This window comes from Limanda limanda, chromosome 12, assembly GCF_963576545.1.
Source record: "Limanda limanda chromosome 12, fLimLim1.1, whole genome shotgun sequence".
Taxonomy (NCBI): domain Eukaryota; kingdom Metazoa; phylum Chordata; class Actinopteri; order Pleuronectiformes; family Pleuronectidae; genus Limanda; species Limanda limanda.
The window spans coordinates 10,528,292-10,672,470 of NC_083647.1; the positions used below are offsets into that span (position 1 = coordinate 10,528,292).

Sequence of the window (144,179 nt, forward strand, 5' to 3'; positions counted from 1 at the left end):
CCAGCCTAAGCAAAGCAGCTTATGTAAGATTTCAGGGTCCTTGGTGAGATCAAGCAAACAGCCTCCGAGGCCCTTCAAAGCTTATGTTGATAGATGTTTTGCTGAATAGTGGCCCACACTGTAAAACTTAAGTATCAGCACTGTACAAAATTCAATCTCTGCGGAGCTAGTTTCACTGAGGGCTGTCATCGAAACATCAGAGCCGTTTTTCACTCATATGCAAATCGATCATGGCTGTGGAAAAAAAACGAACTGTATCCACCGCCTTGGTTCGAGGTTAAAGCATTTCTCTCGCTTCTCCAAGACGCTTTCTCTGCTCATAGATGCAATGAGACCATTTTTCTAGTTAGACCGTGGCTGAACCATTTTAAATAGCAAAATGAGATCAGTGCCAGAAGTCAGGGGGGTGAGGAAACTGTTGAAAAGGATTTGTGCAATAGAGACACAGGCTTTACTAAATTTGCAGCGATAGAGTCAGAAGTAAGGCAGATATCATATATTAAGTTTCAGATCAATTTCCTTTCAAGGAAAAAAAGCTATCTTGGTACCTTGAAACACTCTCAGAGCCGTTTCCTTAGCTGTGAACAACATCTTTCTGGTGTAATGATTATAAGTCAGAAGAAGTGTTTTTTACCCTTTTACTCACTTTCGTCCAAACAGGTAGCACTTAGTTGGACAGCTATGATGGCCTCCGGTTGACAAAGTGATTTTGTATTTTCTTGCAGTGTATTTTCCAATGCTTGAAATACCTGTATTTTTGCTTATCTTTATTCCAGAGTGTTGTTTTTGCTTTGAGAGCAGGACTTATTGATTTCACTTTCAGATTTTGTAATGCTCTCACTCAAAGCCCTGCCCTAACACTCAAATATACGTTGCTTGTGCTTAGATTTATTTGTGCAACAAGTCTGTTCAATCCCCGTCCAGTAGATTGCCAGGTGTCACTTTTGCTGTTGGTACTGTTCCTATAAAATACAGCGGGGAAAGAAACAGGGCACCATATATTTTTTGTTTTATAGCTGCTAGCTACAGAGTTCCCATAATGGAAATATCTTGAGATACTTGATTTTGCTGCTCCATGTTGACCAGAGATCTACTGGACTCCTGCTCCGTGAAGGTGTCATAGTTTCTTCTTCAAACCCACAGACAGAATGCCAGCGTAAGCCGTGGAGGGCGCGAGTGCATAAACCCGGTAAAAGTATCCACCCTTACAGGATTCTCAAAGACAATAAGCTAACACACCCTCATTTATGATGGGACAATTTGGCTTGTCATCTCTACATCTGGCATTCTATTGGCTAGGGATTTTAGACAGATTTGTTGCACAAAAAATGTAGTCATAAAAACCAAGCTCCGAGAGCCGACGTGCATGGAAGCAGTGTGAGCACGAGAAGTAGAGTTGAAGCTGGAGTGCAGGAAATGTAAGCGCAAGCAGGGTATATTTGAGTGAAAGCACTACCAAAAATGAGCGTGAAGTCCTGCTTTCAAACTAAAAAAACCACCTCTTGTGAATATAGGAAGAAGAAAAAAAGCATTTGGCTGTTTATACATTTGGTCGGTGTACACTTGTGTGGTGCGTATGGTGCTGTGAGCACTGGAGGATTCCTCACTTGACAGAAAGAAGCTGTAGTAATTTTTTAGATTAAAGATCATGGTACTCAAACATGTCACCTCCCGAAAACCCAGAGGGCAGAATATGCCATAAATGTCATTTTTAATATAATGAGGGCAGCAAATAACTACAAGTGCCATCTCTATCCTCCAGCATACTGTAAAACCATGACTCCACACACGCCGCATATCCATCAGTTTTGTGTAAGAGGACCATTCCAACCATCTCCCTCTGTATTTCTATAATTTCAATCCATATCTTGACATTCTGTGGCCTCTCTTCCAGTATGTGACTGTCTGTCCACTTCTGACTCTTGAATCCATGATGTGAAACGTTTCAAGGGGACTATTTTTTCATGCCTTGGAAAAAGCGTTAGACTCACTTGGAGATATTAGCCTGATATACAACACTTCCTTGAACCTGGAATGTGAGACAACTCTATAATTACGAGATTAAAAAGGAATAAAATGTAGTTGTTTAGCTAAAACTATTTTCATCTCTTGTATATCATATCTATAGTGAGGATGAATATAATTCCAAATATTCATTATTTGTAAAGAAATATATATATAGATATATAAATATATAATATATGCTTCATTGAAAACATGACTATTTTCTGCTCTTGTTCATGTTTTGTTTTAATTTTTACTTTGTTATGGTTATTTTATAAGCTGATATGATGGCATGCGAAATACTGATTCTGAATGTAGGCTTTTGTTTTTGTCAGAGACGACCACACTGCCCCACTGATGTACTTTTGTTATGTATTTATTTCAGTCGACCACATATGCATTTCTCAGTGTGTGTTTTTTCAGTGCGAGTTACTGTATCACAGGGTTACGTTTGTATTATTTGAGTCGTTTGCAACAACATACGCATCTCCCTCCATTCTTTCCTAGCTGAGCTATTGAAAGACTTTTGAGTAGTTTGATCATTGCTGAGGTCATCACATGTAAATAATTCAGCGATTAAATTTTTGGAGAAAAAGTTTGGAAACGTTTGTCTGTGTCATTTCTTTGAAAAAACCTCAGTCAGTTGCTCTCACGACAAAATACGCTGGTCAGATGTAATGAGTGGATTCATAATAAACCCCTTAAAGATTTAATTTCACATTGTCAGACTCAACAGCTATTTATTGCCTCAGCTAATAACAGTATTCCCAGTGGTAATCAAATTGTTCTTGACATTCCATGTATTTTCTATCTGCTCAACAAATTAGCAGTGAGATTAGGATGAAGGGGAGCTTTGCAGCTTTAGAGAAATTAAAATGACTTCTGACTTTCCTTGGTTAGGTGAGGCAGGAAGGTCGCCAGCGACTTGGCCTTTACATCTATCAGTCATAACATGAACGCAGGTAATTGGTATTTCCTGACTTAGTCGAGCCATGAAGCCTCATCAGAAGACAGGGTTTAATGCTGATTGGGATAGAATATACTTTAATTTCATATGTGCTGCTATTTTGTAGATTTTGGCAAGTGTGAGTCAACTCACCTATATGTGTGTAATTCATTAAAAAAATATTTTGGGAACCCTCCAGGGTCCTTGAGCGGTTTCCAGGGAGGTCCCTGGCAAAAAGGGAAATCATATACTTACTTACAACTTGTCTTCTTGCAATAGACTGGTTGCTTGGCCTGTGGTAATGCTGTTTGCAGCCGTCTTTCTGAAACTGCAAAAGTGACCTGCAGTACCTGCAGTCCACAGGAACCTGAAGCTGTGCTTCCTCTGCTACACAAAGAGCTGGTCACCTGTTTATTCTGTGGAGTTCGGCAGCTCGGCTCAGTATGAAGAACTCCAAGTTTATTAATACTGAATGTTTCACGTGTCCAGGATATTTCACACTGTACCCTCAATACACATAACAAGTGGGAAGCTGAAAAAGTTCTCGAGAAAGGTGAGCCAGACAGAATGTACGACTATTTTGGTCCTGAATTTTAATGCACTTCTTGCAGTAAAACATCTAAAAGCATCACAATCGGGTAAAATTGGGGACGTGGTCTAATTTGTGTCACTTTTGGGGTCCCTGACATGCAAACCTTTGAGAGCCTATGTCATATCCAACATGATCTGTTCAACTTGCAACACTGCTGGAGACAGTGAAATGGTGTTTTGTGAAAAGTATGCTTGGCGGTTTTGTTACATAGTTTTCACACATCCCGGTGTGAGGGTAATCTGATTCAGGCCCATGACAAGACTAGACGCCCTGCTCTCGTCTAGTCTATGTGCCATACCCATGATTCCACTGTCAGCTTTGTCATATTTGGTTTACTTGTCAAATAAAATTGTCATATGTTGGATTTAAATTCAGATTCTTTTTCTAAAATGTGGATAATTGATGCTTTCAACATTTCTGAAGGAAGTCGGGGATCTGACCATACATCAGGACTTGAACTTTTAAAAATCCAAACTTTCCATGAAATTCATCTCACAGGCGCTGCAGACGTGTCTTCAGTTTGTCTGATTTTGTTTTGTGAAGAACTCTGCCTCCGTGTGCTAATGAGAATGATAAAGGTGTAGGTTTCGCAGCAAAGGTTGTCTTACTCTGAACACTGCAATTTTGAAACCAACAAAAGTGTGTCGTGGCTAACCCCTCCCACTCTGGAGGGGACTGTTACAGGACAGGTTGAGATCCTTTAATCACATCAAAACAACAATGCCTAGTCTAGCAATCAGAGCAATGCATTCAGTAGTAAGGGGCTGTGTCAAGAGGAAATCAGGTTACAGTGTCTATGTTAATCAGGCCAATAAACATTCAGTTTCTACACGAAGGACGGCATGATCAAAGAGAGGAAGGAGACAAATTAATTTAGTTACTACAGGAAAGGCAGGATCAAAGATACATTGTCTAGAGGAAATTAAGGTTACAGTGGCTCAAGTCAATACACATTCAATAGTAAAGGAGACAGCATGATAAAGGTTACATTAACATAGAGAAAACCAGGTAACTGTGTCTAGTTATTCAATCATGATCAAACAGACGGGAAATACATGCCATTACAAGTGTTAATATATGCAATAATTTGGCCTGGGAGGTGTTTGTCAGGAAAACAAAAATGTGTCGTTTGTCCCACTCAATGAAGCGAACAAGTGAGTTAGGAAGGTGTCAATCCTTTAAATACAAGTTGGAAAAATGGGTTTATTTATGCATTTACCTAAACCAAACTTCTGATTGTTTTTCATTTATTTTTGAATGAAATTTTTTTGGAGAGGTCACAAACAAGCAGATGTTCAGCATCCATCTCTTAGAAAATACTACTTTCATAGTACCCAACTAAACTAGTTTGCCCTGTCTCACACATATGAGGTGATGTTGTCATCTGCTGGACAAAGAGAGAATTGCATGCTGTGTTCAAATAAATTATATTTGGATCTGCACCAAATTACACACACTCATAAATATCAGCCCCTAACTAATGTATTTTTTTTTTTTGCTTGATTTATTAGGTGCAATAAATCCCTTATAGATCATAACTGAGATCAAATCATATTTTCTGTCTCATCATATACAGAGTATTCATAAGAGCCACAGAGTGTGTGCAATTCCTGGTGTGTTTATTTGAGCTTTTATTGTTGGTAATGTCAATTTCTTTTATATTCCGGTATTAAATTACTTGCTCATTGGAACCATGCAGCTCTAAAAGGCTGCAGCGCACATCCCACACCACAGCATAAGCATGAATCTGTAGAGGAATTCAATATATGCTGGTAAATATTAGATAGATATATTAGATAGATATATTAGATAGATAGATAGATAGATAGATAGATAGATGGATAGATAGATAGATAGATAGATAGATAGATAGATAGATAGATAGATAGATAGATAGATAGATAGATAGATAGATAGATAGATAGATAGATAGATAGATAGATAGATAGATAGATAGATAGATAGATAGATAGATAGATAGATAGATAGATAGATAGATAGATAGATAGATAGATAGATAGATAGATAGATACTTTATTGATCCTGAGGGAAATCTAAGGATATTAATCAGCATCAAAGGTTTTGATAAAATAATATTGTATGTAATAGAGCTTTATTTTTACTTTTAATAATCATGTTATTCCAAATGCAATAACTGACTTCGCCCTCATTCCTGCACTTCTATAAACAGTCTATGTTCCTGCAGAACTGGAGTGAAATGATATTTAAAGGGACAGTCGAGAACCAATAGCATTATGATTCCTTCCAGTGTGGACCAATGGGAGTTCCGGGAAGTTGAACAGAGGAGTGACTTCCTGTTCGGAGGTCACATGACCAAATTGAAGTCGTATGATGTGATTTGTGTTTGTGTCTTCCTCTCTCTGCTCGGACAAGTTCAGGGGAATCGTCTCTGTTCAGAATGAAGCCCACAGAAGCTCGCTAGTGTTCGGTGAGTGGAGATCTCGCTTCTTCTGACTTCCGGGTATTTTCTGGAGCTGTCAGTCAGCTTCACGCTCGTGTGTGTTGTTTGTGCTAATGTGCTAACAACTCAGTGAACTTTACCTTGACCCATCGTGTTATTAAATGATACAAGTTGGTCTCTTTACTTGTAATTGTTGTAGATTGGCTGGTTTTATTAGTACAACTGATGTTACGGCAAAATATGTGTTCATGGATGCTGCACAGCTGTGAAAGGGGTTGTTCTTAAATCAAACAGAGTTAAACATGTAGCATAGCTAAGCTAGTTGTTTGCTCTCATAGTGTTGTGTTCTATTCATGTTCAGTGTATGATGTGTTGTGTCTTCTTCAGTTCGTGCACGTGACCCGCACGCCATGCACGTGCTACCATCTGCTCACAGACCCACCCGCAGCTGAGCCCCCCACCCCACCCCCCCACTCAATTCCCCTGAGAGCTCCAGTGCCCCCCCCTCCCCACCATCACCATCATGGATCCAGACCCGCAGCCCGGCCCTCTGCTCTCCCAGCCCAGTGCGGAGTACTTCCAGTGGGACCTTCGCCTCCAGCTCATCGGCCTGGGATTCAGCTTCTATGCAGCAGCCTTCCTCCTCTGTCACCTCCTGTCCCTGGCTCTGTCCCGCACCTACAATTCCCTCCTCGCCAAGGAGAAGGTCTTCTGGAACCTTGCAGCCACCCGGGCGGCGTTCGGCATCCAGAGCACCGTGGCCGGTGTCTGGGCGCTGACCGCGGACTCCAATTTGACCAGAGACAAAGTGAGAGGACAGGAGGACTGGTCGTGGTTTAACGTCCTCACAGCCACGGGGTTCTTCATGTTTGAGAATTTTGCACTACACGCCTCCAGTGTGGCGTTCAGGTCATTCGACCTCCCACTGGCGACACACCATTTCTTCGCCCTGTCAGGGTATGCAGGGGCGGTGGTGTGGGACTCCCTTGGCCACTACCTGCCGATGGTCACGCTGCTGCTGGAGATAAGCACGCCGTTCACCTGTATATCCTGGATGTTACTGAAGGTAGGGGCCTTAGATCACATTGTCTTCCTAATTTTGCTCCGTACATATCTTGCACATTTTTCGATTCTGAGCATTTGCCTGTACCTAATGTTTCTATTACAAGTGCAGGTACCATACCAGCATCTTAAGGCTGTAGTTGCATCTGATACTATTAATTTATCATCTTTGCCTTATTGATTTTGGTCAACTACCCTATAAATTACAAGATTTTATCAGGTTTCACTTCCTCTTCCTGTGCACCTCATGACTGGTCCTGTCAGAAATAGACTTTAGCCTCCCTCAATAGAGGAAGTTTAAATTAAAGAAGGACGGAATCAGTATTTGAACCTTTACACTTTCTCCTGAAACCTTTGACCGTAAACACATACGCCACACAGATCCAAGGTACATTAAAAAAAGTTGATGTATAAAAATGTACTTTTCTGGGTTTCTTTCACCTAAACAGGCCGGCTGGGCACGCTCCCAGATCTGGAGAGCAAACCAGTGGGTGATGATCCACATGTTCCACTGTCGCATGGTGCTCACCTACCACCTCTGGTGGGTAACCTTCACCCACTGGGGGGAGATGATCACCCACGTGGCCCTGCCCCAGCTCCTGCTTTTCTTCACTGGCCTTGCTTTGCTCACGCTCATCATCAACCCCATCTGGACGCACAAGAAGACCATGCAGCTGCTCAAGCCTGTGGACTGGAACTTTGACAACAAGCCAGCTACCTTAAACAGGGCTGCAGACGGCCAGTCTGGGGTTTCCATCAAACCTCATGCCAGCTGAGGGCAACTGAGGAGGTCCTTTCTTATCTGACCGAATCCATGTTGGATTTTACTTGTTACTCTTTTAGGATGGATGTTTGAAGTTACTTTTAACATGAGGATAGTAATATGGATATTTTCAAGACCCGTTATTTTTAAACCAACACAATATAGTTTATAAAACAGCTTTGAAATCATGTACAGTCTTAAAATTTGGAGCGTAGCGTCTCTCCCGCATCGCCTGGAATGTAACTCTGGTTTGTCATGCAGAAACAATTGCAGCAGGCTTTAGGACATAAGAGAAACTGACGGTGTAAGAAACCGAAACCAGACTCAAGATCGGCTGAAAGACAAAAGCATGCAGGACAGATGCTGACCCTGTTAATGATCTGGAGGTCTCTGGATAAATAACCTTTGAGGCTAACTGGCTCTTTTGGCCGTTGGTGAAGACAAACATCTGAAATCCTGCTTGCCTGCAGAGGACAGTTAAAAATGCTTTAAGCAGGGTTCGTACAGTCATGGAAAACCTGGAAAAGTCATGGAATTTTAAAATGTGTTTTTCCAGGCCTGGAAAAGTCATGGAAAAAAATAATCTTCCAAAAGTTTTGGAAAAGTCATGGAAATTGGTTATATTCATATTTTCATGTCGTTCATTTTAGGGATGGGCATAATTAATAGACGATCGATTAAGACAATTTAATCAAATGCCCATCCCTAGTTCATTTACGCTGAGTTTTAAATAATTCATATGCTTTTAAAGAAATACGCTCAAAATATAGGCAGGCATACTTGGGTTTGTGTAATTTAAGGTATACTGTATGCCTTGGAATTCTCATTGTTAGTTTGAATACTACATTTTGTCACTTTTTAGTGTATACACCGAGATTTCACAAAATGTTCGGTCATGGAAATTTGGTTTAAAGTTATTGAAAAGTCATGGAAAAGTCATGGAAATCCATTGGTCAAAATGTGTATGAACCCTGTTTAAGAAAAATTAAGTCAGTTTGTTTATGTGAGAAAGAGAATAAGCGACAGCGGTGGTAAAACTACGTTAAAATAATGGTTTTAATTGGTCTGCGCATTCTGTCAACTTGTGTTTACGACACTGATAGAAGCGTTTCTCATCTCTTTCACTGGAAGGGGATCTTGAGTGTAACCACTAGCAATTCTTACATTGTGTTGCTTTTAGTCCCTGATCTGAAACCCACCTAGATAAACATTGCCTCCCATCAGGTTTTACTTTCTGACAGTTTTCATGTAGGTTTTAGTTTTTTTATAATCTTAAGAAAAGACAATTTATTTCACATCTGGTTTGCTCTTCAAAGGTATGTGTGGTTGTGTAAGGCAGTGGAATGGGTCCCTGCTTGAATGTGTCACCTTCAAACACTGGATTGTGAAAGATCCATTCTACCAGTTTAAGAACGGTTGATTCACAGTAGGGCAAATGAAGGGCAAATATATAAGATAGCAAATCTAGCAAGAGCTATTCAAAAGTACAAACTTTGAAAAATGTTAATCCTGGTTACTCGAAAGAAAAATCCACCCACAGAGTTAACTGATTTGACTTATTGTGCAGGAGAAATGTTAGTGTTGTCTGACCGTTTGAAGCTACTGTACACTGACAGTTTTTTGAGATTTACATCCTGTCGTGTTTGAGGAGGTGTTCCACTGTTAATCTCTTTGCAGCCACAGCTGCTTCTGGTTAGCTGCTGTTTATAGTTGAGTCCTGTTAGGCTTTCAGTGAAAGACGACCAGTAGTAACACGTTGTCAGCTCGGGGGAGACATGACATGAGAGGAGAGGTTATGCTCCTTCTCAGTAGTCATCAAACGACTCTGCCTTAAAGTCACGTCAAGAATGTGGTCTTTGTCTTCCGGGCTTTTACAACAGATATTTAGCATTAGGTTCTGAAGGTTATTCATTAGCGCTAGTGAATACTAAGTGGATAATGACATGAGTCAAATCATTATTCTCATTCAGAGTGAACTATTTATTGTGGCCATGAGAGAAAAAGCCTTTAACGAATCTTCTTTACGGGTGGAAGAAAAATCAGGACCGGTTCCCTCCATAAAGGCTCTATTGTTCAGAATGGAGATGTAATGTGACAAAATAGAAGCAGTATTGATGCAGAATAACCATGAAAGTATGCTTGTTCCAGGTTTCACACTGACAATAATAGTTAGTTTGGATATAGTTTGTGCTTATTCCAACTCAACCGCATCAATGTTTCAAAACGTGTCTTTTATTTTTCTGCACAATGTAATCATTGTTCTTGGCCTTGAGTGTTTGATGTGTATGTCACAGAAAATTAGCATTTAAATGTCAAACTTTCAGATCTTTCTACCATCTGTCACATTTCTCAGCATGTTGCCTGTATCTGTATTATTACTTTACCTCATAACTAATTACTTTAATAAGCCCTCATGTATTTTACAGTGTTACAAAACGAGCTAAATTTGTAGCATTTTTTTGAAATATTGTCATCACATCCGTTATACACATGTGAAATAATCATTTGATATCTTACCATATGTGTGAGCCTAAAAATGACCAACAGACAATATTCTATTTACACTCTGCACTCTCTGTAATATAATGGGATGGGTTGGTGGTGGTATAAGCTCCATAACATTCAACATCCTGTTTGTTTTTTAGTTTGAGATGCATACAGTTTACTCTCAAACAGAATTGTTTCCGTAGGCTTTGTTCATACTTGAATGTTTCATGGTTGTTCATCTGCCTGTAGGTGGCAGAAAATATGCATTATGGGTTTTGGTTTAACTACACATGAGTTTGACACAATTTTTTTCCACTTCATGGTCTATCTACTCCAAAGCACAAACACAGTGGTTTTAACAGGCTTGTTGGTTTTATTAAGTAAACTGTTGAATATGAGTTATTTTCCTTTTTTGGGTAACATTCAATAAAACCAAGTAATATGAGAAAAAAATGAATTTAAGTGTATTTTTCCCCAAAGAAATCATTTTTTAAGAGGATTCCAGATTCATTCACTAGACTGGCACTCAGTAGAGCTCAACAGAGCCGTACAGGTTCATCTCTGATCCATGCAGCTTCCTTCTACCAAGTTTTGTGGTTATTGGTCCAGTAGTTTATTACATGTTGACTGACAAATCAGAGGTCAAAACATAACCTCCTTAGCAGAGGTAATAAAACCTCCACACATTTATCAAGGAAATGTCACCAACATTCTTAATAATTAGAAACACAACAGGAAATTAAAAGTAGAATGAAATGTTTCTAGAATATCTAAATAGTTGACGGCTAATTTTCTGTTGACATCAATTAATTTATTAAAAGCTAATTTTCCCCTGCTACTTAGTCTATAGGGTTTTTATATTGTGTTTTATTTACATTGTATATATTGGTTTGTCGTGCACTGGTTGCTGGTTGTACATCAAATTGCCCTTGAAAGATATTGATTTTCTTTTATGGACAGCTTTAGTTAATCACAAGCTGCACAAACCAAGCAAGAGCAGCAGAGGAACCCAGCAGCCAGCAGGGAGCAGCCTCAGGACATCACATGGAAACCAGCAGCAGCAGACTGTGATTCTTGTAAGGAGTCAGAAGACAAGTTTGGAAACTACTGGGTTATTCTCTAACAATAGGATTTTAAAGCATGTTAAATCCTCCAGTATCTAAAATCCAAAAATATAAAAATAACTTTTAAGTAAGGTAGTAAAGTAGAAAATATTTTTTCTGAAGTGTGTATAAAAAGCAGCATGGAATGACACGGACGCAAACACACACGATAATTTGTCCATCTTCAATTTGTCCAACTGGCGGTTTGGGCTAGTGGGTAGAGTGGTCGTTCTTCAATTCGAAAGTCCCGGGTTCATTCCCAATCTTTCTTATCTTCGTGCCGGCAATATACTGAACTCTTAAATTTGGCAGGATTTCAATCACCTATTAATTGCAAAATATATTACACTGTGTAAATTTAAATTAATTAAAAATAAAAAAAATAAAAATGTAATTAAAAAAAAAAAAAAACCTGCGCGCAATTTCTGCGCAATGGGCTTCTGCGCAGAATGTGCGCGCGCAATTTTTTTAAAAACTTAATTTAATTTAATTTTTTTATTTAATTTAATTTATTATTATTATTTTTTTTTTAATTTGAAATGGTTATGGTTCATTTTAGTTTTTAAATTTATATATTATTAGATATTGTGCAATGAATAGGTGGTTGAAGTCCTGCCAACATGACAGCCTGTCAAACTTACCCATGAGTTCGGACCATAGACTGTATATAAGGAGGTTCGGACCCAGACAAAGTAGAGATTTAACACACATATGGAGACGCAAACCCTGTCTACGTGACATATAGGCTACTATATATGTATATACACACTATTGTCCCGATGGAGCTTCAGAATACAGCAGTGAAAAGCCTGCACAGCTCCATTGGGAAATCAGTGCAAACCAGTCGACCCATTATTTTAAAGTAAAGGATTTACACCCCTGTCGCTTACTCGCTTTTTCTCACACACACACACACTAACACGAACACACACTCACTTCCACTACACGTGAACACAACATCAGTCTCCGGACAGCTGTTTTCGAGGGGGGTTTGGGGTAGGTGGGGGGGGGGACACCTCACACGTCACGTGAGCACCGAGGAACTCCTCCGGTCCCGGTCCCATCGGAGAAGGCGTCGGAGGCTTGACTGATGCCCGGCACCGCCAATCAGAGCTTCCCTCGGTGCAGCCTGCGGCCAATCAGCTGCCAGGAGGAGGTGTAGTTCGCATGGATGGAGTCAGCTCGGTTCGAAGGCAGAGAAGTTAGTAGAAGGACAGCGGAGGACAACTGGGTGTTTGGATGTGGTTGCTTTTCCCAGAGTCGTGTCACGGTCAGGAATGCGTCAGGTCTGACATTTACACGGTTTTACAGGAAGGAATAAGAGCATTCGTTTGGGGGGAGAAGTCATTAAATGGTGAGTTGAGGACTTTTCTTTTTAAGTTTCTGGGAAAGTTGGACACATCCTAACTTTTTCTGCTAGCTGTTTGCTCTCAATACAAACAGGCGCCATTCGCCGGCTAACTCATTGATAAAAACGAACTTGGACGTGTTGTGTGTTGTGTGTGAAACGTGTGACCTGCGTGTAGTTGTGGAGAGCAGTGTGTTGGGACATGGCTATAACGTGGCGCCTCAGCCTCACTGTCAGGTTGCCAACGAGCTGGAATACCTGCCACCACACAGACAGCCACTGCTTTTATTAAACCATGCTTTTATTTCTATGAACACAGAATTAAACTGTATGGAGTTAAAATGTCCCAGTTCAACCTCTCCTGTGTTGAAGACTGAACAGGATACTTACACGTTTCCTCAGGGGTTGACTCTGTCGTTAACATCATGATAGTCAGGGCTGGGGGATATTGGCAAACATTATTTCAAGATAAAAACTTTCACATCAGTCTATATCGATAGTTATCATGATAAATATCACATTATTATATCTAAGTTAAAGTGAATGTTGTGGTTTCAAACTCTTCTTCATGAGCAAAGTGACAAACACTTGATACACAGCAAAACATTGAACAAAACTGATAATGTTTGCACCATACATAAGATATATGATGATAAAAGTTTGGCTTTTGTTATTGCTATGGATGAAAATTATAAAAACCTCATACTTTTCTGAACCCACTGTCCCTCTTCAAGGATGTCTATGCAGGTGTAATATGGCCTTTTGCCTTTTATAACAGGGATTTAAAAGCATGTCAAGTTTGTCATCTTGACTATAACCACAACTTCATTCATATGGAAAACATATTCCTGAAAAAATTTAAGAATTTCAGCTGCTCTACACACTTGCATGAACTCACTTATGGGTGAGGAAGTGCTTCTGAGCTGCAGCAGTTATCCCATCTACAAATTCAAGTAGTCATGCATAGCATTCCTCAGTGAAAAGGCCGCACAGCTCCAGTCAACTGGAAGATCAGTGCAAACAGGTAGTAAACCCTTCATTTAACTTGGAAGGCTCTTAGTAGAGTTCTAGGCCGAGAAGTCCTCTTATAAATACACTTTTAAATTCACTTGATTTTTATTTGTAGTGTAAAAATGTTCATGGAGCCGCTCCTTGATCCAGACCTGCACCAAAGTTTTCTTCAGTTCTCCCCTGACCTGTACCACATCCTTCCACTAAATTTTGTGGTAATCTGTCATGTAGATTTTGTGTAATCTTGCTTACAAACATGCAAACCAACCAACAAACAAACAGACAGAGGTGAAAACATAACCTCCAGGCAGAGGTAAGTAATTAAACAATTTACCTTAGTAGTCGCCTCTTTGCAGAAAAACACCAAAGCACCTCCAAAGAGTTTAAAAGCTTAGCTATTTAGGTTTGAGTACAAAGAGTAGTTTGGTCTACATTTGCATTGTCTGCTGTCACACACACATGTATGTACACAAAGTCTCCACTGTTCATTTGTTTAGCAAATAACCACAGTGGCCTGGCTGCAAATACAGATGCTTAATACCCGGAGCTGCTGTAACAACACCTGAGGGAAGCTGTCAGTGGAGCACAGATCAGATTTTCCTTCCTAAAAAATCACACAGCTTCCCAATGAAAGCATGCAGGTGAGCCATGTAGACACTGGGCTCTTTATGTGCGACACGTTGTCCTCTTCAAACCACAGCTGCTTTGACTGAGAATGCTCTCGGGGAACCTCTGGGGGGGAAAAGTGTTTTGGTGAAAGGCATGTTCACTGTTAAAGGTATTTAACGTGTAACGCTTTAAGGGACAGTGTTTAACATCCTATCAACCCTTTTGTCATCAGCACAAAAACTTGGTATAGACTGAAACTGCAGAATATTTTGTCAATGTCATTGTTAACACAGATGTACAGTCATTTAGCGGAGAAACCTGCTGATTGCAAAAGTAATTGCGACAAATCAGTAACACTACGTTTTTCCAGTTGCGGCTCATGGAAATGCCCTTTGTTTACCGTGACTAAGCTGCCTGAGTACACAGTGGCTGAGCGGAGGAGCATACCATTCATTTTTAGAGACCCAGTTATGGAGTCACCGTCCATCCACCACCCCACCGGCCATCCGCTGAGATAAGCCGTGGATTAGCAACACAATTCTGCAACAGCTGGGAAAGAAGGCCACTGCTCTTCTGCAGGTGGATGTGAGAAATTGCTCGCATACCACAGACTTGTTTCGCAGCCGGGAACGTGTGTCAGATCAATTTCCAGCTGGAATTGAACTTATTCATCAATTATGCAAAGTAAAGTGTGGTAGGCATCAACAAATCCTTCTATTCAAATTCCTGTGTTGGTGTTACGCTTTGTGAATTGAGATACGGCAGGCAAGGATAAGTAAAGTCGTAGCATTGTCTCCACACTTGAAGTCTGTGCAATGACCAGTACGCTGACGATTAACAGCATCTTGGTTTCCAGTGATCTTGATTGTAATCTGAATGAGTTGCTCTGTTCATCTTAAAATTCCTTCAGAGCTTAAATCCAGCCAGTCAACAAAAGCTCTTTGGAGCAGGCCGCTTATCCATTCCTCACCAAACACTATGTAGTGTTCTTCTGCTGACACGTTGGGCTCTCAAAGCTTTGGTGTGGCTCGGTGGGTGGGTGGAGACCAATTAGGAGTGACAGCCAAGACTGCGGCGGCCTCTGTTTTTAAATGGACACCACATTTAAAATATTATGCAGCCCTAGTCTTTCATTTGGTCCTGTGAGTCCCAAACAGACACGTTTCACTAGTTTGTCTCTTTAACTGAAAACAGACGCTGCCTCACAAGCTAAGATCAGTGTAAAGATAATTGTAATGTAAAAAAGTCATACAGCTTTCATATGTTGTGTGATGCATCATAACCACCATACCACTTAAGCCCTTCTCAGACGTGGACTCTGGAAAATGTCCAGACCCAATTTTCCGAAAATTTTCTTGAGTTCATGTCTGTTTTACCTTTTACATGAAGAACGCAGCAGGATATTGTCTGGGTCAGACGCGTTCACAACTACAGGAAAATGGTAATTTTGATTGACATCATGACAAATCATGTGCTTTTGCTAACAGCACATCAACAATGGAGGAATATATCCAGACTTAAGAACATGTTTATTAACAGCTGTACTGTGATGGACGCCATCATTTATGTCGCTTAGCATTTACCACATTTGGCTTATAAACCTGACTTTTTTCTCAGAAAAACATCAGAAAAAACTCTGCAGACCTTCTGACAATATGTATTTTCTAAAATCCACACCCATCAGACCTATAATTATAACTGCTACCTGATAGCCAATACTAGACTCATCGTCTGCTTTTCTAGCTTGGTTGATTGTTCAGTGTGTTCGCTGAGGGCAGGTTATGTTACGCTGAGTAGGGGGATGTGGTGCATTACACAAGTTTTGCTGCTATAAGAACAAAAGTAGAGGTACCAATTAGGGAGATTGTTTGCTAATCTGTGATTGATTGTGATATCTGTGTCTGGGAATATGCTTCCAGTTTGACTTTTGCTGATCCTAAAAGTAATGTCTACTTGCCTGGAGTCAGGATTCTCATATTTAAAAGTCAACTATCTTGTGCCTGTTAGCGTCCCCACCCCTTTTGAGGTCAGGGAGCCTGGTGAAGTGTGGTATGTTGTCGAGGCGGTTTGGCCCAGATACTGTGATATTGTGAAGGTTGCTGTGTTGATCTTATATGAACTGCAGAGCTTTTTGAGTTGATATCCAGTAGGGGTGTAAAGGTACACAAAAAGCATGGTTCGGTACGTACCTCGTTGTTGAGGTCACGGTTTGGTACGTTTAGTAATAGTAAAATAATATGCATTAAGGTGCAGCATGAAGAAAATTAACTGTACTTAAACTGCTCAGTTATTGTATTAAGTGTATGATAATCATGTATTTCATCTTTTTTGACACCTATGTCGCTCATTATAGCTTTGACACAGTTTTAATTATTTGCAAGCAGCAGATTTAATGCCTCAGGGAGCTGGGTTTGCATGAATCTAATTTTTTCCTTGTCCCACCAATGTTAGTGGAACATCACTCTGATGAAGCCGTTTCAAACGAGTTGGCATGTTCGATGTGCTAACAGCTACATATCCGATGGCAGTTACGCAATGTTGGCTTTTGTACGATCCACTTGTTTTTGTCCGTCGTCATTACAGTGACTGTGAAACGGAAATGTTCCCACACAGCAGACTTAAATGATGAGCAAGGGTCTTCACACTCCTGTTTGTCTGCGGTCGCTATGACTACGAGCCTACAGTACATCCGGTCCTTCACTAAAGTTGTCCATCAGAATCTGAGACCCACACAAATAAGTTCAGCACGTAACTCATTCTATGGGCAAACCAAAAGGCCCATACCGAAAATTTTGGCTTCACATACATGTACCATTACACCCCTAATATCCAGAGTACAGGCTCTGCTACCTGGCAGAGTAGAACATCAGATAGATCTATGTCGAATTGACACAACAAAGAACCAAGAACAATACATTTTTAAAGGTATTTAGCTCAGATACTCAGAGTGTTTTACTGATGCTAAGGATAGGGGTTTGATTTCTGTATGTTACACAATACATTATGATGTGATAGTGGAACAATCAGCGTTAATGCTGTTATTTTTCAACTCGTTCCTGCTGAATATGAAGAGACTAGAACGAGGTACCTTTACTCCTTTTTAGTATGCAGCAGGGCACTGCCCTGTCCTTCCCTGAAATTCCTCACAAATACATTTCAGCACATTGTTAAGCCTGTCCGTTCACTCTTTGTAAGCCTGGGATATGCTGTTTTCAGTCGATGCCTGATTACTGTAAGCCTGGTGGAAGGAGAAGATTTGGACACAACGCTCACAACGAGAGTCAGCCAAAGAACTCAGAAGCCAAAGACAGAGGTTCACAGCAGACTACAAGTCTCTCTCTCTCTCTCTCTCTCTCTCCCTCTCTTTCACCACACTTTCCTCCAGGCTTTTGTTTATGGGTTTCAGCCGTGTGTGGAATTCCGCTTGTCATTAAGTGTGCTACAAAAAACTCTCCAGGGGAATCAGAAGCCCTTATCAAACCAGGGTGTTTGGCACAAAAATCTGTGAGCAACTCACACAATTAATTTCTTACAAATTGCTGCTTGCTGTAAAAAAGAAATGCTGATCAGTATTGTTCGATTTTTTTTTTCTTTTTTACTAGGATGAAAAACTGTGATTTAATGTATGGACAAATATTAACATTCTCTCTGGGTGTCATATGCTGTCCCACCCTCACTGCAAATTCAACCATTCCTTGATTTCTTTTTTGTATTAAGATCTGTTGTAAAGCACTTTGATGTCCATATTGAAAGTTTTGACAAATAATGTTATTATGATTATTAATTTTCTGTTTATTTAGATGATGTTATCATTTGTGAATTATTATATATTTAGAGAAAAATTATGTTGCTCTGGCATTGTTAAACAGGTTTAAAGGATACTAAAAATATAAAGAACCATAATAAACAAATACTCCTGTAGCTGTATGTGGGACATGCGTTTTTCAAATACGTGGAAGTCTCAAGAATCTTGCAGTTAATATTTAAGGTCCACGACTGAACCTAGGTAGCAGTTTATACTCCACACCATGGAGCACCATACATACTGTAAGTACTAAACATACTGCCAACATGGTTCTGATCTTGTCATTGTCTGTTCTGTCACATTGGTTATTAAGAATACACAGGTGAACAAATTGTCTGCATTACAGCGGCAGGCCCAGATGACTGTTTTCCTGTCTGCCGAGCACAGCTCAGCCTTCCCAGCATGTAATGACATGCTCAGCTGAGTCTGTCATAAACAGCAGGGCTGGTTTTACCTCTCTGGTGTCGTCTGCTTCGTCCTTTATCATTGCTCTCAGATTAGACTGTTATCCAGAACCTTTTTATTCAAACTCAGATTAGAAGAGATATCATAAGGGAAGTATGTAGAATGTTTTCTGTGAGGATTCACAAGCCTTTTTCAGAAGTGAACTCCGGAAAATATGCGTGAAATTGGGTCCGGAGAGGGACTTTTCACATAGAGATGGATACTTTATTGATCCCGAGGGAAATTTAGGATCATATGAAGAAAGCATATGAGGATTGTCCTGGTGAGATCTGTTAACAACAACAGGTAACGTAATCACCATTCAGACGTGAACTCTGGTGCCTGAGTTGAGCATGCAGTGGGAAAGACATACAAGTTTCTTACCGTCCCTGCAACTTGGCAAAACATCTCATGAATCTCTTTCTCCTCCAAGTTGAAATCTTTGTTGACATTTCCTGGCACCTCTTATTTTTATCCTCTCAGTTTTGCGGCTGTCGTGTGTTAGAGAAGTCAAAAACTTGCACACTCGCTTTACAATAATTTTCCTGCTGTATTCTCACATGAGCTCACTTGGACAGACATTTTAAGAGGGGGCTGACAAGAAAAGCAACTGACTTCGACATTTACATTCGCACATACAGCCACCTTAGGAAAATGTCCGGACTTCAGTGCATGTCTAAAATACGCAGTACTGACTCACATTTCTTTCCATAGTGATCACAATGAACAGCTCTGCAATACAGACAGGTTGCTACAAATGTAGGGAGTGCTTTTACTGAGCTGGTCACCACCATGGGGTGAGCCAGATGCTTAGAAGGTTGCACACCACACCTGAAATCACACCACACCTTGAAGGATGTAATTTGTGCAAAGGTGCATTTAGTTTAGTTTTCTCCAACTAGAAAGTAAAAAAGACGAAAATCAGACAAATTACATGTGCAGGGGGGATTGAAGGAATTTGCAGACTGGTTTCAGAGCAAAGCTGAAAAAGGGCCATTGTTGCCTCTCAATCAAACCCCTGAGACAGCTCCTCTAAGGAGACAATATATTGAATCATGTTGGCTGATCACACAATACAACTTTTACCTTTATTGGACGATGTGGTTTTTCTCCTTTGCACCTCAGTGTCAAGAGACACATACCTGAGTTTTTTTTCCTTTTATTTTCCCTCCCTCCCTTCCTTCCTTCCTGTCCCTGCTGTCATAGACCTTGAAGAGTGCATTAGAAGGAAGAGATGAGTCACTCCCCAAAGCTCCTGTCAGGACACGGCTCTTAATTGTTCTTACTCCAAAATGTTCTGGTCAGTTTACACTTACAGCCATGTTTGTCACATGATCCATTTTCCCCACACAATAGATAACTTTTCTCAGAGGATGCAGAAGACAACCTAATGAAGGCATCATTATCAGTTGTACTAAATAACAGTGTAGCTGCTTTTGTTTGTCTGCTCTCTGTTGTGTTGTTATTTCTCCTCAGGCTAAGCATACTCAACCTGCCTCTGTTAGCGCTAGCATTATCTGTCAGCTGCACTGTATTCAGCAGACACTGGCCCTGTGTGTTCACGTCCACTGTTCTGGCCTTGTGCCCTGTGAATAGGGTGGAGGACAAAGAAGCAAAGGATTTCACATTATTTGTAGACAAAACAAGCTTTGAGACCGAGTCATCCTCTGGTTCTTGTTGCTGCCACACTGTTGTGTACGTTTTTTCGTATTGAGAAGTACACTGTTGTAAACTTATGTTGTGCTTTGTGTTGAACTATTGAGATTGCATAGAACATGGGACACGCATGCCACAACAATGGCTGCTTTTTTGCTGCAGCATGATGTCACGACTCTGTCATCTGTTCGTGTGGATACCAGCAGGCTGAAGAAGTCTGGAAATAGCACCGTTTTTTTTTCTAAAGGAGGCCTGTGACAGAAACTGTCACCTCTGGATACAAATTGTACATCTTTGAACAAAGGCTGTGCTGCAGAGGAATGTTAAGTCTCTCATGCCCCTGCAGGTCCAAAGGAATCTCCTGCCACTACATGTTAATGACATTTCCCTGGGCCGAAGTGTATGGTTGCCATCAAGTCTGCTTCCTTAATTAATTTGAAAACTCTGTTACTGAGACGGGCAGTAACGGAAACAATAATGTAGACACTAACCACTGCTTGCTGATTAAGTCTTTTCTCTCCCTGTTGTCTTTGCTAACAGCTGTTGTACAGTTAAACCGAACATTATCGATTCATGTTTTCTGCTATGTTCATTGTTTTAGCAGTTTTCCAACACTGAATAATTATAACCAGGTCTGCTTTAGGATCAGGACAGACGCACATTAAAGGTCCGCTCATCCTGTGTCTTTGTCGGAGTCTGCTTCTTCCTCACTCCCCCTCTGACCTGCACTCACTTTACACTTTAACAACAAACACCATCCTCCTCAGAAGTTATTAGGACTGACATTTACTTTGTGTTTGTTTGATTTAGTAAGACACATGTTTAAACTTGCTCCACAACAAAAGACGTAACGTTACGTGCACAGTCAGGACATCAGAGTTACCGGAATGATCCTGAGTCATGATCAGACATCATCAAATAATAACTAAATACATGCGATTATCAGTTTGTGTGTGAAGAGGGACAGAAACGATCATACACACACACACACACACACTCCCGTTTATCCAGCAACATAAATATGAATTTAACAGGTTTTTATAAGATAATTTCTACGTGTGAGTGATTAGAAAACATCAGAGAAGCAGAAACACTCGTTGTGCTGCACAGAGTAATGTGCCTCAGTGCAGTGGCGCTGATTTAATTTATATCGTGATATATATCATTATCGATTATATTTACTTTCATAAACTAATAGAGAAATCTATGTTTACTGTTGACTTTCACAATGAACAAAAGTAAAAAACTGAGCATGAAGCTGGTCTGAATACCAACAGAATAGCTACAGAAACCCCTCCCCACTGCCTTTATTTCTCATAGTGATTACTCCACAGGGTATGGCCCATGCATTTTGAAGCTGGCCAAGCCCATTTATAACCATGACATAAGTCACGCCCACAATAAGCAACTGAGAATGTTGTGTACGCTTAAACCACGTGCTACTGTCAACAGTCCTCAGGAGCTCTTTAAGAGCGTCTTTTGTTTTCATTCATTGTCTGAATTAGCCATGGTACAGATTCTGGTGTTGACACAAAAGGCATCAGGCCGTGACCACCACACAGCCACGCTCCTCTGCTGTGATTAAGTAACATGGAACCACAAGCGCGGTTGTGCTTTCCAAGAAAGGCAAACACATGCCAACCCAGAAATGCCACACTCATGATGTAAGGAACTGTATTTATCAACCCACCTCTTTTGAGCGTTTACGATGTTTGTTCATTTTTTTTTTCTCCCTTTAGGAATGTTTGTCGGCGTAGTTGATCCCCTGCATGCAGCTGTCTGAAGAGCTTCGGCACTAGAGGAGCAGCAAGCATGGACGTGGAAGACTTTCCTCCCCCACCTCCTGAAAGTAAAGTCAACAAAGTCACTCACGCTTGTATGACCTTTGCCTCTAACCTCTTAGAAAAAAGTTACGTAGCTGCTTAGCCTTTGTGTGAAGTATGTAGTCCGGTTAGCTCAGCTGGTTAGAGCGTGGTGCTAATAACGCCAAGGTCGCGGGTTCGATCCCCGTACTGGACACAGCTTTTATCTACGTATCAGGGAACAGAATGAAGTAAATATAGAGGAAGAGATGACAGTAGATGTCTGCACTTCAAGGGTACTTGCACTTCACCAATGAATGGATATTACAGGGCAAGTAGTGGTGGAGGCAGCGAAAACACTAGGCCTTATTAGTTTGTGGAGAGAAACACAGTGAGACTTTACATTGCTGTGATTTGTTGTTAAATAGTTCTTTAATTCATTTATTTATATAAAAAAATAAATATGATGTGACACTGAACTTTAGAAACAGTGATGGACATTAGTTCCTTTCTTATTTGACAGAGGCAAACATTTATTGATTAAATGAGAAAATAATTTGCAGATCATGGGGAAATTAAATGAATCATAAATTGCAGCTCTAATAAGACATTTGGTGATGCTATAGGACCTAAATCGAGATGTTTGCAGTGTTTGACTGATAGTATCACCTGCTAGTTTCTGTTGGTCATCTCGTAGTCAGATCATTTCCTGGAGGGCTGCTGAAGCTGGACAGCAAGAGTAAACAACACAGATTCCTCTCCTCCGCTCCTGTGCTGCTTTGGTGCGTGTGGGCAGAGGAGCGAGGGAGTAAGGCGGGTAAAATGTGCTGTGCTGCTGTGAATACCAGACAATGTGCCTCAGTATTAGAGTGAACACTGCTGCAGCACACACACACACACACATCGACACACACACTGACACAGCCTCCGGGGATAGACACAGGCCAGAGAAATGCTTCGTCTCCTGCTGGCCAGTCTAGCTTTGTTGCCAGGGGTGATGCTGGAGCGGGTCGTAACCCAGTGACTCATTTGAGTGGACCATTATATAGCAGTGTGGAGATAAGCCCACAGAACAGAATCCATATTGTGGTTATGAATTGACAATGGGAACCTCAACTAGGCCATGGTTGTGTGGCGTTGTGCGTTCACATGCACTTGCATGTATACCCCTTCCTTGTGTTGTGGTCTGCATTCTCACAAGAATAGAAAGATAAGAGAAATTCTTCAAAATGACGACACTTTAATTGCAAGTTCAGGACTGGGGTCTGATTTAACATGACGATCCTTTAACTCAAGTAAAAGAACAAATAAAAAGAAAGAATGGTATCTGGCTGTAGGGTCTGTTGACAGTGAATGCACGAATAAGGGAGGTGATCAAACTCACGGATGGTGTTGTCGACTATATTAGCCCTATTTGATGGTGTGTAGTGGAGTGAAAGTGAAAAGTACCAAAAAATAAATCTACTTTAGTAAAGGACTGATACATTGAAAATGTATTTACAGTTGTGAAGTAAATGTTACCTCCCACCACTGACGATCATCACATTTGTGGTTGTATATACTTGTGTTTTCACATGTGTGTGTGGTTGCACTGTAAGTTCACCATCCCAGCTCAGTCTCTCTAATTAGCTTGCTGGCATTCATACCCGCACAGCAGCCAACTATCAGTGGCCTCATGTGCATGAAGTTGCAGATGCACTATTGAATGGATGGTTGTGATTCATCATCTGGCCAAATCCAATCAGATCAAGTCCTTCTCTGTTCTGGCACAGTCAAGCGTTTTACATCGACACCACAGAGAGAGAGAGGAGGGTGACCTGAGTGCATTTTAGGACATTTATTGACAAATGATATATATCCCACACTCCTCGTATACCACAGTACACTTTTACGCCGATATTAGTGGGAACACAGTTTTTTTTAAATGCAGGTAAACCCATACTTATTTCCCATTGCCAGTAGAGGAGTTTACTTAATTTTTCCCCATGACATCATGTTTGATGTTATGAATACACCGAACACTGAGGTGCTCTCTTAACTCTTGCCAAATTAGCGCGCTCACTAAGATGTCTTGTTTAGATCACTGCCAAGGAGCAGGAGCCGATTACAATATGTGCGTACTGCAGAGTTGTTTGACGATGTTGATGTATCCACTCCCATTGTAGACAAATGCCATATGTTAGCGGGTCTTTTTGATCACTGGAAAAGAAGCTTCAATTAGCTAACTGTGCCTTATCTCCGTGGCCCACAACATTCATCATTGCACAGATGGAAAAAAAGAGATAGCATCTCTGTTCCCAGTTTTGCCCTTTACGCTTGTCTTTTCCTTACACCTTTAGTCATGGGTGCAGATGGACGTGGGGTCAGGCTGCTGACCTGAAACGTTAGTCACAGGCTGTTTCCTCACGCACAGACTACTGGAACAGCTACCTGTCGGAGCCTGAGGGAATCGTTCCTGGTGATTTAGAGCTGTGTACATTGTTGTAAGGAACTTCAAAGTTAGTGAGTTTTTGCTACAGGGTACTTGTTCTAGATTTATTTACATTCTGGCCTGGAGGCAGAACAGAGCTTCTTGCAACAGTAAATGTGAATCATTTAGCGGTAATTTTGTGCAAAGACACACCATAAATGTCTGAAATGACTAAACTAGGCAGGAAGTTGAAAGCAAAAGTTACTTAATGATAAGGTACACTCTATGTGGACATTTATCTGTGAGGAAAAAGTGACTGACGGGGGAGGGAGAGGTCAAAATGCCGAAACCCGAATCGAACCAGGGACCTTTAGATCTTCAGTCTAACGCTCTCCCAACTGAGCTATTTCGGCCTGTGTTGTGAGGGAAACTTCATATCGTAATTGTCGATATGAGCTTAGAGTTTTCTGTTTTCTTTGCGAATACATTCAGGATATGAGGCTGTGAGCTAATAAAATCAAGCTGTGGCTACTGATGAAAGTGCTCGCAAAGAATCCATGGTATGCTTGTGTGAGCAAAGCTTAAGCAATGACAGAATATCCGTCCCCAGAAGTTAAAGGTACCCATCGCTAAACCTTTGACCCCCTATAGGGAAAATCAGCAGCACTCTGGAAGAACTTCAGGGTTTTGTTGGCGGTAATGAATTTCTTCCACTCAGGCTCTTGGGTTGTGGCTCAGTTTATTATTCTGTTAACCCTGTTGAAATGATTAGCCAATGTGTTCCACAGCGTTGAATCCTGGATCACGGTGCACTTTTTTTCATCTCACCGCCGCACTGAATGAAAACTGAAATACTATCTTACTCTTTACACATTCAGCTCGAGGGGCTAGAAACAAGAAACCAGCTGTTGAGAGTTGAATTGAGTGAATTCCTTATCTTTTGACCCGCTCTTGCACCTTATCAAGACTTAGAGTTCTCAGATCAGTAATAATGCATAAACTCAGACGGTGCGACTCACTGACGGGAGTAACAGCTCTCTTTCCTGCTGCCTCAATTGCAGTGAGGAAACTGGAAATTCATTTGTTGCTCCCTTCCTGCTTTCTGCCAAGTGAGCGCTGTGATGTGAAGGTGACGCCTTTCAGTTCTAACTATAATCTTGTAGCGTGGCTCTACCTTGTTTTTGCTTGAAAGTAGAGCTACTTTTGTGTAAAACCTTGATGTTAAAATGTCTGTAAGAAAACATGCTGCTGTAGTAGACCCCACCCTTAATTATAAGTCTGCATGTGGCTCAGTCCTTTAACTTAGAACAGCCCAAGGACTTGAACCACCACCCATATTGTATGTTTTAAGGGTTAGGGTTAGGGTTACTTTCTAACATCTCTAAAGTAGTATTGAGTAAAATTATATTAATGACTCACATCCTGTGCCATGTTTACGCTACTGTCATTCCAGAGTTATGCTCTAATTTGTATCTTCTTCTTTGTAACAAGGCTTTAGCTACTTCACTGTTGCAGGTCAAAAAACAAGCATAAACATTAGGCCCTTGTGTTTATTTTTCTTTGCTTTAAATACTGTATAAGATTCAATTGAAATCGTCTCATAATCACGACACATTGTCAAGAGTGACTCTTAAGAACTTACTTTATCAAGAATACAGTAGATCAATAGAGAGTATCCCTCAATTTAGTCAAGCTGCACCAAATTACACACACTCATAGATACCAGTCCCCGAAAACATGTCAGTTTTTTCATCAAGATCCATGAACTATTTCCTGGGCAATCTCTTTGCCCATTGTCTATTGTCTGATGATGAATTAACCTCTGGGGGCTAACATCGTCTACAGTCCGAGTCGAATGTATCTCAACACAAACAGCAATCCTTTTTGTAGGTGTTTTAGGCTCACACGACATTCTGATTAATCTCGACAGCTTTCTGCATATGAATGTAGATCATCATGTAGAATGTAGTTTTTGCGTAATCCTTGACAAACAAACAAATGGAGAGGCGTGAAAACAGAGGTTAATATGAAGTTAGACTGCTTTAAATACCCCCCCTTCACAATATTTTAGTTGAATATATATATATATATATATATATATATTTTCAAAATTCCTGGAAATTTGGTTGAGATAATGTTTATGGGTGAAATAGTGAAATAATGGCATTAATAAATCATTCTAATTGCAACATTGTCTGTGTCCTAACATACCCAGGAATGTTAAAGGGATAACTACCTTTGTGGAGATAAATCTCAACCTTTATTGTCGCCTGGTATATATTTATATGCATCCTTTCTCTGTTTCCAGTGTTGGCAGACAGCGTCCCAGACGAAGATGAGGGGAAAGCCTTTGACTTTGATGAGAGCGGTGATGACGTCCCTGAGGCTGCCCCCCCTCCCCCTTCACCTCCAGCTCCTTCAGCCACCAGCTGCCAGGATCAGAGCCAGGAGAATGTGGTGGCCAGTCCCCCTGAGGGCCAGCTCCCCGACCTGGACCCCCCAGCACCTTCCCTCACATCCGACACACTTCCTTTACCAGCAGACGCAACTGTCGCCACGGATGAAGCCTTCAAAGCAGGTAGAGGAACAGGAGAAGAAGAGGGGACTGTTGATACAGAGTCAGATTTACCTCCACCTCCACCCCCTCCTCTTCATGACGACACAGATCCTGGGACACCAGGTATGCACCTCAAATGGGTTGATTTTTTAATGTTGCCTGTAGCGGATTGAAAGTATTTGAGCCCATTTAGTCTTTCCTCAGACTCGTCCATACAGAAGTAGCTTTTGGACATAGGTTGCCTTTAAATAATGCCTTGAGTGTGTGTGATGTTTCTCGTCCGTGGACACACATTCTCCACATTCTCCTGCCATGTTTTTTGGTACTTTATCTGGCTCATATCCAGCTCCTGTAGCTATAGTATTCAGTCTTGCTCCCGTGACACCTTGTATCTCTGGCTGCCTGGCGCAGCAGGTTGTCTGCCTTTTATCACTGAAAGTTGTGACAGCAGCAGCTGCAAACAGTGTTCGGCTCTGCATATTCTCACTCGCTTACTAACATGATATCTCACGTCTGCATTTAGGGAATTTCTTCAAATTTTTGACAGTTGTCATGTGGACTCAAAGATACATTCCAGTGTTTAAAGGTCAAGTTCACAATGACCTCGTATTTTATGCAATAAAATATAACGCAATATGTCAGGTACACTTGGAGGGACCAATACTGCACTGAAACTATTGTTTTAGCATCAAATTGACAAATTGAAACCAAACCTATCAGAAAAATATCACTTGCACACACATCATCTACCTAAAACACAAAATCAGACATGTCCTAATTATGTCATTCAAAAGTTTGGGGGAGGAAATGCAAAACTAAAATTAACCAGATTGAATATAAGCAGGGTAATAAAGACATGCACATCCAGGTATGAAAACATCTTAAGTTTAAGAAAAGTACATTAATAATCTACTTAATTAAAAAGTAAGCTGGGCTCATTTTGTGAAATTTTTTAATTTGTAATTTTACTTTGATGCATCTTTGCTCAGTTCCTAAACTATTCATGTAACAAAATATGTTAACTGTATTTCTGTCTCCAGGCAGAGAGGGCCAGGATCCATCCCTCGACGACCCTCACCCTCCCCAATTCGTCGCTAGGACCTCCTCCCAGAGCAAAGTCAACCCTTACTCTGTCATTGACATCACCCCTCTGCAGCTACAGCAGCTTGAGCATCTGCATGCGCCCTCCTCTTCCACTTCCTCACCTACGGAGCCCAAAGGACGAGAGGAAGAGGCCCAAGATGTCCAGACAAGTCCTGTTGGCATCACCTCGGGATACTCAGTCCCAGTGCCTTGTGGCTACGCAACCCCCTCGGGTGTACCACTCCTCACACCAGCGTACACCACACCTGTCATCTTTCGACACATCTCCGTGGATGAAGATGGTAAAGTAGAGGCTAATTCTGCAAACACCTTCCCATACTATTCTGTAGCTATGTGTGTTGCCCTAGTGGCCTGGTTACCAGTCATGAACTCTAATGTCCTTGATTTGAAGACAGCCAGGGTCCCTTGTTGCTGTCACTCCACACATCTCCCCCCCTCATTTCCTGTTATCTCTTCACTTTCTTAACACCTAAACAACTTAAATAAACGTGTCTATTCTTTACTTTCAGGACTATTCTCCTAATAGCTCACAGGCTCATAAATGCAGTTTCAGCCACTTTTATTTTGTCCCTTTTTGTCTTTCTCTTGTTTTTCCTAAAGCCTTTCCACAAGGAAGTGGGGCCTAAATTTAGCTCTCCCCAAAGTTCTGTGTCGGCCGTAAGGATTTTCCGGTTTCCCTGAAACCTCATGGTAGCTTTTGTCCAAGCCTGTGGTCTGGCACTGTGAGGAGTCTGATTACACTGTAATTATCTCAACCAGGTCACAGTGAAAAGAGTTTTAAAACAGATAGGTTGGTGTGAAAACGTACATAATTATATACATTCCTGTTGGTTATAAGATGCTCATTAAGGACATTTTACTTTAGTGATCACTTTTCCTTTGTAAAATTTCTTAGAAATGAATTTTAAATTAGATGCATTTGACAAGTGAAATTCTATGAAAGCACATTTTCAGGAATATGTCATTATGTCGGTGTCTAAGCTTGATTCTTTTAACCACACTGTAGTTGCAGGAGGCAGACGCTTATCAGTGACACCTTGTGGTGGCATATGAAAATGTTTCTTATTTCAGGATTCACATGAATATTTTAAATGTCACAGCGAAAAAACAAAGCCAGGTGGAGTCTGTTTTAAACTTCGGTTGAAACTGTGCTAATTTTGTTTGGTGTTTATATGCCAAGGAATATATAGTGATATATATTATATATACAACAAATACTACAACAGTGAAATGTATGATTATTATTTAAAATAGGTTTAAAGTACTTTATTTTTGTTCAGTTTTACAATTACATCTTCACATAGTTGAAGTGAAATGAGTATGTTGGTGGTTATTATAGTGAAAATAAATCACATAATTTCCCGCATCGGGTTTTGTTTCCTGGGAGTTAATAACAATAAATCCAAACCGTTAAAATAAATTACGATAAATGTTTTAAATATTTTTTTTGTTTAGAGTAAGGTTTTCCTTTTGTAATGTTTTCTCTTTTTTCTCCTTCAGCGGTTGGGACTGGAAACACTTCTGGTGACAGGTAAATGGCAGCTATTATTATATTTAGTTCAATAACCTAAAATCATACCACCTTACTCCTCACTTATGGGTTTGTTTTTTTTTGTTAGTTAGTTTGATTGTTAGTTTCAAGGTACTTGTCTGACGTCAGCCAACACAAGGTCAACGGTATAATGAAAACGTTGGACTTGTTAAATGTTTTAAAGACATAATGTAAGAAAAACGAGAAAATATCTTATTATCAAGGATCAATCAAGTGCATTTGAATAGCAATTAAATAAAATACAGCTTATCATAAAACAAATCAGAATATTGCATAAAAAACTATATTCAAGTTTATTTTTTATGTATAGTTATTATAGCTGACTGCTACCGTCATGCCATGGAGTAAAATCACTTTTTATTCAGAAAAAATGCAGAATCTTTTCTTTATTATCTGATATTACACTGATATTGAACATTTATATTTGTTTGAGTAAATGTTTGTTTCCATGTTTTTTAAGTGCTTTAATTGAAGAGTATCCACCTATTAGAGAAGAGGATGCTTTGGCCAAATGGGCATCAGATCCTGCCAACACTGCATGGATGGAAAGTAAGGAATGACATGAAGGAAGATGCATGTGTTATCAAAATGGAGAGAATACTGGTTATACTTATACTTATTTCACTTCTTTTCTGTGCTTGCCTCTGCACAAACTGTGCGTTCCTTCAGTGTGCTATTATTTCTTTTCACTTTTGACACAGCTGCATTCCCAGAGACTTCCTTCCCTGTTCTTTTGAGGAAGTAGACATTTGTGTGTTGTTCTGTCTTTTAGATCCCCCCTAACTTTACATCCTGTGAGTAGTGTAACGCAGCCTCACAATGTGACATAAGAAACTGTGCATTACCTTTTCTGAATGTTTATGTTTGTGGTTCAGATCCAGATGAGGTGATTTATGATGACGTAGCCAGAGAGAACTCTGACTCCAACACGGGTATGACAAATTTCCTTTCATTCCTTCGTTTCATAAATTTAGTTTCATTTTTGCCGACTGTAGCCGGGAGCCTTTCAGTCGAAGCCTTTCACTTAAATGAAAGTTTCCCAATTTATTTTAAACTGACATATTTGATACTGGTGGAAACTCACTTTTCTGTTGTAACATTGATGATGATGATCATTAGGTATAGTGGTGATATGATAGATGTTGTTAAGCTTACATTTGTGTTGAAGGTGTTAACAACATAACAGTTTACACTTTATGGTATAATGCAATTTTGCAAAATGCCTAAATGCATTTTACGCACAAATTACTTCATAAAGTGCACATTTCTGCAGATATTGAGGATTGTCAGCTTAAAAAAAATCTATATTTTTATCATGGCTATTCAATTAGAGTGCAGTAAATTATTATTGTGTTTATTTCCATAGTTTGCCTATCATGTGACATAATAACTGTATACTGTTTGGTAGGCCATCATTTCCATTAAGATAACAAATTAAATATAGTATTTCTAAATGCATTTCCTTTGGCTACGCCTTTCTTGTACAGACCCGGATGAGATGATCTATGATGACGTGGAACTTGGAGAGGAGGGCGGCTGCAACAGCTCCCTGGACAATGGATGGAGCTCTAGCGAGTTCGAAAGCTACGACGAGGCCAGCGATGGCGAGGGCCTCCCTGAGAACGGACTGCCCCACGCCTTCATGAGAGGAAAGCCGCCCCAGAAGAAAACCCATGTGTGTAACAAACTCCATTCCATTTCTCTTTCTGGATCACAGCCAAAACCAACACTGTGTCTGTGTTTATTATCCTGTACAACTTATGGTGGGCGGATGACTGCAGTGGATAAAGAAGGAAATTAATTTTGTTTGTAACTAGAATTATATTTTCTCTTGTATCCTCCACATATCCACTTTAACATAAGCTGTCATACCGGAAGTCCCATTTGTTTCGCATAAAGTTGTAGTTTAAGTTTTTTAAGTTGAGCAAATCTTCTTATCCTCCTTGTTCTTCCCTTGTGCATAAATTACTCATAGAAACAACATCCATTTGTGTGTTTCATGTGCCATCAAATGTCTACTTGCTTCTGCAGATCTGACAGAGACCATTCTGACTCTTGGTCAGGTGGCTGCACTTTTTATGTATTGGCTTGTGGTTTTGAGAATTCAACTTATATTGTACCACAGACAGACATTAATAGCAAGAACTTTATCCAATGCCAAATGCCTCAGATATAAGGTGAACATCTCCCTCAACTGAAATGGTACTTAGCAGAGTTCATACCTCCGTCAAGCTCAAACATTCCCATTACAATCCCTTTAAATTCAAGTTGCACCAAATTTCACACACAAATTTCAGCAAGATCCATGAATGTTTGCCGAGTAAATTGGTGAAAAATGCCCTATATCACAATGCTAAAGAAAGAAAAGAAATCCTGCATCCACACCACAATTAAATAGGTTCCTTACCATATCTTTTTCTGATAGTATGCTCAGTTGTTTAGGTGTAATCTTGCTTACAGTCAAACAATGAATAAAGGTAGAAACAACCCCCTTGGCAGACTATGAACTATTTTAAATAGCATTTTTACATTTTATGTGTTGACGTGATGAATATATATTTATGCGTTGTCAAAATTCTCTGAATCAAGGGGATGGCACAGCCCTCTTTTAGTAAATCTTTATTCATTTGAATAGGTTCCGCATTAAGACATTTGTGGAGGCCAGAGTCAGCAAAAAAGGATTAAAGTCAGTTTGCTGTGGAATCTTAGTTGCTGGCTCATTCCAAAACCATAACCAGTGACACTTGCTTTGCTTTTGTTTAGCTCTCTCAAGATCTGACTCGCTTGAAAGAACACTATGAGAAAAAGATGAAAGATCTAATGGCAAATACAGTGGGAACGGTAGAGCTGCAGCAGTTAAAACAGAAACAAGAGCAGAAGGTAAACGACGTGAGGCTCACTTCAACCGCCTGTGCTCGACAAAGTAGTCCCAACCCTTTAATCTGAGTCCCGCTAACCCCTCTGGTACATTTCGACACTTAGCATGGTACCTTCATACTACTCTGATGTGAATGACTTGTGGTGGTGGTACTGGTGATGGGTTTGCATACATGTATCTCCTTGTGTCTGTTGTGTTGATATGTCCCATTATATGTTGATGCACTAGAAGTTGTAAAGCTTAGGATATATATTTGAGAAACAGTTGTTAGATTAATATCTATTGCAGTGGCTAAACCTGCCTGTTTGGAACTGGTTGTTTGTTTGGCCTGTGGTCATGTTTGTTACAGCTTTTCTTCCAAAAAACTGTAAAAGGGACCTGTGGCAAGTAAAGACTGGCTGGGCCACAGTCATACATACGCAAATGTGAATCCATAATGCTGGACCAAATTTGAACTCCATTTGAGCTACAGGAAGCGCCTCCTTGCTCCCACAGATGGAAGGTTTTCCTTTGTTACATTTGCGTATGTTTGACCGTGCCCTCAGTCCACAGAACCCTGAAGCTGGGCCACTGCTGCTGCACAAACAGCTGTTCAACTGTTAATCCAAAGTTCAGTAGGCAGAACCATGAACTGGAGAGTAAGTTGTCGCTGCAGTTGTCTTGAACGCATCTGTTGTCGGATCACTTACGGTTGATAAGGTGTCGCCGCTGCTGCTACAGAGCAAAACAGACCCGTTTCTTCAAAGTTTATTAAAATTGAACTTGTCACATATCCGAATTGCACCAATTTTGACACTGCAACTTCTTGAACCTTTAATAATCAATATCTTAACACTGAGATATCTGAAATTTGTAAATAGATTCAGGGAAAACAGAAACACTAGTAATTGAAATGATTTAAGTTGTTCTCAAAATAGCTTGAAAAATGTAACATAAAGAAAATATGTCTTCTACAGCATCTCTTACAATGTTAACCTGTCTTAATGTGTATAACCACTGTGTTTCTTACAGCTGATGTCTCAGTTACTGTCATTCTCTGATCAGCTCTGCTGTATGACACCATCTTTACATTCATCGCTGCTCTAACACTACTTCTGTCATGCTTAGTTCGGTCCAGTGGCTTTTTAACCATAGGTTTAGAGAAAGTAAAACTAAACTTCCCCTTGGATTAAAATTCTCACATTCAATTAACATTTCGTGTAATTTTTGCCATATAGATAATATGATGTATTTGATCTCATCCAAGATGCAAAAGCTGGTGAAGGCCGCCAAGGAGGGGACCAAAGATGGGCTTGAGAAAACGAGAGCTGCAGTGAAAAAGGGTCGCTCTTACATCAAAACCAAGTCGTTCTGTCATGGTATGTGCTTCTTAAAAAGACCATTGCCTCTTCTATTTATCTTAAAGCAACACTATGTCACATTTACTGAGCAATAGCGCAAGATCGTACCCTCCCACCACAGTGACATGGAGCAAGAACAGTTGTTCAGGGTGAGGAATGAAAGAGGCACCGTTCTCTCTATTTCAAGTCGATGTATAATCAAACCTATTTGAAGCTGCTATTTTAGGGTTAAGGAGTTGGATAGTGTTGCTTTAAGTCAGTGTTAATGTGAGAGTTTCAGTATTTACGAAAGGCGAGGAACTGTCCCTTCAACATGTTTACTTTATTGCAGCTTTTCTTGACTTGTCCTCTTTATCTTTTAGAGAGGAAGTCAGTTGGTTTTGAAGATGAGGAGTCTGAACTCTTCATCGAAGTGGACTGTTTCAATGTTGAGCCAGTGCTGTGTCCCGCACCAGAAGGTCTTTCTCAGCAACAGGTAATGAACATGCCCTTCTACGTATAGCTTTAATAAATCGAGCTCATTGCTGTGTGAATTAGCTGTTTTAGAAAACCATGTTATTTTCCTCCACAGCTGGTGAGAAGATGTATATTGGGATCTATTTTGGAGAGTGAGAAGAACTATCTTGAAGCATTGAAGAGGATACTGGAGGTATGGGACAATGGCTGCAGCAAATGCCTAAATCCAATTTGAAGTGTTTGTTATTACAGTGTACTCTGTTTGCTTTATCAGCAATATGAGAAGCCCATGTCCCAGCTCGAGCCCAAGCTGCTGAGCGACAGGAAACTGAAGATGACTTTCTATCGGGTGCGTGAGATCCTGCAGTGCCACTTCCTGTTCCAGATTGCCCTGGCGAGTCGTGTGGCTGAGTGGGACAGCCTGGAGATGATCGGGGACGTCTTTGTGGCATCAGTAAGCTGGGACTGTAATTAAACGGCCTTGTTACCTGAATTGCAACACTAAAATAAATGACAAAAATTTACTGAAATGCATTAATAGAGAAAAGCCAATAATCTATATGTTTCATTAAAATAAAATGCTATAGTTAATTTACAGTTACATTTTATAGTTCAATTACAGTTTACTTAGATAGACAGACGCTCAATGCACCCTCCTTAGCTACCTTACTGTTTTTTAAATTTAAAATCTATCTACTATATAAACAGGGAGTCAGTTTGACTGTTAAAATTTGGTAAATATGTATTTTTTCAACAATGTTATCCAGTTATTTTAACCATAGTCAACAGAAACAAAATCAATGAAAATGAAAAGGCTCAACCTCAGCGTTGACCTAAAGATCATAAAGCTACTGAATTTTGCATCAGCCCTCGACGTGCACCAAGGTGTAAGGGCTCTTCCATGCTATTCACAGTTTTAATTTACATGTATTCTACCAGAACAAATCATGGTATGAGTAGAACTCTGCTTGTGGTTAAAATGCTTTTTGAGTCACACAACAGCAATCATATCCATATAAATCTAAATCTAAACTTCCAGATCTTGACAATGAAATCCATCTTCAACAGGAACACCAGAAATATATTTGAGCTTCCTGGTGCCCCTCAGATCCAAGACATAAAATCTGTGTGTTTATCCAACAGTTCTCAAAGTCTATGGTGCTTGACGCCTACAGCGAGTATGTGAACAACTTCAGCAATGCAATGGCGGTGGTGAGGAAGACGTGCGCATCCAAACCTGGCTTCTTGGAGTTCCTCAAGGTTTGAGAGCAACACTGAAATGCAAAGTGTTTAACTCAGAATAGGATCTGTTTAAATTTACATTTGCAAAGGGATCTTTTAATTTTTTCAGAAAATCATGCCCATATTTATTCTCTGTTTATCTTGTTTTACTCTTGTAAATTTAGTGGAAAGCACAAACTTACTAAAACTATGTTAATGCATTGTAGTCCTTTTTAAAATCAGTTTGACTGGTTCTCAACTACACTCAGTAACCAGTATTCTCATCTGCAGCATCGTCAGGAGACCAGCAGTGACAGAATGACTTTGTATGGCCTGATGATGAAACCTATCCAGAGGTTCCCACAGTTCATTTTACTCCTTCAGGTACAATAGAGTCTTGTTTGTAGCTCCTTGTGTAATATGTACATACACCAGCAGGGGGAAGGCTATGCACATAAGTCAAGGCACAGGGATTTTCAAAGTGCTATAATTCAAGTTGCCCTGTCAAGGGAAATGGATTCATCAGATCTCTTTAAATCCCTTTATTTATTTGTTTATTTCACTGATATATTTAATTTGTCTGTGTCTCTTGAAAAAAACCATCATACAACACATGACACACTGAGATTCTTGCTTCTACAAAAAGTATATATATAGGTTTAACAGTGCATGCTATAACTGCCAATCAGAATAGCTTCTGTGTTCATGATAATAGGAATTGAAATATACATTAATTCTGTTATCAAATCCTGTGCCTTATAAGTGAAGAAAAACAGCCTTGTAGGAGAGAGCAGCAAATGTTGTTGGATGCAGATTTAGGGAGAGTTTTTATTAGATTAATGAGCAATTGACTACTGTGTAGCTTCTAACATGTGCCTCCTCATCAGGACATGCTGAAGAACACACCGGTGGGCCATGCGGACCGTCTGGCCCTACAGATGGCGCTGACTGAACTGGAGACGCTGGCGGAGAAGCTCAATGAGAAAAAGAGGGAAGCCGATCAGCGTTGTGAGATCCGCCACATTGCAAAGGCCATGAAAGAACGCTACCTCAACAAGGTCTGTGCGTTCCTCTTTTGTGCTGGCATGTGTTTTGTTGTTTGAATTGTATGAGACTGAGATTACATTTAGTTGGAACATCTGCCAAGGAGGTTATGTTTTCTCCCCTGTCAATGTGATTGGGGGTTGGTTGTTTGTTTGTAAGCAATATTACACAAATACAACATAATGGAATTATTGAAACTTGATGGAACAGTGGGGGAAGAATCCATAAAAGTTTGGTGCAGATCCAGATCAGTGGGCAGGTTTTTCCCCATTTCTTTAACATTTTGAGATTTTCAACATTTTCATTGATTTTTAAAAAAACTAGCATATTAAGGCAACTAATATCTATGAGTGTCGAAATTTGGTGCAGCTTGAATGAATTTCAAGGGGAATGTTGGTCCTTGGCGAAGCTATGCTCTCTTGTTAGTGCCATTCTAAGTTAATCTGTATTTTTTTTACTTGCCGGCAAAGAAGAATGTTCTCATTACTCATTGCAGTTTGCACATTTTTGGCCCACGTTTGATTGTTTCAGCATATGCTGTGGCATTTCTCTCTGTCCCAGTGTGGGCAGCCATCAGGCACTTTGAGCTCCACATTTATTCTCCTGACTGAATGCCATATTTTTAGCACGACATGTGCCCACACCACCAGCTTTCCCCAAGGTATAATTATTTGTCTAACTGCAACCACCCCCTCTATGTAGCATCTGTGTAGAAATCTGTGTTTACAGGGTACCCCACATGAGGCAGAGGAGTTTGGTTCTTCATAGCCTCTAATTGTTCAGAGTCACTGTTGAAAGTGTATGCTGTTATCCAGAATAGGTGGTTTCACAGCTGAGGGACAGGAAACAAGTGAGACGGAAGAGCAAGAGGAAATTTGACTAAAGCTCACTGAATTTTTCCTGGATACTCTGAGTTTGAAAACATATGGTAGTGTTCATTTTAAGATTTTATCTGAGACTCTATTTGCTGAAATGCTTTTGAATTATTTTCTGGTGTAACCCAATAAAACCTGTTGAAATGTATGAAAGACATTTAGGTCTCTGAATGGTTTATATTGCCTCTCTAGGTTACGTTAACTTAACAAAGACCTAATTCAGAAATCCAAACTCCCACTATATGTTGACACAGTATCAGTATCTGACTCATCTGCCCTGTCCTTTAGCTTCTGAGCAACGGCAGCCGCTACCTGATTCGCTCGGACGACATGGTGGAGACGGTCTACAACGAGCGTGGTGAAATCATTAAAACAAAGGAGCGCCGCCTCTTCCTGCTTAATGATGTTCTCATGTGTGCCACACCCAATATTCGGTAAGAGCGACAAACCAGACCTGCTCTTAATCTACCATTAAATTGCACCTTCTACTGTGATCTCGATACAATCTTAGAACGAAAATTTCTCTTTTTCTCTTTGTTTTGATCATGACATTTGCATATGTCACTTTTCCTACTTAGAAAGATGGTCAGCATTGAATGTAACTGTGAACTGACTTTTGACCGTACATTCCCACTGTGGCCTGCTATTTAACCAAGAGATATGCAGAGCCCTGTTCCCAGACCTTTCAGCTTCTGGCTTGTAATGTAATGTGCTTGTCACCACATGGTGCCTCTGGGAAATACACGCAGACAAATTTGAGATTCACCCCACCATTCAGCATTTCTTCCACACCTTTACCTTCTTCTCACACAGCGCAGCATATACCTACAGTATATTCTCCACAAACAAGATGCTAACACCCTGAAACCAAGTGCCACTTTACCCCTTCTTCTGTCCAGGTGTCAGGATGTCAGCGGGAATGGCAGTGGAAATGTTCCACCTGACCAGAAGTTCCTCCTGAAGTGGAGCGTGCCATTGAGCTTCGTCGAGGTACTGGAGTTTGGATCCAGCGAGGACATGGCGGACAGCAGCCGCTACCCGGCAGCTCATTCTGGGGAGAAGGTGGTCATCAACGCTAAGCCAAGTAAGAACCGTAGTGTCGCAGTGTGTTGTTTTGAATCATCGCATGGCCTATTTGTCTGTCCGTGCCTTTGTCCGCTTCTCTTCACACTGAGCTCTGGAAGTAAAGCTGATGTGATTACAGAGTTGAAGATTGATCCCTCTATAGTCCTTGTGGATTTGAGACTCTGGGATCGGAGCCAATAAATGCCTCTCAGGTAACTGCCTGTGCCTGGTGTGAGGTTCATGAAGTTCTCAATTGTGACTGAAATATCTCAAACTATCTGTCCTACCTGGAGTAATTTGATGAAACGAATTGACCTGTTGACTTGTCCCATTTTAATTAACAACAGAACTTGTCTCATACATAAATACATAGAAATAAAGGCTGGTTTATACTAATTTCTACTGGCACACGCCATTGTTTCGGCTTGTCGCATACCTAACAACTTTTTTAGCTTGGCGCCCGTCATGCACTGATAGACCATGCCCAAACTGGGATCAACTGAAAGCAAGAAACAGGTTTGTCGCTACTGACTGTAGTGATTATTATTCTCCCTCATAAGGGAGCAAAGAGATTCTCAGATGGCTCCTAAATGGCAGATTCCGTTTTGAGGCACTCTAAAGTAAACTATGGAAAAAAAACTCTGCGTACGGTTTGTCATGACAAGAGAGCAAAAGTCAGAAGCGGTGTTCCTAGAGGAAACAAGCCGATGCCAAAACGGTTCTATTTGTGTTAAGTCATCTTTGTATTTTTCCGGTGGTGTATGACACCAAGCTGCACCAAGCTGCACCAGTATAAGAGTGAAGGGTATCTCGTTGATGTCAAAGTTGGCACATGCAATGACCGTTACATGATAATGCAGCTTAATTGATTGTTGTTTCGTGCTGTACTTTTGCAGACAATTTTGAAATGGTGTTTCGTCCTGCGCTGCCCATACAGCCACCAGCTGTTATTTTTTCCTTCTGTAGTCCATTGGCCGGTTGGCTGGCGAGTCCAATGATTTCAGTCTTTCCACTGGGTTATCCCCCTGTCACACACAGCTGCTCCGCCACTTTAAAAGAACCCCAGATTAGACTAACAAGAAGCACAGCAACAGCGTATGATTTTGTGGTCACAGTGCTGCAGCTTTTATTCTGGGATCTAGATATTTCTGTGTGCGTGTGTTTGTCCATGTTGCTGGACTGGTGAATGCTTTTGATGCCATGTTATCCCTGGTTTGTCAAAGATTACATGTATTCAAGCTTAGGTCAGAGGTCCATGTTTTCAGTTGCCAGTGGTAATGGACTGGAATTACTACCACGGAGCTCATCCACTCTCTAATGCTCACACTCAGTGTCCTTCTCCCTCTGTTCTATCATCTGTAATTCACTTACATAAGGCTCAGTCCTGCTTTGTGTCACATTTATCTCATAATAAATCCTGTGATAACATTTTTTTATTAAGTGATGCTGCAGCATTTAGTACCCCATCTATGTTGGGGGGGGGGGGGGGGATTAACAACCAGGACGTATTTCAGTCCAAGTGCACAGGGTATAACAGTAACAATGTTGTGAATAAAGTTACGTGACAATGCCCATGTTAATGTATCAGTCCCTGTGCTCTGTGAAGTTGTTGTGCAGATGACAGTACGTCATGTAGATGTTCAAAATGGAACTCTTGTGCATTACATGTACATACACACTCCTCCAGCCCATCCTCAGCCTCCTCTGCTGAAAATATCAGAGTTTATACGGGTCACATGGAAAATTTCTTTCCAAATTATTTTTGCCTTGCCAGCAAATATGTTAATACATTACTCTGCAACAGTTTCCCAATCCCGTTATGCAACATCATTATTTAATTTGACATACACAAGTGTCAATCAATCATTAAAATGTTATGTGTATAGCCCATATTCACAAACGCAATTTGTCTCATAGGGTTTAACAAGGTGCAACACTCTCTGTTCTCTACCCTCACAACAATAAAAAAGAAATACCCAACAAAAACCTGATTAACAAAGGAAACAAGGAAACAGTGTCATCTTAAAGTGGTGATACTAATGTATAGTGTGTACTTGAGGATGGGTCTCAGTATTATGGGTTTGTTGTTTTAAAACTGTTTAATGAATACATTTTTGTGGAAGTTAATTTTGACAACACAGTACTGACTTACTGTATGAGTCAACAATAACAGGCCTTCACTGAGTCGCCTCACTTGAATTTAGTTATTTTCGAACCAACTTCACTTCTGTGTGTGTCTTTGGGAAAGTGTATTTGTTTGTGTTTATGTGTATGTGTGTACATGCATACAAATGTGTCCAGGAATGTATAACTAGTAGAAACAAAAGACAAAAAGTTTCTCAGTCCACTGCATTCAGCCAAAAGCAGCTCAGTGACCAGGCTGCTCGAAAGCCAATGAAAAGACTCAGATTCAGCACATGAAGTCACCCCTCGAGACTTTCTCTGGTTTGTTCATCCTTCCATTCTGCTGCAGAGAAATCAGATGCAAGACCACCACACAAACTGGTCGTTAAAAGTTACATTCCCCTGCTGCTCTTACAGACAGTTTATCATTTGTTGATATGTTTTCTTTGTTTGTGTGAAATGTGTAATTGCTGGGATGGCTGGCCTGCTGCTGGAGATGCTCCCAGGCCCGTTGTGTGAAAAAGGTCCTGGTATTTGGCGCTGTCACAAAACACCATTCAGGAAGTTGGATGGGACTTGAAAAGGGTTTCACAGTGCCAGTGTAGTCTATGGGAACGGTCGGTCCAGTGATGGTGCGATTATATTACTCCTTGTGTCCTACTAGGATCATTTATTTAATTATATTCCTCCTTGTGTCTTATTATTTATTATATATTTATAATATTTATATATTATATTATCAAATATAGGTAATAAATAGCAAAAGGTTTATTTTAATAATAATAATAATAATTTTTTATTTTTATTTAAGGAGGGAGAGGAAGGAAATACACTCCAAAGAGAGAGCCGACAGATCACAGTTACTAACATACATCATTCATCAATGCCAAAGTCTAAGTGATTTAAGGTAGAGTCCTAATATAGCGATAATATGACACATCAAGCATGGAGGGTATATTCAGCAGTTCTGCCCTGACCTGGTTTCAACTCACTGTCCCTCAGCCTTTTACTGAGACCAATGAGCCATGAAGATGGCAAATAACTCCTTTAGACAAGCAAATTAGTTGAATGAACAGAGACGTGGTCAGAAAAGGGCAGAAGACACTCCTCAATTCATTACCTCCACAGAGGAAGTTGGGTTTTCTCCCCGAACTCAAACGATTGGGGAAAGTCAGGGCATGTTCCAGGTGACGATCTGGATTCAGGATTCTTTTACATTGCTGGGGATTTTTCATTGATTCTCCAGTGAACAATTCATGGATCTTGAAGAAAATAATCAGGCACATTTAGGTAACTGATGTTTATGAGTGTGTCCAGCTGGAAATTAAGGGGACAGTTGGGTATATGCTCTGAGTGCTTCTCTAGTTTCTCATTTGTGCTCAGTAACATTTTAAGTTCCCAAACAAAGTGTGTGTTGTACGGTGGCTATGATTTGATCCAGTGATGTCAATTGAATAAAGTCATTGACCACATCAGTGAGATCCAAATCCATGCAACAATGCAGCTACAGTCGGCCGGCTGTGCAGTGCGTGTGCTCCAGTGAGCAGGGCTGCAAACCCATGTATGAGGCCAACTGAGTTTCTCAGCGTGTGAGCTGCCTCTGGTGCACAAACTCACACGGAGGCATTCTCTGGGAGACCACCTACTATTGCGTTTCTGGGGTAAAGTTTCCCCTGAATGCCTGGTCCGCGAGGCCTTCAGGAGAGGCCCGCCCGGGTTGCCATGGAGCTGGGGCAGCAGACAGACTTTACTGACTATTGAAGAAGACGAAGAATTGGAAGGAAAGGAAGAATAGAAAGTAGAAGGGCAGAAGCAAACAGAGCTGAAGGTGCCAAGAACTCGAAATGCAGCTTTAGTCTATTTTAGTTTTACCCTCGACACACACTCTGAAGAGTTAATATAGAAAAGAACACATATTCAAATATTTGTTGTCGATATAAAAGAGTCCTGTTCTCAAATTGCCGTTATAATTTGTCAATTTGGAGCTTTGGCCAACTGATAGGAGTAAACCCTGTTCTCCATGCGTGCTTTTCTTCATGACTAGATTCATAATTGTCCATATGTGTGTGTGTGCGTTTGAGTGTTTGAGAGATCTTAGATGAGCCTGACTCTCTGTTCTGTGCAGCAGTGGTTTGTGGCCACGCACAATGTTTGCCATTGTTTCGTTGTTGATGCAGAACAACACAGTAACGGTAAAGTTCACTGAACCGTTCATGCAGCTCAATGATCATTAGTTTTATTAATTTGAGCACAAGAGCAAAAATGGTGGGAGGCAGATAGCTTCCAGCAGCACACACAGCAGCTACACAAAGCTTTCGTCCCTAGTTATTCATTCATTTACTTATTTATTTTCCAGTGTAATGGTCTCCACTGTTTCTGTTGTTATTATAATTGATTGTCATTAAAGGTTATTCTTCAGCTCTGACTTTTCAAATCTAACAAAAACAGTTAAAGGTACACAATGGAGAACAAAGGATGAATTACTTGCCAAAGCAAACACAGAATTTGGTGTTCGGCCTCTGAAACCTGACTGATTATAAATCCTGACCTGATTATATAACAGTTTTCTTGTGAACAAGTCAGCACACTGTTCAGAGTCACTGCCAAGTTTGCAGAGCAGCCTCTGCTCCTGTGGGAAGCTGATTGATTGTCCCTTATTGATCTCAGTCTTCATCAGTACAATGTAATGGCTTCTCTCATGAGACTGGCCTCACTCATTACTGTGTGTGAGAACTGTTGGAGACATCAGCTTTTTTAGCTCTCACCTCAGTGTGTTTGCTATAGTTTCAGTTTTGTTTGCTTCTATTATTTCCAGCTCACACAAGGACGCTGCTTTTTATATTGGAAGTCATTACAATTCATGAGCTGAGATGATGACTGTTCCTTATAGCTGTACTTCCAAGAAAGCGTACTAATTTTCTAGTAACACAAAATCTTTTCTTTAAGTTACCAAACAGCCATATTAAAGGGGTTGTGGTTAGGCGGTGAGAACAAGCACCCGTGCAATCTCTTGGTCAAAAGTCATAGGTTTGTATGCCATTTGTAAGACAACTGCACAGGTAAAAGGTGGTAGAGAACAAAACTTTTCTCACAATATTTTTGCTCTTGTGTGTTTCTGTGCAGACAAACTCTACATGGGCCCAGGTCAGTTGTACCAAGATCTGCAGAATCTAATCCATGACCTAAGCCTAGTCAACCAGATCTCCAGCATGATCAGCAGCCTCAAAGGAAACTACCAGGTACCGTACAACTGCACTCATCGCAATCACAAGAACAAATCTAATCACATTAAATCCTGATAGGGTAATTGGTTAATCAAGTTGAAAGGGAATCAGTAACAGAAAATACACACACACACACACACACACACTGTTTGCCTGTCGGTGCTCCTGTGTTGGATGCTCAGTTTACAGAGCACAGCCTGAGTGTTTGAGGCTGTTTTTGTGCTGCGCTGGTCGGTCTGTCAGAAGCAGAGTGGGAGGCAGAGTCTCAGAGGGACACGTGTCCCAGAGATGGAGGGAGGGAAATACTGATGAAGGGGGGTCAGGTAAGGCTAAAATGTGAGCTGTATTCAGCCAAGCTCTTTCACAATATTGAATTAAATATTTGAAATGACAATAACAGTAATCTTGCACTAAAGAAGGTCATGGTAGTTTGATTCCTGGTTCCCCCTGAAGTTGGTTATGAAGTGTGCAAACCTATAACATATCAAATATGCAGTTGATGATCTGTAGTCATCATCTCTCATGGGAGCAACTGAACAAACAATAACTCAAATTTATGTGTACACTATAGGGTTTCTCATACAGCTTGAAGCAATGCATAGAAGGTCGAGACATTGTCCTAAAGTCCTAATGATGCTTTGAATGGGAATTCTGTTATTTTTCAGTCTGGGCCTTGTGTTTATATAAACACAATCACCTCAGAAATCAAAATCTTCCTTATACTGTGTCAACAAAAAAAATGAATGTGATTATTTTTCTGTGGAGAAGAAAATTTTCCACATTATTGAATTTATTTAACCTAGGATTCTCATAGGTACTGTTTGGAACTGACTCTTTCTACTTAATACTTAATGTTTCTGGGGTTTTTTTTATCTCAAATTATACTATTGTCTCTAAATAGTGTGCAAATTATGTCTCTTTTATTCTCCTTTTCCTCTCCATTGTTCTCTTTCTGTAATGACAATGAAAGTCTCTGATAAACAACTTATGGCTTGTTTCCTTCACCTCTTTTCCTGATTGTTTCTTTCTATCCCTCCCATTTCCTGTTCACAGAATGTGAACCCCACCGTGGCCCATGACTGGGTATCAGGTCTCCAGAGGTTGATACTGAAGAAGGAGGAGGAGATCAGGGCCGCTGACCGCTGCAGGATCCAACTCCAGCTGCCTGGCAAACAAGACAAGTCTGTTTATCTTTTTTACCCACACATGAACACACCTCTTAAGCAATAATTGCTTTTTTATACACACAGCACATACAGCACTGTCATAGCCTCCAGTGTCAGTCCTTGCCCCCCCTCCCGCCCCCCGTCTTGTTTATCCTAGGTTTGTCTTTATCCCCTTTTACCCTGCTTTCTCCTTCCATCCTCCCAGCCTCCCTGCATGCCTTTAGCTTTGGTATTACAGTATTAGAGCACATTTGGATATTTTGGATAAACAAGTTTCTCCAACAGCTCCAATCTGAGGCATGAATCTCAGGGAAGGAAAACGGCATCAGTGTTTGCCACTAAAGTCTGCCCAGTGCTGCAGCTGCTGCTGAACCCGGACGCTCATGTCACACATTTACACACTCTATTATAATCGGCACATGATTCCCCCAGGGGTGAACTTCATTTTTGACTTTGTTACATTCTCTCTCTCTTTTGCTTCCTCACTCCATCCCTCACCCCTGCTGTATTCAGCTGGTGAGATTACCCACGGGTATATTTAGAAACACAGCTGTGCCTCTGTTATTCCTTCCTTGATCCCTGTGTTGCAAAGCACACACACAACACAGCACCTCTCACCATCAGCCAGTGACAGGAGGGATGCATATACACACACACCCACACAGACACATAACAAACACACACAGCATGTGTACATGACCTGCTGATAGAAGCGGTAATTGACATTGACTCCTATTGCATTTCTGTCACTGTCTGTCTAGTCAGTCAGTGATAAATAGACGGAATCAATTGACCCCTTTGCCGAGATTCAACCAAACACAGCTAACTTAATTTCCTCTTATGACGTATTTTACTCAAAAAGACTTAAATCATCAGACTGGTTAGTCGATGACAATATCCAAACATCAACATAACGGCTTAGAAAAAAAGGAAAACCTAACTCAGGCCCTCTGGCTGCAAAAGATGTTCACATGTCTCGCAAAAACATAAATCATTGAGTACGTCTCTGATGTTTGGTTAATAAAAACTCTGGTATTTTAACTCCCGCTGCAATGTGAGACTTTTTTTAGAGCTCTGATGACATTAACGCAGTCAAATATTAACTTTTATCGTTTTCGTTATTTCAAATTGCCTGATCTAATTTGGTCTCTGAAGGCCGGTTTGTGTTTTCTGCTTTAAATTACAACCCCATGCACAATGATATTTGTTTTCTTTTAAGTAAAATGACCAGGATATAACAGAACAACCATTTCATTATTCTGCCTGCTTTCCTTGATCCACCACAGTCTGCAAGCACCAGACAGCACACAGTAGTTTACTGTCAGTTACCCTGAAACACACTGATCCTATCCTGTATTTTGTGATATATATCGTTCCTTTGTTTGTAATCACTTTTTGTGTTTTGTTGTCTCTGTTTGCAGATCGGGTAAACCCACTTACTTCAGTGCAGTGTTTAATACTTTGAGCCCAGCCATCAAACAGTCATGGATCAGTAACTTGCAGATGGCGAAACTGGCTCTAGGTACTGTACTCTGCCTACCTTTACAATGAACTTGCATTATACAGTGTATATGTACTGTTTTTATATATGTATCTATCCCTTCAGTGAGTTTCCTATGATTAACCAATTACTTCTATTAAACATCTTTCCCATCTAAGGTTAACTATATATTATGAATATAATCTATATATTATAACTTCTGTTGCAGAACATGTTTTAAATGAATTATAAATAAGAGAATAAGGTTTTACAATGTAACTTCTGGATTCTCTCTTCTCTTTCTTAAACGTGTAAAAACACAACGCAGTCTGTACATTATTGAATCAATAACATATTTGTGTGTGTGTGTTTTTTTTACATCAGAAGAGGACAACCTGCAGGGATGGTTCTTTGCAGAGGATGATGGGAACCAGATCAAAAAGCAGAAACACCCCCTCTTGCTACGACAAATGCCTGTGGTCATGTCGAAACTACAGGAGTTCAAGGTGGGACCCTCTGATGTTATCTCTAACCAAAATGTTAGTATTTCTGTGTACGTCTCACAAAAGCAACCCCTTCTATATCATACAACACTTACTGTAGCATCAACCTCCCCAAAAATTAGATAAGCTTTTTTGTTACATATACGGTTGGTTAATTCAGGTGGTTGAAGCGTGGTGCTATTAACGCCAAGGTTGCAGGTTTGATCCCCATACGGTCCACAATGTTTTGATTCGATAACCAGTTTAGCTCATAAAGTTACAATATAATGTAACTGAATGTCATGGTAATACTCTAATATGGTGGAATTTGAAAGAAACTCTTGATGAATACTTTCTCCACTGCCAGTGTACATGTAACACGGGTTTAGTCACATGCTCTATACTGTGAATTTTAACCCTAGTATTATAGTATTATCAGGCTGGTGCATGCCAAAATAAACAAATAACAAAATAAAAGTAGGGAGGGCGTTTTTTCTTTTTGTTATGATCAATCAATAACCTCCACTCTAAAGTACATCTTATCACTGGTGCATACTATTTAATTTAATTTATTTTGTCTATAACAACCACCAGAAATAATCTTGGCCCCATAGTAGGTAGTAAGTAAGTTTATACATTCTTATTTTGTTTATGTTAGTTTGGAGTTTTTTCATGTTAAATCAACTGTCCGGTTGTCCATACATCTTTCTTGTTCTTGGTGTGTGGATCTCTCAAACATCACACTCCCCTTTGTATGTCACACAGTCATGTTTCCACCAGCATCGACCGACCCTGTATGTGTGACAGAAATAGCTGACATGTGTGGCCAGTTAGCTCAGCTGGTTAGAACATGGTGCTAATAACACTAAGGTCGATGGTGTGATCCCTGTACGCGTCATTTTATAAATTATACTGACATGTTCAAGCACTTTTAAATTGCATATGATTTAATGGAATCTTATAAAATGTGGGGGGGGGGAGAATTCCTGCTGGCGTGTGATAGGATAAATCACAACATTCTCTACCGACAAAGTATCTTTCGATTTAGATGTTTGTTTATTTATTTTGGCCTGACACTGTCACATGACACTGATTTGTTGACTGGAGTCAGATTACAACATGAAAATGTGTTAAGACGGGAAATAATTTAGAAAAAATTGAGGTCATATTATTGTGTGTTTTGGGCCAGGATCTAACGCCAAGGGGTCGATCCTCGTGCAGGCCATGTGGTTTGGAGAACATGAAGTTCTATTAGGTTCTGTAAGGAGTAGCAGTCATTCTTTTTAATGGTGTTATTGTTCCTCGACCATATTTCATTCTCTGTCGCAGCTCAGCAGCTCCTCTACTCCTGTCAGTGCTGACAAAGTCCAAAAATGGCAACTACTAAAAACTACTACTTCAACATGGCTGAACCACAGATCTTTGACAATTCTACCTTCACACTGATAGACACCTATTTGCCTAGCAATAAATACAACCTTGAACCCTTGACACTAGTATTGCATCTGTTTTATTGACTCTGTGAATTCCTATCTGTTGACTTTACTGTTCTTTCTTGCTTCCTCCTGTCCTGTGCCAGGTGGAATGTGCTGTTCATAACCCAGAGCCCCATGTCAACACAGAGAGCACAGCAGACACTCCCGTCGTGGGCCATGGATGTGTCTGGGTGAGACTTTTTTTTTTTCCATCATCCCCTGGAAAAGAATCACTGTGTTAGCGCAGATCCAAACAAATAGACAAATCAAGATCTTATTCCAGGGTTCACAGTGACTGCCGACTGTAATGAGGGTCTTTTCTACCCAGAGGGAGAACTCTATTTGTAGCTCTGTAGAAACACATTCGTTAGCCTCAACTTTGAAATCTAACTGCATTCACGTCTGCCTCTGAAGGTCCAATTTCCCGAGTTGTGAAGTCATTCCAACTTCTTTTTGTTCATTTGCCTTGAAGTCAGAATATGGGAAAATCATGGATGCTGTTAAATGTGTTGTATTTAGATGTTAAGAATGTTAAAACAACACATTTGGTCAGAGCATGAAATATAATTCATCATAATACACATTGTATATTGAATAATTTTGTTTCAGATCGGGTTGGTATCGCCTAATGTCATCGTCTTTTTTGAACAAATGCAAATGAATGTTGACGAGCGTGATCTTATTGTTCAATAGCTGATGCTATCAAAAGCTAACACTATTACTACATGACACTATTCTATCATCAAGTCCAGCCCTTCGTTTTCAAGGAGTCAGATTTTCCCCAAAATGCATCAGCAGAGCAGATGGTTACCCTCTTGCTGTTTATTTATTTAAGTGTCTAATGTGCCCTTGAGAAAGACTCTCAGGGTTTGAAAGTTATTGCTTCAGTATATAAGTTTGTCTCAAAATACACAATGAATTTCATAACCAAAGCTAACGGAGTGTTGTGTCTGTTAATAAAAAGCTTGGATCTGTTAAGTATATAAACATATCTTTAGTTGCTTATGTTCATGATGAGGTGATAAAGGAAATGTAGCGGAAAGAAGTTAAACTGAGGAAGGAAATTTTCCGTAATGTTTTAATGTGCACTCACTAATGTAATTAAACTTTGCTCGGGGAGAGACGTTTGTTTTTCTCATGCATTACATTGGGAATACTTCACCTGTTCTTTTGTATTGTTTGCTTTCTTTTCATACATTCTGCATTGGAACGAGGTTCACTCAGACCTCGGCTCCACAAATTGTTAAATACATCTGTAAAACAGTATTTTTTTTTGTTCAGGTTGCAAGTTGCACCAACCAGATGGGTCAGATAGCCATTGTGGCCATGCAGAACTCCAGCCCGAAGGTGACCGAGTGTTTCAATGTGGAGTCCCGGATTCTCTGCATGGCCTTTGTCTCAACTGAGCAACCCCAGGAAAATGGCGAAAAGGTCCCAGAAAACAAACACGTCCCTGCAGCAAAGGCCAGCGATTCTCCCAGTGTCTGTCTAGGCATGGAGGAGGGCAGGTACACATGGTTATACAGCGGTGTCATGAAAGTCTATCTGTAGGAACCATAAACATTTTTGTGAAACTACTACCGACACAAAGTAATTTGCTGTCAGTGTCTTAGTATCAAACAACAATAGTGTTTTTCTAGACCCCCTCATTTGAAAGCAGAGTTTAGCTTTGCAAGTAATTTTTAAAGGTCTTTGAATGAACTCAAATTTGGAAAAGCAGCCTCAGGGACAGTGAGGACACTTAAGGCCGCTCTGAGAGCTCCTACCTCCGCCAAGGCTAATGCCCTATCTCGCCCCCGTCAATGCTGCGTTTCGCATTCATCATCTAGACTTTGTGGCCGGCCATATTCTTATTTGTCCCGCCACAGTTTTAATAATAGCCAAAACATTTCTGTCACACGTCTCATAATAACATAAGAGCACTCGAACTTGTGGTTTTGCTCCATTGCCACATTTTGCTGTGGGCGATCTCTAATAATATCATGGTCTCAAAATGCATCTTGAGAATGTTTTGGTTCTTTAGTGTTCTGTTTTCTTCACATACACTTGTTTCAAGTACAAAAGAGTTATAGATATAAATTAAACTTAAGCATATCATTCCAAGTCGAACACAATTCAGCAAAACATTTCTCACAAACATCAAAGTAATAACTAGAGTCTGTCATTTGTTTGAACTACAATCCACAGCCAGTATCAAACTGATGTAATGCAGATATGAGTGCATGTTATATTTAACTATGTTTCTGTATTAAGTTCCGTACTAACGTTATCTCTCTGTTCAGTATCATCGTGTATAAAAGCAGCCAGCGGTCCAAGAAAGTACGTCTGCAGCATTTCTTCACCCCGGACAAGTCCACTGTCACCAGCCTGGTCTATAAGAAACCCTGTCTGTTCGCCGGCCTGGTCAGCGGCTCGGTGGCCGTTTACTCCAGATCACAAGGTGTGTGTGCGTGTGTGAGTGGGTGGGTCTGTGAATGTGTTTGTCTGCTATATTCTCAGAGTTCTGCTTTCATAGTGTTTGTTGATGATCTTAAATAGACATAATTAGGGTGATTACAAGGCTAAATCACTATTATTTTGCAAAACAGAAATGCATTCACTGAGTTAATTCGACTTTTTGACTCTGACATTGTTTACTTAGATATGTAGTCTGTGCCTGCTCAGAGTGTTGTAATTCATCTGACAATTCACGATGGATAAGAGAACTGTTGCTAACTTTACCACTTGACTTTCGATTTAGCAACTTTTGAGACAAAGCAACATACCTGGTGAGTTCTTCAATCAATAGGAGGATGATTAATGTCTTTAAACGCTGAAAAGTTTGGGGCTAAAATGACTCAGCTAAACATTTGTCCACACTGGATGAAAGGGGTTATTTTTAGAGATGTTGTTTTGTGGTCCACTCCAACTGCTTTTTTTCTCTGAGGTTGCCGTTACTGTTTAAGTCAGAGGTTCATTGTGAAAGCTCGGGGGGGTCTCTACTCTTGTGTGCCGAGGTTCTGTTTCCGTTTGCTCCGTTGTCTGGGAGAAGCCAATTCGTTAGTGGTGACCTATTTAAAATCTGCTCCTCTCAGACGAGCACAGACAGCAGAGGAAAGGATCTGCTCTCGTCCAACGGTCCTTGACATTCTCTGTTTTGTTTTATCTCCTATTAGCTTTCATAGCAGTGCAAACAGATGGTCTCAGAGCTTCTCACACATTCCCTTTCTCTGTTTTTCTCCGTCTTTGTCCGATTCCTCCACGCTGTATAGGTTAAGATTAATTCATATTTTGGAAAATGGAGAAACAGAATCCTTGTAGAGAACTTTTAAATTTAAGGATAATACTTGTGTGTGCAAATAATGAGAGAGAGAAAGAGAGGAGAAAAGAGAGAGAATATGGATGATGGCCTGAGGATAAGAAAGAGGAAAACTCCTCCCACATTCAAGCTACAGTTTCCCTGGAAGTAACGTGTAGCATATGTAACCGTTCAGGAATGTTTTCTGGGCCACTCATTACACCTCGTTTTGATGCACATGTCTTTTTATCCCTCCGCACACGTCCTATTAGACAGTGGCACAGTGTGTGCCAGTGTGACTGAATGTTCGAGCGGCAGTTGCTTTTCATCATTCGTCAAAACAAGTGTGTCAAATCACTTCCCAGAAGAAAATTCCTGGCCCCTAAAACTCTGATTTGTTATTATTTCCACCAAACTGCAGCTCTGACACCGAGACACGGTGCTCGATGCTGAAATCATGAGTCATCCTACATAGTTTGGTAGGAAAACTGTGCCCTGCATGCCGATTATAAGCCTGCTCTAGTACTTTGTCACTGCGGCTGCCTGTACCCTATTAGCATATAAACTAGGCCCACGGTTTACATTGTAGGGAAGAAAGCCGGCAGAACTATGAAGAATGATCAGCTTATATTCCTTGATGTTGCACTGTCATCTGATCAAAGAGGGGGGGCGTCCCAGTGAACAGTGATGTGGAAAACACTGAGCCTTCAGTGCTGAGTTTATTGTTGTCGCTGCACAGAAGTGCTCCTCGGCTGCTGATGCAGTGTGTCTGAAGCTGAGGCTCATTCAGCCTCATTCTGCCACGCTTGCTATTTCCTCTGTGACTGACTGTATTATGAGGGATGGAGAAAGAGGGAGGCAGTGATTCGGCAAAGGTCGCACGTCACAGACAGACACTCAGATCATAACCTCTGTCCTGCCGTTCTATGTCACGCCTCCACTGTTTCGGGTTGAGAATATTTTCATTTTTTTGTTAAAGAAATAAAGTAGAGCAGTGACTGTTCTAAACCTGGCTGTTCTCTTGGCCTGTGTTAATCCTCCAGAGCTTCTTCTGAATTATTCTTTGTAATTAGTGAGTCCTCCTCAAATAGTTCTACGATATACTGTCACTTTTTATTGGTTGTGTGCAGGACGTTGTGTGCAGAGATTTTTATAAACAGTCGATGGTGCAGAGTGAAGTCAGAAAACTTTGTGTTCATCCTACCAGGTTTATCTGCAATGAAGCCGTTATAAAATAAGATAAAGTAATCCTTTATTAGTCCCACAGTGGGGGAATTGTAATATTACAGCTGCAAGAATCAATGCGTCCATGATCAACCGGTTTCAGTTTTTCCTACACTAATACTAATGTCAGTTTTTTCCTTAAATGAAACTCGGCCCACAGACTGAAGGGAAACTGCCCCATCCCCACAGACAGAGCTGGTCACGTGTTTATTACACTTTTATTAATATAAAATGTATTGCGTTTCCAAATCGCACCAAACTCAGCTCCTCAGACAATTGATAATATACATGACAAGTGTGAAGCTGATTAACAGAGCAGTTAGTGGGATATGCATTCCACGTACGGACAGGACGTTGTGAGACTAGCCGTAGATATGGTACTCTTTACACACATACACTTATATGCAATTATTTTGCGTATAAAGTACATGCTTACTTATTTTTACTGATATTTTCCCGATATCTTTTTTCCCATTGTGGAACTAATGAAGAACTATCTTATCTTATCTTATCTTTCACTGCGATGAGAAGCTTGCTGCAGCTGACACTGACATGAAGGAATGCTCTGGTTGAAAATGTGAGATGTGTGGGCAGACTCTCTTCAGCAGAGATGACTTACATAAGCCTCCAAGTTGGCACTCATTTCATTTTCTTCTTCTTCCTCCACTGCTCCTATCCTTTTTTTCTTATTTTCTCTTTTCTTTCTCATGTACATTCACCTGCACAGTATGATCATTACAGCAATATAAACAGGACACCGCTGGAATGCTAATCCCACCTAGCTCCTTTATTTGGGAGATTACCCTTACTTCCCTAGTCATTACTGTACCTCTGAAAGCACACCTCTCTCTCTCTCTGGGTGGCTTCCTTCAATAGCTGCCTTTGTGCCTTCTCTTAAACAAACACTACTAGTCGGGCAACATTCACTTCCTGGGTTAGATTAGCTCAGGGAATGTGGTTTCTAGAGGAAATGAATTTGGTTTTTAACACAGGGCCCTTCTAGCTCAAAGTAAGTGAAAGCCATTTCACTGATGCACGGTCCAGTTTTTTCTAAAATTTAACTTTTTTTCTGTCTGACAAAATTAGATTTTCTCTCATTTTATGACAACACTGACTGAAATCCAAACCAGAACGGTTGCAGAAAAGCAACACGCTGGTATTTATAAAGGCAGTCCATGTGGTGTTTCATTGCTGGCGCTGTAGGTGCCCGGGCACATGTAGAGCAGTGCGTGTAGGAGGTGTGTGTGGGATTCGGCTCTGAGTAAAGCCTGGCAGCCCATCTATATTCATAGTGAAGGCTGTGAAAGCCATCAATGGCCACTCCACCAGCATTAGCAGAGCTCCAGATGACCTTTTCAGACGACATATATAAAGACAGATTGACTGTTAAAGTGTCCTCAGTGAGCCGTTCCCATTCACACTATTACATGAACAATTGCAAAACAAAAGTAAAATCCAATAATATTAATAGAAGTGATGTACAGTACTGCACTGTTTAGTTTCTCATCATATGCATGTTCTGCTTATGTATCCAAACACTGTGTTTGTTCTTCCAGACGGTTTGTGGTGCAGTGACAAGCCCAAGGTGCTGAAGCTGGGAGTCCTGCCGGTCAAGGCCATGCTGGCGGTGGAGGAGCATCTCTGGGCGTCATCGGGGGGCCAGGTCTTCATCATCAGCACCCACACACATTCTGTGGAGGTATGAAGCCTCGCTCACCCTGATACTGTTATCACGCTGTTATAAATACGTTTCATGTCCGTGTGTGTGTAAATAGTCCTCGGTGCTTGTTTTCTTATCTTTGTACCTGGCCCAGCCGGCCTGTGTAAATCATACAGGAAACAAGCGATAGAGAAAAGGGATGATTAGTGCGTTAATCATCCTCATATCAGTTTGTCAGGTCAGGAAAATAAAAAACACAAAAAAAAAATTGAATTTTTTTTTTGTTTACTTGAAGGTAATTTATTGAGTGTTTTAGTACTTTAGAGCATTCAGAGTTCAGTAGAGAGGGAGGATTTAAAAAAAATCAAATTAAGGGTAGTGAACCGTCATCAGAAAGTAAAGTGGAAACTTTTGAGTTTGGATAAGTACAACATTGCTTAATGTTTTATCAAAAGGTGAAATGTGACACACAAAGTTAATTTAGACATGAACTCTGGGAAATGAGTGGAAAATTGTGTCCAGGCGTTTTACGAATTTCAAATGATGAACGCAGAAGGAGATTGTCCTAGTCGGACACATTCACAACAAGAAAAGAAAATATCCTCATCCTTCAAGTTGACCTCTTCGTCAGTGTCTTCTACTCGTATGGCACCTTTTTTTCATCCTGAGATATTTCTATCCTTTTTTTTATCCAGTTTGAGTCTGTCAACTCTTTGAAACATCATGAACACGCCGACTCACTCGCTGTGACTTTTTCTTGCTGTATTTTCACATGGGCTCACTGAGACATTTGTCAGACATTTTAAAAGAGGCTTGGCAGTGACATTTTGGAAAATCTCCGGAGAAGCTGACTTGTACATTTGCGTTCTCACATACAGCCCTGGGAAATTTCTGTAAAATGTCCTGAGTTCAGTGCATGACTGAAAGCAGTTTTGATGTATAAAACACATCTACTAGATCAGGGCCCCTCACTTCTCTTCTCACTCTACCCGCTCCCATTTTCCTGGAATATGGACGTTATTCCCTTTGTGTGTGTTCTGGCCTGGTTTAGGGATTGGAGGCACCTGCCATGGGTCCAGGAATAGTAACGTTCCTCCTACATGCTCTCACTCATAATCTGTTTAGCCTCATTAAGCTCATTATGTTGCACCACCTGCCTGTCGCTCTCTCTCTCTTCCTCAGCGACGGCCTACAGTTTGTCCACAGTAGTGACTCAAAGTCCAACAGATGAGGGAAGCATGTTTTATAACATATTTTAACACTATGCCATTTGAAGGAAAGGTATATCTCATATAAGTTACAAGGGTTTATATTTACACAAGGTGCAATACAGTACTTGAATGTTTCATATTTTATCAGAAACATGTACTGAGACACTTGTGAATGGACTCTATCCTTTGCTAACTCCACCTACATGTAGAGTAATGTGTGGTGAGATTATGTAACCAGTGGTGGTGGAGTGAGGCTACTCTGTTGGCTCACATGTTTAGAGTTCAAAACTACAAACTGATTGTGATTTCATCTTACGAATGGATTGTAACTTTTTTATTTATTTAATTAGGGTCTGAGCACCGAACGGTGGGAGGCCCTATTGAAATAGGATTTTTCTTATTATTATTATTTGCCATTTTGGTATTTTTCAGGGCCTTGAAATGCTTAAATTCCGACCAAAGTTTGCAGAAAGTACAAAGCCCACAAAAGTAATTGTATTCTGGAGTAATTTGAAATAGGCGTGGCAAAATGGCTCAACAGCGCCACCTACGGAAAGCCCCCTCAGTTAGCTTTCACCAGAGGTGTAAAGTAACGAATTACATTTACTCACGTTACTGTAATTGAGTAGTTTTTTTGTGTACTTTGTAATTTTTTGAGTAGTTTTTTAAATGGGTAATTTTACTTTTACTTAAGTAGATTTTGACTGACTTAAGTAGATTTTGCCTGAAAAAAATAAATAATGACCCATAGAGCTGTTCAGGGTTGGACTCTGATCACGAGACAGAAGTTTGGTGGTGATAGGACAATGCACAGTGGAGTTATGACAACATCGTCTCCTTTGGCGAAGGATGAACCTTTGCCGCAACTCAATGTTTACACGGTTTGAGAAATGTACCAATTCTGAGAGAGAGACGTCACCTTTGCAAGACATCTAGCTTCCTTTGATCTATTACCACTGCCACTACAGAAATGGAGTTGTTTGTTTACGGCTCAGCATCAAAGGATTCATGGTCCATGTATGTCCGCGTTACAGAACGGGTTTTATTGGCATGTAAGCTAACTTTGACGCCATGCCACGGACACACCGTGTGACAAAAAATCGATCTGTGAATAACTTTTAATCTCTGTCTTGTTGACACTCATCTCAATTTGAAGTTGATCCGATGTAAGCCCTGGTACAAGTACATCAAAGTAAAAATGTGGAATATGGCCAAAATGGCCACTAAATGCAAAATAGCAGGCTTCCTGTTGCGTTTTTCCAATTGCACCGAAATACTTTTTTGTTTGTCTGGTCATGAAACACCTGTATTATATCTCGATTTTTGTGAAGATTTGTCAATGTGAACACATTCCGGGGGTCTCGGAGGGCACCGTTGAGCCATTTTGCGATGCCCATTGAAAATTCCTTCAGAACACATACATTTTCACCACTTTCTAACTTTCTGCAAATTTTGGTAAGAATTTGAGCATGTTAAAGCCCTCAAAAAGCCAATTTATTTGCCTGAATAATAATAATAATCCTTACAATTTCAATAGGGCCTCATCTGACCTTTGATGTAAGTGCTCGGGCCCTAATTAGTTCAGGGTCATAGGGCCACCTACTGATCAGTGTGAAAATACAGTTGCTGTAACACTGTCCAATTGACACAAAATTGCTCACGCTACATCAGAGCCCCTACTTGGACAGATAGTATGTATTTAATAATAGTGATTGCGCCACCTAATGGTAACAGGAAGTAAGCTTTGTTTTACTAATATCATTCTATTTACATAAAATGTTCACAGTGTGATGTGCTATTTGATAGCGTGGACCTTAATGAGCAATTAGCAAGGATCGACATTGCAAAACAAATGCAACCCGGAGACTTGCGTTTGGTCATTGATCGCCCTCTCCAACGAAAGCAACAGGCTTGAAATTGCCTGTGCTCAGGCCCGTTAGTGCTACAACGTAGCCCTAGTATTATTAATATTATTGTTTACAAAATCTTGGTTCATTTATTGTGAGACAATTTCAAGGTGCGTTAGGGGTTTTATGCCAAAAACTAAGTCAGTTGTACTTTCCGATCCACAGAACAGTCTCGGGGCAAATCATATCAAGACACTGCAAGGTGACCAGTTTCTTAAGTGTCTCTCTGTGTAGTGACCTGTATCCAGGCTTCATTTTTAGATGTTAATAGAGAGTTGAGCTGTTGTTAAAACGATGTACAACAATCTGGTACAATGAATGTGGTAGGACTTTGCAGTGATGTCAATGGAACATGATACTGAATGACTGAAACTAAAATACTGCTTTTTTTTCAGTGAGTTACATAAAAAGACAAAAATTTGCTATGACTTTACTCCTCTGTCTTAAATGATGAGGGTGAGAGGCTGTTATTAATGTATTATAGCCAATTAATGTCTGTGCCTTGTGAACTTTAAAGATCTTTTAACATTGAAGTCACTTTAACCCAGATCTTACAACAATACCTTTGCTATCTTTGACACATGTAAAACCTGCTGTGTCTGGTACACACATAATAATAAAACCTTAAAAAGGGCTACTATTCTGCATACGTATTATGTGTGCATTGTATTGCAGTACACCGTTTAAAGGACGCTGCCTTTAATTAGTGTGACATGAAAGCAGCTGCCTTTAATCAGTGTGACATGAAAGCAGTTGACTTTAATCAGTGTGACATGAAAGCAGTTGACTTTAATCAGTGTGACATGAGAGCAGCTTTCCTTAATCAGTGTGACATGAAAGCAGCTTCCTTTAAACAGTTTGATAACTAAGGCACTGCTGAGGAGAGGTAAGACCATACTGTTGCTCTTTTCAATAGTGTGTTCAAACGTGGGGAAAAGAGAAGGTGAAGGAGAGAGGGAGGAGCAGAGATCTGTTTCTGTTCAGAGGAAGTGAAATCTGTTCTACAGTCACTGGCACCAGCTGAAATGGAGCAGCAAGAAAATCAACTGGACAGAGAAAGATTCTGCTGTTCTATCTGTGTGGATCCACTGAAGGATCCGGTGACTACTGGCTGTGGACACAGCTACTGTAAGAGCTGTATTAACATCCACTGGGACAAAGAGGATGAGAGAGGAAGCTACAGCTGCCCTCAGTGTAGACAGACCTTCACACCGAGGCCTGTCCTTGGGAAAAACACCATGTTAGCTGATTTAGTGGTGGAGCTAAAGAAGACTGGACTCCAAGCTGCTCCTGCTGATCACTGCTATGCTGGACCTGAAGATGTGGCCTGTGACGTCTGCACTGGGAGAAAACTGAAAGCTCACAAGTCCTGTTTGGTTTGTTTGGCCTCTTATTGTAAAATACACCTGCAGCCTCATCTTCAGTCAGCTCCATTGAAGAAGCACAAGCTGATGGAGCCCTCGAAGAAGCTCCAGGAGAACATCTGCTCTTGTCACGACGAGGTGATGAAGATGTTCTGCCGCACTGATCAGCAGTGGATCTGTTATCTCTGCTCCCTGGATGAACATAAAGACCACGACACAGTTACAGCTGCAACAGAAAGGACTGAGAGGAAGAGAGAGCTCGTGCTGAGGAGACAAATAATCCAGCAGAGAGTCCAGGACACAAAGAAAGTTGTGAAGCTGCTTCAACCGGGGGAGGAGGCCGTCAATGGCTCTGCTGATAAAGCAGTGGAGGACAGTGAGGAGATCTTCACTGAGCTAGTCCGTCTGCTTGAGAAAAGAAGCTCTGATGTGAAGCAGCAGATCAGATCCCAGCAGGAAACTAAAGTGAGTCGAGTCAGAGAACTTCAGGAGAGCCTGGAGCAGGAGATCACTGAGCTGAAGAGGAAAGACCATGAACTGAAGCAGCTCTCAGACACAGAGGATCACAACCAGTTTCTAAACAACCCCCCCCCTCTGTCACCACTCAGTGAATCTACACACTCATCCAGCACCAGGATCCGTCCTCTGAGGGACTTTGAGGACGTGACAGCAGCTGTGTCACAGGTCAGAGGTCGAGTACATGACATTCTGAGTGAGACAGAGACAAAGATTTTACAGATTGTGTCTAAAGTGGATCTTTTACTGCCACAACCAGAGCCCAAGACCAGAGCTGACTTCTTCAAATATTCACGAGAAATCACATTGGATCCAAACACAGCAAACAAAGATCTGTTATTATCTGAGGGAAACAGAAAAGTAACAGTGACGAAAGAATGGCAGTCTTATTCTAATCACCCAGACAGATTCACTTGTTGGAGTCAGGTCCTGAGTAGACAGAGTCTGACTGGACCTTGTTACTGGGAGGTGGAGGTGAGGGGGAGAGTAGTTAGTGTAGCAGTCTCATACAAGAATATCAGCAGAGAAGGAGACTCAAATAAATGTGGATTTGGATTCAATGATAAATCTTGGATGTTACATTGTTATAGAAACAGTTATATCTTTTATTACAACGAGATGAAGACTCCAGTGTCAGGTCCTTGGTCCTCCAGAGTAGGAGTGTACCTGGATCACAGTGCAGGTGTTCTGTCCTTCTACAGCGTCTCTGACACCATGACTCTCCTCCACAGAGTCCAGACCACATTCACTCAGCCTCTCTATGCTGGAGTTTGGGTTAGTTATTCTCCTGGAGACACAGTTGAGTTCTGTAAACTCAAATAGACTCGAGTCATTAAAAGCAGTGATTTAGATTCTGTGTTTAAATCTTTAACCTCTTTCGTCTCCATGTTTGTTGATCAAAGTTCGTCGTGGTGACGTTTCTCCTCCGCACAGAGATCAGCTGCCAATCAAACACTGACCTTCCTTTATCAAATATATTTAGTTCTCACTTTATTAAGACAGAAATCTATAATTACACTGACATGAATGTGTTTGAAATAACTAATGTGACTGTTGTTTTGTAAATCAAAGTAGAAATCAGGTTGTGTGATGTTCTAGAGCCTGTGTTGATCCTGATCCTCATCAATGAGCTCATTATTTGTTCTTTTCTATTCCACATGTAAGATGGAGGTGAAACAAACTGTCTGTGAGTCCATGAACTCACTGAACAAGAGTCACTGAACAGACTTTACTGATGAAATTTACAGATGTATAAAGCCGATGTATAAAAGCAATACAAATCTAATGTGTGAAGAAGCTGAAAGTTGAAATAAAGAATAAATTCAGTAGGTTCTTTTGTCTTCATTCCAGTTCAGTCTCTGTCTTTGCAGCTTTTCTGCACAAAACAGCTTCATCTCAGAGAAATGAGCAAAATTTTCTTCCACTCGCTGATTTTCAAAAACCAGATCTTATTAGGACCCGAGCACCAATGATGGGAGCCCTATTGAAATTGTAAGGGTTATTATTTCTTTTTTTCAGGCAAAAGAATTGGCTTTTTAAGGTGTTTAACACGCTCAAAAATATTCTAAAGTTTGCAGCAAATTAGAAAGTCGTGAAAATGTACATATTCTGGAGTAATTTGAAATGGTTCTGTATCTCTGACATACATGGTCCAATGGAATCCAAACTAGACATGTAAGACAAGGGTCCCTGCCTGATGACATCTACACAGAAATTATGAATTAAAATCACAGCGCCCCCTGGTGGCAACAGGAAATGTCTTGTTTTTTTAACGTCTTACACTAGGCTGTATTGCTCATCATCCACTGACCTCAACCACGTCAAACTGTATCAAATGGGTCTCAAGACATTGATAATGAAGACATAAGATTACTGTGACTTTTCGTCAAACGCCTGCAAACATTCATATGGTTTTAAGGAATGGGCGTGGCAAAATAACTGACTAGCGCCCCCTAAATAACAGCCCTGGCACTTGATTGGCCGACATCTACAAAAATCAATAGGGACATGTGTCTTTTCATGACAAACAAAAAAGTATCTTGGAAAGATATGCTAGACCAAACAGGAAGCCCGCAATTTTGGCTTTAGTGGCCACCAACAGCCAGAGATCCTCCTCGAAAAAAACATTTAGTCTGAGCCTAGAAAGTTACAAATATGTTGGTGCAAAAAACGGAAAAAAAATGCTCCAATTCCCGTCATTTTATGTTCGCCAGTGATAATGTATTTATGGTGACGTAGATGCTAATGAGAATTACACAGTTTACAATCCTACAGGCTGTATACACTGACCTGTTTATATCTGTTTATCAATTTTATTATTTTCTTGTTTATTTTTTTGTGATAGGTTTGGTCCCTCATACTGAATTTAGTGTCAATGTGCAGTAGTGTGATGACTTACTCCTGTCACTATGCCCTGTGCTCCTGATCCAGAGGCAGCTGGAGACCCACCAGGAGGAGGGCATGGTGGTGTCCCACATGGTGGTGGCCGGGGTGGGCATTTGGATCGCCTTCAGTTCGGGTTCCACACTCCGCCTTTTCCACACGGAGACCCTGGAGCCCCTACAGGACATTAACATCGCTACACCTGTCCACAATATACTGCCTGGTAATACATCATTTTAATTTTGTCTGATTTAACACTAAGAAAAATGACTTCATGGCTCTTGATTGAAAGGAAATCAGAAATGTTTAAGGAACTGTCCAGTGTGGTTGATTTTGTGTAGCTTGATGGAATTAAAGGGGACAGTTGGACTCTAGTTGCTCTTGCAGGTGGTTCAATCTTCTTTGATTTTTTTCTACTCAATAGCCAATAACAACCACCACCTGTACCCTTCTCCTCTTGCAGCCCTCAAAGAATAAGCAATATGGATATTGGATGGATTGAGTGTTTTCTCACCTTGAAGAAGTCCTTGGCCTGTGTACAGTCATGTGGTTTGAGATTGATTGATAGTCATTCTGCGGTCTCACCTCCTTTACCACCGTACCCACCACCATCACTCTCAGTTCTCTCTGCCTTCTCTTTGAGTGTCACTCAGTAATGTGATCCGCACGCCTGACGGGGCCTGAAACCTTTTAGTGAGTGTCAAACTGTCCCACAAAGAACAGCAAAGCATAGGTGTTCTCCTTTTTGATCATCTCATCCACTGTGCTTATTCAAATACGCCTCTGCACCTGTGGTTGACGTTTGAATGTCCCCTGAGCTCACGTGTTAAAAATGTTGTCTTACTCGTTACCTGTCAGTAATTAGCTGACATCAGTGTCGTAGCTCATCCAGACAGCTGTTGTTATGGCAGCTCTGTCACGCTCTCGTCCTCTTCTAAACAGTGGATCTGGGACCTCTCATTTTGTCCCTATTCATAGTGTTGCGTAACAAACTAAACTTTTGACCTCCTCAAGTCATTTTATGGCAACGTAGTGAGTTTTGGAAGGTGCTGTCTAAAAGGAAAAATCCAGCTCAAAATTGAGCTCAAACACAAACTTTTATGATTGACCAAATATAGACAGGAATTTAGATGTCGAATTGAAATACAGTGCAGATTTACAGCTGAGCTACTTTTGGAGATCAGCATAAATTAACAGTCCTCAGCCACATGAAACATGAGAGAAATGAATCACTTCATAAGAACAAACAACCCCTTCTCCAATAATTAATCAAAATGTAATGGTGGCAAGCTTTTTTAAAATTTATTGAACCATGAAAATGTCAAGCAAAAAAGATCAAAATATGAACAACTAGACAGGCGCTGAAGAGCACATACCGCCGCCATGGCCAACAGACCCTTATGAAACCACATTTAATTCCTAAAATTGGATCCGGATTTTGCTTTTTGGATCCACATCCACACATCAACTGCTTCAAATTTTACACACTCATAGATATCACTCCTCTAAATATGGCTTATACCCGTGAATTATTTCCTGTGAAATTGGTAAAAATGTTTCTTTAACCCATTAAAAAAAAAACTTCCTGACCTACACCACGTCCTTCCACCAGGTTTAATGAAAATGTTTTTAGTAGTTGTATTAGTAACAAATGGACAGAGGTGAAAACATAACCTCCTTGTTGTAGATAACAATGTATGAATATTTGCAGGTTGTTTGTTTGATCTAATGTAGCGTTACGAGTGAGTGCAGTGATTCTGATCACAGAGGTTTTTCTCTGCTTTGAAAGGTAATTTGATTACATCATCCCTCCGCCGTGGCTCACCCTGGGTCTGTGATGTTGTAAGGCGCTGCTGCTGTAGACCTGTCATTAGCAGGTTGTAACAAATACAGAGGCGAGCGAAATGAGCCATCGCTCACAGACAGTTTCATTCCAGATGAGTTTCTTGCAGATGAGCTAATATTTGTTTTACAGGCCCTGGAGATGTTAACCCCATGATGCATAGTGCATACCCGAAACTGAGGAGTGAATTGCATTGTATAACAAAACAACACTGCTCTCAGTTCCTGCCTGTGTCCTTTAGATTAGAAACTGGTTCAGTTTCTATGGTAATAGACCATAGTGTTTGTATTGGGATGTGACATAAGGAGAAGCTCCTGCCATGTGTGTTTAAGCCAAACATTGTCACTGAGGATGTTCAGATCAGATCGGATGAGTGTTGTAGTTAAAGTGAATCAAGGCTGAAGTCATCACAGTAGATTTGGATCTTGTAATCTGTTGTGTTACGTCAGCTTGACCCAAAAACACAGTTGTGTGTTCTGTTACTGAGAGGAGATTGCTGCTGTTGGGAGGAAGTCTGGATGTGTGCAGTTGAGAAACTGCTGATTTCCTCCATACAGAGTAATGCAGACAGCTAGAAGTGTTTCCAAAGTTATCTTTAAAGCTGCTTTCAGACATGCACTGAAGTCTGGATATTACCTGACATGCACTGAAGGGGTTGGAAAAAAACGCAAATGTCCGAGTCAGTTGCTGTGGACATTCACATACATGTTGAATATAGCTATAAAGAAGTCGACTTGATAAGACACTGAGAATTGACAGCTGATGCCAGTGTCGAATTGCTGTAATAACAGCTACATGTATTCATCATGTCCTCCCTCCTCCTTCCTCCTTCCTCCTTCCTCCTTCCTCCTTCCTCCTTCCTCCCTCCTCCATGCTCTACTCCTCACATGTCGTTGTGATCGTGTCTGATCATCTCCTGCTTTGTTCTTCATATGTGAAAGGCAAAGTCAGAAAAATGTCCCGACCATGTTTTCCAGAATTCCCAGAATTTTATATTTGTTCAACACTTCCATACTTTTTAAACTGGAATATACTTCTGGTATAATCTTGTTTTATAGTTGTGGTACCTGAAGATTTTGAATCTGTGTTTTTGGTCACAGTCGTTTTGTGTGTTATGATCTTCACTAATTAACTGGCCCTGTAGTCTGTAGCCTTACCTGTTCGTCTTCATCATTAACAATATCGTCATTAGCTTAGTTGAGCATAGGATGTGTTTGCAGTGATTCCTCCGAGGGATTTCTCTGTTATTGCTACGAGGTAGGAATAACATTCAGAAAGGCATCAGGAGTATTTAGGTACAAAATGTCAGAAGCACGTTGCGTGTGAGTCGTGTTGAATCTGCTAAATCTGCACGGTAGCTCTTTTCATCTGACTCTTCTCCTTTCTTCAAGCGACATGAGTTAATCTGCAGAATGTCAGATCCCTTGTTATTGGGTTTAGGGAGAAGGTTTTTAAATGTCACTAATTTGCTAGAGCAGCTCCGAAGCCAAAATCAGGCTCTGCAAATGTAAAAAAAAAAAAAAAAAACTGCAACAAATAACCATTCTCTAATGTCCTATTGTAACCATGGCTACAGGTTTTTCACCGTGGCACGATGATGAACAGCCATTCTGCAGCGTCATGCTTCTGACTGTAGAGAAAAACAGATTAATGGTCAGTGCTATCAGCTCTGAATTTCCTTGAGGACCTTTCAAATTGCAAGGGAAACGTGTACAAGATAAGAGAACTGCTCCGATTCCCTTGATCCTCGTGAGAGAATCTCTGTGTGATGCCCAGTGTTTGGAGTTACGGGGGAAGGCCTCTTTCTCAGACAGATGTGAATGATAAAAGCTGCCTGCAATGGGACCTCGCTGCCAGTACTGGCTAATAGGATCCATGCAACCGCGGAGGAAGCCGTATCTGGGACAGACCACCGCACATGAAAGCTTCCCTCCTCCGGGGCCTCGCCATCAGAAAGCTCACTTCCTCTGATAGCTGCACTGGCTCCTTGGCCTGTCAGTCAGCATGGAAATCAAAAGTCTTTTTCTTTAATCCATGATCAAGGGTGTGTAGATGAGATTTGTTTAATTTGAATGAAGCAGTTGCATTGAATCCACCTGTCTCACTGGCTCTCTGCTTGTCGTCTGTGTTGATCTGCTCCAGAGGGTTCCACCCTGGCACTCGCTGCTGCTGGCCGCTGCCGGGGGAACAGAATGAGACCAAAAAATGTGCTGTTTCTGCACAATCTCTGGCGTAATTGGATTTGCCAGCCAAACAGTTTGGGACAGGAAGGGACCGTCTGCAATCCATGTGTGTGTGAGGCCAAGAGTGACGGGGCCTTCCCTCTGCAGCGCCTCGCTCCATCCACACTTGTTTACCGAGACACGAGTTAGAAATGAAATCGTCTCGTAGGAAAATAGCAATGAAATTAGATCTTTTTTTTTTTTTTTTATGAATCTCTGAATCTCCAGGAAGTCAACGTTATTTGAAGGAATATCACATTACAGACCCTAATGCGGATGTGGCTTGTCTACAGAAAACACACTGATCCAATGAGCTGTATCTCCTCAAAGAAAAAACACAGGGCGTTGTCTTCAGTGTGAACGGCGTTGATGAATGGTGCAGTGTTAAATGCAGGAGGTGCTGAAGGTGGTGTTATCCTTCTCATGTTCGAGCATGTTGGAGCAATTTCTTCTAACTCCCGTCTGTGGAGACCACACTTCCTTATCCAAGCACTGAACACACAGCGGGCTAATATGCCCTAATAGCCGTCATTATCACTGTAACTCAAAGCTCGTGTTTATTAAAGAACCCTAGACAGTTTATGTTTTAGAGTAATTTAGTGGTATCAGTAGCTGATTGGATGTCGTGTTTATTGGACTACTCTATATTCCCAGTGTATACCGAGTGTGTTAGACACGCAGAGATGCAATGGGGGTTTTCTTATTAGCTCCACCAAGGAGGTTGTTGTTTGGTTGATTGTGGGTAAGATTAGACAAAAACAAATGAACAGATTTCCACAAAACTTGGTGAAAGGATGGTTTAGAATAGTCTAAAAATGGCCAAATTAAAGGAAACATTTAGAAACACTTGTGTTAAATATAAATATAATGAATGAATGGGTTCTTCCGTATGAGTCACGGAAGAACCCATTTCATCCTGGTATGGATGGGAGGTGGATTCAGGAATCTTTTTATTTCTCTTGCTTTAACATTGACATGTATTAGCTTTTCACACAGAGAATAATTAATGGATCTTGATGTAAATAATCAGACATATTTAGGGAACTGATATCTATGAATATGTGAAAATTTAGGCCTCTGCGAGACATGCACTCTATTTAGTGTTATTCTGGTGTGTTTGTTGTTTTTTTTTTTTTTTTGTAAGTAAGATTACACAAAAACTTTTTGATGCATTTCCCAAAAACTTTGGTCGGGGAAGAACCCGTTACATTTGGGGTGGATCCAGGATTTTTTTCACTTTCTTTAACTTTGCGAGATCGTGCGGTTTTGGACATTTTCACTGATTTTAAAAGGAGCCATATTTAGGGTTCTTCTGGATGTGAATTTATTTTATTAAACCTATTTAGGACCAGGGTAAAGACAAGGCCAAAGAATCGACAAAAGCTGAAAATGAATCATAAAATCCCCAAATTAAAGGAAATCATTTTGGGAAGTCATTGCGTTAAATGTAAATAAGTTTAAACTTAATACAAGAATATCGTAACAAGTTCTGAAGAAGCACTTCAAAAGGCCTCCATCAAAGCAAGACCTTCCTGTCTCAGAGGATGGTGGCTGACTGGCTGGGGTGCTGAGGGTCTCGTCTGCCTGTGTATGCTGCTCTGTGACCTATAAAGGCAGCCGTGCGCGGTCTAATGGGAGACAAACATCAGGGGGGTCAGTAAATAACACCTCCAGCTTCTCTTTGTTTGTACGCCACTATTGTTGCACACGTCCCAACACGGATAACATGCTTAATCCTGAAGGAACGTTCACTCACAAAGCGCTGACTCAACATGATAGCGTCCCATAGCTGCACTGTCAGGGAGCTACAGCTAAAACTGAGAATCTTTGAAAATAATTAATGGTGTGTAGTATTCAGGATTTATTTGTAACAACATCGTTCTGGTTCGAGATCCCACAGATACACGCGTTCGACTAATCCTGAGTCATTCTTAGCTGTCAATCATTACGTTTCACCCCATTTATATAGCGTCAAATATCTAAATTAAACCAAACTTTCCTGAAAAACACTTGAACATTAGTCTGATAATAACTAAATTGAATGTCAGAAACCCTCTTTGAGAAAAAATTATTTGATGTGTATTTAATTTATTTTTATTTTTTGACCCATGTCCTATCCAGTAACATGGAGGAGGCAGGGTTTATTACATATACTGCACCCGGCCACCAGGGGGCGATCAATACACTTTTGGGAACATGTGTTACAATAGTAGTATTAAAGAAAGATGTTGTAACTTCCAGCTTTAGAGCCTGATCCAATGATTCCTCACATTCTGCTGATCTGTTATTCCTCCACTAATAGAATAGGCTGATACAGTGTATTATTGCAAAGTTTGGGATTTGCTCCTCCCGCCTGCTGGTGCTTGTCGGGAGCAAGTGGAGATCAAAGTGGGGCTGTGGTGCGGGATCAGGGCCAGAGCCGGGCCGTGTTGATGCTCACTCTGGGTTTATTTTAGTTCACCCTCTGGGTGGGGAACTCCAAATATTATGAAAGGAGGAAGTTGAGCAAGGCCCCCTCCGACCAGCAGGCCGTGTGTTCCTGCTCACTCTGGATCTCATTAGAAGCACATGTGGGCAAGACGCAGCCTCGTCCTCCACTGTACCTGCCCTCTGTCTGTCTGGCAGGGTTCCTGGAAGTGTGGCCGGGTGGCGTGTGCGTGTGCCCTTAGCAAGGGGTCAGCTCCGGGGAGGGGGGGAGCGGGGGGGTCAGCCTGCAGAGACTGGCAGTAATTTTTCCTTAAACCCAAGAGGATTACTTTTAGGGAGGAAATTCAAGTCAAGCTGTTGCAGCAGTAATGACTCATGACAGTCTCGCCTCCCACATAGCAGCACTGAAATGACTGTTTCTGCCAAACCCCAGATTCCTCACACAATCCTGAAAAACGATGATTTTGAAATCGATTCAATAAAAATGACCAGATACCGTTTCTCACACAGCTCGCTCCCGACACGGCTCCCGTGCAGGGTCGGTCCGAGCCGAGCGCCCAACTCCACATCACAGGTCACATCACAGGTCACCAAACATCCGTCAGCGAGCCTGAAAGGTGCTGTTAACTTCACAAAAGCTGCTTTAAAGCCCTAAAGAGCATCACAGTAATTTTTCTAGCCAGGAGGGGAAATTAAAGGTCAGCTCAGATTGTCCCTTTGCAGCTGCCGTAAGCTTCCTCAATAGAGGCAGCGCTCCCTGCTTAATTACACCAATCTGTTACATAACACTTTTGTGTTTGCCTGTTTGACTCAAAGCGGACAACAGCTCTGTGTTTTTCTGCGTTCAGCCTCTTGAAAAGAGCTCGCTCCTACCCAGACTCCTCTCCTCTACGTTGCCCTGGAGACAAATAACCGCTGAACATCATCGCTACGAAAATGCCCCCACTCGCTAAAAAGATATATGTGTCCTCCCTCCCACACACACACCACACTGTATTCAGGCTGAAGTGGCCCATTAAATATGCACTTCTATGATTTTCCAGGAGAGAAGCGTGTGCTCGGTGCATCTGTGTGAGGTCCAACAGTTCACACCTGACACCTTAAACCCTGGAACATGTCTCAGCCAAGAGCCATTTAACTCTGACCATTGCAAATGTCACTGGATTTGACTTCGGGAAATGAAAGCCATGTTGTGTGTTTGTTTTCTTCTGCAGGGAACCAGCGAGTGTCAGTGAGCAGCCTGCTGGTGTGTCATGGTCTGCTGCTGGTGGGGACCAACCTGGGGGTGACGGTGGCCCTCTCTGTCCCCAGACTGCAGGGGATCCCCAAGGTCACAGGTAACACCAAACATCACTGAGTCACTATTTCAAATGTACTGTTCTTATGTAAGATCAAGACTTAAATACCTATTTTACACCAGATTTAGCAGTTCCATCATAATTTAAATAAGAATCTCGCTCAGTTTACGAACTGTTTCGCCTTAACAAGGGTTTCCAAAAGAGGAAACTAGAGAATGTCTGGTGTTTGGGTTTTTTCGTAACAATAAAAAATTTTCAGGTGAAAACCTATTAGTTTATTCATCATAGTTTTAAACAGCATGGCGATATAATGACCTTAAAATAATGTATTCTCAAGAGGAGATATTGCATTCAGGAGTCTGTGATTTGCTGTTTGCTTGAGATCCCTGAAAAATAAGTTATTTGTTGTTTATTTTGCCCTGGATAGGTTCTCACATTACTCATGTTAGGTGAGGCTGATTACATTTTATGGTTATTGACACAAAAAGTGGCAATTCAAACATATGATAAAGTTTCAGATTATTAATTTCACTTCTCAGACATTCATATTGATGATAAACATTCACAAAAAGCAAAGTGTGTGAAACAAGCAGGATGAGCCCTGATGTGTGTGTGCTGGTCGTCAGGTCGAGGCATGGTGTCGTTCCACGCTCACAGCGGAGCAGTGAAGTTCCTCACCGTGGCTGCTGCGGTCTGCAATCGATCCACGGGCCCGGCCTCCCCCGCCCCTCCCGCCCCAGTCCAGCCAGCAGGGACTGAGGATGCGGAGAACACCCCCCCGCCCCCGGATGCAGCGCCGACTCCTCCTCAGGGCCGAGGCGTGTGGCTGGGGGAGGCGGGCTGCACGGCCATGGCTCTCCGAGACTCTGCGTCCTCCTCGTCCTGCGGCTCCCTGGCCCCGTCCCAGGGCTCGCTGGAGCACGGGCCGGAGGACGGCGCCCTGTACGACGTGCTCCACGACCCCGCCCACCAGCGGAGGGGGCGGCGCTCCAGCAAGGTGGACGTGAGCTCGCTGCTGGTGGTGTCCGGGGGTCTGGGCCACCGCAGGGTGAACAAAAAGACCAAACCATCTCGCCACGAGGACACAACGTCCACTATCATGATCTGGCAGATTCCTTTACTCCACATGTGACACCAGAAACTCATTGACGGGTCAGTACAACAGCATTCTATCAGTTACAAGTAGAAACTATGTTGTGTGTATACCTCTCACCAATATTTATATATTTTCTGTGTTTTTCAGGTTTCCGGCTCCACAGAACTCTCCCTGTGAGACGTGGTGTTAAACTTCACAGAAAATCACAACTAAACGTGTTATTTAAAGCAGAACTGCATCGAGAACTCTGCATCATCGTCTCCTGCCATAAAACACAAAGGATCGATAAAACCACTCAACCATTACGCTCGATACAAACACCATCCGACAGACAAGTCGAAGGATACTCTCCACTTGTTAAGGATGTATTTAAAAAAAACACTACAAGGTCTTTTCATTTCACTCTCTGATAAAAGTGTTCTATAACATGGCTAATACATTCCATTGCTTCCCAGTGTTTGTGCCACACAGTTGACTGCAGTGTTTAAACCAGTGTTGAAAAGGAAACGGGACTCGATCGACGACGTGGTCCTGCTCAAAAGGCTCGCGAGGAAACGACCGAGCTTTGAAAGTGTTACATGGAAGTTTCTCGTACGATTATTAGGATTTAGGACTTCAGATCGTCTGTCAAGGCTCGAGTTGTGAACGTGACGTGTAGCAGCTCAGATTCACATGTGCAGCAGATCTGGGGTCAGAGGAAGTTTTTATATATATGGAATCAGATGCTTTTTTTTTTTTTTTTTACCATTGAAGCTGCAACTATACTGTAAACAGAGCAGAGAAAGGGATATAGAGAAAAAAAGGTGAAGTATGGATGACTGAATTAGTTTGAGAGGGTCTGAGGAGAATCCCTGGCTGGCCAGGGATTCTGTTCATAAAGGGAAGAAAAGAGTCTTTATCACCACAAGAGAGTTTGTTGTTTCCCCCTAATGCATATTTGTTTCTCACATAAGGATATTTTAAAAAAAGGATGAAAAGCTTTATACTTTGTTATAATGTGTATGTATGTCTGTTATGTGCATTAACAAATCCATAAACATTGTTTTATTGAGCAAACTTGTGTATTTCATGATTTTTTTATTGAGAGTTTCCTCTTTTTTGTGATTATATCTTTTTTGTCGTGTCAGTTAAACTTTCAGGGAAACACACGTCGGTCTTGTGGAAGCTTTTCTGCAGTTTTGGAATCTTTAAAGCCAAACAAAGTACAGTTTTGAAGCAAACCCATTTTTGTCATACTCAAGTGGAGATAAAAGAAGGAGGAAATGGTGTGAACACTTTTTTTTTATTCAAACCTTGTACTTCTCCTCCGCTCCGACTGTGTGCAGCCATCAGTACATGCAGGGACTAGCAATGTGCCTGAGGGGCTGCAGGAACTGAGCCTGATGCAGCTCTTCCGGGATTCTGCTGCTCATTTCTCCCACTGCCGAGCAGAAAGGGTCAAGACATTCTCTCTCTTATGAGGCTCCCGCCCACTCGTGCTCAGCCGGCTTTCACGATCATGTCAGCTGTAACAAAAATAGGCAAGATGACTCTCGAAGGTTTTCATTGAAAGCTGCAATCCACAGCACCTAAGGATGATTCCTAAATATAATCTCATCTGATTTTTACCGACTTGAACTTGAGATCATGTTTAACTCCTGTAACTGAACACTGTCTTGTATTTATTAACCAGAAGTAAAACATGGCCACACCTCAGTCTCAGTGTAAGTAAGTAACCGGGTTATCAGTGCGTCTGGCTGGGTGTTGCCATTGCTCACATATCAAGACAGTGCTGGGTCGTGAAGTCCTTTTGTTATCCCTTTGACCCTGATGTTTCCATGGAGACACTTCCATGCTGTGTGTGTGTGTGTGTCGTCAGCGAGTCTTTGTTCTCAGAATATCTGGCATTAAACCCTCCCAGCTGAAAGCTGTCTAATCTCACAGGGCCGATAGTTGTGCGATGCCCTCGTGGTGGCTCCCGTCTATTTTTGTATTTGAAGGCCAGTTGCTAAGACGCTGCACAGTCTCCAAGGAGGAGAGGTTGTGGACCCCAGGATTTACAAAAAAAGAAAATTGTGCTCCTGCAGCTGCTGCTCTTTAGTGATGCCCCTTGTCACAGGTTGAGTGTGTTTATGTCTCACACATTTTGATTGGTTCGGACTGTGTCTCTCATTGAACTCCGCGTGAAATAGTGTTGCATCATCAGCAGATGGAAAATGTGAATTTAACTTTCAAAGCATTGGGAAGTTTGTGGTTAAACCTCCCTCATGTACACTTTATTTATTACCTCCACCAATGAGGTTATGTTTCCATCAGTGTGTTTGTTACCATGATTATGCAAAAGCATCCACATGGATTACCATACATAACATGGTGGAAGGCTGTGGTACGGGTCGAGGAAGAATCCATCAAATTTTGGTGTGGGTCGGAAACAGAAAGGATCCAGGGTTTTACTTTCAACTTAATATTTAAAGATGTGGTGTTTTATACGCCATTTTTGTTGATTTCTCAAACATTTTGACATATTTAGGAGACTAATATTTATGAGTGTGTAATATTCCAACAGGCAATACTCTTTTTGGGTTTATTTTAAGTGTAGGATCACACTTTTTGTGAGTCTTATGTTGGGGTTGCTGTACCAGTGTGTGTGCACAGGCATGAGGGGAGAAAGGGAGGGAAGGAGGGAGGGAGGGGTGTCCCACATATTTAAATCCCCATGCGGACCCCCCCTCCTGCTGCCACACGTCCTGGTACCCAGCTCGGGGATGATGCGTAAAGGAGGATGCGTAACGGAATGTCGCATCTCCTGGATGAGTCCGGAGGGCGCGCACACGACAGATGGAGCCGCGTGCTTTCCTGAGTGTAGGGTTAATGCCGACTGTAGTGGGCGTGGCTTATATCAGTAATAACCGCCTTACTGTAGTGCACTGTACAGAACAGAGAGAGAGAAAGAGAGAGAGAGAGGAGAGGACTCAGCAGGAACTCACCACACAGACACTGGATGTGCCCAGCAGCTTCACACCGGAGGAGCTCACCGATCAGAAGGAGGTGCGACCTGGAATGACTGGTTGATCGTCCCCTCCGTCCTCCTGCCTCCTCCTCCTCCTCTTCCTCCTCTTCCTCCTCCTCCTCCTGCTGCCGCCGCCCGGGCAGACACCTCAGTGCGGGTCGGGAGCGGACAGAACCAGGAGGCTGCGCAGTCTGGATGAAAAGCGCTGATCGGAGGGACAAAGCGGCTGGAACGTGTCGGGAGAAGTGAACCAGCGGAGCCGCAGGAGAGTCTGCTTCATCGGGACTTACGTAACTGAGCTGAGAGGAGAGACCAGCAGCAGAGAGAGGGAGAGAGAGAAGCTGCTGTTGAATCAGAACCGCAGGTAGGTCACATTTAACGGGAGCTGATCTCACATCCTTATATATAGATTCTAATGAGGTTACCACACCTCGTCCTCCCGCAGGACTCCACTGCGGGACCTGGTTTATCACGTTTCCATGGACACGGTCTGTGGAATGTCTCACAGGAGTTACTGATAAAACACAATCCTCCTTTTATTCTTCATATTAGAGATTAATTCCTCCATCGGCGCAACACCCTGTGCGCATGCGCCCTGGGCGTCTCCAGATTACCACGACTAACGGACAGACCGTGTTGCACATACGTCGAGCACTTTTATGATCAAAGCCACACGTAGGAGTGGCTTTGATCTGCAGATAATGCACCCAAAAGCCTCCACGTATAGGTTGACATGATGCCACATTACTATAGTGGTGAGTTGTAGAGCAAACCTGGCAACAGCAGGAGAGCAAGGTAATATTTTCCTTTAAAATCCACTGGTTCCGAGCTGTTTCCACTAGAGAAATAGCGCCCCTCAGAGATGTAAGGCCGTTTTATTTGTACAGCCGATTCCATACACAGAGGTAGATTCAAGGTGCTGTACATTAAACACAGCACAGAGACTAGATGAAAAGAAAAATCTATTTAAAAGCAGAATGCAGAGTTTAAGATAATTAAAAGAGATTAAGAAGTCAATGAAATACCAAGGATAAAATCTGAGTTTATATTTAACAAAAGTTGAAGATGTAAAATAGCTGTTCCTCCTGTGATGGTCTTTTTAGATTTGCTTCAAACTCTTGCAGCAGATTTCAGATGAGTTGTAAGATGATTGTCTTTTCAGGAAATCCTGTTAAAAGACCACCGTCATCAATTCTACTGGAAATAAAATTGTAAATCTTTTTTCTCGCTTCCTCCTTGTTTTCCCTCCATGTAGGTGAAGTGTTATTCTATCCCGTCATCATGATCGGCGAAGACAACGTCTCCTGTCCCTAGTGAGGACGTCAACATGAACGAGGGCCACAGGCAAGGCGGAGGGGCCATCACCATGGAGGCCGACGTCATCCTCCACGTCGCAAACCCCGACCTCATCAAGCCCGCCAACAGAGATGGGAGTTTATGTCCGGGGTACGTCCAGGCATTCCTGCCGGAGGACAAGGACTTGAGCCCTACTCCGGTGTTTGAGAAGGAGTACCTGTTGGATGGGAGGCTGATGGAGAATAATCACATCGATCATCAGAAAGGCAACGGCTCATACGACTCCAGAGCTGATCAGTACCACCTCTCTAATGTTAAGGGGGCTCTGGATCTCCCTCTTCATACTGACTCTGTGTCCAATCATGTTTCTGACACGCTGCAAAACTGTACAAGCAATGAAATGTACAACGGCGCCAGAGCCAAAGTATGCTTGTCTAGTGGAGGCCAAGAGGAAACTGATCGCTCAGGGCTAAAATCAAACCTGGAACAGCCAGCTGAAAATACATCAGCGAAAGAAAAGCCTGATCTAGTCATCGAAGTTGGCGGGCAAACAATCAGTGCTCACAAATCTGTCCTTGCAGAGAAGAGCGACTACTTTAAGGCGCGGCTGTCACGAGACATCCTCAAGGTAAAGGGAATGAGCTACAAGACATTGTCTACGTTGATTGACTACATTTACACCTCCAAGGTGAATGTGAGCAAGGACAATGTCGTCGAGGTCATCACAGGCGCTAAAATCCTCCAGATCCCCTGCGCCGTCCAGGCCGCCATGGACTCCATGTCGGAACAAATCACTGCAGAGAACTGCTACGAGATTCTTACCATCGCCAAAAAGCAGCGGCTGAACGAGCTGAAGGAGACGGCCTATGGCTACATGAGCGACAATTTCCTCAAGGTCCTCAAAGACCCCGCCGTGTACGGGCGTCTGACCGGATCGGAGCGGGACCTGATCCTTAGGAAGAGAATGGAAGGGAGGAAGACGCTGATGATCGCAGAGATAAACGATGTGTTTGATCGAGTCGGGAGCAGGCCGCAGAGTCGCTGCGGCAGCCGGCCACAGAGCCCCTTGTCGGAGGGGTCTTTAGAAGATAACCATATGATTTACTTCTTTAACGAAACGGCGAATGACTGGAGACCTTTGACGGCGATGCCTGAGGACTTAAACACTAAAGGGTGCGGGATGTGCACCTTGTACAACTACCTGTTTGTGGCAGGGGGGATCAAGGGCAACGGTGACAAAGGCAAAGTGTCGGACAAAGTCTTCTGTTACAACCCCATAACCAACCGCTGGGCTGAGGTCAGACCTCTGAACCAGGCTCGAGCCCAGCTCAAGCTCGTGTCCATGGACGGCCATTTGTACGCCATCGGAGGGGAATGTTTGTTTACAGTGGAAAAATACGACCCTCGCATGGACCGCTGGACTACCGTGGCGCCTTTGCCCAAGGGAGCCTTTGCCGTGGCCCACGAAGCCACCACCTGCAGCGGAGAACTCTACGTCTCAGGGGGCTCCCTCTTCTACCGCCTCGTCAAGTACGACCCCAAGAGGGACGAGTGGCAGGAGTGCCCCTTCAACAACAGCAGGAAGAAGTCCACAGACATGGTGGCGTTCAAGAGCTTCATCTACCGCTTCGACGTCAACCGTGAGCAGGGCATCACCGTCTTCAAGTACAACACCATAGTGAAAATGTGGCACGACTTGGCATCGCACAGGCCCGGGAGCCACTTACCGTTCAGGTGCGCCGTCATCGGGAACTGCATCTACTGCGTGAACAAATCCCAGACGCTTCAGTTCGTAGTGGAGGAGGAGGGCGGCTACTTTGTGGAGGAGGCGCTGAGGGCACCTCTGGAGGCGAAGGGCGTTCTTTTTCCTTTTGTGCTCTCGTTGCCTGAAAAGCCTGAAAAAGTGACATAGTGTGTGCGTGTGTCATCCAGAATAAAACATTATACCTGGCTAAACTAGAATAAGCAGAAGACATTATACACACTCTTCAGTGTCAGCTTCTGTCCTTGTGTCTCGATGGCTGCTTTGCAATGGAATGTGTGTGTTTGCATGGCAATTTAACAGGTTTGCGCCTTAAAAGGAAACATTTTATTTGTCAGTGTTGAATGACTGAATGAAACCATATTTGTATCTGACTGTAAATAATGACATCATGAAAGTGACTGTAGATTTTTTCGTGTATCTCCTGTGTTCAGTTTGGTTTTGGTGCAATGTAGAATAGACTTGGAACATATTAACTAGTTTACTGGTGACTTTGGTATCAAAAAGTTGTTTTGCTGGAGATTCTATTGTTATAAAAAAACGATGGAAGCAGTAATAGTGCGCTTTATGAATGATGTAAGGCAGGTTCTATGCAAATGAAACAGAATATCTGGAGGGTCTGCTGTTCATGGTTACTAAGAGCGGATTTGACTGGAACAAGTACGATGTTTTGCCTTTTATTCATCCTGTGAAATATCCTCACATTATATTGAGTGAAAAAACAAGAAACTGCTGTATTCATCTTCTAAACTGAACAATATTCTTGCTGGTGAAGCATTTTTTTTTACCTTTCATGAATTTAGACAACGTTCACACAAAGCAAATTTGTATTTTCATCTGCTTCGAGTTAAAGCTTTAGATTTTTGCATCACAAATCAGAAACTGACAAAGTACACAGTATTCTTCTTATAGTGCCTCTTCCCGGGTGTAACAGTTCCTGCATTTAGCACATTTGCCAAAGATAAACAAGAATTATTTAAGGCTATAACAAACCTGCATAAATCCAACCCACAAACAGTATAATGTATTTTCACATCAATTTTTTTCCATTAGATTCTTAATGAAGGAAGCACTTCTCACCACAGTTGAGTCAAAAAGAAAAACAACAGTAGTTTAACTGGAGGAGGATCATGTATGCTGCTAACTGACACTTCTCTGGAAGGTTGAGGAGAAGTCACTCAAACTCCAGAGAGCTGCTAAGACCTTCCCTCTGTGACTTTCAGCAGCAGGACCCTGTTCACCTGTTACCAGGTTGTTTCCATGAATAGGGTCCATCCCTTCAGGCCCAACATCAAATCCGACCACTGTGCTGCAAGGTCCCGGCCCCCCCCCCGCTGCCTCCACTGGTCATATGAAACTAATGAACCATGTTCTTCCTATATCGGTGTATGCGAATGCCAGTTTTTGCTCTTAACAGTCCTTGCTTTGCAATAATACAGTGGCAGTTTTGTATTGAGGCTAACGCTGATTTATTCCTTGAACAAATAGCTTTTGATAATATTTGTAGAAGTGTATCCATGCAGTCTATGTCACGCAGACAAAATGGATGTGGTTTTGTATTTTTTTGGGCTGGCTGGCTGGCGTCTGTATTTTGGTGATTCTTTTGGTTTTTGTAAGGAGTTGGTAGTTGTGGATCTGCTGCTGTGATGGACAGTAAAGTGACGGTGAGGCTTCCTGTTCATGGCGAACGTACGGAGTGAGCTGACCAATAAGCTGTTGGATAATGTACATCGGTCAGAGTTAAGTGCTTCAAATAAAATATCTTCTGTTTGAAAATGACCCATGGACCTCTGAGTGTGTTTTCAACATGATGCTTTGTTTGGGTTCAGTAAGCCTGTCACACATGGAATGGACCTGCCATCTAGTGGGCTCGGAGTGCAACTGCACCCAGTACTGCTGCTGCTCATGGCCAACAAAACATTAAGGAACTAGAATGGACAGATAGATTGATTGACTGCTACACCAAACAACACACACTTAAAATGATAAGTCTCCTAAATATGCGTGATTAATTTCATTTCGATTCATGAATTTCAATCAAATTGGTGAAAGTGTCAAGTCAGAGTTAATGAAAAAGAAATTACTGGATGTGCCAAAACATTTTATAGTTATTTCTTGGCCGTGTCCCATTCTTCCACACAGTTTCAATCAAATTAATTTAATTTCCTTGGCACAGGGAACTAAGATGTCTGTTTGTGTCACCAATAATGTACGGTGATTGTTGTAATATTCACAGTTTTCTATGCCAATAAGATGTGTGGGTTTACGCCATTATGAACAATATTATGGAAAATTGAGATTTTCATCTGTGTGTTATTTAGTGCAACAAATTTATTGCAGCTGGCTCTGAAATGTTTTTGATGGAGCTATCATGCCAAATACGCTTCAGGAAAATCTATCAACACGTAACACAACGGTGACCTCTGATTTCAATCCACACACCTCCAAGAGGTTAGGTTAATGTGGCTTTTCTTGCATTTAATTGTATATTATTTGTTGTAATCTATCAGTTTATTGGAAAATCTGTCAGTCAGCTCTATGAGTTTAGACCATTGTGTAGCCCAAAGACACAAATCCTTCAAATCCAACTGTAGTATTTCAACATGATGCTTTTATTTTCAGCTGTTACAGTTATATATGTTTAAATTGTTAATAGCTGACAATATATTGATGATAAAAGTGAAGTCAGTAGCTCGGTCTCACGGTTATGACTTGGTATCGTAATTATGAGGCACCTTGAAATTATGACACGCTGATCTCAAATTTGAGGAAGTACCTTGCAAAATTCTGGCATGCAAAATTTAACTCAGAAAGTTCATATTGCGTTGTAGTGAAAACGGAGCATTGAAATGTAAGAGTTTTGTTATTTTATCAAAGTGGACATGGTGTTTTTCTACTTTTGAATCATCTGCAAAAGTGTCAAGTGAACGAGGCGTTTTTACTACTGCTAAACAGCGACCTCTTGTGGCAGATCCAGGACATTGGCACATCACGTTTCCCTCCATTTCCCAAGATTCTCCTCGGTGTGTTTCCTTTAATTCATCATCACTAGGTGACCTGGCTGACGGGATCACCAGAAGGAAGCAACACACATGCCTCCATGGTGAGTAAACATGTGTTTCACTAACATAACACAACATAGTGACACAGCTCACAGGCACTAATATCAGTTAAACAGCATCTTTAGTCCGGTTGAAGTCAACACTTTAGACTTAAAAGGAAGATTGTAATATGATTTTCCATGTTTGCTTCAAGAAGTCAACTTTATGTAATGTGATAGTTGTGAAGCTACAAAAGCCTCACAAAACATTTTATTTACACTAAGGCTTGACTACCTTAAGCACATATAGTCACTAATATAGTTATCTTACATTGTAAGAAATGTAAACTCAAGGCCAATGTGGCTCAAATACTGTAGGCTATCATTGAAACCTCACGCTGACTTTTCAGCAAACTGTGATCTACATTTGACCTCAGACCGTCACAGTACATTTACACGAGTGCAGTCTGGCAATGCATAGTGCCTCCATGGACATTGTTTTCATGTGACAACCTCAAAATCACAGTATTTGTAAAATGTAGTAATTAAAGAGAAAGTTGATGTGCAGAGGCATGTCTGTGTTTTCTAAAGGGACAGTGGAGGCATTGTTTTACTCCACTAAAGCAAGTCACTCATTAGAGTGCAAGCGACCGTCTCAGTGTCTTAACAGAGACAAAACCTGTGCAGAAGCCTGATGGGAGATACATTTCATCTTCTGCCAACAGCTTCAAGACAACGACACAAAAACGTTCTTAAACAACACTTTTACAATCGCGTTAACAATCCCCTCTTGTGCTCTATTTTTTGCTTTCTTTTAGTTGTTTTTTTAATGCTGTTGGGGAACATATATAGGTATGTACTACCATATGTAGCAGTGTTTACCCACTACACTTCATGTTGAAGTATAGTGAGACTGGACTACAGCTGCAAAGCCAAATCTATGAAGAACAATTGTCCTGTAATTCAAAACACAACTGTACAATCAATAACATCCCAGAATCAAATTCCTTCCAACTAATAATAATATCATTACAATTAGCATTAGCCCTTATTAATCCATGTTTGTATAAAAAGCAGTAAAACTCATTCACATAAACACACAGAAAGAGATTTCACCAAATGTTTCAACCTATTGAATGTTACTAGGTTTTGAAGCTGTAAATCAGTCTGTACATCAAATCATAATTTCACACCTACGCTTAGCAATGATATATCCCCAGTCTGTTCAAGACTCCTTATCTTTCCTGACATTTACATTAAACCCCAGATTTACATCCTGTGATGTGAATGTAAATCTGCTGTAATATTCTACCTGGGTTGGAGACAAGCTTTACAAATCCCACCCCCTCATGTTCCTGCAGGGATACGATCAGAGAAAAATATCTCAATGACCTACACATGTAAAAAAGTGGAAGGGCCTTAAAGAATACACAAGAAGAAAAACTGCAACTTGTATTTTTAGAGGATAAACTATTTTCACTCTGTTGTAAAATCAAATCACATATGAGGTAAAATGTCTTTATATTACCAATGCTAATTAGACTTTTTTAACTTTATCAATTTCAAGTTGAACAGTTTAATAATCACTTTCAGGACTAATTATTACATTTTTAATAATAACAACAATAATAATAATTTCTTGAACTGATATCGCACCTTTCAAGTTTACCCAAGGTCACTTTGCAGAGTTGGGAATAAATTGAATAAAATAAATACAACAAACCAAGGACAGATATAATGGTAGTGATGTAAACCCTTAGTAAACAGGTGGGTGTTTTTGAAAGAGTCTCAAACTGCCGGATTGAGTTCTCTTTCACCACAGGTTTTTAAAATTAGTTGATAACATGTTGTTTATTTTAGTCACATTAAGAATTCATCAGAAACCCTGAGGTTTTATCTTATATTAAAAAGTGACAGGATGGAGGTTGTTATCTATCCTGTATTAAATGGATTTTCGCTCATCAATCGACAGTGACCACACTACCACCTGCTCCATGAGAGTGGATGGGACACATCTTTAACTTCAGGTGTCTCCTGGGTATTTGAGGCTGAGCTTTGACTCGAGCACAGTCAGAGACTTGTCCTCAAGCTGTGGTTGTTGTGGTGTTGACAGGTGAACTGTCGCTTCCAGGCTGCAGCAGGTTTTCTTTAAGGACGTCTCGGTGTTGGCTGTATTCATCCCTCCAGTGCTCTCGTCCCGATGGATTGTGGGACCTGTTCAAACACTGATGAGCCTTTCTGAACTATGTCGAATCACTTCAATTTACCACACGTGGACCCCAATTCTGGCCACCTGTCAAGGGCGATGCATCTGACCATAATTTGGAGTCCACAGTGAAAGATCAGACGATTTTTTGTACATGCAAGAGTTTAATTTGATGGTTTTTAAATTTCAAAAAAAATGTATTTGGTGTAGACTGATGGCTTTCCATGTAATTTAAAATAAAATCTGCAATATGCTTAAGTGTGCAAAAAGGGAAAGGGTCGGAATTTTTTCTAAATCCACTGTAAATTGGCTTGTTGCCTTGAAAAATGTTGAATTTGATGGGTTTTTTTCTTCATTTAGTGGTGTACCGGAGCATATTTTCACACTGCGAATGGGCCAACACAGTAGAAATGTTTCCTTCATGTGAGTTTTGTTTGTTTTTTATCATCAAAAATCAGCTTCATGTCTTTTCAGTGACTGCACTTGTTACCCACCAGCCTTATCGTTGTTGTCTGTGGGACTTACCTACGCAGTAAAAGTTAGGTAAGCCAAATTAATGAATTGCATTAATTTAGTCACTATTCCAATACAGCAACACTAAAAACTGCCGCCTAAATAGAACAAAGACTGAATAATTGTTTCAGAAGTGACTTGTTTATTTCAGTATTCTTATACTGACTTATTATTAGCTTATTCCCTCTTTTACCACTGGAGAGCAGTATGAGTTTGATGTAAAGAAAGATGCACCCTCCTCCGTCTGTGCCTGCACTTGGGCATGTCCACATGAGTTCATACAGATTGTACAGCACCATATACCAGATTAATATGGTCCATAGCTGGCACACGTGTTGGCTGGGTCAAGTGATGGTGTAAGGCCTTGTTATTTCACTGAAAACAACTACAGAACTGAGAGGATTAGTTTTCTAACTCTAGTCTAACAAATACTACACCATGCAATAACCCACATCCTGTTATTGCTTAAATACTTTCAATCATCTTACTTTTAGTTAATTTGTCAACTCTATTTTTGAGCAATCAAATTTTTTAATTACAAGTATAGATTTATCCACACTGTATTTCCTGATGACCGTCGGCTTTGAACATTTGACATTGTGCTCGTTATTTTACCCGTTCAGGTTTAAATGAAAACGAAACCATATGCTATTTAATTAATGATTTCAATCGAGCGGTGCACTCACAGGTCGCGCTGAAGAAGAAAGAAAACATCGCGCTCACTAATTGCTCCTGCGAGTTGTCACAACAATTCACAAACCCAACTCTGCCTGTTGCCATGGCGCTCAGATGATTGACAGCCCCTGACGTTTGTTTCAACCTGTTCCTCTGAAGGTCTTGTGGGATGGTTCACTCATACAAGGAGCGCACTTCCCTATTTACCATTTCCCAACCTACCAAAATAGCTTTCAGCAATTTTAGAGATGTTACATGGAAACACTAGAAACCAAACCCAGGTGCAAGGTACGTGGGTTTTGAGACTGTTGATATAATAAGCAACATATCAGTTTGCGTAAGCTAATGTCAGCTAGTTGTTTTCATGTTTATACCTGATACCTGAGACTGAATTGCAGTAAAATCTCCCAAAACGCTACTCTTGAGTTTGTTTTATTTTATTTATTTTTTTTGCCACAAGAAGCTATCGGGTTTTGTTAGCAGCCCTGCTAACTGCAGTAGCTGCTACAACTCGACAAAGCCTGAGAAAACAGCAATGTTGGCTTGATTTTTAAAAAGCAATCATGGGGAAAACTTGCCCCAATGGTGTAAACGTGCCTGGTTACTATTTTTGAAAGCCTACACCAAAGCCAGGTATGTTTTTTTGAATAAATATGTTGTAAATAGAGTAATAAGCAACATGTCATAGCTGTCTGGTATGTTTCGCTCAGCAGCTCCTGTAATTAGCATTAGCTTGACTAATGTTAGCTGGTAGTGTTTATACTTTACACCAGAGTGTGTATTGCAGTTAAAACCTCTAAAGCAAGGTCGGTTCAAGTTGGGAATATTTTCTGCGGTAACTACTGCCAGGTTCATTTTTTTTTAACTGGTGATACAGTAAGCAGCATATCACAGCTGCCTGGTGATTAGCTTAGCAGCTAGTATAGTTATCATTAGCATGGCTAATGTTAGCTCGTTGTGCTCATACACGACACCTGTGTGTGGAAGAATAACCTCTAAATATGCTGCTTTCTTCATGAGGCTCTTAGGTTAAGTTAGTAACTCCACGCTAACTACAGTAGCTGCTAACTAAAAAAGCATGAGAAATGTAAGCTTTGTGTTCAAAAAATGAAAATGCTTAAATGGTTCCTAAAGCTAACTTGTTAAAATGTAGTCAGTAGATATTGTGGAGGAAGCTGCTGAATTTAGCAGTTTATCCTTCCTCCTATTGAAGCTCACAAATGACAGAGCTAAGCTAAGTGGGCTGTGCAATGTACCACAGCTGCCTGCAGCTCTTGACTGCCTGAACAAAAGGTAACATTAGCTTGGTGTTCACAAAGCATAAATGTTGAAGCTGTGCTAAAGCTAACTTATGAGGCTCCTTGTCTAGGCTTGTCTAAATGTAGATATTAACAACATAGTGGTGAGTTTTGGCTCGTACCAAAGTGAACTTTTATGTGGACTGAAAAGAAAGCTTATTTTATATTGTTTATTTCACAGGCTATGTCAAACTTTATCTTAATTTTGGCAGAATAAATGTTTCACTATTTTTAATTTTTTACACTCCCGTTTGTCTGGTTTTCCAGAGCCTGTAAGAGCTGTGAAGATCTGCTGTCCCCTTCCTTCGGCGGTGATGAAGTCTGCAATGGGCCAAGGTGGTTAACCAGAATGGCTGTGAGACGAGGGCAGTTTTTTCATCAGTCGTTGTTGCACGGACTGAAACGTCCACCAAGATCTCGTATCAAGGGGCCGTCTTTGGAGGTAAGCAGCTAGCCCCCGTGCTGCGGTTGTCTTTAGTTTTCTCTCAGAATACTAATTATGTTTGCTTAATTGGTTTTACTCATTAAAACGGGGAGCTTGTTAAATCTTTTCCCCTTGTTTTCACCTAGAGCCAAATTTAGCTAACAAGGTCTGTCTGAATCTGAACTACTTTGTTTAAAAAATGAGGCGTTAATGGTTTAGGCTTTCAGAGTGCACTGTCAACTGATCTTACATCTTGAAAGCATGAAGATGAAATTTAAAATGACTTACAGCTTCTCATGTGATAAGCTGCTGGAATGTTTTTTTTTGTGCTCTGCCGCTGAATGGCTTTGAGCTGCCTCTTTTCACGAAATGGCAAAGAGATGTAAAAAAAAAATTGACATTTTGTTTTAATTTCCAGTTGATTATCTGTGACTATGTGCTAAAACAGCAAACCTGCACCCCCTTTAGAGAAGGAGTGAAAAACGTGAAAGGCTGGAAATTAGAATAACCAGAGAAAAGTACGGCCTGGGGAGAAGCATCATGTAATGTGCTTTTCCGTATCCACCCAACACTCTCTCACTCTTTCCTTTTGAATATACACAGAATTATTTACACCTTCAAGGCAACTTGACTGAACTGCACATCAGTCAATTAGTAAATCAGAAATTTTCTGTGATTCCAGTTTAGCGTGGAGTCCTTGGCTCCCTCTGGTCCCCCCCTTTTAGTCTCCCATCCTGACAGTGACAAATTACTACTCTGCTTGGCGAGATTGAAAATTAAAAGCATTTAAAGTTGCTCATGCATTTATGCTAATGAGAAATTCAGATATGATTTGCATGCCAAAGAGGCTAGTCTGAGAACTCATCAGTGCCCCCACCACCTCGAGCCTTGCATTTCTTTAGGCTCTGTTTTTTTCCCCTTTATATGTGAGCAAAGAAGAAAATGCAGTGTGTAAACACTCTCTAAATGTGACATATTTTATGGCTGCGTGTCGGTACATACAAGAAATTGTGTTATTGCCTCCAAGAGGGTATTTGTACAGTATTTATGGTGCAACCTAACATTGGCATCCCCCTATAGCCACTCAGGCAAATTGGGTCAGTGTGACTAGAATTGTCACAACACATGAAGGAGCAAACACTATGAACATAATGTTGCTGCTCCTGCTGTCATGCATTTGGAGAGGAACTATTAAATAGAGGACGTACTTACTAGCCTAACAGTGGCAAGGCAAAATTTAAATAATGAGAATTATTGTCTGGGCATAAGCTCCTAAAGTCTAATATTAAAATGTTTGTTTAGATGAAAAGGGCTTTGTTTCATGATAAACACGGGCAGAACACTTTGGAGCCGCAGAATTAAAACCTGTTGTTTTTTCCATTAAGCTCTATTCACGTTTTCCTCTCAAAATATCAAAGCGCACACTTCTTTAGATTTGTTTGTTTCACTGTTACTAAATGATTGTAACCTTGGAAACGCAATGCTTTAATGAAGGTGGAAAATGAAATGGGACTTTAATTTGTTTCAGTGTTCATAGCTGAGGTGAAATGGATTAGCTGTGATTGAGGTGTGAGATGAGGAAGGGAAGCGCTGACATGACACTTGTATTTGTCATCATGTCATTTCAAGGAGGATGCTGCAGCAATTATGAATATGGGTACACAGCAATTAAAAACGGTAGTATTCATTAATACATTTTTTTTAATTTTCACTGGCCTCTGAAATGATTGCCACTGCGCACAGGATTTCCAATTATGCTGCTTAATTAGAAATGTCAATATTAAGAAATAATTAAACCTGGGAATATATTAAGCCTGTCAGAAATGCTTAAAAAGTTATGACCATCACTCAAATGATGTTTTCTCTAATGCACTTTGCAATGATTTGTAAATTAAAGATGAGACTTTGATCAATGTGTCTGGCAAACTTAACTTGATGTTAGTAAGTTACAGGATCACCTATACTCTTTTGAAAGAAAATGCTATTATTAGCATCGGAATGAAACTTATATGTACACAAACATATATCTTATTTATTAAGTTATTTATACATTGAAATAGAGTTTGTGTGTGAATACTGTTTCAAATGGCAGTGTGAGACCACAGCAGTTACATGCAGATAGTTAATTATGACTATAAAGTGTGTGTGTGTGTGTTTGTGTGTCCGTGTGTCTGTGTGTGTAAAAGGTTCTGCTTCTAGTTATGGGTAAGATGTGAATTGTGGTTCAGGTTAGGCATACATTAGTCAGAGTTTTAGGTTGGATATAATTAAATATATTTAATTTAAAAGCACCTCTCAAGAAACCAGTTTAAAGTGTTTCATAGACAAAAATAGAAAATACATATTCCTGTTTAAAATTTAAACAAGACACTGGATAACTATCTAATTGATAGCCATTTAAAAAATGTGTTTAAATAATACGACATTGATACAACTTGTCTGATTGACAAAGGAAGGTTATTCCACAGCTGTTGAGCCTTAGAATGTTTGATTGATTCTGTCATTTAATAAGCCTTATATGTATTTTGTAATATGTGTGTTTGTGTCATTCATTCAAACTAAGTGAATTGAATTAATCTCAGATAAACTAAAATTATATTGCTTTTTTCTTAAAATAATTCAATGAATATATATGTGTATCATAGCCTACAGTATAAATTAAACTCATTAGTGCAATAGTATTTAGTTACCTCCCTAACCCTCAGATGCTCAGAGCAGTATTTGTGAACATGGGCAGCATTCTATTACAAAGGCTGAAAAACATAGCTCTATTTGAGATGTTACTAGAAGATGAAAGCCAGACATGTTCCAACCAAATGATTTTGTCTGATCATGAAATTCTTCTAATTACTTATTTCCAAGAAGTTTTTTCTTTTCTATGGTAGCTCCAAGACACATTGTACTGACACCGTCCCATCCACTTCCCGTGGAGATGTGTCTCTTTGTCTCTTAATATTAAAAGCATCAAGCATCACTTTTACTTTTTTTGTTTTTTTTATCTTGAGAGATAAACCCATTGTGAACTGCCTGTGATCATAGGAATATATTTTCATTCCAATAGAGATCTCACAGGTAGCTTCGTATTGATACTAGTGGATTTAAGGCAGACTAATAATCAAGTAGAGCCATCACCTGTTGACTGTAGCTGAGGCAGACTGAAAGAAAGACTTGAAAGCATTTGTACCTCAAAGCGATGCCAGCCTCTAATGATAGGATCGGTTTTGGCAAAGCACGTCGGCCATGTTTCCCTCAAAGCCTTGTGTGACAGCTCTTTAATTGGAATGGTCCGTTCCCTCAGTGCTGTAAAATGTTATTAGCCATCATAGCTCGACTCTGGTATAATTATTCCACAACGTACTGTAATAAAATCAAGCAAGACAAAGATGATCTCAAGGAATTCCGTACATCTATTCATGAGCACAGGCCATTTCATGTTCATTTGTACCTTAATATCTGTGTCTGAAATGCACTGAATCACTTTAAACCAAGTCCTAACTGAGCGCTTATACATCTAAGAGAAGGAGGAGCTGAGACTCCTTAGTGTCCCAGTTAAAGCAAGTTTTTTATAACGTCCATCAGAGGATAATTGCTAAACCCATGTCCAATTACCTTGTGTGTTGTTCTTAGTCTTCAAGTCAACAGAAACAAATATTGTAAGAATATTATTTCATTAACATCCAGCCAGTGTAAAATTCAAAATAGAGCCCCACAAGAGGTTGTATCCTTGACCTTTTTACATTTCACATCCCGCTCCTTCTGTCTCTTCCTTGTTGTTCTTGTTTTCCCTCTACTGAATGGAAAGAGTAAAAAGACCCTTGTGAACTAAAGCCTATATCAGCTAGATGAGAGAAGAGAGAGTCTACGTGTGTGCGAATGTGCATCTGTATACGTGTGTGTCTCCTCTAGCCTGCGGCTGCAGATTAGCCGTGAGAGCCAGAGGATCGCCCCCGCTCTCTGACAAATGAGAAAAGCCACAGTGGCCCTGGCCAAAGTGACAGGCCAAATAGAAGCAATTCCTCCCGAGGCGGGGGAGAGCAGCTGTGACCAGGGCCTGCTACGCCTTTCTAGACAGGACTTTGTGTGTGTGTGTGTGTGTGTGTGTGTGTGTGTGTGTGTGTGTGTGTGTGTGTGTGTGTGTGTGTGTGTGTGTGTGTGTGTGTGTGTGTGTGTGTCTGTTTATTTGCTGTAGAGACTTAACCCACGAGACAATTGGCATTTCTCTTCTGGCGGTCCCCATGAAGCGGTTTGTGTCGCTGACCTATGGGGAACCCCAACAGTCACAGATGACTGTACCTTTACCTGTGTGGGAGTTGGCCATGTGTGTTTGTTTTATCCTACTCCGTTCTGCCCTGTTCTCTGCGGGTAGCATTTGTGACCATTGCTTGCTGACTTTTTTATATATTAACTTGAGCCAAGGTTATGGGCCTATAGACAAAGGGTCTCCACATGGTTGTGGGATCATTCCCAGAGGCCACTGGATGTGTGAGTAATTAACACTGTGCCTGATAGATTAAATACTACCCTGCTGAGATCGACTCTGTCTGCAGCCATTGGTATACTGACCTGCTAGCAGCAAGACGCTGTCATGGGGCAAGGATGGAAAGCGTGGCAAAGAGAGCAACAGGGATGGAGAGAAATGTAGAGAGAGTTCCTAGACCACACAAATAAAAAAGAATATAGTGGACGTAAAGTATTGAAGCGAATAGGCCTAAAAAATGAGGATAAGAAGACGGATAGCTCAGGGATGGAGGCTATTCCCACTGGTGTGTAGTATTTTGCCTCCAGTTCAGTCAGGCTGTCTGTCAAGAGATATATCCAAATCCGTGTCTCTGTGCTGTCTTTCCTTCTAGTCTTTAAATCTGTCTGTTCTCCCCTCGCTCTCTCTTCTATCACCCAGGGCCAAGTGGATCAGGCTTCACTTCAACACAGCCATCATAATTACTCCACGCAGCAAGAATCAATTACAGCTAAGCACCATTGTTTCTAGAATGGAGCTAAACATTAAAGTTTAAAAATTCAGAATTATTAAAAAGTCATGCTCTCAGGGACACATACAGAATATTTACTGTTAACAAATAACTTAATAACTTCACTCCAAATTATTAATTCATGGCTCACATTGGCTCTGCACGGCGTGTCTGATGGTTAATTTCTCTGCCTTTATACATTGTTAAATATGCATTACTTCTTGACTATTCCATATGAGCAAATCAGAAAATCTGAGCTGCAGTTTTGTCTGTTGACATTATGATATAAATATTCTAATATGAACTAGTTTTCTGTTCATAGTTTTGGAAATGCACTTTCTTCTTCGCATTATACTGACTGGTGTAGTGCCCGTTCAAAACCTGCTTGTTGGCTTGGACTGTGGTAATGCTGGTTGCAGCTTTCTTTTTGAAACTGTAAAAGTTGTCTGCAGTAATTGACATGCAAGTAAAAACGAGTCAAGCTACAGAACCCTGAAGCTGCTGCACAAAGAGCTGTTCACCTGTTTATTGAAAGTTGAAAGTACGCAGAACCCCCGATTTGGAGATCCAGTTGTCATTGTTGTGAATGCACCCATAGTCCTGGATGTGCTATTGTTGTAGACATGCTGTTATTGTGATCAACAACGTCACTCGCGTTGATGAATCCCAGCTGCTGCTGCTAGAGCGGTGGTCACCTGTTAATTATAACTTTATTAGTATTTAACAAATCAAAGTTAACACTGCACTTCCTTGGGCCCTTAACAATTATTTACAAGTGTGAAGCCGGTAGAGGGACGGTTCTCAACATATGCGAGCAGGATACAGGAATTATTAGATGGATGTGGTCTGGTTGGCATATCTCTGTACATCTGATCACTTTACTTTGAGGCATGGTAAGTGTTTCAGCAAAATATCCTTGAGTTGGCCTTGTTTGACTCACGTTTGAGCTAATTAGGGGGTTCTGATTAGGGCAGCAATCAAGGATCATGTTATGATGTTTTTTTTTGTTGCTGCATCAGTCTCCTGCTGGGTGCTACTTGTTTAAAGGTAAAAAGAATCAACCGACTAATCAGTCATCCACTTGAATTTGACTTAGAAAATACTTTTCACTAAACATCGTTTATCGTCTCTATAGATTTAGCACATTGAGGTGCAGTCAAAATAACCATAAAGAGATTTTTTAAAATTGAATATCCTTATATTTTGGGTCTATTTGCTCACTTGCACATAAAAAATGTTACCACAGATTGTTGTGGATTTCTTTGTGTTGATGCACAGTAGAGGCCATATTCACCCCTTAAGCCAATCGCTACTGACGGCACCTTTTATTCTTTTCCTCTGTGTATGCATTCAGAATATTACCAGTGGGATTTTTTCCTTATTGGTGTTTTATGCACAATTCAAGTTGGTGGGCTTCCCTGAGATTAAAATGATTGCTGACTTGTTCTAATAGCAACTACGGCAAGCTTAAAACATTTTCCATTACAGGTTACACATAGTCCTATAGTCAATGAAATGCAAATTCCACTTTATATAGCCTTGTCTGTTTACAGGAGGCATGCATGGAACTAAATGTGCTGCAGGATGATTGAGAACAAGGAAAGTGAAGGTACTTGCTCTTTTAGCTTCTTCCAGCTGAGTGAACCCAAAACAATGTGGCACAACCTGAAATAGTTCGCAGCTTTGGAAAAAAAAAGTCCCCAGGCGCTGTAAATTGGCTCTCAGAAGAGGGGAAAGGAAACAATTGCCCTTTACCTCTGAGGTTGCATGTCATCTCTCTGAAACTCACTGCTGGGCAGATTAAGGTCAAGTAGACCCTCTGCCTCCTTTTTCCCCCCCTCTACTCTGAAGGAAGCAGAGAGGGCGAATAAAATGATGACAGGGAGGCACTGAGCGAGAGAGAGCGAGGGTAGAAACTCAAGATTTGGGTCTTTGAAAGAGGTTTTACACTCATCCCTGGTGGTTTTCCTCTCTCACTCTAAGAACTGTGTTGATAATGGCTGCTTGTCAAAGCGGATGAGCCCACCTGCTCTTTGTAACTCTGTCCTGCTGCTTCAGCTCCTAGCCTCGACATAAATATGAAAGAAACACGACTGGGGGTTAGTAGTGATCCTGCATCGTGCTTGTCAGCTGATGTAGCAGTAAAGTGTACAATATCCTATGAGAGAGCACATATTTTACTGACTATTAACCAAGCTGTAGAATAGGGGTGTTCAATTACAATTCAGAGAGGTCCAGATAGAGAAAATTCAACAAATATAGGTCCTTAAAGCTCATGTTATCTAACTAACGTTATGATTCGGTGTTGCATTGATATTGAAATATGAGATGTATTAACAATTTAATAAGATGTAGTTGACAATTGACTGTCAAATTAAAGAAAGTATAATTTAACAATATTTTAACAGGATTTATTGCCCCTTTCAAATTATACTGGAGGGATTATACATAAATTCTCTAATTAAAAATAAGAATCTTTTTTTCAAGTCAAGGAAACTATAAAAGAAATACAGAAAGCACACCATGTCACTTTTCTTACTTCTTCCAGACTCACTTCTCACCATCTATTCTCCCTTCTCTTGTCTGTCACTGGTCAGAATGCTCATCATCATCTCACTATGGTCTGCTTAGCTCTGTTGTAGGCCAACTGAAATACAGTAGGTTACCCTCCTGAACCTAGCTGATGTCACATCATGGAGATAATGTAGACCGTTTCACTGCTAACACCATATTATGTCATTAGGTTCTTGCTCATCATAGATTATAAATCAGTGAAACTCAAGTGGTGAACCTGCCAATTGTAATTACTGAATCATTTGACACACAATTAAGTCTTGTGTTTCAATGGATTGTCCTGTCAATCAGGAGAGAGCCCCTGTACGTTCGTTAATATGCGAGTAAATGGCATAACATTTTGCCATTCCATGTCAAGGGCACAGTCACCAAGTCTGCAGGCAATTAGGACTATAATGTGCTGAGTTGAGCACAGCAACAAAATAGACGGCAATTTCTTCTGCTCCTATTGAAATTATGCTTATCAGGTACCTCGCCTCAGCAGAGGTGAAGGGTCGACCCGATCAGGCAGGCAGCATTTCTCCACATAATTGAGAGTAGTCTGGATTTAATTGTATAATTAATCTTTTTGAATTAAGTTACACAGAAGTCCGACCCCTAAATTAGGCAGTCTGGAATATTTTAAATTGCCTTAATGTGAAATCTGGAATTCACTTTGCTCTCTTCTGATGGTATGAGGTAAGTTTTTAGGCCTGATGAACACGGCATGCTGTAATAACCTGTTAGCAGTTCTTATCACGTTGTTCCTGCATATGATTCATTTCCTCAAAAAGTAATTGCATTTTCAAAAGGAGGCTCGTTGTATTGTATAGCTTTCTATGGGTCTGTGAAAATATATGGATATGGATTTTATGGTGTTGCCTATCCAACGGAATTTGCATGTAAGAAAGTCTGTGTTTTGTTTAGAGCCTCTTTATCTAATTTATTGTTTGTGCACTTCTCTTAGCAAATATATTCTGAAAGAAGTTGAGATCTATCATTGATCAATCTTCTGCCCTCTAAAATCAGGACCGTCGCATCTGTGGTTCTCTTGTTCCTAACAGTCCTCACAGCTTCCATACCTATGAACCAGTGGATGATCAGTTCTCCTACAAATTTCAGTTTGCATTTAGTAAGACTCCCACTGTGAGCCAAGTTAAATAACTAACTTTGGGATTATTCTGAAATTATTATAGTTTTCCTGCTTAGATCTGATGCAGACTGGTCATTGTGGCAGTCGTCTATATCAAAGTCCAATGTTTACATCTGTCTACTAGAATGGGCGATGCAGCAGTCCCCTTAATCAAGTTGCATCAAACCTCACACACCCATAGATATAAATCACCTAAATATGCTTGATTTTCCTCAGACAATATTAATTAAAATTTCTTGTTGGTAAAAATGTAAAAATATGTCTCGTTAAAGTCCACAGTTCCACGACAAATCAAACCAACCAACAAATAAATGGACAGGGTCGACAACTTAACCTCCATGGCGAAGGTAATTAGCACCAGGCCCATGTGGTATTGATGGAGTAAAGTGATGCGTATAATCATTGTCTGTGTGACTGGACTTGACTGATTCCACTGCACCTGAGAACCCATCAGTTTCTTTGTTCTTATGTGTAATCTTATTATCTTGTGAATGTCTGGTATTGACTCTACAACGCGCATGCTGAAAAGTATAGCCCAAGTTAAAATGAATGGACTACTGCTAAAACAATCAGTGGATTCATTCATGAATGAAAAAGGAATTCACAACAATTTCAATAGCAAATTGATTTATCTGTTAACTATCGTAAACAACTAAATGTTGATGATAAAAATTCATATGTTTTAATTGTCCAATTGACTCCAGAGAAACAGTATTGATACGTGTATATTATATCAGTATAATTAAATAAATTAAGCTGAATTCAAGCAATTAGTTTCTTAAAAAAAATTAAAATTTTAATCAGAAAATCAGGAAATTCATTGAGAGACTAATATCAACAATGAACAAATTAAGAATGGTTCCTTTTCAATGGTAACATTAAGCATATCTAGCAGCTTTAACTTGGATTCCTTTATTCACAGGGATATTGGATTGCATAGCATGAAAGTACTTTGGTGTCTGTGTTGTGGTACAACCTTGTCATCAATCCAAAAGCTCAAACTCCGTCTCTAAACAACTGAGGGCACCCCACAGTATCTCAGCCAGATAATCTTTGTTTCAAGTCACAGTTAAAGAGAGCATCTCACCACAGTGTCTCTCTCAGCAGACTTTGCAGAGATTAGAGACACTTGAATGGAGATTGGTTTGGGAGAGAAAAGCCAGTTGAGGGTGTCACACGGGAGGGGATGAAAAGTATCAATGAGCTGACAATAATCTGACGTGTTGATAACGCGAATGTGAGCAGAACCAGTTCAGATCGTCATGTAACAGTACTCCTGGTGTAAATATAAATTAAAGGTACAATACTGGTATGTGTCAAATAGAAAATCTGCTAAGCTTCTAGTGCACGTTGTCTAGTGTTTAGCTTGCTGCAGATATTATCTGTATATTTTTGGCAACTGTTCGGTTGACTCAACTCTAATGACATTTCTATTTACTGCAGTATGGAGATGGGAATGCACGTCCCATAGCTTACTACCTAGAAAGTGGGATGCCCCTGGGGTATTTGCCAGCATAATTCTCTTCTTAACACAACAACCTTACTCTGCTGCTGTTGTCAGATTTAGTAACAGCAGATGCATGTGAGGGGCTGGTAGGAAAAAGTCTCCTTCAGCTTGTTCGAACGCCAACTGTGTGTATGAGCTTTCAAGGGGCCCTCTTTAATGTCCGTGACGTACGGCTGTTTCTGTGTGAACTGCATCTAGTGGAGAGATACGCAACCCCAGCACAACCTTGCTGTCACCCAGAATACAGATGGAGGATCTGCCCTTGTGCACTTTCGCTGAAGTGCGTACTTGCATAGATGGCTCTATTCTGCACTGGTGTGTGTGTGTGCGTGTGTGTGTGTGTTTGTGATGTGTACTTCCTGGAAGTGGGGAGATGTTCAGCTGCTCCAGTGGAGTATTCTGGAGTGTGATTATTTTTAGTGTCTCGGTTTCTCTCTGTCCTCGTCTCTCTCAGTTGAGGCAGTCATCCCTGCAATAAAGACATTTCTGATTCGTTGCAGAATGTAGGACTAAAGAGGTTGGGGATGTGGTTTTGCTGCGAGAATAATACATTTTTTTTGTCAAGAAGGGGCGTACCTTCCTGTCCCTACAGCGAACATAAGGACAGCATTAATCCTGTATGGGAAAAGGGGTCTGAGTCTAGAATCTGGGCCACTGAGACATAGAAACATTTAACCTTGATGCACCTACATCCTTCTCTCCAAAAAACATTGCAATATACTGTTGAGAAATTTACTCGAGCTGCTTTTTTTAGGACTTCTATGCTTTATTTGGCTTCTTTGTCTTTTTCCAATCTGTCTTTGATTGTTCAGGGAAATCTTGTGAAATGCAAATGGAGCCATACAGAATGTAATTGCTGCTGTTTGATGATTATGAGCGAGAACAAATGATGTCCCAACACCGGGGTCAGGTAGGGTTTAATTAGAGAAGGCACAATCAGTGTCACTCTCCTGCTTTGCTGTTCCCGTTTCCTTCCTGGTCCTGTGCCAGTTCGATCTCCAAGAGAGTTTCAAGAAAATGGGTTGTTACTGCTGTGAAAAGAGAGAGAGGGGGCAGGAATTAATGTTGCTAAGTTCTTTTGTTCACAATAGGGCTGTTTTGGAAATGGAGCCCTGTAAGAAGCATTGGCCTGTCGGCAGATAAAGGTGGGGGTTAATGAACAGAGCAGAATGGAAAAGGTCACCGTTTGTGCTTCCCAAAACATTGGTCCATTGTGAGAAAAGGCTTGGGATGGGCAGGGCTCCAGGCTAACTTTATACAATGGTTGCACTGGTGCACCTTTCTTTTTTATGTAGGTGCACCAGCACATAATTAAGATATACCCAATATTTGTCACTATTGATACTGCAATTATACACCTATAATACCTTTTTCTTGACAGAATCCATATGCACTTGTAATTTTTTTAGGGCTGGCTTTGATTGATTTGATCATATGTCGATTCGTTCTTTCATTTCACTGTACAATATCACGTTTGCCTGGATATGAAATAAGTTCTTAGAGAACTAAAGCTGTAAACCGAACAAGTAAACTTAATGGATGTGGCATTCTTAAAATAATTAAAGCGTTTTGTTGAACGTAATTTCGTCCCAGAAATGATTCGGGAAATTATATTATTGTCATCATTTTGAAACCATTTTAAACCCCTGGTAAAATGATAATATTATAGCATTATCATGCAAGTACAAAACATAACCCTTACCTAATTCTAAAGAACAGTCTGACAACCAAAACAAGAAATAAAATGGACTCTCTGGCTCTGATAACTGGTCCATCCCTGATACCCTGTATTCAGCCTCTCTCATCAGAATCAGAAAGGATTTATTGCCAAGTAGGTATGTACCTACCTGGAATTTTCTTTGGTAAAAAGGCGCATACATTGAACATAAAGCATAAAAACACAATAAGTACTTCACATAAGAAAGAAATAACTGTAATAAACTGAATTAACTAACAAAACAAGACAAAACATCGTGCACCAAAACACAGAGGCAGCTTTCCGCGGCGCCATCTTAGACATCACCTGCTTCACTGTCTGTGTGTCAGGATGTGAGTTAGAGGGGGGGCTGTTTGAGTGTAAACTTTGCAGGAGATGAGGAAGCAACACGACTCTCTAAAATACAGAGATAGACCAGTTTGATTCCACAAGGTGTTGGATACCTTCCTTAGATTTGTCAACTGCAAATTCGTCCAACACTCTTGTTCTATCACATCCAACAAGTGTCTTGGATCCAGATCTGGTGACTGCGGAGGCCAAGGAAAAACACACAACTCACTGTTGTGAAACCAGATTGAGACGACATTTGTTTTATGACATGGTGCATTATCATACTGGAAGTAGTCATTAGAGGACGGTAAATTGTGGCCATTCATTCTGTTCCGATGCCAAATTCTGACCCAACCATCTGTGTCTTTCAGCAGAAATTCATCAGGCAAGGATATTGTTTCCTGTCTTCGACTGTCCAGTGTCTGTGAGTCTGTGTCCACGCTAGCCTCAGATTTCTATTGTTGACGGACAGGAGTGGAACCCAGTGTGGTGTTTTTGCTGTTGAAATTCATCTGCCTGTAGGTACGACATGTTCTCTACGAGATGCTTTTGTGTTCACCGCACTTTTAAAGTGGTCTTCTGTGTTTCCGCAGCTTTTCTGACAGCTCCACCTATTCTGGCCATTCTGTTGTGACCTCTCTCCTCAACAAGGTGTTTTTGTAACTCTAGAAGATGTTAGTGTGAAAAATCTCAGCAGAGAAGCAGTTTCATGGAAACTCAAGCCAGCTCATCTGACACCACCAATCAGGCCACATTCGAAAACATATTCTAAAGCCTCTGACCTGTATTGGCATGATTTTATGCTTTGCGATGCTGCCCAACATTAGCTGATTGGATAATTGCACGAATAACCATGTTTATCTGTAGGTGATCCTAGTAAGGTGCTTGGAGAGTGTTACACTAACCTCAGCTCCAGAACAATTGATCTACCTTGCCTTTCACTGAGATCATAAATTGTTGTTTAGCAGGAATATGTTGTTCAACTGAGCAGATTACTGAAACAAGGAGACCAGATTGGCCTGATGAGTGAGACCAGCCAAGGAGACTGACTGTGGCCAACATTCCTGATTATCCGATCAGCGCTCCAAAAACATAAATTCCATCTCGTCAATAGATAATTAAGAGGGATAATTGGCTGGCTATGCTCCGGGCAGACAAGCAGTGCTGGTAAAGTTCCATCCCTTACCTCAGCATTACAATCAGGCACGCACGCACACACACACACACACACACACACACACACACACACACACACACACACACACACACACACGCACACACACACACACTCACACGCACACACGCACGTGCACACACAGACAGAAGAGACATCTTCCCACTGAAAGACGCTTCTACATCTGATAGTTTTTCCGTGATCCAAATGAATTTGAGCACTGTTTTGTAAATGTTTGTGTGCTTTATTATGCACTGAACATGCAGATTATCTTTTGAGATCTTTTATGGACCAGTCAGCTGTTCCTCATTAGAATTCTTTCCATCTGCCCTCTGTTGTATTTCAAGCCACTTCGAAGGATTGTCTTACTTGCAAACCAATTTTACAAGGCCAACACCTCACCCTATCCAAGAGCAGTTTTTTTTACTCTCAACCATTTTGCTCACAGCTATTCATCCCTGTTAGATCCAGGAGTGTCTGTGAGGCACAGGCCAACAGATTTGACCGGACAGGGCTAGAGATTTAAAGCATTGACCCGCCCGGACTCAACAGCTGTGTGCTAATCCATTCCATTGCTCTGTCCGTCCTCCTCCTTTTTTCTGCTCTGGTGAATAGCACGGTCCTTAATGTGTGAGATCAAGAGGAAAATAAGGCTCTCCAAATGGAATCAAATCACACAGAGAGGCTGCAGCAAAAGGCCTCGGCAGCATTAGGACCAGAGTAAGACAGAGCAATTGGACTGTAATTCCTTTTCCAGCTATTAGGCCGTCACAGCTTGCCGTACACTCGTTTGCTCCGTTCGCTTCTCGTCTCTCTCCCCCGACCAACCAGTCTTTGATTAATTCATTAATTCACAAACAGAGGCTGAATCACATCTCAGCACTCGGTCGACTCAAATTGGATGCAGGGTAACAATCAGTCCCTCCCACCCCAGACTGATCTGACACATAAAAAATACAGCATTACTGAGTAAATAGATCTTTGTCCGTTCGCCCTGATAATTTGTTGCATTTTCATGTTTTATTTATGCTCACAGAAACTGCCTGTTCTCGTATATCACAAACCCAACGAGGCAAGGCGGGTAGGGGTGTATTGATTTGGGTTGACTGTGCACCCCTCCACTCAGCCCGACTCCTGCAGCCCTTGCTACGCCCTTGCAGTTTGTATTCATCTCAAGCTTTTAGCCCTCTAGCCCTTGTGGATTGGCTCTCATTCAATGGTCCCTCTTCTTGGCTCACGCAAGGCGCAATCCCATTCCCATGCATTCAATATTCCCATTATAAGCTCATTAGTCTAGTCATTGTTTTGGGCTCATTAATAGGATATCCATCGCCTTAGACACCTCTGAATTACCATGTCACAGTGTGGCCCCTTTCAGAGCAGCAACAGTGGGTGGATTTACAGAGTTGTGCGAGTGTGTGCATCTGTGTGCATCTTGCACTTGTGTGTGCCGTGTCGACCTTGAGTTTGCTGACATGCCAGCCCCTCTAGAAAACCTGCTGACACACTTCATGTAGATATACATGCACCCACACATACACACTCTGAAGTCCTGCCTCCTCAGAGTTGGTTCCCCGCCCACTCGCTCCCAGAGGCTTGTCCGTCAGTGATGCAGGAGACAGCAGAGCGAGCGGACGGGGGAGGGCTGGGGCTGGATCAGAGATTTTAACATGCGAAGCAGGTCCTCCTTGTGCGTACGTATTGATCCTCAGAGGGCTCCCAGGCCCCCTTTTCCTTTGTTTCCCCGGCAGTGGAGGCCATTCATCACCGAGGCCATGACTGGAGAGCTCAAACAGCCGTCTCTCTCTGTCAGAAAATGGGCAGCACCGGGCCGCACCGTGCCACACAGAACTGGCCTCTCTTATCAGCAAGGATGAAGCCCTGACACAGTGGCTCATGGCTTGATCCGCTCCTCTCACTCACAGGAGTCATCCATAGTGTCTTGGTCAATGCACAGTCATGCCTCTATAAAGCCAAGCCTCCCTTAACTGCTCTATTGGATTGCAGTGTTCCACTCTGACTAAACATGTTTTATTGATTTGCAAGAATGACAAAAAAAAATCTAAAAGAATATCCCAAGCAGGCTGTTATTGGTAAGAGTAACTTGTCTCGCTGACAAGAAAACAATCAAGTTTTAAATGGTGCTCCCTCTAAAGGGTAATTTTTTTATATCTATGCTCAAAGAGGGAAAATTAATTTTAATATCCAGGTCATGTTTATCTCCTGACATCTTTCCCATGGCTGGTGATTTATGTGAGTCACCTGCAGTCTCCCTTCCTTCCTGGCTCCTGCCACACCTAGGTCCTCCCCAGCACCCTCATGTTTGATTGATAGTGACTTTAGATGCCATGGGGAGATGTGCATCCCAGCTGAGATGGAGATGTAGCCACAGCCTAAGTTTGGGCTATGACAAGGACGAACAGGGAGAAAGAGTGATGGAGGGAAAGAGCAGAGCGGAGCGTGGCCTCTGCATCTGATGTGTTTTAAATAACTTTGACAGAGGAGTTTGAACCATCTCTCTGTGCTGAAGCTAATCTGATGTGAGAGGATGCCACACTGAGGCTGATAGGACATCGAGATAGAGAAGGGGGGTGAGCCAGAGGGGGACAAAGGGTAATAGAGGTGCTCACTCAGCTGGTGGGAAATTTGCCCTCTTCATCTTTTCATCTCTCCTGCCTCTCTCTTTCTCACTTTGCCCCTTCCTCTCTCACCCAGTTATAGCCATTTACCACCGAGCCCTGGCTCTTTTTTCCTGTCTCTTCTTTCTCTTTCACACTTTGCGTCACACTCTCTCCTCCCTCCTCCCTCGTCCCCTTCGCTCACCATCTCCCCCGCCTTGCAGCACCCTTCCTCTGTCTTTCACAGACGATTTAGGAAGTCACAGCCTCTCCCTTCCATTTATGAAATTGCTTATGTTATTTCCTGCCCCCCCCCTACAACCTCCAGTGCCCCGTTCTCTCTCATAAGTCTCAGTGGATGCTCCCTCTCTCGTCAGACAGTCACTAACGGCCCAATTCTCGATCCAGAAAGCCCTCAGCTCAGTGTCCAATGCTAAAAAACAAACAAAGATTTATTCTCAGGGTAATATTCTCAAACAGCATGACTAGCCCCTGACACCACAACCCCACCATAACACTGTACTTCCATTCTTAGTCCCCACCCATGGCCTCTTGTTTACCTCATTGCCCTCTGGCCACTGTGAAAAGGCACATGCTGCCCAATTTTTCTTGTGGCTGTCTCTTTTTTATGGCTTACTGCTCTGAGGCCGTTGGTGTTATGAGTGTTGTCCAAGTGCTGGTGTAGTCAGAAAGATTTACAGGGCCTCAAAACATTTTTTTCACGTAGAAGTGAAGCACTGAGCCCTTCTCAGGGCTTTGGAGGAGAGCGGTGGCTGAGATATGGAATTGAAGCTATTATTTAATAATAGAACAGAAATATTCACTCTAATTTCAAGATACCACGCCAGGGTTAGGATCAGGATTTATTGCATTTAGCTAAAGGCGCTGCATTAATTAGTTTTGCCATGAGGGGACAGTAAAAATGTAACCCATACAGCTCCCAGTGAAGCCAAAACAGCATCTGCAGTCTAGGTTATAAACACGACCTCCTTGATTTAAGTTGATAAGAAACTGTCCAAACTAAATAAAGTAAAAATACAAATGAACTCATTTTTAGTCAAAGATATTTTTTTTAAATATTTTTTTAATGGTATAAAAACAGGGTGAAACATCATGATTGACAGCTGAGACTGTAATTACATAAAGATTGCAAAACGGCGTAACACAAATCTGGGATATCTCAGCTTCATTTTTATAGCCTGTTATACTATGGTTTTGCCAGTTAGCCAGTCATTTTGTGTGTGTTCTGTTTGACTCAAAACACAGTCATAGACTGTAAAACCAAACCGTGAAAGGACGTGAAAGATGCTAAGACAATGCAGAGGCTGGTCATTATAACTAATAGATTAGTATTTATGATGATAGAGTACTTTATAGCCTATTGATAACATATAATCCTGCAATAACACATTATATCCTTCCTTTTTCTCATCTTATTTTGTGGTCTTGTTTAAACAAATCTTTATTTATATTTATCACCTTTACTTTGTCACCAAGATAAAAAATCCAAGTAAAAAAACTGTTCTGTCAGTGCTGTATGATGAAGGCTATTTAGTATGTGTGCTTAGCTAGGCTAAACACATCCCAACACTAGTAAATTAAATATACAAAGGTGTAATTGACATCTTCTTATTTGACTCTTGGAGAGAAAATTACGAAATAAATACTTTTTCCAAAATGTCAGGACATGCTTTTAAAAACAGTGTTGCATTGTTAGAACAATCATATTCTTTTAAACCATGTAATCTTCACAAACCGCTGCCTTATTCAAAGTAATTGGATGCAGTGAAGTGAGGATAGTGCGCACGTAATCTTACACAATTTTAAAGGCCCTGGTATGAACAGTCGTGCATGGATGCATGTGTGCCTAACCTGTTACAGTATTCACGGAAGCACACACAGATGTATTTTTTCAATTTAGAGTGTGATAGCAGAACAGACAGAGAGCCAGACAGAAGGAAGTAGGCAATGATTGTCAAATGGGGAAAGGAAGAAAAAAATTCAGGGGAACCTTGATGGTGCTTACAGTGGGCACATGAGGGATGGGGGGGGGGGGGGGGTAGAGTGTGGCCTGTCCTTGCGCCTCCTCCACTCCTCTTCTCTCAGCCTTCTTCTCTCTCCTCTCAGCCTGTTTCTGGCTCATTACCCCCTCCGCCAGCAGACTTCTCCCTGGGCGGCAGCGAAAAGAACTGTCCTCTCTCGCTCTCACCGACAGCCACAGCCCTAGCGCTGCCCTGCCCTCCTGATATTAATCAACACACCCTCCTTCAAGCTCGCGCACTCACACTCCCCAGTGAGCTCCTCTGACGGACAGGCTGGTGGGCAGCCGTCTCTTCTCCTGGCCCTCACTTGCAAATGAGACATCCAACCTCTCAGAGAGGCAGGCGAGGGACAGGATATTAGAAAAGTTTCATTGGGAGGAAACTTTGTTTTATGGTCTTTACTGTGGGAGGAGATGCTAAATTTTCCTGGTGCTGTTTCCCTCTCAATTCTAAAAATAAAACTCTTCACATTTGACCACTACTTGATATCATGGAGAGTCGGGTAACATCAACATATTGATCAAAGCTGAGCCTTTCTTGGCCTCAGCCTAACCCATGATATATATGATAGTGAAACCGTCAACTTCCTACCAAACTAAAAAATTATCGGAACTGTTTATCGCAGTTTAATTGATTGACATGTATTTCAATGCAGGGGAATACAATACAAGCTGTTTTGTTACTAATGTTGGAGCAAGTTTACAAACCTATATTTTTAGCCACAGGCAGTTCCGGAGCTATAAAATTAAAGAATGTTCATCTATAAATCAAACTGTACAATTATGTAAGCATGATTTAAAACTTAAACTCTGAAGATTCTTGTATTAAAATGGACTGGGTAAAGGATGGATTCTTATTGCGACCACTATAAGCTGATTTTGTTTTAATCTGCCTTGGTTGTTTGTCTATCTGATATTTAGCAGTATTTTACTTTCATTTCAAGTGTCTCAGTACGTGATACAGATAATTTGGATCATATTCATTAATAATATCAATTAACAATATAAACATGTTTAAGGGATAAGGTTCTCTCAAATAAAGGTTTTAAAGAATAGTGAAAAAGATATGTGCAAACAAAGTGGCCACACTGACAGCATATATATTGTATTTCAGTTTTGCAATTTCTTATAGTCATTTATTGAGGAAGAAATGGACATTTATCATGTTTTTTATTTATTTTTAATATTAAATAGTATTTCTAGCTGTGTAACAATATCTTCAATATCAAATTTTTTAAAACTTAGTCAGTAGACTACCGGAGTCAACAGACATGCTCTGCATAGTGCTGTTTTGTGTTTTGTGTCTCCATTCCATAAACATATCTCAGCGATCCTGCCCCTCCCTGTCATACCCTCTTCACCCTCTCTTAAAACCAGTGCCCGCTGACAGTCTGCCAGGTGTGCCCATACCCAGGAGACATGCCCGGTGTCATGGAGCATTGCTGGCTCACACCGGCCATGAGGGGAGACGAGACACCAGCTCGGCCACAGAATAACTTTAGGGGGCGACAGAGAGGATCCCCGGCGGTGGTATGTGTGACATTAGCTGGCTGCCTTCCCTCTCCTCTCGGCAAAGCTGGCAGGCCCAACTTTGTCTTCACATGCTGACTGGTTATGTGACCCGGTGTCCAAGTGACCTATTCCCTGGCAGGGAATCAGAATATGTTGGTATTATTAACGTCCTACCTTTGACATTGCCTGTTAGCTGCACGCCAGGCAGCACAGACAGTGCTACAGTCTGAAGGTACCATTTGCCTGAGGTAGTGTGTCTAAACATCAAGTCAGGAGAAGGAATTCCAGCTCTGCACATGTCTCTCATGTGTGTTGTAACCCAGCATCATTCAAAACAATGAGCATCAAGCGAGTCTCCTCTCCTGGTTTGACACTGTGCTAATAGCTCATAGCTGCCACTATTGTGGTGCCGTCTCCTGGGTGTTCCTCAAGTCTTCCTGTTCTGATGACAACAGCTGGTCACTGGGGAGCCTTCGTCTCCTTTTTCGGGCAGACTTTGCAATTTAAACCTGCCTCGGGCATGTGGATATTACTCCCCAGCGAGATGGCTGAAAATTAATGGAAATTGTTTTAGAGGAATCATTATTAACACTCTCCTTTGGATGCCCTTTTGTCATCTCAGCCCCGTTGCCTCTCTCCCTTTTATTCTTACATTAATTTATGCATCCATTGACATTCCTGTCATTGTGTGAATGTGCTGGAGAATGTGAATAATCTGACTAATAATTAGTAATTGCTCTGTCACTTCAGTGGGCATATATTTTGGCATTAGAAGAATATCAATCATGCATTTATTTGTCTTTTATAGATGTTATTTTCCCTCTTATGTTCACTATCATAATTTTTATATTTAAGCTTCCAGTATGTGATGTTTTGGATTTTCTAATGCACAGAGACAAAGGTATTACACCTTCTCCTCATGTATTTACCCTGGTGAATAGCACTTGGTTGTAGTTGTAGTGCAGCATAGCAGACTCCTCTCTGGAACCAGGAAATCACATTCCCTCACACATGCAACTTAATTTCACACCCCAAGCTGGATTAAGAGGACTCTTCGCTCAAGGCCTGTGCAGGAATAAAGGGTAAATATCACCCTTGTTCCTGGTGCCGGAAAATCCACTATTTAAATGGGGGAGTAATATAAGTGACATTTTCCAGTTCATTATGCAGCCCCTGACCTTCATGATGTACGACTTGGATACTTCTCTGGAAAAAAACGGGGCCTAGTTTTCCCTAATGGGAGATGTTTGACCTTGTCAGGAACTAAGGGGAGGTCAGGGATGAAGGAGGCTGTAATCGGCCAAAGAGATGGCACGCAGCAGAGCGATACCTACAACAATGACTAAGGCAACCATAAAACACTGTACAGCACTCAATGTGGCACTGAGTCAGGTCTGTAGTTACTAGAAGCTTGAAAATGAGAATGAGTAAATAATCTATTTGTGTATTTTTGAAAGTGATAAGGCTTTTGATACATTATGTAAATGTGTGATCTGCAAGGATAATCTATAGCTGTCGAATGTGTAGTACATCATCTGGTCTTCAGATTTGTGTTTATCTCAGTTTTGTGGCCAAACTGTTCAAGCTTATCACAGATGGATTCAACTAATCTTCAACTGGCTCTTTGCCTTTATGTCCAACTGTACTTTAAAGACTCCTCAGGATTCCAGATAAATCCGTCGCTCTCGGTCACCAAACGTAATAGAAACTAATCATATCGGGAGTCTTTCACGGATTAGGGTGTTTTGAATGTGATTTATAATCTCATCCATTTGTGTGAACTACAATGATGTGCACTGGGTGCCTGGAAGAGATAATCTTATTACCCAGTTGGCTTTTGTTTTCTACTGCCTTGCTTTTATTCTTTATTAAAACATTTTGCTGCATTAAACATGCTAATTTGTGGCTGGGCATAATTGGGGTCTTGGTTTAAAAACTTCTCCCCTGTTTGGTAGAAGATTAGAAATTTCATCTTCAGGATTATGTATAGAGTACTGTGAAAGCCCATGAAATAGTCTTGTTTTCCATTATGTTTAAAGCCACTCAAGCTTATTAATGTGAAAGAAAAATGTATTATTTGCCACATAATGCCATTGTCATGTGACAAAGATGTCAGATGGAAGCTATTTTGATTGATGGGATTGTTTGACTGATTAGTCAGTCACTGTGCGTCAGGGATCATATTAATCAAACCAGTCAGATTTCAAAGAGACAGAAAAATCCTGATAATTCTCACTCAGTGTATTTTCAGGATTGTTAGAAATAGCCGCGCATTCGCTGTCAGAGCCGCTACAGCAAACCTGTCAAATCGTCTCTACTCCTATAATCAGAAATAGAATGGCAGCAAACCTAGCTTTGGACACCAGAAGGGAGAAAGTGAAGCAGATAAAACCCAGCAACTCACCCAGGAATCCTCATTGATCATCGGTGGCTCTCTGTGAGCCTCAGATGTGGAGAGATCAGAGCTTCAATCTTACTATGAAATGATATCTCACAATGTGAAATGATTCCCAGATCTGCTAAAAAAGAGAAAAATGTCAAAGAAAGTGCAAAGAGAATATTCAGGTGTCAGTATTTCTGCCTCGTTCACCTAGGGGTCTAATAAGTGATCACACAGAAAACGGGGGAATCTCTCCCCCATAATGGTGAGCAACTTTTGATTTTGTGTCAAAACATATTTAAAATTTGAACAGTGCCGTCGTTCCTGTGGTGTGCTGCTCTCCATGGGGCTTGTCACAGGAGGCGTCACGGCATGCGGCTCCAGTACATGAGGCTCCTTTCATTTTTCTGTCTGACATGTTAAGTGTGATTGTACAAAGAGGTTTCATTTTAATTGTTTGGACAGATCACTCAAGGGAGAGGCGCTTTGATTTTGGGTGTTGACAGAATAGGCACAGGCTTGCTGAGTTGCTTCGGTATCTGTCTTGCCAATTCTGGCACCTCGCTGTATTGATCGTGATAGGCTGTTTACCTCAGTCCGCACTAAGGCCAAAAATGTCCCTACCTTTCATAGTCGCTTTTGTTGAGGGAGAGGTGAGGCTACTAGAAAGTGCTATGATGAAAAGATGACTTGTTATTTGTACGCCAATATCCATTCAATCAAATCATCTGTTGGTAAATTTGATTGACTATTCAGTTGGGAATAAGCTTTGCAGCAAGATTCATGACAAACAAGCCTCCGATCTATAAAGATGGATCTATTCTATGTGTTGTACCTGTGTTAAATAAGACAAACAAGCACTTAAGCTGTACCTTGTGGGCACTTTATGAAATACAGGTATACTTTGATGAGGCAAAGCGAGTGGTGAGAAATCACTGGTTGATGGCCCATATAATATAATAGAACATGCCTTTTGAATGGGCAGGAACCATAATGTCTCACAGTCCATTAATATTCTCCTGCTGTGCCCATGTCTTGGCTTTCTGCTCTGGGGAAATGATGGAGGTGACGGACGATGGGGCGATGACACAAGAAAACAACTACCCCACCCCCCGTGTGCTCCTCGCCACCCCCACCCTTCTTTTATTCACCTCCCCTCAACCCTTCAACACAACAGCCATAAATTACCCACTTTCCTCTCAGTATTATCAGGGCTGATCGTTGGTGTCCATAATTAGAGTCTTGGTGTCATCTCGCCTCCATTAGGCTAACAATAGAGCCTTGGAACAAGGCCACTTTGGGCAAATAACATGTTGAGAACACTTGACTTTTGTGAAGAGATAGTGAAAAGGCATCTAAGGCCATCACTGATCCAAACAGCCTTGAATAGCTGTGTTGGTGAAACCCATGGATAGGCAGACAGAGGAATCATTCCCATTGTAGAAAGCGTGCTGTAGAGATACATAAGATACACACACACACACACACACACACACACACAAACACACACACATGCACACACACACACAAGCGCGCACACACACGTCTTCATGCTCAAATGGTGACAGAGTTTTCCCTCTCCGTGCCCATATTCCTTTGACAGAGACACAAATACAAATATCTTCACACTTCACACCGCAGCCTAGTGGAGCTTGTATTTCAGTCACACAGCGTTAGATAGCTTTCTGTTGAGTTTCCTTCCAGGCTACGGGGAGAGAGGGAGAGGGAGGGGGGGGGTGCGCTCTCTGTATTCTGAGCCTAGGCCCCGTTTGATCCCCGTCATCGCCCCTCTAAGACATCATTGTGTAACACTGTAAAAGCGGACGGCTTCATGGGGCGAAGGAAATATCAAGGAAGTTATTCATAAATATTAGATAATATCAAAACAGCCGGTTGCTCTAAGACTCTGAACTCCAGGGTCAAGCCATTCACATCCCTTTGATTTTTCTTCTTCCACTCAGGCTGAGCAGGGAGGATTGAGAAGGCATTGAAATTGAAGTCACCCCCCCAACTTCCTTTTAAGAACTAGAAAACAGGAAAAAAAAAGTAGAAAAAAAAACCATGTAGAGTCAAATCCTGTTACTAATAAACCGCTAATAAAGCACAGATCTTCTGTTTTGTTTCTTTTCTGATCAACACTTTTCATTATTCATAATTCTGTTGTTTTGATTACCGTCCCTAACGCACAGCGTGCTGAACCTGAGGAGATTAATAGGCAGAATTCTCCAAACTCTTCCTCTTCTCCCCCGGAACTGACACAAATTGGTGAAATATCACTTTGATCATGCCTCCTGAACAACAAACAAAACACAAACCTAATTAGCCTAATTCAAAATCGTTCCAAATGCCTCTGTTTGTTATGAAAGCCTTCCGTCTCAGCGCAGTTGTTAAAGATAAAACTAAGTTGGACAAGGCTCTGTGTTTTACCTCTGTGTATTGAGAGAGGGAGAGGAAGAGAGGGAGAGAGAGAGAGAGAGAGAGAGAGAGAGAGAGAGAGAGAATATGTCATGTGACCTTTAACCTCACTATTGATAGACAACATGAGGCACTAATCTCTCTGATGCATCAGTCCTCTTGCCTCATATGCCTGCTTTAAAGAAACATGAAGGTGGAGGTGCTTGTTGTTATATATATGGGAGAGCTTGCTTTGCTGATTTCTATGCTGAAGTTGCTCATCCCATCTGGGTAGAAATATTCAGTGGCAGTGGAATCTGAAGGTTGTCTCATTTATTGCATCACAGGTATTTTTCAACCAAAAGGGTAGATCTGCTGCTAGTATACTTACAATAAACCACAGACTGTATATAAAGACGGCTGACGTGTTTCCACTTCCTCCTTCTATTCAGAAATGGATCTAAAACATCCCAGATGTTAAAGCTGCCGTCTTTCATATTTGGAGTCTAGACCAGGGGTGTGCAAACTTTTTGACTCGCGGGCCACAATGGGTTCCAAAATTTGACAGAGGGGCCGGGCCAGGAACAGATGGATGGAGTGTTTTTGTGAACTAATATAAATGACATGGAAAAATCATTACATGAAAGGATTTGGCCTTTACCAAGTAGCAAAGCACTTATTTGCAAGGCCATTTAACAAAAACCTGCCCTCAGAAAAAGGCTTGCTAGCCTTTGCTATTTCGAATGCCCCCCAAAAAACATGCCTTGGTAGATGACTCTTTAATCGCAGTTTGTCTGTGAAAAAAAATGTTGCTGAGTCTGTAAATAAGTCGCCAACGTCTGAGCTGCAGCAACCCGTTCTTGCGTTGACTGACTTCGTAGCAAAGTGACGGCTGATGTTGTACTCCCTGAAAACTGCGACAGTTTCTCGGCATATCAGGCATACAGCCTTCGATTGGACTTCAGTGAAAAAGTATTTTGTTGTCGACTCCGTGTTAAACACTCGGCACTCATTGTCCACTTTTTGTTTCCTTGATCCTCTCATTTTACAGAAGAGCTCACAGGGCAAAGGGAAAAAGTGAAGGGAGATCATGTGCCTTTTCAAGCCCTATACACCACACTCCCTGGCAAATTTAATTTAGCTGACGCTTTTATCCAAAGCAACTTACAATAAGTGCATTCAACCCCGAGGGTTCAAACCCAGAACAACAAGAATCAAGAAAGTACGATTTCTTCAAAAATAAAGCAAAACTACAAAGTTCTATAAGTACGTGCCATTAAAGTGCTACAAAATTGTTAGTTTCCCAAAAAAAAAAAAAAAAAAAAATTTAAATTTTTTTTATTTTTTTTTTTATTTGGACAAGTTCGGCGGGCCGGATTAAAAAGCCCAACGGGCCGTATACGGCCCGCAGGCCGTACTTTGCCCATGTCTGGTCTAGACTGTAGTGATCGGGGGATGGAGCTGCAGTTGCGAGGTCCTGGGAAAATACATGTTCAACCAATCGTAAGTCAGTCTCAGCTGTCAATCATGCCATTTCACCCAGTTGTTATAGCATCAAATACCTAATTAAAACCAGCTTATCTGAAAAATGTGCGCTTGAACATACATCAGTGTGATATGAATAACCTAAAATGATAGAAACCATCTTTGAGAAAAATGCATTTGACTTTTTAGTTTGGCCCATGTCTCATCCTCTAACACGGAGGAGGCAGGATTTATATAGGTTTATACTTTGCACATCTGGTTCAGATTGTATCATCGTCTTGATGATCCGATCAGTAGACTTTTATATAAGTTCATGAATATGTTAAACCCACCACAAAAAAAGCGGTGTGCTCTTCTTTTGCTGCCGGTGCCTCTAATTTGCAGTAAATGTTGATACGTCGCATCAGCGTCTGTTTGCCAGTAGGGATGTTTTTTCCAAGGGCAGCAATGCACCAGATCCATACAGCATTTAAAGTGTTCACTTACTGCAAGCAGCATGAAGTCTACCTTGCAATGTTAGTGGATTAGCACACGTTGCCTCGCCAACATATGCAATGACTTCTGGCGAGCTCTTCCCCATTAGGTTGGCACATCAAAGGCGGTGGGAGAAGTTCTTCACAGGCAGTTAAAAGTGGGCTCAGTGTGGATCTTGTAAATACCGTCTTTGAGTCTGTGCCTCTCGGGGGACACTTCACACACTCCTCCAGTCATGAGAAGGGGAGGGAGGGAAGGAGAGGAGCAATGACGGGTGGGGTGGGGGGGCGGGTTGGTTCTGAGAGCCCTCTCCCCTGTCACCATCAGGATGGGATCTGTGTGGATGAAGAAAATCACTCTCCTTTACTCTCCTCTCCCCCGTCTGTATCTCGCTCTCATCCTCTTCCTCCTCTTCACACTTCACATGATAGCTGACAGTGAAAGTGGAGCATAGCTGTTTTCCTTTTTCTTTTGAGTCATGTTTTTCATAACACATAAATAGAGCGTGTTGCGTCCTGGGAATTCTGTGATTCTGCGTTTCAGTATACAGGCAGACACAATAGCATCCACTCCTCTCAAGTGTTGTTGAAAAACATTTTATCCATCATAGCTGTTTGTAGGGCTCTGGTGAGGCCTTCCACTCCGCGAGGAGCAGAGAGGAATAAGAGAGGGTTTTTTTCTTTTTTGTTACCAGCCACACAAACACAGATGAGCGTATACTGAATGCTCCCAAGCCCATCATTGCCTGGTTTTGCAGACTGATCAATGCAAATGCTGTTATTTACCCAAGCCTGAAATGAAAAGACTATGGATCAATTTGATGCACTTCCATAGGGTGTTTCTCACAATAGCTGACTGGCTTCATGTCTCAGCTGCACACCCCTCCTTCTACTCCTTAGCCATCCACCTCTGATCTTCAACGAGCCACCGTTGAACATTGCATATGCAGAATATACTACCATTCTGTCTCTCGTACACACAAACCATAATCTATGCATTCTGTCTCTGCATGCTCTTTTTCTTCCAAACACACCCACAGTGTGACACCGGGGCTACATCCGTCTGAGCTGTGTGTGTGTGTGTGTATCTGGGTGTGCATGTGTGTGTGTGTTTGGGCTGACCCACTTTCTGTGCTTGGCCAGGCTTGTGCTGCTGCTGCTGCTGCTGTCTGCTGTCTGCTGTGCTGTTCTTTGCTGTGCTGCTAGGGGGAGATCCCTGCAGACTTCCCCCCAGAACAGACTCCAGCTCTTCTCCTGACAGACACTCACCGTGGCATGTTACCCCCCCGCAGATTGGAGACCTATGCCTCTCTGTCAGTGCGTGCATGTGCCACTGTGTGCTTGTGCTTGTGTGTGTGTGTGTGTGTTTCACTTGATTCATACGTGCAAATGAGCACAAAATTGCATGCAAAGGCTGTAACAGCATTGTTGCCAACATGCACACACACATACACACATGCAAACACACACATCAAAGCACATACCATCCCAGATCTGTATATTTTTAATTCTATCCTCCCTCCTCCGGCTCCTCCTCCTCTCTTCCCCGTGTTTGTCTGGAGTTATTGTTTCAATCTTGCTGCATCAGGGGGCCCCTGAAGGTTATAAATTAAACATAAATGCAAATGCGCTGAGCCATTGCCCTCCTCCACCTCCCTCCTCCTTCACACACACATCCTCGCCATTCAAACAGATCAGTGTGTCTGCGAATTAATAGGAGAACAGTGGGCTTTTTTTAATGAGCGAGAGAGGGAAATTAGAGTTGCAAAGCCACAGCGTGGCACACCCAGAGCTGCAGCCGAGGCAACGGCTTGAAAAGCCGGGCGCCATCATAGAATATGCTAATGCCCGAGGTCCCCACACTGTCAGCCTCAGTGTTGCTCTAGATGAGATCGGAGCTGAGGCTTTGATCTAGGACGCTGATGGGAGCCAGAATCGTCATGTACAAAAAAAAAGTACAGAGAGCAGGAACGGTGTGGATGGGGGTTGTTCTAATCAGAAAAGGTGCACATAAGCAGTGATGATGACACTTAACATAGAAAATCCTAGATCATTTAAAGAGATGTAGTTTTGCCTGTACTCGTACACACTCCACAGCAGTCGCTTTTTGTCACCTATACATTTGTCTCCCTTGCAGGATGATGTAAATACGTTGTCTTCTCAGGTTGTCCTATAGATAAATAGCCATCTGTTCATGTTGATGCTATAGGCTGGGCCCGAGCATACTGAATGGCGAAGGCCATGGAGACTTTGTAGTGTGTAGTTCTGCTTTTATTCTCAGCCATATGGGCTCATAAAGGGAGGGAAGGTTTCTGGGGATGTCAGTTACTTTTATTTGTCTCCAATGTAAGCTTCCATTTGAAAATATTGGACTATGCCTCTTGTCATGCGTGATTTTAATTTGTGAAATATTACAAATTCATACTATGAAAGTTTTGTTCACATTCAGCACAGTATTAGTGAAACACAAGGTGTGTTTCTGCTTATATATATACATGCATAGACCTCTGTGTTTTTAATGCTCAAACTTGTACCAACAGTGTATCTCCAGCAGGGGTCTTCCCATTGTCATGGACATGGCCTCATCCTCCACTCTACACAAAGTATGAGGCAGAGTGAGTTGTTCCTCCTTGTTTTTTAAAACGTGTGACATAAAGCAGGAGTTAACAATATCTCATCACTGCACCTATACGGTCGTCAACAGCACTATGGCCACAAACATCTGCCACATGGCCTCACCAGCATCATCTTCCTCACATGTGTTCCCCCCATTTACCCTCATCGTCATTATCATTATCATGGCCATCCTCAGCAAAACTCTCATCCCCAAATCCTTCTCTTCCCACCCCCTACCCAAGCCCCCCTCTTTCATCCGCAGCTCCCTCTGTTGATCAAATGCATCTGATCTCATCAAAGCGGACCCTCTGCTCATTCAAGTCCCAACAGACACCCCGGCTTCTTTACTAAGCACTATTTTACATTCATGTTTGAATGCCACTGATGGGAGAGCATGTCTTGTAGACTTTGGTTTTTGTGTGGTCCTACGCTGCAGCCTGGGGTTGATTTTTTTTTCTCTAGTTTTCTTTTTTTCATTTCATTGTCATTATCAATTCAGACAAGTTTGTCTCTGACAAAGTAAATCCACGGGAGGAAATTAAAGAATGTAGCCTTTAAAGACCCTAATGAAGAATGTCTTTAATATTCATAGGTTATTACATTCCTATGGAGACTTGTAATGAACTAATCGTAATGACATTTTTATCTGCTATCACACCGAATATAGTTCTAAAGAATATTACACAGTTTATAGTTTGGTAATGTCCGTGGTTTCCCTGTATTACAGGATTACTGTGCCTTGTTGAGGGGGGGACATTATCCTTTACAGCCTGAGAAGAAGTGACTGGGAGCGGATGGCGCGGTGGATGAACTCTGCGGTGCAGATATTAGAACATTATAGCTGCTATAAAGTGTGATTATATTCTTATTCCGATGGCAACATTATTGCGCACAGCTTGTGGTTGCGTGTCCAACTCCTGACAGAGCTGCAGAGAACTGGCTTGAGCCGAGGGACAGGGATGGTGGGGAGAGGGAAAATCTGGTCTGGATAACTGCGCAGAAACTCGCTTCGGCAAAGTTAAGATCTCTTGGTGCTTATTTATTTTCGGGATCTGTGCGGTGCCGAGCAGCAGCGTCCGTTTGTCATTTGGAAATCCATGATTTCACGGGGTATTGGTTGTTTATAAATATAAAATTCACCTTACACTCACGGGAAGGAGTCATTCCCTGACCGTCTGACTTGTCATTTCTTGTCGAAATGTTTATGTTGGAATAAGAATTTGGACATGTATGTCATGTTGAAATACCACCACGTCGGTGTGTCGTTTTTATTCTGAAATCAGTCCTTAAATCATCGTAAAAGAAACAAGAAAGAAAATGCGGCGTGCGTAATGGCTCGCTGCTCCAGTCCGGATTTTCCACGCTCAGCTTGCCGGAGCCCTGGAGGTGGAGAAGCTGGTGGAGCCCGCTCTCTCTCATGCCATGCTGGGCCACAGGGGCTCCGGGAGACGCTGCTACATATCACCGAGAACCGGGATGGAGGAGAGGCGGAGGGGGGAAGAAAAAAGTTTGGGTTAAACCTGGCAGAGCAACTCTCAACATGAAGCCTCACTGACGCACCGTCTCACCACCGCCACAGCCAGGCCAGCGCTAGAACAAAGCTTGCTTTTCCATTGAACACAGTTCTCACCTCCCAGCTTGTGCTTCTCTTTCCCTCTCTTGTTATCTGCTGTGAGCGGCGCTGGTCGGGGCTTGCTGTCACTGCGCGCTGAGATGTTGGAGTGACCATGGCTGCGCAAGTGGCATCGGCTCCGACCAGAACTAATAACAAGAATAAGAAATTATCCAGCGGTCTGGGTCCGGAGCTCAATTCGGGGAAATCCGGAGGAGGTGGAGGAGGAGGGACCGTGCAGCGAAGTGGACCGATGCTGGGAGCCGGAGATGGGACTCTGAATAATGTAGACCATCGCCGCCGCAACGAGCTCACCATGGTCCATTCAACTTCCACGACTCACAGCGCGCCGGACGGCCACGACAAGGATGGGAATAACCTCACGTCCGCGTCGGCGTCGACTAATTCGAGCACTTCCTCGATGGAAGCGGGTCTGATCGCGAACCACAAGCTGAAATGTGCTGGGAGCGGAGATCCCCCCCAGTCCCAGCCGCTGCCTCAGCAGCAGCCGCCGCCGCAATTTGGCCAATTTGCGCCACATCAGCAGCGACAGATCCAAAGTAACAACACCGCCAATAACAACGGCCAGGGGCCCCGTGGAGACCGTGGGGACCGGGGCATGGACCACCAGCACCACGGGGGCAAAGAGAACCTGCTGGGGGGGCAGGGGGAGCCGCAGCAGCAGCAGCACATGCCAGGTAAAGGTGAGGGGGAGCTCACCTGTAAACCCGCGGAGAGGATGACGAGCACCAGGTACGACCACTCTAACTTAGGGCCAACTAGTAACAACTCCGAGTTCAACAACAACTATTACACTCCACGGCCCTGCTACGAGCAACATGGCGGACAGCAGCAGCAAAGCAGTGGGATGGGGGTAACGCACTCCTCGGCACATAACAGCATGGAGAATTCCCACGAAGCGGGGTTCCACAACAACCAGTACAACCAGTACCCGGGGTACCGGGCGAGCTACGGCGGCGGGGCCTACGGGATGATGGGCCCCTCTGGGTGCCGGCAGCCTGGGAACATGATGATGGGCAGCAACTCCTCAGCAAGCCACGGCAAGTCTCCCCTGGGAGCGGGCTCGGGCTTCCAGAGGTTCCCGGGACAAACCCAGCAGCAGCAGCCGCAGCAGCAGCAGCAGCAGCAGCCGCAGCAGCAGCAGCATCCCTCAGGGGCCACCCCGACCCTCAACCAGCTGCTCACGTCCCCCAGCCCCATGATGCGGGGTTACGGCGCTGCCTATCAAGACTACAGTGGCCCCACGGCGCAGCAGCAGGGCGCTATGGGCCTGGGGAAGGACGTGGGGCCCCAGTACGGACCCGCCTCGGCTCACGGCTGGGGAGGACAGCAGAGGAGCCACCCCCACTCCCTGAGCCCGGGGAGCGGAGGACAAGGCCTCGGCAGGACGCAGGTGAGCTTTGGGAACTTGAGTCAGGCGCTCCGGTGCACATCAGTGAACTTTAGTTTCCTTGCACTGGGATGTCACTCATAACACCAGGTGTTTTCTCTCTCTCTCTCTGTGTGTGTGTATTGACACTGTCAGTCTTTAGGTCCAGTAGCATGTGCTGGAGTTTGATTATAAAAATGAACATTGTTGTATATCATATGTTGGTTATATGCAGGAAGAAAAACATATTTACATGCACGTAATTTTTATTTGTAAACATCAGACATTTGAGTTTCAGTATGACTGAAAAATGGAAGGACACCCTTTTAAAAAGCGGCTTCATTGATTTGGCTGTTTTAATTATGCTGTATTGTTAAAGACTGCACCAGAGAGTGTGTTTTAATCAGCACGTTTCAATAGTTACTATTACAGTGGTTTATTCTCTGTGTTCCCAAATATCTTTTTTCATAATTCATTAAAAACCAAGGTTCATGTTGGACGGATTCATCTCTTTGCCGACGTGGTGTCAGACACGTTGCGAAACGCCCTGTTTAGAGGGACGTGTTGTATTCAATGCTCTGGTCTGTCAGAAAGTTAAAATCTCCTGTAGAAAAAACATGAATATAAAAAGCGTATTTTACATATTATTCCATATTACACATATCCGCCTGGCTTTTTTTTAAGCAATCAGAAAAAATTCAAAGGCCGTGTCCCTCTCCTGCGCTCCGTTTCGAGCCGGAGCGCCTGTGTGCGCCTCGTCTGTTCCCATGCAGCTCCGCCGAGGATTTGAATAGTGGAGGTAAACTGGATAAAAGCTCTCCGCACTCCTGGCTCACAGTTGACACCCAGTATGCCATCTGATTGGCTCCCTGTGGCCCCACTGGGCAGATTGCACTCAGGAAAAAAAAGAGCCAGAGTCTTGCAGGGATCTTTGGCTGTGGCGCTGTGGTGATGCTGCATCTTGGTCTGGTGGGAATGCTTGCGACTTGGAGGCTGTCCAACTCAATAATTGCAGTTTTATGAGGGTTTAGGTGGTTCCTGATTATTATTTTAATACTCTTTGAACACAAAGAACAAATATTCAAAAACCCTGCAATGTCAGCCCTCAGGGAAAAATAGATGATGTGTTTTTTTTATATATAGTTTAAATCTCTTTTATTTTTGTATGGTAAGCATTGTCCAGTATTTTTTGATATATTTTTATATAAATTGTCAATGCACAAAAAATGATCCAACATCTTTATCTTTTCGACTACATGTAATGTTAATGCCTTGTTAATCTTTTTGAGCATTAACAGTCTGAAATATGAGAAAATACTTTTTCCTGAAGCACTCTTACTCACAGCCACAGTTTTACATAATAACCCCTGAAGCTGACTTTTACTGTTGAGGGACTGCTGCAGCTGGGGTAGACTGCCTTGCTCGAGGGCACCCAAGCTGCAACAGATCAGGAAGGAAAGCAAGTGTTGCTAATTATTCAACTCTTCCTCCCTCTGAATTTGGGGGACTGCACTTAAGCGTCTCTCTGTGTCCATGAACCCAGTGCTGAAATACCTCTTGCGTCTGAAGGCACCCAGGGGAGCAGATAGCTGCCAGTCCAGGACTCCAAAATCAAAACATCACCACGTTTCTCCAGAAGAGCCTTTATTCTGCAGTTGTTTTTGATGCACTAAATTATGCGCACTGCTGGATGGCACATCTGGACGACTGGGGGGCTATAGTGGTTGAGCACAGCTTATATTGTCTGCCTCTCGCTAGACAGAAGTAGTTCATTAACCTACATTGTTTCAATCAAAGGCAATTTGCTTTGGATGCTGGGAAAATGAAGTGAACGTTTTAGCGTGGGAGGGTTTACTGTGGTATTGATTGTGTCAAATTATGTGCTGATAAGATGGTCACCAGAAATACACTAATCTCACTCTCTCTAAAATAATTCTTAGTGACTGTGTGTATTGGGTATAAAATATATTCATATGAATCAAAGTCAACCTTATGAATGTCTGCTAGTCTACAGTTAAATACAGTTCTACAGTTAAATACAGTTCTATGAGCCATATTCTAATATATTCAGTTTCTTAGCGCCAACGATTTCTACAAACCGGTCCCTTACACAAATCTTACATTTAACATTTTATGTTGCAAATGCTTTTTTTCCTTCCATTTTTCAGTTTCCCAGTTTAGGAGTAATGGCATGTGCTACTGTGTTTTTTTTTTTCTTTTCTTGACTCTACCAACATTTCAGCAGCAGTATATTCACGCTACAAAAGCCCTATGTTTAATTCATATTTGGAGCAGCAGCCCTGCTCTCCCGTGCTCTGACAGGCTGTGTGAGGAAGGCGAGCGGTGTAGTGCATAATACCGCCTCCAAATTGGCCCCGTGATATGACTGCGCTTCACTTCAGAGTGCGTTTGGTCGGAGCATGCCTCTGTCACCTGTTGGCACAGTTTCCCTCTTTCAAATTCAATTTCCCTCCCCACTGCCTCTCTTCAGGAGTGCACCTCATTTACACTGCTGCGCCCCCCCCCCCCCCCCAAACACTCACTTGTTTGGCCTCTCACCAAAATGAACACAGAGCCCCAACACAATATGTGTGTATGTTTGTATGTAGAGTTACATGAGATATGTTATTTAGATGCGTTTGTGTGAGATGAATCCACTCTCTCATCACAAAGACATTGTCCTAGTTTTTTTAAATCACTATGGCCTATTTGATTGAGGGAAAACCGAACAACATTCAATGTTTTCAGTTTGTGACCTTCTCTCTGAGTGTTTGTTTGAATGCACTTCAGCTGCTTTACACAATGTGTATGTGTTTCCCCTTCCTCACTCACAGCATGTGTTCGTAAATATCAGAGCATATATGAAATCCTAATGACTTATTTAAGTTTGTATCATAAATGAAACAGCGTTTTCTGTCTGTAACAAGGGTTCGTCCTTTATCCACTAATCAGAACTCACGCAGAGAACAATAAAAGTAATTAGTAGATAATAATGAGGGCCTAGCAAGTTGGAAACAGTGTTGTTGCTTAGATAATTACAGCAGCAACTCATTTAGAATCTGACCTAAAACAAAAATGAATGGATATCTACAGTTTCTACTAATTTGGCACCATTATGCTCAGTGTTTTGCCTTTGTTTTTCTTGTAAGAATTGAAATCAAAGCTCAGTAGTTCTACATATCAAAGACGAGACCCAAACCCAACCCTGGTAACTTGCTTACCTTGAAATGATCCCCTCTTGCAGTGCTCTCCAGTGCATACTGTTTACATTTCTCTCTTATGAATTATTAGTGTGATACGAACAAAGACTTTATAATGGGAGCTATGCATCAATGTCACATTGTATTATGCGGGTATCTCAGGGAGCCTTGTGCATAGTGATGGGCCTGAGTGTGGCTGCTGGAATCTAATTTATGGTACATGATCTGCATCGCACGGACAGCCCATGGGGTCTTGTCAAGAAATGGGCACGCAGGTGTGTGTGTGTTGTTTTGGGCCTCTCTTGTTACTGTGGGTGTGTGTGTGTCCTTGAGTGTGTCTTTTCTCTCTGTTTGTGTGTGTGTGTGTTTGTGTTTACAGGCAGGAGCAGTCTAAAGCCCCCTTGTCAGCACTAAGCAGTCCAACCTCAACCCATCCCCTCTCACAATGTGCCTCTCTCTCTCTCTTTCTCTGTCTCTCTCTCTCTCTCTGTCTGCCGCTCTCTGCCCCCCCAACCCCCGTCAGTCGCTTGCTTACGTTGTTTTGTTTACATCTCTGTCTTGGCCGGCAAGCGCAGTGCTGATTAGCAACACCAGAGTGAAATTTTAATTTGCTCTGTTGCGTCCGATAAGGACCCCGCACAGCGTTTTTCATCTTCCTTGGATGAAACACAGAGCCTGTGTAGGTAATTGGCAGGCTGGGTTATCCCTGGTCTGCATGTTGATTCCATTTAATTCTTAGTTTGAAAAATAGGAAAAAAACAAATAAAGGACACAGCTGTCCAGTTGCATCACTACACATAAGCTCATGTATTATTAGCAGGCTAATAAAATAATTGTAGTTTTTCTGCCTGGCCCCACTGTGCACTCACAACATCCCCTGGAGTCAAAGGTTGATGTGTAAAGGCCCCCGAGGAAAGGATTTAATTACTGCATGCAGGCGTTGATTTGGTGTCAGCTGTTTCTCAGCCTCGTCTTATCCGATCTGTCGGTGGCAGGAGGGAGCAGAAAAATCTAAACTCACAGCAATATTGAGCAAGAAAGTTCAGTGTCCTTATGGGAGAATACGACTTATCCTTTTGAATTTATTGAATTATTCATTTGTCATTTCAATTTCATTTTGTTACCTTTTTTTAGTCTATGTCAGCAGTGGTAGATTCTACCCAGATGACCATCTGTTAAAACTACAGAGCATTCCACTGGCATTCTGGGATTTATCAGGTCTGATATTTGGTGCGATGCAGCAATAAGCTACAGATTTAACACTTTATAATTGTTAGGAAGATTTTTACTTTTAGTGTGGAGACATGTATCTATCAAAACAAATAACTGTAATAATGCTACAGCAAACATTTCAATTAATCAGTTAAACCAAATACATTTTTATTATTATTATTTGTTTATTATGAAATCCAATAATGAAATAGTGCCAAACCTATTATAGTTGTTTTTGAAGTGCCAGCTCACTAACTGGTCATATTTCATGTAGCTTGAGCCCTAGAATAATGAGAGGCTCTCTTCAGTATTGCATCATCGTGTAATTACAATTTCTACATGAACCCGATAGATTTACATGGTAGAAAATGTGTTGCTTTAGTGCTTATTAATTCAAGAATTACACTTTCATTGATATTCATTTAAAAAACAATGACCATTATCTGGTGTACTTTCATTAGTTTCATGTGTTTTTTCATTGAATCCACATTCGTTATTCTGTCTAAATAGGTCATGATTTGCATAAACACTCTTGCATGGAGACCTAAGTTGCTGTCTTCCCTGTGTGAGCAGAGAAGGTGTGCATGTGGGAAAGCCGGAGATGTATAAATGTAGGTGATATTTGAAGTGAGTCACACGGAGTGCTGCTGACTCCTCAGGAATGGGTCTGGCCGAGTTCAGAGAGAGAGAGAGAGAGAGAGAGAGAGTAACACAGAACAGGTATCTCAGTTCAGTAATGCTGGCAACTGTCGGCACAAGGAATCCTCTCCCTCTGGAGCTCACCCCACTGAGTAATGGGAGCAAAAAAAGGAAGTTTTTACAAGTTGTCGTCCCCACTTGCATATATTGGTTTTCCTCACTTTAATAGTGTGTATATGTGGAGCTGGCCGTGCGCCAGAACTCATGGCGGTGGGTTCTGTGGTGGTGCCCCAAACTTCCCCCACCGCTCCAAATCCGACACCCTGACCTTCACATATGCTAATTAGCCATGTGGAGGTGCTGAATATAGGGACCTCCTCCTCCATTCCAAGGGGGGGGGTGTTCTTTCTTTTTTTCTTTCTTTCCTTCTTTCTGTCTGTCCTTTCTAGGTAGATGAACAAAAGTTAACTGTATACGTATTAAACAGATGGTTCTCTCTACATATTGTTTTCTCTTTTAAAGACAGTTTTCCTGTTTTCTCTCTTATCCATCTCTCTGTCACTGGCTCTCAGCAGCCAGCGCAGTCTCCCAAGGGATCAGCAGTTGATTCAGAGGTATTAGACAGCCAGCGTATCCTATCGAATATTAATATAGTATAGTGAACAGATCTGAGGGCCACTACTGAAACACTGTCCCAGTTTCAGTAGATGCTGCCTTTTCTTTCCTGGAATGCTCTTTGGTCATGATGCAGGAGAGGAAAATGGTAAACACAAAGGTCAGTCCCTGCTAAAAATGAGCAATTTTGTGGTTGCGGCAATTAACTGCAGTTCAAAGATACAGCATGATATCCAGCCAAACTCTGCTCAAGCTTTCCTCTCTCCCTGTTTCGACAGTTAAGCTACAAAAGTGAAGAGGAGAGGATAATTGGCAGATTATCATGGGAGTTTTTTATGCCTCTATGCTGGTGACAGCCGTAGCCAGAGGCATAGTGTTTTCGGGGTTGCCAGTTTTTTCATACTTGTTTTCTTATGTACTTGCATCCATCAGTCCCATTCCCGTGAAAGTGATATCTGTGGGGAACTTTAATTTTAATTTCTTCAAATTTTGCACAAACGCACTAGCAATTTGGTTATCATAAATCAAAGGTCAAGGTCACTGTGACCTCACATGTTTATGACCATACCTCATAATCCAAATAACTAATTATTACAACATTTTAGTCCCGAAAAAAGTGTATAATATGACCAAATGATGAAGTGAAAACATTATATATCCAAAAGGTCAGGGGTCAACTTCACTGGGATATCATAATGTTCACGTGTCTTTGCCCAATGCCAAAACTGAGGGAGGGACATTATGACCTTTTAACTTGCAACTTGACTGGAGCTAAGAGTTAATTCTAGTATTTATTTATTTATTCAGAAAAAAATATTGTGCTGCACAATATTTTCTTTCCATTGCAACTTTGTATTATAATACATTATTAGAAATTCTGCTCATACCATAAGCAAAAACAATCAGTTACAAAAATATCTTATTTCAAATTAGGTAAGCGTGAAAACAATTTTATACACGAATCCACAGTGGTTTTCCTTGTCATGTAAATTCAGGCTCATGTCCTAACTGTCAGAATTCACCTGAAGAAGTTTCATTAGAAAAGTGTGTATTAGTACAGACAGTAACAATATGTGACCCAGGTGTCAGCGCACGTACAATTGCTCCAAAAAAGTACAGCAAAAATTTCCGTTAAATGATAAAAATTGTTCAACATAATTATGTATCTTTAGTCGTATTCAGGACAAAAATGCAAACTCCTGCTCCATAGAAGCCTATTTGTATCCACATAGCGAGTGTGTGTGTGTTTCTGTGTGTGTGTGTGTGTGTCTGTGTGTGGCTTGACATATAAACCGCTACTATTCTCCTCCCATCCTCTCACCAGCCTGTGAGAAAATCATCATCATCATCATCAACATGATCATCATCATCACCATCATCGTCTGTCACTTTACACATCAGAGCCTCCGCACTCCTGTCTCTGTTTCCAGACTGTACACTCCAGTCACGCGTCTGTTTGGTTTTAGTTGATCCTAATCAGCGCTTGCATGGCGGGACAATTTTCTCAGCTACAAAAAAAAAAAAACAACAGCCAAATAACACCAGTTAGACGGTGAATGTTGCATGTGAAGCACAGTGAGACAAAAATAGAAAAACGAAGGGATACCGAGTTTTTGTTAATGAGTTTTATCTCTTTCTTCGTGTTGTTTCTTTTTTTCTGCAACTCCCACTTCCTTTTCTCCCTCTTACTCCTTTTCTGTCACACACACAAACACACACACTCTTTGCCGTTGATCAGTCAAGCACATATTTCCCCAGCCAGTGTGTTTGTGAGAGCGAAGCTGGTGTGCGTCTGCTGTTGTTGATTTATAGACACCAGTAGCAACAGAACACTAGTGGTCACTGCTGGCTCAATTCTACCTCATTAAGATCAATTTTATAACAGCAATTTAGGAAACAACTTGACACCACATCCTCTTCCAAACACAGAAACACAGCGATATACACACACATACACATATGCATAGTTTGACACTGGTCACTGGAGACAGTGTGTGTGTGGGAGAAGATGTTATGTTAGCAATTTATTTTGTAATGTGTTGCACTGGGTGTGGATAGCAGATATTTATTCTTGGTATTTGTCTCATTGTCTTGCCTTACACACCTCTAATATGGACAGACTTAACGTTCTACATTCCAGCCACTCCTCTGACACAAACTGGATGAACTGGATTAGATATCGACAACACAAGTGAACTTTATTTCAGTGTTTGAATGTCTTATTTCTTTAAGATGTTAATTCCTTCCAAAAAAGATATCAATACAGTTCACAAGCGCAGATGTTTGCTGTGCACAGTTAATCTCTCTGTACAACTGAGCCTGTGTGTTTCTAAGTGCAGGCGTGCGCGTGCGTCTCCTTCACTCAATGAACATCCATAGTTACTGTTGGCTAAACATGCAAAGGTTACTGTAATGTCAGACGCCTGCCAGAGGGGAGTGTGGAATACCACATTAACATAATCCATAGACAACTGTCCCATTTACAAACATTGTCGTGCCACGCTGATCGCCACGGCGCTGCAGGAGCACATGACTGTTTGTGCCACTGCTGTGCCACATGAGACCGGAGAGGAGGAATCCGCAACGCAATGTGACTCCTCAGACGGGGGAAAGATGTTTCCAAGGAAAATGGCTGGTTGTCAGATTTTTTTGCCGTCACTTGCCAGGACAAATTATGATGTTTGAGCCTGAAACATTCCTCCGCTGTACCTGAGGCAAAGACTGGCAGCAGACTGCCAGTTAGAAAATGTAAGACATTGTTGTCATGTCTGACCGGCTAGGTGCGGACAACTTGGCTGTGTACTGTGAAAACTTGTTATTATTCAGTGGGCAGAACTTGACCTGGCAAAATACCCTTTTTTTCTTTTCCTACGGTGAAGGTTGAGGTAAGAGTTTCTACCAAACTGTGACTTATAGCATAACAGGAAGAATACATATATATTATTTAAATATAAAATCATCAATTTTGCAGGAAATGCTGCTGCTTTTATTATTTTCTTCAGTAATAAGCCTCATTTTCATTTTTCATAACAACGGAAATGAATACAAAGCATCCACTAGACTACTATTTAAAGCTTTCACTGTTAATTAGATGTTGTATGGTAGCTAACGTGTTGCCCTCTCCCGCTGGGACTGGAGTCGGCGCTGACACTCGGAGTGATTGTTTTGATAATTATTATGTGTGCATAAAGCAAAGAAGAGGCTCTCTCCACGTTTAAAAAAATACATTTCATATTAACAGCTCCTATTAAGTACTAAAAGAGTGTGCTTTAAGTGTAGTTGTGAGGGATACATTGTTTTCACTCGCATATAACGCGTATTTTAATTAGTCTGTCTTTTGAAATTCCCCGTGTGTGTTGTGGTTTGCGTTTTGGACACTGCCGACTCCCACAGATCCCAGTCATTTCTCAACTTCTTTACACATTGGGCACATTCCAAACGTTAGAGTCATAAGTTGAAAACCTCTGCGAATGCATGTTTTCTCATTTGATTGTTTAAAGCATAAACAACTCCTCCATCTTTCTCTACTGTTCTGTTCCGCCGCTTCTTCTTTTTTCCTCTCCTTCCTCAATTGTTTCCAAACCTCTTTCTTTCTTTGGATGCTAGTTGTGGGTGACCTTGGCTGGTGACGACGGTGCCTACTCATTAAGTAGTAAAGATGAATGGTTCCATTATAGCAGGGGGAAAAAAGCGAGCTGGGCCAATTAGTGGTAATTAACAGCAAAGAGGGCGAGGCGCTCTGGAGGGCACCCTGACCCGACTCTGAAGGGGGCAGAGGGTAAGTAGGGGGCATGTGTGTATATGGAGAGTATGTATATAAAAGTGTAATAGTGTGTGTAAATGAACCTACTGTATGTGATGTCAAGCAGAGGTGTGTATTTTTGTGTGGTGGAGGTAAACGGTTATAGTTGAGTGGTCAATGTAGGGGCTTAGTACAGATGTGTGTGTGTATGTGTGTGCAAGGCAAAGCTGCAGGTGTGTGTCTTACAGGTATTCCTGACCAACGGGAAAAACACTGTTGAACATTTAAAGGTGATGAAGGTCAACATGTGGCAACGCCTCTCTTTGACTTTTGGCTCCTCTTCTAATGTCACTCACTCCTCCCGCAGCTCTTCCATGTGACAAGGGAGGTTGTTGTAGGCAAAGGTCTGAGAATAAAAGACCCTGAAATGCCAAGCCAATATACCGTCAGCACTAATTTTGCGACGATTTTTTTATTCTTAATTAGTTTTTTTTTTGTGCTGATCGGCAATATTTTAGCATCTCGACATCAAGGAGAAATTCAAGGTTGTTCACCAAGAGAATCTCTCTTACTCTTTCTCTTTCTCAGCAGCTGCACTTGAATTATTCACCCCGCCTACCTCCCGTTTTTTTTTTTTTATCAGTTCCTGGGTGAAATTGTCACAGCCGTGTAATCCTTCGGGTGCCAGTAGCTGGAAGATTGTGAGAGGTGTGTGTGTGTGTTACGAAAGGTATTTGCGGCAGGGTGTTGAAACAGTAGGCAGCACCAAATCTTGTGTCCAACATGGAAATCTTTGCAAGTCAATAAAGAAATAGCGGGGGAACAAGGCTGTGTTGTCACTTTAACAGACATGTTAGAACTGGCAGTTAGTGAGGGAGAGAATATTTGTCAAGGCTGGAGATTTTTTTAAGGTATTTTGCAAAGTGCTTGCAAAGTGCTGCTTTCAGGGCTCCTGAAATTGCAATGCCTGGTAAATGGATGGTTTGAGGAGTATACAATGTATTAGAAGTCAATTGTGCATGGGAGGGCCTATTTTCCATATCGCTAGCCGAACAAGTGTGCGTGTGTGTGTGTGTGTGTGTGCGTGCGTGCGTGTGTTTGTGTGTGTGCTGTTGCATCTCTGCTTTTGTTGTGTATATACACACAATACACACACTTGCACACACATTCAGATTTTACATGCTTCCGCTCCATCTATTCCCCTGTTGCTTCAGACTGTGTCTCTCGGCTCCGTCTTGTGCAGGTTTGTCTGTATGGTAGGGTTGCATGAGGTGTGTGTGTGCGGGGGGGTGGGTGGGGGGGTGGCGCAGACGGTTGCAGCGTACATCAGAAACCATTATCCATAATGGCCTCTCTCCCCGTACCCAACATATCCATTCCTTTTCCCTCTTGTGACATTTATTTTATGACAGCTTACATATCAAATATTTAAATAAACAGAATCCGGGGCTCTGGCTGAAGTTTGCCTGGGGAGTGGATGGTGGGGGGGGACTTGCAGGGGAGTGAGGAAGGGGATGGATGATGACATTCATTTCCGAAACAAGGGGAGAAAAAAGAGAAGGGGAGAGGAAGGGGGAGAAAAAAAATGCTTCGCTTGGCTCCAATCAAAGCGGGCGAAGGAGGGCGGCATGTTTTTTTCCCGCTTACCCCTGGCAGCAGTGGTGACAGACGGCTGTGCATGCTCTCGTATGTATGAGCGCGAGTGTTTACGTGCGTGCGCGCATTGTCGCAGGGCTCATCCGTCAGTTTGCCGGGGACGCAGGAGGACGTGGGAGAAGGCCCTTGTGGCTCATAAAAAGGGGTCTGCCGTACTGAAGCAATATCAATTGTGCAGCAACCGTCAATGAGATCAGAGCACGACACAAGGTAACAAAAGATAGTTAGTCTAACGCAGGTAGAAAAAAGGAAGGACAGAAGGAGGAAATGAAGGTGAGAAAGATTTATCTCTTGTTCCTCAGGAGAGGAAGATGGAGATGAGGCGGGCTAAAAGTGTGAAGGGGAGAGGTAGAGAATTAAGGGAAGAAAGAAAAAGGTGTGTATGTGTGTGTGTGTGTGTATAGAGTGTATGTGGAGAGATAGAGTGGTCCTGGGGTGCAGGCGGCCAGTCATGGGCTGGCTGGCGTCGGTGGGAGGCCCATTACTGTCAGGCTAATCTTAAAATAATTAATTGCGAAGTCGACGCTTTTTAAAGAGTATTGTAATTGAATCCTAAATTAGGCTTGGGAAAGGGGACGCGTCCTGCTTTGCTTTGCTGCAAGTCTGTTCCCATTCTCTAGGCACACACACACACACACACACACACACACATACACACACACACACATACATCAGTGGGTCGTGCGCACAAGCGGGCAGAGGGAAACAAAACACAACAGGCGAAGGAAATGCTAATGAAATGCATATTTGGGGAGAAAGGGGCCATCTATAATTTAGCTGTGCTCTTTGAATGTGAATGATGTGTATGCAAGCGCTGTGATTTATTTTCCTTGTGCAGAGGGATAATTCTGTCAGAGTAGGCTTTTATTCTTGTAAACAAATGGGGGGAAAAGAGCAGAATAAAAGTGGAGTAATAAAGTAAACAGAATGGTTTGAATATATTTAGCTGCTGGCATGAATAATTTGTATAGGGGACGGAGGGGTTTGATGAAAGAGAAGTGACAGATAGGAGAGTCGTGATACTGCCTGATGAAATTCTGGGTTGGCCTCCAAATCTTTTTTGTTTTTCCTCTTTTTTTCTCAATGATTAGTGCTGAGTTGCTCCTTCTTACCCACACCTGCATGAGTAGCCTTCGCAAATGTGCACACTCACCCAACATGCACCTTAGCGACCCCTCAAACCAAAGGCCTTATTTTGTAGTAGCCTCCGAGGCTCTGTTTAAATATGAGGAGCTCAATATGCTTTCACTTACACACACCGCTTGCCCACATGGCTGCTCCCAGATGACCCCTGCAAAACTATAGGCTATAGAACTTTCTGGATCAAAGCTCCGGGAAAAAAAAGGTCTGCCCTCCATAAACGTCGGGCCTGCTTCATAACTCTGGCAGGAGCTCAGGAAGAAAGATGGCACGCGTTGCGGGATCAGGAAGACAGATATGCAAGGCTATAATAGAAAGTAAGCAGCCACCAGATGCCTTTTTTAGAGGCTTAAAAGTACAGAAAGTGGTGTAACGTGCATGATCGTCTTAGCCTTTACTCCAAGAAGCCTTTATTGTCATAGTCGTTGGGATTACTGTAGGTTTAATGTATTTACATTTGTGTTACATTTTTAGATTGGTAGACGTTATAGCAACGAGTTATAAAGCACATAAGACACTATACTAGATGTAAAACTTTAAGAACAAAACAACCAAATATAAAAGAATGTAAGTATAATATTTAGTATTTGAACTTATGATAATGGTCTCTGGACCTCAAAAGTATTTGATTTGTTTGATCTACTCAGTTTCTGCTACACCTCCTAAACACATAGATTAGAGTAAACATGTAGTATTCTCTGCACATGCAAGGCCTCAATCTCACCTCCACAAACAATCAGAACCAGTCGAACCACTCCGCCAAACATGCTGGCCTGAGCTGCTGCTCGCTGTGATGCACCAGGCTGTGTGTTTCAGGTTCAGCTTTATAGTCATCTGTATTAAAATCCTTGTCAGAATTGAAATACAATGAAATTCTTTAGCCCTGGCACAGGAATCTGGCTGCATCTGTATGACAAATCAAACGTTCCTCATGCTGTTTTCCAAATGTTTGAAACCTATTCAACTCCTATTTGGCCCAGATCTGACAGCTATAAACTTGGCTCAGAACATCCCATTTTCTCCTGGCTGACTGGGATGAATAACAGCAGAGAGGCCAATATTGTGGTCTAGCTGAGCACGGCTGACTCCTCTGTCTCTGTGATCCCTCTATCAATAAGGAACACAGGCCTGTCAGAAGGCCTGCCAACTGTCTGGCTGTCCACGCAGCCTGCTCTCTACACAACATCTGGACACAGATGGTACACAATGATCACACACGCTTCCACACACACACACGCACACACGCACAAAAACGTACACACATGTTTCACTGATATTGGCAGACATTCACAGACAAGCTGTGCATTTATAGTTGCTTAATACAATGGTATGTGTGCGTACATTCATTTCCATGCATGTAAACAAGTATCGCTAACTCATATTGCTTTTACAATAATTTTGACTTGCTTTTTAATGTAAAACATTCACTGGTTCATGTTGCCAAATGTGTGAAAAAATACAAAAGACACACACATGCACACATACACTCAGACAAGATATGCATAAATATAAAAAAAAAATCACATTTCAGTTATATTGGCAGGCATTCACATACAATCTGTGTCTTTATAGTTGTAAATATACAGATTTATGTGTGTGTGTGTGTGTGTGTTTACTCATATTGTTTTCCAAAATCGTTTAACGAGGAACTGTATAGTGTAAAACATACACTACTCTGCACGTATAGAGCCAGGGTGAATACATACAAATAACCACCCACTAATCCTCAGAACACACACACACACACACACACACACACACACACACACACACACACACACACACACACACACACACACACACACACACACACACACACACACACATTCTTTCACAGATTTTGACACATGGTGAAATCTGTGTGTTGCAGCCAAAGGATCTGCCGCCTCTCCAGGGAAATATGTGCATTCCTTTAATATGTCTGGCCTTTAATAAAAACCTGAACATAAAAGGTCGGTCAAGGTTCAGTGTGTAAAACAACTCATGATCAGGGCACTCATTCTGCCCACAATGTTACTTTTTTCCAGTATAGATTTTGTCGGCTACTAAATGCTGAATCTAATCTCTGTAAAATTTAGCTGCTTATCAATTTTATTTTGCAAAGAACAAATTAGCTAAAGAAAACTCAAAGATGGAAAATAAAATAATTACAAAGGGATTGGTAGCGTGCAGAGAATGTATATGGACAGACAGTGTCCATGTGATCGTATCCAAATCTAATTACGGCCCATTAATTGCAAATATCAATCCATTTTCTCAGTCATATGTTATTCATATAGTCTGACACCCCCGCTTCACCTTAAACATAGCCGCCCCCGGGGCTTGGCAATAATAAGAGTGAATGGTGGAGTTCAGTGTGAGTCAGGGGTGTGAATGTGCAGTCAGACCATGCATCAGGGCTCCCACAAGCCTGGAGCCTCTCATTGATCGAACCCAGCTCCCCCACCTCAAGTTCCCGGCCAGCCTCGGTAGTGATTGATTCCCAGTCAGGGCCTAGGAGATGAAGAGGCCTGGCCCGGGCTCACAGAGCCTAGGGCCTCACAGAGGGTGACCTGCAGGGGCCGCGGGGGGAGAGAAACCCATTTCCAGGGCCCTTAACCCGGGTCGAGTAAAACCGTTCCTGGGGAAGCCTTCACAGCAAGGCGGAGGAGTGGAGGCTCACATGCATTACAGGGTAACATTGAGGCCACGTCTGCTGCTGGTACCATGGCAGTGACTGGTTCCTGGAGGTGTAGAAGAAAAAGAAGGTGCATGTGAGTTTGAGTGTATATATGCAGGAGGTTAAGAGATATTGGTGCAGGGGAGTTTGGAGGGAAAGAGCAGTACCATAACATGTGCTATTACACAATCTGTCATAGCCACACACACACACACACTTGAAAGCTGGAATATATTTTCTGGCTCCAGTGACAATATTCGCACCTCCAACCAGCTGTGTTCGCTTCCGCACTGAACATCAACAGGCCCCCCCCCTCTCTCTCTCGTGTCACTCCTAATGGTCGAGCTGAGGGGACATTTTTTTTTGTATGAAAATCAATTTTTTTTCTAATTAACTTTGTAAATTTCCCGCTGAGCTATCAGACGTGCGGGCCTCTTGTGTCGTGCCGAGTCCGATAATGAAATCAATTTGGTTCAAATTGTTTCAGGTGACTTCTAATGAGTATCTAATATCCGCCTGAGGAAGGAAGGTCAGGATATCTGTTTGTTATTTATTTTTTTTAATTTTTTTTTTTTATTTATTTATTTTAAGTGATGGATCACCCACCGGAGAAATATGGATGATTCCGCCCTGGAGGACTGGGCAGTGCTCCAAAACAAGCAGCATGAATGTAAATCCTTGTTTTTTAGTGGGGAGCCTCTTTAACTGCACCACGGGTGTGACCTAGTTTGACAACTTTCTTTTTATAGACACAGTGCATTTGCTTTTTATTAATTACCTAAAAGACTTTGTTTTCAAGGTGGAAAGGTGGAAAAGAGCTTAATAACAGGGAGTGGGACTTATTTAGGACTTACTTTAGATGAGGCTTTCAAAATCCTAATTTACTCTCCTCCCTCTCCTTCAATGGGCAGCCTCCCAGCCAGAGGAGCTTGTTAAGCTTTGCCTTACAGGGAAGACTAATGGATGGCAGAGAAAGCCCCCTTAGGACCCTTTAACATCGTTTCTGTTGGTCTGCTCGCTTAGTATTCACTTATGTATTTTCACCCTACTCTGAGCACAATATCATGAATAACCATTGCTAATTCATAAACACACTTGGTGATACGGGACCTCGTTCATAATTATCCAGGCTGTAGAAACGCAGTTCCTCTCCAATACCATTCCATTAGCAAAGGTGGTGATTTCCTTGAATAAAAGGGGGAGAATCGAGCCTGCATATTTAATATGAGCATTTTGGCTCTGCTCCGGGAGACGTGGGAAGCAAAAAGGGCAGCGCGTTTACTCAAATAGCCTGTTCTCGCTCTTTGGGGCAGATGGAGTTATTGTCATTTTCCTCCCCCGTTTTTTCTCTCTCTCTCATTTGGTTGTGTAACAGCATCTCTACATGGGGTTCTGCGGGCTGGGGAAGTTTTAGAGGGAGCGCATTCCTCTCGTTCCACCATGGCCCTTAGAAGAAATGGGCTTTTTCAGCGTCTCTCCTCTGTTCCAGGGTCACGACACAGGCAGGAAGCGCACATGGACAGAGAGACAAGAAAAGACTGGGAATGTAGCGAGACTCGCACTCCTCCACATCAGTTACGGCTATTTCCTGAATGCATTTAAATTTTCTGAAGGGGAGACGTTGCTGGTTTGAAGCAGTTTGTCATATGCGGTTTAAAGACACATGCTCAGCACTTGTAACAGTCAACATGTTGGAGGCAAAGGAATTTAGATCTTTGACCAAACTTGAAAAACACAACAAAATATCCCCTGGAAGTGTTTAGTCCCAGTGTGTGTTTATATTTTTTTGTCCATTCATCCCTCTTACTTCTTATCCGGTGGAAATCAAAATAAATTCATTCCTCTTCAGCAAACTGCACCTTAGTAGGAGATTTTCCTGGCAAATTTGCAGCCTCTGTTCCTCCACACGTTTCCTCTACTGTTTGTAGACAATTGCATTTTATTTGTTTTCATTCTATAATGGCGTGTCGCCCGCATGTCAGGCACATCTCGTTTTGTCATTGAGTTTTTTTTTCTCTCTCTCTCCGCTGCTTCTTTTATTCCGTCTCGGAGAAGGAAAAGGGCTCCGGCGAACCCGCGACCCCAATCTCACTCGAGACAGATGAAGCAGCCTCTCTCCTCCTTCTCCTCTCCCTCCTCTCTTCCCTCCACTCCTCTACTCTCCTCTTCCCATCCCCCCACCTCCATCTTCTCCTAGCGCCGGCCGTGACGAACCGAACGCCCGGCAACTTTTCCCGATGCGCACGGGAGGGGGTTGGATGGGAGAGGGTGGGTGTGCGTGTCCTAGCACCATGATGTTTGCATGTGTGTTTGTGCGTGGTGTAAATATTGGTGTTAAACGCAGAGGGCACGCCGATCAACGGCTCCAAGGACAACGCCGGAGAGAGACCAATTATGTGCATTGCGCCAAGCACAAAAGCCCGGTAGTCGGCCGCATAACAGCAGCCTGTTATCTGGCTTCTCTGTGTTTCCCTTTCTTTCTCAACTCGCGACGTTATTGCCAAACGTATGCTGCGCTCGTGTATACACCCCCCCCCCCCTTTTATCCCCTCTATGGCTGTCACTGCCTGCACGTCTCTCTCGCTCCCCTCAGATGATTGTTCATAGGTAGCCAGCCTTCATGCCTAGCTGCCCGTGCCATCCAGGCATACATGGCTGACGAAAGGCAGTTTGGCTCTACCCAGCTCCCCGTGGACCAGTGGCAGTCTTGGCGCTGTCATTCGTCACGCGGCTCTTTACTAACAAGGCGTGCGCACAGAGATGCAGGACGAGATTGTGTTTCAGGACATAATTCACTGAATTTAGTCCTCTTAGCGATGCAGCAGTCACAAGGGAGCACCAGCATGCACACAGCTCCAAGGTCTTCACTACACACTTACACAACAAGTTCTGCTTTTAGGATAAATTCATTAAAAAGAAGGTCTATCCACGTAAACATGTGTTTCATTGTGAGTATTTAGTATTTATGAACTTGCTTTAATACAGGCAGTGAAATGAAATGATGAACCGATAAGAAAAAGGGATCTATTCCTCTCGGAGGCCGGGCAAGGAGGAGTTAACAGCGCGCGACTCCTCTCCTCTCCGCTTGATGACATCAGTATTGTCTCTGCATCCATGAAATTAATTTTTCTAATCTTAGTCAGCAGGAGCGGGGGAATTTGCACACATTAATATGGAACTCGATCTGTACTCGCCCACAGCTGCAGTCTCTCTTCTTCTCCTCTTTCTCCCTCTCCTCTTCTCCCTTCTTCTCCTTTCACCCTCTATTTTTTTCTGCTTAAAACTGTAGGCCCAAATGCAAAGGGTTTCAAGCCTGAAATGTAGAGCTTTGTTTCTGGAGGCCCAGTCATCGGCGGGCCCCACAGTGTAATAGGAACTGGAGAGCGCTCTGCTGCATGGTATAAATAAATAACATAAAAGACGAGGCTGATAGTCCCAGCAGACCAGCCGGCTCTGGCTGCAGCATGTCGATTCTCCAGAGACAGACGCGGCACAGAGGATAAAGAGGATCCGTTGACAATAATTATCCTTATTTGTTTCTCCTCACAAATACACACAGGCTAAAATGGTTTCATTACACAGGAATAAAAGGCGGGAATCTGCACTCGTCCATCCGAGAAAATGAGAAGATAATCAATACCAAAAAAAGCATCTTGAGCCTAATTTTTATACACAATCGGGTTTGATATATCTTTTTAAAATTGATGTCAGGAGCGTTTCTTGCACTGCAGTAATTTACGCCATGTTAGTGCCAAATAGATCTTTACAAGTAATAGCTGAGAAATAGGGATCCTGTTCTTTTTGCACATCACACTGAAGACTCAGGAGAATCCAAGCAGTTAAATATATAGATGTGTAGAGCACCAGTCTAAACTGTTACCTATTAGGGAAGTTAAATGACCAGGGATCATAATAGCTCACTAAATTGCCCTTTCGATGTCTAAACTATTTCTGAAGTAGCCACTGCTCAATAAAGCAACCCATAAAGAACAGAAGAGGGAACATCTTCTATTTCACTGTTGGTTCTATGAAGACCAACATGCTGTTTACGTTAGAAAAAGCTGATTTATTTATGAGATTGGAGATTGACCTCTCTGTATTATTGCTACACCTGCTAAGTGTGTGCGTGCATGTGTGTGTGTTTGCAGATTGTAAATAACTGAAATGAAGGGCTGATGCAGGCAGGTGATGATTTGGTCATCTAGTGTGAAGGACATGGGTTGCAATAGCCAGAGGGACATTGTTTGTGTGTGTGTGTGTGTGTGTGTTTGTGTGTGTGTGTGTGTGTGTGTGTGTGTGTGTGTGTGTGTGTGTGTGTGTGTGTGTGTGTGTGCGCACCCTAGGCCTGCTACAACACGCTCATACACCACAGCTGATAAGTCGGAATATTTTCCCAAATAATTCCCCACATTCAAAATGAAATTGGAATAATAACCATTTACCAATATTGTTTTATGTTTGTTTGATCCCAGTGTGTGTCTCATAATCCACATATCCCGGCCCTTTTGTGTCGAGCATTTTGTCTCTTTCTGATTAACAACTTAGCACATTAAAGCGAGAAGGAGTAAAAATTATTTTCGCAACATAAAAATGTCGTCGATGGAGCTCAGAAAAGCAATTTAGCAGGTTTCACCCCACAGTAATTTCACCCATGTTCTGTTTTAATGGCTTTGTTTTGCAAAAAAAGGGAGACAGAGAGTCAGAACATTGTAGAGTTCATAAATTGAATTTTAAATTTAGCCGAATTACTATTGTCTCCCATGCCTCCTCCCCCACCTCCATTGAACGGCATGCCCAGATGAACAAAAGTGAAAAACGCATTTGAAGAAAATAAAAAAATGTCTTTGTATACCCTCTAGTTTTTTGTCCCTCTTTTTTTCTGCTGTCCCTCCTGGAAAAAAACACGATTCACTTTGTGTCAGTTTTTTTTTCTAAGTACAGCCTTTTCTCTGAGGGTAGGAAAAAAAATAATGTTTCAATTTGTCAAGAATTATTGTCGTTATTTTTGTGCCTAGTGGTGTGAGGGAAACGGTGGGCACATCTCGAGGAAAAGGCTGCAGTGGGCTGAAATCTCATTTTGTGGAACTTGTCATGAGAGCAGATATGAGGCTCCATTTGGGGAGGCAGAGAATTGTCTTTTTTTCCCCTTCTTGGATAGGTGTGGATAATTCCATGTGTGGAAGACGGACCAACGTGTCAGATAGCTCTATATAATTTTATTGCAGCTGCTTTATTTAAGAATCCCCCACAAGTGTGTGAGTGACAGAGCGGGAGAGAGAGCCGGTGCTAACACACGTTTCTGTGCATGTTTGTGCGTGCGTGTGTGTGTGTGTTTAATCGAGCATCCTCTCCTCTGCTCCCAAAACTCTGAAGTTGTTTTCCGTGTCCAGTGCCTCTCTAAGTGCAGCAGTTAACGTGCTTTTCAGGCGTGCGTGTGAGAGGATTTACTTGTGTTGCACGCAGCATTTTTTGGCAAACGCAGGACCTCTTGAGATGGATTGGTGAACTTGATGTCGAGTTGGGAAGGGGGGTGTGTGTGTGTGTGTGTCTGTCCCATATCACAGGTGGCACAGTGCCCTGGATTTTCAGACCTGGAGAGTGACGTCCTCTCACTGCATAGGGACCTGTGTGTGTGTCTTTGTGTAAAAGCATTTAGGCAGGTCATGTGCTTCCCTGCAGCAAAACACCATTGACTTTTCATTAGAAACATATGACCGATGTCAAGTTTAGCACAGCCAAAGTGTCTAAAAACCTTTGGTGTTCAATTCATTAAAGTCTGTTTATTGCTTCGTTACAATATACTGTACTTAAGGGCTAAACCTGGTTTAGCTGCTGTATCGTGAATGAAGTTATTAGGTCGCTCTCCTCTTCAGCCTGGCTCTGCATCTTTCACTGAGCTTTAAGGAGCAGAGACAAATACTGTGATGATTCAAGGTCTTCTACTCCAAACTTTTTCTTTAAACAAATGTTACCTGTTGAACCTTAAACTCATCAATAAATATTTTAAAAATACAAACCTTAAAATCTAAAGTGGGGGTATATGCAAAATGACTCATAACCTTGAATATTCCCTGAAGTGCTTAACTTGATTGCTGGCAAACATTTTGTCAGATGAGGTGTCAATTTCTTCCAGTGGTTTAATACTTCATTTGACTGTATATTACCATGCTGCTATTACTCAGTGACTCCAGCCTCTGCAGCGTGTGGAATGATCTACTTATTACTAGCTTCATACATGAATGGCAAAGTAGAGAGGAGAGTACATGAGCAGGACAGGCATTATCACACAAAAAGAAATGTCAGAAAGGTTTTTTTCCCCATCTTCCTCAGGTATAGACTCTTGAAATCCTGTGATGTTACCCTTTGCAGTGTGACCCTCTCTCCACACCAAACGCACGCTGACACACTCCTCCACACTGCAATATAACTTTTGGACACCCAAGAGCACTCATTCGTCTCTCTCTGGCTTTCTTTCTCCATCTCTCTCACTACCCAAACATTCTTTTTTCCTCTCTCCGTCTCTCCCCTCCACGCTCTGTGAATTAGTCCAACCTACTCCACGCGCATGCCTCAGTAGACAAAACCACTTTAAAACTAGAGCACCGTAACCGTCTGCACGTAACCTGCTGAATAAAGTGCTCCCATCCCCTGACATGTCTTCTCGATATTAGCCCGGCAATATGAGGCAGCAGCAATTTCTCCTCTCCACTAGACGAGGTGATATTGAGTTGGGGAGAAGAAAGGGAACTGAGGAGGGAGCTGGTGGTTGTGGTGATAGAGAAGGAAGGAGGGGAGGTGGGGCAGGAGGGGAGGTTAGTTGGAGATGAGAGAGGAGAAGTGAAGGCGTGTGTGTGCGTGCGTGTGTGTGTGTAAGAAACAGTAGGAGCAAAATGTCATAAATCACACATGATCCTACACGGCGGAGACAAAAGAGAGGAAGCATGAGAGAGAAAAGGGAAGATAGAAGAACTCCACATTATCTACCCGGCAGACAGACAAACACGCCGCTACGGGTGACGGATTAGCATTAGCCCGACGCGCTTTACCGGAGTTTCGCAATGGCTGAGGACCCCAGACAACCCCTAAAAAGTCTCAGAAATACTTACAACAGAATAAATCGCCCTTGACAACTTCCTCTTTCCACTCTGTTTTTTTGTGTTCCTATAAGAGAGCAGGTACTTTGACTGCTCTGAAATCCCTTTGGGGGATTCAAACCCATAACATTTTAAATGAAATTTTTGGATTCCGGCCAAACTCTCGAAATTTACCTGTTTCTTAATTTGAACTAACAAGAGCTATTAACTCGATGAAAAAATTATGATTTCTGCCAGTTGAAGGGAGTTCTCTACAGTGAATCTTGGCAGTTGGACTGTGGTTGTGGGAACAAGGCCATAGCGGTTTTATTGCTATTGCTTCCTATCGTTTTATAGAACATTTACAACTCTTTTAAAACCCTTCCAGACATTTAAACATAGATACAAGCTTCAGGTTTTAATTTAATAAATTTGCTTTGGACCTCCGCCAGCAAACTTTTCATCTTTGCTTCAACTTGATTCCATTTGTTGTTAGTTTATGACCTGTATATAGTAATTTAAGGCTTCCACTGGCTGTGCAGCTCTAAAATAAATCAGTGGTGGCTGTGGTTTGGAGTGTGTGCATTGAGTGGACTTCTTTCTGTCTGGGCTTCCAACTTGGCAGACAGTGGATGAAATAGCTAGAACGCCTCTAAGATGATCACAAAGCACCGTCACAAATGAGTGTGTAATATTGGCCAACAGAGAAGATTGGATGACACATCATTTATCCCTCTTTTTCCTCCACAGGTGTCCTCCATGGACTTCATGGCTATGAAGCGATCGCAGCTGTACGGCATGGCCAACAATCCTTACTCCACTCCACAGCAGCCCGGGGGCGGACCTTACCCCCCCAGCCAGCCGTACACGTCACCTCCTCCGCACCGATATCCGATGGGCATGCAGGGGAGGGGTCAGATGATGGGTGGCATGCAGTACCCTCAACAGCAGGTATGTCAACAAACCCAAAACACTGCTGCCGCAACTGTGCGTCTCACTGTGGCTCGTCAGTGAGTGAGTCAGCCCCCCTCTCCAGATAGTGTGGCTGGTGTTATAAGCGATATTGCGGTGGGACGTTCGCTTCTCGTGGTGAACGTCCTCCAGCGACTTTACCCCGAAGGCTTGACATGTTCAATTTGAGACGCAGCCTAACGTACGAGGCAGCACATCTCACACCCTGGCATGTGGTGCTGTCACTCCTCTTCATCACTCAGTTCCCCTCCGAGAGATGAGTTTGATGCAGTGTGTATGGGGTGTGTGCGGTTGTTCATAGCTCCATGCTTGGTGGTGGAGTGTTTGTATCCTTTGTTATTATTTTTGTGTGTTTGTGTGTTTGATTTTGTTCTATGCATGTGATTTTAATTGTGTCTGTCTGTGTAGGGGAATGCTCACTGTGTAGTAAACATAGACCCATGTCCCAGTCTCTGTGCAACACAAAAGGCCTGTGTTAGAGACAATAGTGCTTCTGTCTTCCTTATTGAGTCCTAAGTGAATGCTATTTGGACTGGAAGTGTTTGTGTGTGTGTTAGAGAGAAAAGTATGCTGTGTGTTACTCTGTGTGTACTGTACACTTTATGTGTTTTTGTGTCTGATGTTTGTGTCTCACATTTTCTGCACATTTTCCTGCGCGTGTGGAAGACAATTTAGCTCCATGGCTGTAGTTTGTAGTGAAACTGTTGCACGGAGCGCCATGGTAAGAGAAGCAGGGGGCTGGGGGGAAGCACAGAGTCCCCTGCTGTCACAGGCTGCCTGCTATATTTAGTCAGCCTGGGTCTGTTGGTCTGTACTGGTACACCTCTCAAGATTGCAAGCAAGCTTCCACGGAGAGAGAAAGTGTGACGGAGAGAGAATAATGGAAAGAGAAGGAGGGAAACACAGATGGACAGACTGACTTTCTGCATTGTCTGAGAATATTGTACAAATAGGCGTACATGCACTAGCAAAGAAAACTGATGTGTAATCAGTGTTTCTGCTTTAATCGCCTGGCAAGAGGCCAGTAAATCTTACAAACTTTTTCTCTCACTAGTTACACTGTGATCTTAAGGGGAGGCCTCATGTCAGACTTTATTACTCAAGCTGCAGGTCTAAACCTCCTCTGACGCATTTTGATGATGTCAACCCACTCCAAAATAAGCATCATTGAGCCTGCTCAGGGCTTTAGCAAGTGAAAATACACACAGTTGGGAGCAAGCAGGGGTGTCTACATTATTTGCAGACGTGCTGTGCACAGAGACTAATGCACATAATGACGTACAGTCACTCTCACCCACAAAAATACATCCCTGGTACTGTTTAGTGATGAAATCCTTGGACGTATTACATAGGGGATGCAGAGCATCAGCATAGCAATCACGGCGTAGCACTATGGAACGTAATTAGTTCAAATAGAATTAGTTGTTCACTCTGGCTATAGCCATGGGAACTGCGCTTCTAAAGTTTCTAATTATCTGGCTCTGGCTTTAAAAGCAGCACCACCGCAGTGCCTATCTGCAGCCGGTGAAATCTAGCTCACAGTAATGAGTTTGGAGGAGGAGGTTTAATTCCACCCTCTCAGATGAGCATAATGAGCCTCACCTACAGAAAAGCGGTCATGGGTCTGATCAGGGAGGGAGGAGCGGGCTAAAAAAAAATCAATGCTCCAGATGTGTACTGCAGAATATAGCGTGCAGCGAGTTGTAAAGTGACTGTTAATTACATATCAAAAGATGCACCAGGCGCAATTAAGATGGACATGATTTCAGCTGCGTTGAAAGGTGGAGAAATCAGAAGCCCCACCTTCTTACGTAACCTCAAACGTCCCGAAAAAACGGTCCCAGGATCAGCTGCGGGGGACAATCCCACCAACAAGAGGGAATTGTGGGTTATGTTAAGACGCGGCACGCACAATCCCCCGTGATGCATGGTGCTTCAGGGCTGCGACCTCAGCTTGTCACAGCCTAGCATGCTGGGATGTTGCCAGGCAACGTGACGTCAACAAAGATGTGCGTGTACGCCTATCTCTGTGATTTCCCTGGACTGAGCGACTGTGTGTGTGTGTGTGTGTGTGTGTGTGTGTGTGTGTGTGTGTGTGTGTGTGTGTGTGTTTTAGCAGAGGAACAAAAGCTCCTCTTTGACTGCCTTTCATTATTATGATTAAATCCTGCTAAAATTAAGCCCCACTCCTATTAAATACGGACTCCGCAGAAATACATACATTTCATGCTGTGATGGTATTGGATACGTGAGGGGGCTCACCTTCGTCCTTTTAAGTAAGCCTCCCTACGCAGCTTCAGTAATCATATTTGTAACAGCTTCATATATATGGTGGATGCACTTAGAACCACTGTTATTACACCTGATTAATGCAGCACTCTGGTTAAAGATTCCCTGAGAAGGTCTATGGATTATGAAGGGTGAGAAGGACACTGCCATTATATGATGCTTTGAGACCCACAAACACAAGTCTGGTGAACTACATTGTATTGAGGTGGAGATGATGGATATCTAAAAAACCAAATGTTGATTGGTTAGATATTACGACGGATGGAAAAACAAATCAGAGATCTGGAAAATAAAGTCAGAATATTTTAGTTATTATTTAAAAGTCCTAAGACTGAATGTAATTTTTGAGGGGGATTAACAGAAGATGTCTGAATATCAGGAGTCACCTGCATTGAATTGAAGAATTTGGAGTATCCTTCTTATTAATGTTCTCTGCTAAGGAGGATATGTTTTGATGGATTTCCATGAAACTCAGAGGAAAGAGAAAAGTATGGGTCACGGGAGAACCCATTAAGGTTTGGTGTTATTTTTGTTTTTTACATTGTGAGACATTTTTTTATGTTTTCACACATTTTCTGGGGGATAATTTGGCATATTCAGAGGACCAATATCTAGGAGAATGTGAAATTTGGTGCACCTTGATTGAATTTAACGGACTCTTTGGCATTGGCGGAGGTATGCATATTATTTTCTTTATCTCTCTATTTATTCTGAAATACTCAATTTTCTTCCCTCCAATATGGCACTATGGCTCTGTTGGAGGACATGTCTAATTATAGCTTGAGAAAGATGTAAATAGGACATATATCTACATATTCCAGAAATCTGTTTGAATGCAGCTCGCTTATCTCAAGAATCCTTCACCTTATTGGCTTTGCACTTGGCATATGGACCCAAGGAAGTGAAGTGTGGATTTAGTTGCAATTTGGACACGCAATACTTTCAAATTTATTATTAAAGTTTGAACAAACAACAGGCGACCAGCACTCTGTCGCAGCTCGGACTCATCGGGTTCTGCATACTGAGTCAAGCTTCACTGAACTTTGAATAAACAGGTGAACAGCTCTTCCAAACAGGCATGTTTAGAATGGGAACTGTACTTGTAGTATTTAATCACCCAAACAGGATTGTTTATCACTTTTTAAATTGTTGTGACTTGTGTTCACTCACGTCATCAACTCAGCGGATATATAATCATTAATATAGTTATCATTTCATACAATTCCTGTCACTGAGCTGTTACCTTATTCCTGTTCACGATGGATTGGTATTTGGTGGACATGGAAACATACTCACAGCATCTGTAACCCAGCAGCTATGGCTGACCCTGGAGTCCGGGTTGAGTCATCGTTTCTGGGCAAGCGTGTTTACCTGTTCAGGCCCTCGAGCATAATGTCTGGAGCCACGTATATGCTTCGGCAGACATTTTCCAGTTTACCTGAGCACACGCGGCTGATGTGATCGTACAGGCACTCTCACACATGCTCTGACACATTCTTAACCCCGCAGTTCAGCACCAATTAAGTATTCTGCTCATGGCCTCCTTTCCTTAATCCAGTCATAGGAGGCAAGCACAGACAGCGATCTCACTGTTGATGTCTCGCAGAGAGAGAAAAAAAAGCTCCTCCTATTAGCCTCAAGAAAATAAGCCCAGCAAGTGCATTAGGTGTAGTTAGCGTCACGCTGCATCTGCGTGCGTGCGTGTGAGAGACAGTTTGGATGTGTCAGACAGAAGTGAGAGACACAGTGTACGTTTGAAAGAGTGTAACCGACGACGTGTATGGGAGGAGTGAAGGGAGCCAGAACAAATATATCAGCAGAAGAAAAAAAAAAGAGGAGGAAGAAGAGGAAGTAGAAGGAAGGAGGAGGCTGGTGTCTCGGGGATGACAGGCCACACGAGAGAGGTGTCTGTTTGGGAAGTGG

General features: G+C 41.9%; 4 protein-coding genes and 2 non-coding genes across 6 annotated transcripts in view; 5 read left to right on the forward strand and 1 right to left on the reverse strand.

The window, feature by feature from the left end:
• The first annotated feature begins 6,470 nt into the window (after positions 1-6,470).
• cln8 (CLN8 transmembrane ER and ERGIC protein) lies at positions 6,471-10,716 on the forward strand. The gene is made up of 2 exons (XM_061082502.1): positions 6,471-7,030; positions 7,476-10,716. The coding sequence occupies exons 1-2, from the start codon at positions 6,488-6,490 to the stop codon at positions 7,800-7,802; spliced, it is 870 nt and encodes a 289-aa protein (XP_060938485.1). The 5' UTR covers positions 6,471-6,487; the 3' UTR covers positions 7,803-10,716.
• An 11,329-nt stretch (positions 10,717-22,045) lies between these two features.
• On the forward strand, positions 22,046-71,946 carry arhgef10 (Rho guanine nucleotide exchange factor (GEF) 10). Its single transcript, XM_061082757.1, has 29 exons — positions 22,046-22,101; positions 26,773-27,144; positions 28,062-28,406; positions 29,626-29,656; positions 30,138-30,226; positions 30,553-30,609; positions 31,165-31,352; positions 32,441-32,557; positions 33,802-33,913; positions 34,258-34,370; positions 34,467-34,544; positions 34,626-34,805; positions 35,495-35,611; positions 35,864-35,956; positions 36,460-36,630; positions 37,780-37,925; positions 38,391-38,575; positions 43,804-43,919; positions 44,958-45,085; positions 46,492-46,592; positions 46,935-47,056; positions 48,612-48,698; positions 49,789-50,015; positions 50,790-50,947; positions 54,565-54,707; positions 62,097-62,271; positions 69,755-69,877; positions 70,465-70,990; positions 71,082-71,946. Exons 1-28 carry the CDS (start codon positions 22,065-22,067, stop codon positions 70,968-70,970), a joined length of 4,317 nt encoding a protein of 1,438 aa, XP_060938740.1. The 5' UTR covers positions 22,046-22,064; the 3' UTR covers positions 70,971-70,990; positions 71,082-71,946.
• Positions 22,198-22,271, forward strand: trnai-aau (transfer RNA isoleucine (anticodon AAU)). Its single transcript has one exon. It is a non-coding gene; the product is annotated as a tRNA-Ile (tRNA).
• trnaf-gaa (transfer RNA phenylalanine (anticodon GAA)) lies at positions 24,806-24,877 on the reverse strand. The gene has a single exon. It is a non-coding gene; the product is annotated as a tRNA-Phe (tRNA).
• A 2,234-nt stretch (positions 71,947-74,180) lies between the features above and the next one.
• On the forward strand, positions 74,181-77,676 carry LOC133015923 (kelch repeat and BTB domain-containing protein 11). Its single transcript, XM_061083211.1, has 2 exons — positions 74,181-74,287; positions 75,179-77,676. The coding sequence occupies exon 2, from the start codon at positions 75,251-75,253 to the stop codon at positions 77,129-77,131; it is 1,881 nt and encodes a 626-aa protein (XP_060939194.1). The 5' UTR covers positions 74,181-74,287; positions 75,179-75,250; the 3' UTR covers positions 77,132-77,676.
• Positions 77,677-115,784: 38,108 nt separating this feature from the next.
• The window catches only part of arid1b (AT-rich interactive domain 1B), a 182,545-nt gene continuing 154,150 nt past the window's right edge, over positions 115,785-144,179 (forward strand). The window contains exons 1-2 of the mRNA XM_061082983.1: positions 115,785-117,083; positions 139,746-139,946. Of these exons, the coding sequence (XP_060938966.1) occupies positions 115,785-117,083; positions 139,746-139,946 (1,500 nt within the window). The remainder of the gene's footprint in view (positions 117,084-139,745; positions 139,947-144,179) is intronic.

Excerpts from the sequence above, each read along its gene's own strand:
- cln8 (XM_061082502.1), top strand. The coding sequence starts at position 6,488 with ATGGATCCAGACCCGCAGCCCGGCCCTCTGCTCTCCCAGCCCAGTGCG. Across the intron at positions 7,031-7,475 it reads TATCCTGGATGTTACTGAAG|GCCGGCTGGGCACGCTCCCA; the intron begins GTAGGGGCCTTA and ends TCACCTAAACAG.
- arhgef10 (XM_061082757.1), top strand. The coding sequence starts at position 22,065 with ATGGACGTGGAAGACTTTCCTCCCCCACCTCCTGAAA. Across the intron at positions 46,593-46,934 it reads GATGGCGAAACTGGCTCTAG|AAGAGGACAACCTGCAGGGA; the intron begins GTACTGTACTCT and ends TTTTTACATCAG. Across the intron at positions 54,708-62,096 it reads CCCACACACATTCTGTGGAG|AGGCAGCTGGAGACCCACCA; the intron begins GTATGAAGCCTC and ends CTCCTGATCCAG.
- LOC133015923 (XM_061083211.1), top strand. The coding sequence starts at position 75,251 with ATGAACGAGGGCCACAGGCAAGGCGGAGGGGCCATCACCATGGAGGCC.